The sequence below is a fragment of the Mizuhopecten yessoensis genome, unplaced genomic scaffold (assembly GCF_002113885.1).
Source record: "Mizuhopecten yessoensis strain PY_sf001 unplaced genomic scaffold, ASM211388v2 scaffold245, whole genome shotgun sequence".
NCBI classification, from domain to species: Eukaryota; Metazoa; Mollusca; class Bivalvia; order Pectinida; family Pectinidae; genus Mizuhopecten; species Mizuhopecten yessoensis.
The window spans coordinates 441,947-586,125 of NW_018403450.1; the positions used below are offsets into that span (position 1 = coordinate 441,947).

Below are 144,179 nucleotides of genomic sequence, written 5' to 3' on the forward strand. Positions count from 1 at the left end.
CAATGTGAATGCAACAAAATGTTGTAGATTAAAGAAATAACTTACGGCTTTAAAAATAACATATTTTCAAAGAAGCAGAAACCCAGAAAACTCTACTCTAGACTTACACATAGTTTAAAATAAAGAATTAATTAAAGCTTCAAGGAATTGTGCTCAGTCAGTTTTGACTGTAGATATACTTCCACTGTCAACAATGACAATTCGATGACGTCATGTATCATGTTGACATGACGTTAATTTTCAAAATGTCAGCCTTAAAAATATTGAACATATTCAAGTTCTTTGTTACTATGTGCGTGATAGTTAAAATAAGGGTTACTGAGAACGGTCGTGTATGACGTATGAGATACGCAGCTATTTTAGCGTAGGCGTACCAATGACATATCCAAATGGTATTATGCAGTTGTTTCGTGCCTATTCATTCAACAGTAAAACATGTACAACATTTATCCTTTTGTAGGAGAGAAATGCAATTTTCACCCGAAGGTTAAGATTCCCACCTCAAATCCGATGCCCTATCAGGAATAATTATGTACATGTAATACGATATTCGAATTAATAGCTTCATAGCACAATTTCCTTGTCTGTACACCTGATGTGACCAACAAACTGTCATTAAGAACCAAATGTCCCTGATTTCTCCATATATCTATTGTATTGCATTCTAAACGTTACTTTGTTGTACAAATAACATAAAAAAACCTTTTTCGTATGGTAAAATTTCAATGCTATGAAAACTTCCTCAAGTGATTAAATATTTTGGTTGTCATGACGATTTTAATTTAATCAAAACATCTAAGATCAAGATAAAGCCATTAATTGCACCTGTTTTATACTTAATTATTGACAGTAAGTCATATCCTGATCATTATTACAATGCAAACACTCTATTATAAATAAATGTTAATAGGTCACCATGGCAAAGAATATACAAAGGCTTTAAGCCTGTTGTCCAATTCTTTTGGCATTGTACCATTCTTATGTCAATGAAATGTGTTATAATCGAAGATAAAGATAGTTTCCTTATTTGTTACAAGACACCTAAAGGCGATAGTCAATATGGTTAGCATAATAATAGTTTAAGTAAACACGTATCCAAATGTCGGAATCCGTCATCGTTAATATGCAGACATGCATGAACGAAGATACGGAAGTGATTCGTTAAAGGGAAAATGTTTGTACCCAAATGTCAAAAGGTAAGAGCGACGAAAAGGAGGAAAAAAGTTGAAACTAATTAATAATTTAAGGAACTGTGTAGACATCAAAATTAAATGGGAAATATAATTCAATTCCAAAAACAGTTTTAAAGTAACCTACCAACAAACAATGACATATAATCCTCCTTAACAGAAATCCTCTAGTCAGATATCATTACAGCCATGGCAAATATTTAGATATAAGGACATTCACTGCTGCCTTACCAAAGCGTTACACCAATCATATAATGACGATCCAACCTGCTCAACCAGGTAATAAAATTGATTAATCGGTGTTTTTTTCTCTTATTTCATGCATCGATACCACAATGATCTATGAACACAATCCGATTTGTTTGTATGGCGCCATATGGCGGTATCTGTGGACAGGGACGACCACTGGAGGTAATATTGAGGCGCTTCGAACTTCTCAATATTTATTTCCCTGTAATGTAAAGATGGTTTTTAAAATCAAGCAAGCAAATATCATAATGCGCGCTAGATCATAATACCATACAAAAACAGTTCAATACTTATATTTACGTTTTTTCTGCCTTTTATGTTCTTTTTTAACTTAAATTTTTTATTTAAAATTTTAAATCCCCGCCTTATCAACAGTCCACACCAATTCGTTCAATAGTTGGAACAGCTTGTTGTCGCGTAATGATTGGCAAACAAAGTAGAACTTTGAAATTTTAATAAATACTTCAATTTTATTCCACCATTCTGTATCAATACAATTGCGTATGAAATGTCTATAAGGGTGATTTAAGTTAATCAATAGAAATCCGAGCTAAAAGTTAGATTTGAAATTGTTTCGATTTTTCCCCGGAACAAATTTCGCGCATTGATAAATACAGTGAACACCGTAATCCGACCTTGCCCTCCACGAGGTAGCTATTTTTGGAAATTGAATGAGCAGAGAGAAAATTTGTTAAGAATCCATGCGTGAAATTATTTGTTGATTTTATGGGAAACCTGGCTACAGTCGGTGAATTCTACAACTGTCTCAGTTTTTACATGTCGTCAGAAACTGAGGAAACAGTGGCTGATAGACGCGTGATACTGTTAGCGTTTGAAGTGAGTGATCTTGCGACAGAGCACATGGGTTCGTTATAAATGTCTGAAATACACATATGCCTTGTGTATGTTTATGTGTGCTTTGACTCATATCAGTAGGTCTATAACATATGTGTATTTCAGACATTTGTAACGAACCCTGTGGATCAGTGCAGTGTTAAAATTGTTTCCATTGTCGGAATTGGTTATTTCAACCGGTGTGCTTTTTGTACGATATTGCAGACATTGGACTGATTGTTGTTGTTTTTTTACACAATTACAATTACATTGTCAAGTCTCACAATGCCCAGCGGTATTTCAGCAACCGTCATATGTTTGTTTACATTGGATATTGTAGTTCCGGTCGGTGTTGTATTATTACGCTGAGAAGTATGTCTCGTGGTGCATGGTATTTAAAGTCCCATCAACGACACAGCTTTCAATTAGCCTATATAGAGTCAATGCCATGCAAATGTAAATATACGTATTTCAAAAAATCCTCCTCTTTTTTCCAGATACAAAATGTATCACAAGTTGTAGTGTATATAGAGAATGTAACATGTATATCATACTTAGTAAAGCTTTATATGTCGTTGTGTGTCACATTATAATTGTTCCGTGTTCAAATTTAAAAAGGAAATGAAGTTAATAAATGAGAAACAGCAATTTTTGCTGAAACATATCGTTGTTATCATTGAATTGAAAAATTGATGTGTTTGAACGCATCAAGTAAAATGTGAAACGTCGAACACAAATTCATAGTATTATGGTTTAATGCGGGAGCAAGTAATTTTGACTGTAAGCCGTGTGTGTGTGTGTGTGTGTGTGCCGTGAGAGAGAATGAAGGGTGTCAGTACAAATACAAGACAGCACAATTAATTGTCGATCAATCATTCACAGACAACCTGTATTGACTGTTACCAGAGAGCTGGGATAATAGCCGGTTACAGCTAGCCTCAATACCATCACGCATCTACTCCTGTTTTACAACATTCTATTTATTTGCTTTGAACGAATTTCAAATAACAAAGACAGGCCATTGCTTATATTGAGACAGCCGGGAAGGGGGAGGTATTGATGAATAGCATGTCTCTGTGTGCTGCTGGTATAATACGGTACCAAATAGCCTTTCAAATGAGTCACGTCCGCCAAGTTTGACATTTCCAATACCAATGGTTGATATATAATTGTGCAAATATTAGAGTAGTTTTTTTGAACGCTGTTAAATGAAGACAGATTCGCTTTTATATCTAAACTATATATAATCTATACTTCTAACCAACCTCTATAAGCCGTCAACATAACTTTGTAAAGACATAACATCTTTTAGGGCTAACGATAATGCAGTCGGCGACCAAGCGAGGTCAGTTTAGAAGGAAAACGATAGGACAGAATAGAATGATGGAGACTGTTTTCGAGGCCTGATATCTCAAATAAAGATTCATGGGGTCTATTCAAGCTCACCTGTGTCTATATCTTTAACATTTATGTAGCTGTCAGAGCCTTTAAAGCCATGTACATTAAAACTATTCATCAAAATAAAATCAATATTACAGCTTAAAAAAGGCACTTAAATTAAAAGGCTTTCATTAAATTTGTAAATTCATTATATCAAGCGCAATATTGTCAGTGATATGTAAACATAAAGCAGAGCAAACAATGTAAACAAATACATATACAGCATCTGTGTACAATGTCAGGGCAAGGTTTATTATTTAGAAGACATAACCGACATCTGTGTCATGCTTCGTACCATAAAAAGTATATTTAAGTGAACATTATCAAACATCATAACACGAGTCACGCTGACAGCCAGTTGAAGCACACGCCAGCAGTAACCTGTATAAATGTACTAATGTAGGAAGCATTGTATACTACGGCTTAGCGATCGGTGTTTATCACTAACGTGAATAGGAAGTATTGTGGTCTTATCGATACTTCTCGTGCTATGCGTATGATCTGACCAATGATAGCAAATCATGCAAATACATGTTAATGTGTAAACTTTAAGGGGATTAGAGTTATCTAACATAAGTACAATGCCTTATTTGATGTTTTCATTTTTAAATAGAGAGAACACGTGTTTAACAGACGGTCGTTAGGGATGATGTCATTTGTTCCACTTTCAGTGTTAAATATACTTACCTTCAGTGAGCACAAACTGACAGCTAGCTTACTATTGAATAACGGTCTTACTTGTGCGTGCGTGGATAAACTTTAAATATCTTCGACGCAATTTGAGGTTAGATAAAATGAAAACCTAAAAAATAAAAAGATTTGCCATACGTTTTATGACTTATCTCATATTTACCCATCGTTTACGATCGTTTATCAAGCTGGTCATGCATCAGACATGATATGTATAAACAAACCAGTCACGTGTCATACCTGGCTACAGGTAAACCCAAACATTTCATCAGCACTTAATGTGGTGTTGGAAAGGTAAACATTGAACAGATGTATACACATGTCCTATTATTAGCTGCTCAACTTCGAAACTGCGTAATAGTTTCTTGTAAATACATGAAAGCCCCGTTACAGTGTGTCTCATAAGCATATAGACACTTAAACAAAGAAAAAAGAAAATAGATCTTAACTAAAAAATTAACACATTAAAATAAATTTTATGAATGTTTCGAAACTGGAAAAAAAGCTGGAATCAAGATGTTTATTAAAATGAAGTTTATTGATTAGTAGATAACAAAAGATCACCATCACCATAACGTACCGAAACCTGGCGACGCCAAACAACTTAAAAACTAAGTACGTAATTAACAGCCATTCTAGTAGTGATACATTGTAGATGTAGCAAATTGGGTTTCTTATAATTGGGCTCCAAAAGGTTTCAGTGATTCACGGGCTGTAGCTTTATAATTTCATGATTTATAACACAGTTGTATTGGTTTATAATGGTGTAGAAGTATTATAATAAAATAATAAAGTATGTGCAAGTTGTGAAATTAAATATAATAAGTGTGAGAAAAGATTGGAAAAATAATTATCGAAAGCTGTTGATTACATCTAAGCAACCACGTCAAAATGTAATAGGATATGCTTTGGTGTATACCTCAGTGCGTTTAAGGCAACGTGACCTAGATATTTCCCTTTACTTTTAAAAAAAGAGATCTTTTCACGTTTTCATAGTTTTCACGTGATCCCTCACTTTTTACTTTATCAAATAAGCAGCAGTTGGCATATTTTCAGACACTGAAGACAGTGGATGTATTTTTGTAACGATTATTAAACACATGCACGCATGTATTCTCACTCGACAAAGCTTACTCGTGCACAAATCTCCCTATATAACAAATACAAAACGAGCTGCTACAAGAGCATTGTAGGCGGGTGATCTTTTATGACAAATGAAACTTCCAATCAGTAAACGAGTTAACTTGAGTAATTTATAATGCTACTAATGCTCGAGGTATATTGATGTGTTTATATAATACTAGTAATACTGGAGGTATATTGATGTGTTTATATAATACTAGTAATACTGGAGGTATATTGATGTGTTTATATAATACTAGTAATACTGGAGGTATATTGATGTGTTTATATAATACTAGTAATACTGGAGGTATATTGATGTGTTTATATAATACTAGTAATACTGGAGGTATATTGATGTGTTTATATAATACTAGTAATACTGGAGGTATATTGATGTGTTTATATAATACTAGTAATACTGGAGGTATATTGATGTGTTTATATAATACTAGTAATACTGGAGGTATATTGATGTGTTTATATAATACTAGTAATACTGGAGGTATATTGATGTGTTTATATAATACTAGTAATACTGGAGGTATATTGATGTGTTTATATAATACTAGTAATACTGGAGGTATATTGATGTGTTTATATAATACTAGTAATACTGGAGGTATATTGATGTGTTTATATAATACTAGTAATACTGGAGGTATATTGATGTGTTTATATAATACTAGTAATACTGGAGGTATATTGATGTGTTTATATAATACTAGTAATACTGGAGGTATATTGATGTGTTTATATAATACTAGTAATACTGGAGGTATATTGATGTGTTTATATAATACTAGTAATACTGGAGGTATATTGATGTGTTTATATAATACTAGTAATACTGGAGGTATATTGATGTGTTTATATAATACTAGTAATACTGGAGGTATATTGATGTGTTTATATAATACTAGTAATACTGGAGGTATATTGATGTGTTTATATAATACTAGTAATACTGGAGGTATATTGATGTGTTTATATAATACTAGTAATACTGGAGGTATATTGATGTGTTTATATAATACTAGTAATACTGGAGGTATATTGATGTGTTTATATAATACTAGTAATACTGGAGGTATATTGATGTGTTTATATAATACTAGTAATACTGGAGGTATATTGATGTGTTTATATAATACTAGTAATACTGGAGGTATATTGATGTGTTTATATAATACTAGTAATACTGGAGGTATATTGATGTGTTTATATAATACTAGTAATACTGGAGGTATATTGATGTGTTTATATAATACTAGTAATACTGGAGGTATATTGATGTGTTTATATAATACTAGTAATACTGGAGGTATATTGATGTGTTTATATAATACTAGTAATACTGGAGGTATATTGATGTGTTTATATAATACTAGTAATACTGGAGGTATATTGATGTGTTTATATAATACTAGTAATACTGGAGGTATATTGATGTGTTTATATAATACTAGTAATACTGGAGGTATATTGATGTGTTTATATAATACTAGTAATACTGGAGGTATATTGATGTGTTTATATAATACTAGTAATACTGGAGGTATATTGATGTGTTTATATAATACTAGTAATACTGGAGGTATATTGATGTGTTTATATAATACTAGTAATACTGGAGGTATATTGATGTGTTTATATAATACTAGTAATACTGGAGGTATATTGATGTGTTTATATAATACTAGTAATACTGGAGGTATATTGATGTGTTTATATAATACTAGTAATACTGGAGGTATATTGATGTGTTTATATAATACTAGTAATACTGGAGGTATATTGATGTGTTTATATAATACTAGTAATACTGGAGGTATATTGATGTGTTTATATAATACTAGTAATACTGGAGGTATATTGATGTGTTTATATAATACTAGTAATACTGGAGGTATATTGATGTGTTTATATAATACTAGTAATACTGGAGGTATATTGATGTGTTTATATAATACTAGTAATACTGGAGGTATATTGATGTGTTTATATAATACTAGTAATACTGGAGGTATATTGATGTGTTTATATAATACTAGTAATACTGGAGGTATATTGATGTGTTTATATAATACTAGTAATACTGGAGGTATATTGATGTGTTTATATAATACTAGTAATACTGGAGGTATATTGATGTGTTTATATAATACTAGTAATACTGGAGGTATATTGATGTGTTTATATAATACTAGTAATACTGGAGGTATATTGATGTGTTTATATAATACTAGTAATACTGGAGGTATATTGATGTGTTTATATAATACTAGTAATACTGGAGGTATATTGATGTGTTTATATAATACTAGTAATACTGGAGGTATATTGATGTGTTTATATAATACTAGTAATACTGGAGGTATATTGATGTGTTTATATAATACTAGTAATACTGGAGGTATATTGATGTGTTTATATAATACTAGTAATACTGGAGGTATATTGATGTGTTTATATAATACTAGTAATACTGGAGGTATATTGATGTGTTTATATAATACTAGTAATACTGGAGGTATATTGATGTGTTTATATAATACTAGTAATACTGGAGGTATATTGATGTGTTTATATAATACTAGTAATACTGGAGGTATATTGATGTGTTTATATAATACTAGTAATACTGGAGGTATATTGATGTGTTTATATAATACTAGTAATACTGGAGGTATATTGATGTGTTTATATAATACTAGTAATACTGGAGGTATATTGATGTGTTTATATAATACTAGTAATACTGGAGGTATATTGATGTGTTTATATAATACTAGTAATACTGGAGGTATATTGATGTGTTTATATAATACTAGTAATACTGGAGGTATATTGATGTGTTTATATAATACTAGTAATACTGGAGGTATATTGTTGTGTTTATATAATACTAGTAATACTGGAGGTATATTGATGTGTTTATATAATACTAATAATACTGGAGGTATAGTGTTGTGTTTATATAACACTAGTAATGTGGGAGGTATATTGATGTGTTTATATAATACTAGTAATACTGGAGGGATATTGTTGTGTTTATATTATACTAGTAATACTGAAGGTACATTGATGTGTTTATATAATTCTAGTAATACTGGATGTATATTGATGTGTTTACATAATACTAGTAATATTGGAGCTATATTGATTGGTTTATATAATACTATTTATACTGGAGCTATATTGATTGGTTTATATAATACTAATAATACCGGAGGTATAGTGTTGTGTTTATATAACACTAATAATACTGGATGTATATTGATGTGTTTATACAATACTAGTAATACTTGAGGTATATTGTTGTATTTATATTATACTAGTAATTCTGGAGGTATATTGATGTGTTTATATAATACTAATAATACTGGAGGTATATTGTTGTGTTTATATTATACTAGTAATACTGAAGGTACATTGATGTGTTTATATAATACTAGTAATACTGGAGGTATATTGATGTTTTAAATAATACTAGTAATACTGAATGTACATTGATGTGTTTATACAATACTAGTAATACTGGAGGTATCTTGTTGTGTTTATATTATACTAGTAATTCTGGAGGTATATTGATGTTTAATATAATACTAGTAATACTGGAGGTATAGTGTTGTGTTTATATAACACTAGTAATGTGGGAGGTATATTGATGTGTTTAAATAATATAAGTTGAGCCTGAAGCATATTGATATGTTAAGTACAATGTTCTGTTCCGCAGAAATGATATTGATATGTTAATATTATTGTACCAAAAGACGTATAACAATATGAAAATTATAATGTTTTGATTCTGGAAGTGCATCGATATGTACAATGTTAGTAGGCAGGAGGTATAATGGTTCAATTTTTAATATGATGCTAATTATGCTAAAAGTATATATATAAAGTATATTTGATGTTTGTAATGCTGGAAGTTTATTGATGTGTTACAAGTATAATGCTACCGATGTTAATTCTAGACACTATTGATAAATAATAATGTAAGTTTCAACTGTATTTTATTTCCAAAGGCAAAATTAGACATTTGATTGGACAAACAAGATAATGAAACACGCACAAGATGATTATATACAGTTACATTGTAACGTACCTTGTATGTATGATTTTGACGCTGTTGTATATTTTGCGCAATTTCACTTGAATCTGTTGTATTATGCAACGACCCACCGGCCATGTTAAATGATATATCGATACCTAACCAAATGCAATGCTATCTTTTAGCGGTTTTCCATCGTTGAAATTCGCTTAAATGTCGATATTATGGTGTAATATATATGTAACTTTGCAACACGATATTCATAATTATGATTACATGGATAAATATACGTCATGCATTTACTCTATTGTTTTAAACAAGTGTATTGATTCGTCATCGACGTCTCGTTCCCAATAAAACCCTGTATTATCCATACTCTGTTGTAACGTATTAAGTACCAGGAATGAATTCAAATCAAAGCCAAATCGACTATGCTGTGTTGATATACAATGTCCAACATGAACTCTATCTATATCTATTTATACATAGCCAATAGTAGGTATTGACTGAGGAGTCGATATTTCCAATCTCCTACGGCGCTGTGTATTGATACATATGTAGCTAGATTTAAGCATACCTGTATTCCACAGGTACATTGTAACATTTAAAATCACTAGCACCATTACATCTCTTGCGTATTGACCAAAACACGTTTGACTTTCATGATTAAGGATATATGTTTTGGAACATTCTTCAAAATGTTATCAAATTAGAAAAAACAGGTGTAATTGATGATTTTGGAGATTGACCAGTCCATGTTTCCCATTCTGTTTGCATGCAAATCCATTCAATTATTTCTATACCATTTGGTCTCAAACATAGATTTCATATAAACATGCCGCAGCCTGTTAACATTTAGTTTAATTTCTGAAAGATATCTGTTTTTGAACATCAAGTCATCATAATCCACGAACAGATAGTTAACTTTGAATACAAGTTGAATACAAGGATTACTATGAACAGATTTTTCCTGATGAATCCCATTTTTTCAGTAACATATGATGCGTGTATTGGACACACGCTGTCATTGCTCTCCTAGAAAACGGCTGTATTTCTGAACACACCATGACCACATGTCAAAAAGTAGTATTCATGACAATACGACAAATTCGTTTCTTGTAAGTGTTTTCAATTAATTCATTTTAAAGACTTTAGGACCTAACACTTCAAATCAATGTTTTTTTGTTAGTGAAATCACTCTAACAAATATTTATTTAAAGTTAACGGTATGAAATAGGGCAGTTTTAGATGTACATATCGTAACCAGTACATGCATTATTGTGTACATGTTAAATAGGTCACCATTAACTTAAACTAGTTCTAAATAACCAGCCATCGAAACTGTAACGGAATGAGTCTTAAAGGGCTCTTTTGATACGGAAATGAGGAATATAGCATGCAGCCTTACAAGCGATATAGTCAGTAGTATAACGCTAGTAAGTAGTACAGCAATTAAAAGGTATATACCATGCATATATAAACAACGGATTGCAATAACAGTAAAACATGAAAGGTCATCGTTATACCTGTACTTCACTGAGGTCAATGACCTGTCGTTATCCCTACAGCTAAATAGACCCTAGATCAGACAGGTTGTGTTGATCAACCTGAGCTGTAAGTGGTTAATGACCTTAAACACACTGAACTGAAACACCTATACCTCAAATGTCACAAGCGTGAGTGAGGTGTCACGGTTCACTGATGTAATTTAGCTTAATATTTCAATAAAGATAGATTATGATTATATTGTACGTGTCGCAGTACATATCAATCAATCAGTGGGAGTTATTTGCGGAACACATATACACTTTCCAAGTATTACTTGATTTGTTTATGTTATATACTTACTGTTAATTATTTATGTATTCTACCACGTCTGTGATGTAACGACGGTTTTCATTGGTTAAAAAGAGTGCATTATTGAGCGATATACCATGCGCGTGCCAATAACCGATGCCAATAACCAATGCACGTGAAATAGTCGCACGCATGCTTTTCCAACAACCTCCCCATATTTTATCATGAATTAACAAAAATAGCATAACTGTCAGGCGGTTCAAAATATTTGACAGGCCTGCCATTCAAAAGATTACACGGATCTATAGACCTAAAGTATGTGGGTCCGTGCAGTGAAAATGGTTTATTAATTATCGACATTTAAAATGTACAGGTCTGAAGACAAAATGGTAAATTACCAATTACTTCTGTTTTTACTTCACTGGGTAGTGCCGTACATTTCACGATGTGTGCAGTGTGTGTATGTACTGTCAAGCGTTGATTTCATGTTTTGACGAACGATGTCGATAGCGTGCCAATGTTTGATTGATTGAAATATATAATAAACATCGTATCTGACGTCACACTTGTTCAGTTGCTTCTGGTCTGCAAAACGTCGTCTGCTTTCAAATAATCAAAGTGATGTCGAGCATTCGCCTACAGTGTACATACCGTGTGTGAAGAATAATGTTGCAAAAAGTAGCATCGGTCTGAACAGTGGTTGCAAAACACAGCTGTCCGGTGAAGTCGGTGAAGTCGGTGAAGATGAAGGTCGCATCATGATCAGCCGGTCAGCGACTTTCCATCACGTCATGGCAACCAACTAAATATGCAAACTCATGTCAGGCCTATCGTATGATGTTGTATCACTGGAACTTCCAAGAAAATCCGCTTGATATCGGTACGATGATGATGGTTTTAGAAGTAAACGCAACCCGGGAATCCCAACCCTACGCATTGAGAAATGTTGGCGCGACATTGATCAAGATAAAACGAGGCAATACGATCACGTGATAAATCTTTCACGCGCAAAAGAACAGCGTTTAATTTGCATATCGAATTATCTAGGTCATGTCGCTTTATAAGACAGCAAAACTTTACAATTAGTTACATTTGACGTGGTAGAATAAAAATAATCAACGTATGTGCGTACATTATTGTGGAATATATAACTCGGGATTCGAAAATGTTGGAAAAATAATTAACTTAATTATTTTTCGAAAATCATTTTGTTTAAGATTTTTTTAATGTTGTTGAATACAGTTCAGTATTTGTTTTCTGTAAGATATGAATGTAAGAACATACGGTCGCTAAATATTATATAACACCAATAGAGACTGAAAAAATATTCGTTTTATTTTGAATTACAAGCATTAAGTATTCTACTTGATCTTGATTATTATAGATGGCGCCGAAAGTTTCTTTCCAAAGACAGACAAATAGATTGTATGTGTCCTTTGTCGTTCTTAGTAAACCTTATCTTTTTCTATAATTCCTCGTCCTCTTCTTTTTTGGATTTTTGCCATTCATTTTGGTATCGTCATTGAAATGTATATTTAACATAATCGGCTGAGAGATATCAAAGACGCCTATTTATTTTATTGTTAGGTCAGTTAAATGTTATGCTTGATTTCTTCTTGCTATAAATTTGAAAGCATCATCAGTTCGATTGATGAATACATCTGAAACAGTCTCCCAAAGGTCTAGCAATTACTTATCGGTTTACTCGACGCCATTTTCCTGAGATATGTCCTTAGACACCGATAACACAGTTGACAAGCTTAGTTTGCCAATGATCATCCTGTTGTTCGTGCATCACTGCTATCTTTCAAAAGACGAAAACCTTGTTCGGAATAAAATGCTTTCCATACGAGACGGACATTATGTAAGGGCTTTAGATGTCTTTACCATTCTCCGCGACGGTTCGTTCAAATAGGCGTTGACATTAAAAACGGGATTGAAAATCTACATGAAAAGGAATCAGGGCATATGTAATTGTTAGAGTACATGTCGTTCAGTTGTCTTCGATATGGGACTGGTTAATTCCATCATATGCTCTAAAGAATGGCTCGACCAAGGTTTGCCAGCACATGTTGTATACGTATACTGACAGACGTATACTGACAGACGTAAAGTCTCAAACAGAGGGATCACCTTTACCTGTACACTTATGAATAGTACGAAAATAATATTAAACATTTAAAAAAAAGGAGAATGATTATAATAGATATATTCGTTGTCCTCGGTAGGCTGTTTCAAACTTGATATTTTCATTTGTTTTCTATTTTTGTAATTGATTTAAACGATATTTTTATATAAGTGTTTATCAGAAGGAGAGCTCGGGGCACAAAGAGATCATTTTTTACATTTAGACAGTTGATATAGCTCATTATAATGTAGAAATTGTATAACGAATTACACTTGTTTTCAAAACGTTTATTAAAAGTATTTTTTGACAACAGAAAAAAAAGACAGAGACGCCAGGACAAAGTCAGAACGAACGAATAACTGCAACTGCGGAAACATCAAAACAAAACGAAAACAAAGGAACACGATCCACTTCAAACATCACCTACATTAGGTAACCGGATTGGAATCCAGGAGTTACGGACAGAACCGTACACTGTATAACATGTTGGATCAGCCATAAAATTCCAACACATATGTTATCATCTGGTAAGAATTTATTTTACAATATGCTATCAATTGTTTAGCTATGTAAATGCATGTATTTCGTTGCATGTACTAAGACATACCATGTTTTTCTCATTTTGGCGTCTCTCTTATTCGTAGTACTTTTTCGTTTGTAGCCAAAGAGTCAAAAGGGATGTATTGAAGAGGTTGGTAGGCCGGCTTCGACAACTTGTTTTTGACTTTTGTATACAAACCAACAACCTAAACCTAAATCGTTATTGTTGGATGCCAAGAAAACATTCAAGTTTTCATTTGGTATCACACTGCTAATAGTCACCTAATTTTCGCTACAAATTTCATGTATTATTGTTCCTGTCAGTAACAATTATAAAATTTCTAAACTCATGATAGATTGTTTGCCCAAATAACCTTGAAAATATCTTTCGTGAGTTTCGAGTTATTCACAGAACTCGGTCAATCACCTGTATTATCACTTAAATCTGTCTATTTCTTGGTCAATCACCTCTGCCATATTTTTCTGATATAAACATGATAAGTAAGAGCTTAATGGTTTATTGTCTTTACTTATTTAGAAATACATGACATTCAGTACACTTTGGAACAGGGTTCGACACCTAGCGCGGGCACTGACCCGAATTAGATTAATTACGTCCAGTGAACGATATCAATATTACGGTTATCAATCAGAATGCTTCTATTTCTCCCCAACATTTTTGTTCAGATGCATGTGAAGCTACAGTGAAATAACTTGTTGTGTTGGTACATCTATCTACACACACAGGGGTACTTACATAGTTATACCTTAGACAATATTTTTATAAGTATGGTTTACAATGTTACAGAAGAAAACCACGGAATTGGATTGGTAAGCCGTTCAAAATGAACCTCGTTCTTGTTGGCAAGCAGCAGCCAGTATGTGACTTTAAAAACGTATTGACTTTGTGTATACGTTAATTATTCAAAAATGTATAAAAAAGTTAATTGTTTTCGAGTTGAATAACACTTTTATTTCATTAAATGGAAGGATATACTAAATATTTTCATGAAAAATGGAGATTTCGTGATACTCTTGATGTATATATATGATATTAGAATGGAAACCATAAAATATCCTCTATATACGTCTCCCTAAATTGATTCCCTCGTTCAGTGATGACAGATGTGTCTGGTCGCAGCTCAAAATCGGCCGTAATGTTTTCAAATGATATTCAATTTGGGTCGTTTGACGCAAACACCTCTCTTAGCGGCGAACGAGCGCATTCTGAATACTTCGTCCTAAATCCAATTGTTCCTTCTTACTTTTATTAATCCCGAGTGAATTTCTCACAGTGAGAAGTGTTTGACTAGCTGATTTTTCATTTTGTCTGGTACGCCAATGTATATGCAACAGCATACTTTATGTATACTTTTCCATAAGCCTTTTAATGTATTATTGCATACGGCGAAATTTTCATCTTTTTTTGCCCTCGGTTATAAGGGTGATTCTAATATGAAGGCTAATATAGGTCCCTAGCATTATAAGTATATATATCAACTGCATTTGAAGGGCAAAATTACTATTTGGCGAATATGGATTTTGACAGTGAAGGGCGGAAGTCTCACTTGGCCTACGTTTTCTGGTATACAGTATTTCATTTTGAAATTTGGTTGAATGGGAGATTGGTGAAAAAGAATGAGAAACCGCTAATTCTTTACAATACGTAGTATTAATACGGAATAGACGGCGACAACCCGTAACTCATCTCATTTGCATTTCTTCATTGTCTGTATATCCTTAAAGTTTAGTCAACTTAACACAATCTACCGTATATTCCTGATGTCTAATTAACCTAACACGATCTACCGTAGATACTTGATATCCAGTCCACTTTACATAGTTATCAGGATGAGTAATGTATTATACAATCGGTGAACAGCGTTGACATTAAGCTGTCCCTGTTCCGATGTTGACAGCATTACCGTTAATGCATTTAACTTGTATATAGGAGTATATGTTACACATCCCAAACCTCATTACCATATGAATGCTTGTGGATTCCATAACAATTCGCTCACGTGCGTATAAGGCCCGGACATCATTCCCGGGGTGCAAATACTTATCGTTCTGATTACGTAGTATGTAGCATTTCAATGCACGGTCGTGTCATTATCAGAAAGTAGTCCTTCACTTAGACTAATACATCATGCATTAATCATAACACCAACAGGTACTACGTCCACCGTCAGATACACACGTGGCATGCCTACGTTAATGTTATATATACATATCACTAATAGGACCAGTGTATTAACTTTTATAGAATTATTACACCAACAGGTATTACGTGCACCGTCAGATACACACTTGGCATGCCTACGTTAATGTTATATAAACATATCACTAATAGGACCAGTGTATTAACTATCATAGAATTAGTACACCAACAGGTATTACGTCCACTGTCAGATACAAACTTGGCATGCCTACGTTAATGTTATATAAACATATCACTAATAGGACCAGTGTATTAACTATCATAGAATTATTACACCAACAGGTATTACGTCCACCGTCAGATACACACTTGGCATGCCTACGTTAATGTTATATATACATATCACTAATAGGACCAGTGTATTAACTTTCATAGAATTAGTACAATCATATATGCAATGATTGCGTCTGCCATAATTCTAAGCCACAACACTTGCAGGAATTCTTAATTTCTTAAAATCCTTAAATCAGATATTTTAGGATATAATTTCATAAAACATAAATAGTAAATTATTACAGTATACAATTCATTCCGAATCTTGTTAAGAAAGCATATACCATTGTGCCGACAAACACAGACTAAGCCCCCACATTGATTCTATAAGACAGCAACATATACAATGCCAACAGGAACGACATCTGAAAATCCTCACTAAACGTTATGGGCATGTTTGCAAAATGGCTGCAACTTAATTTCTATGTATGAAAAAAAAAAGTTTTTAAATTTAGCTTCAAGTATTTTACAACACATTTAGAACATGTTATAACATATATTAATCAGCCTTACTGACCGGGATAAAAACCAGTGAGTCTGCGTATTGTAAGATCGCCCAACATCTTCCTAGCGTTCATTTGAGCATATCGGGTAAAGAAGTTCTCTATATGTCCACCATTACGTATTCATCATAACAATACGACTATATAACAGGGGATGCTTACGTTACTGGTGAGGACTGAAAAGTCTATGACCATTATGTGAAGTTACCATGTTTATCAGAGAGTGGTACGCTATTGTCATACTGCAGCTAAATATTTAGATACTATGCAGAGAAAAGAGATTCTGTATTGATTTCGAATTTGATTTCTGGAGTAGATATTAAATGAAACTATATCACAATGGAGACTGCAAAGCCTCTCTTTAAACTCTACTGATCCTTCAACAAGATACACATGGCCATTTGTAACTCCGTGACTACATAAACAACAAATAACATGTATTTACATAAGTACTGCTTTTCCCGACTTTAACTGCCCTGCGGTACAGGCCATGATTACAATCGGCCGAATGTTAAATGTACATATGTGGTACAGGATGTTATATGATGTCTACTGATTAAGGGCGTTAGGTTCCCGTTAGATATCGTTACAGTTGTACCTGACTAAACTCGGACCGATCCCTGTATTTCTAGTCAGGAATCCCGTTATAACAGGTATTACGGCGCTAGAGCGCTCCAAGTTGTTTTGTGTATCATGTAATGTGAATCTAAACTTAGTGCAATTCTAAACTGTGAACATTGATCTCACAGTCTTGCTATCCTCCTCTTGTTGTCTTTCCGTTCCGATATTGAAGTTTAAACGTCCTACTTGCATTTTGTACTGTGTTATTAATTATACAGTACAGTACAATTGACGCCTATTAATTAGTGCACATATACGATAAAATGAGCGATTCTTACCATTCTGATTACTAGTGATATAACATGTCGGGAAGCATGAAGTCATAACATAACATAAAGTGATATGTATCGTCCATTATATCGGTATAGTAACTGACGTGAAATGTATCGTCCAATCTATCGGTATAGTAACTGACGTGATATGTATCGTCCATTCTATCGGTATAGTAACTGACGGGATATGTATCGTCCATTCTATCGGTATAGAAACTGACGTGATATGTATCGTCCATTCTATCGGTATAGTAACTGACGAGATATGTATCGTCCATTCTATCTGTATAGAAACTGACGTGAAATGTATCGTCCATTCTATCGGTATAGTAACTGACGTGAAATGTATCGTCCATTCTATCTGTATAGAAACTGACGTGAAATGTATCGTCCATTCTATCAATATAGTAACTGACGCGATATGTATCGTCCATTCTATCGGTATAGTAACTGACGTGAAATGTATCGTCCATTCTATCGATATAGTAACTGACGTGATATGTATCGTCCATTCTATCGGTAAAGTAACTGACGTGATATGTATCGTCCATTCTATCGGTATAGTAACTGACGTGATATGTATCGTCCATTATATCGGTATAGTAACTGACGTGACATGTATCGTCCATTCTATCGGTATAGAAACTGACGTGATATGTATCGTCCATTCTATCGGTATAGTAACTGACGTGATATGTATCGTCCATTCTATAGGGATGATAATTGTCGTACAATATAGCGTCATTCTATAGGGATGATAATTGTCGTACAATATAGCGTCCATTCTATCGGGATGGTAATTGTCGTACAATATAGCGTCCATACTATCGGGATGGAAATTTATGTAAAATATAGCTTCAACCGTATCGTTAAAGGAATTGACGTTAAATGTAGAGTCCACCCCATCGGTATAGTAATTGTCGTATAATTTAGTATCCATCCTAGAGGGATAGAAATTGTCATGAAATCTAACGTTATTCTTTTTCAGGGTTTGTAACCGTCGTAAAACACAGGGGAACTCCGATCCGTAGTAATTATCGTGAAACGTCATGTGATTCTGATAGTGATCACTGTTAACTATCACGTCGCTTTACAACTCTGCCCCCACAAAGATTTGCTAAGTGGCGTTATTATCAGTACATTGAAGTGTAACAATGAAATGATTCAGTGGGCAACATAAGTATACCAACCACATTCACGTTAAATAACATTTTTATTATTAAAATCATTGTTGAGGAAATAATGTGGTCTTGTAATAATATCTAATTGGGAATAGCATAGTGGCAGTAGACATGCTATATCGTAATGTAAGAAATGTCTCATAGGAAATCAAAATTAGAGGCACAAAATAAAAGGAATGCGTACATGATTACAAATCAACCTAAACAACTTTATGTTATGTAAAATCGGCAGGAATCAGGCATTTCATATTGTGTTTCCCCAGGCTTGATATCAAATATGTTTTCTAATGAAATCATCGTAAAGAAATTGGAATAGTAATAATTTAAATAATTATCAACATGTATAAATTGATCTTAAATTATCATTTACAACAATTATCGTTACTAACTGTCTATGCATAGTTACTATAAATAACGATGCTACACACGATTTAGACTTTAAAACCAAATAACACTATTAAACGAAAGGAGACATGATTTAATTTGGAAATTAAAATCAAAATAGATTTGGTAGACTTGGTTTGTACATTTTCCATCACTTACGAAGTTATGATTTAATTTTACACACAAATATATATATATAAATATCCCCTGTTATACCATGTGTACAGTGAACAATAAGAATTTAATAAGCTTTCACTAATTCACTTTGTGGTGTAATTCTGTCGAATCCCCACCTAAGGATGTAAATTGACAGTAAACATCATTTTCATAGTTTGTGTCATGATGTCATTTATAATTGATTGTCATCTTATGATGACCTTGTTCAATTCTACATTTGCGTTAATGTGTGCGATGCACGTACAGGTACACATTTAACACATCATCAACGCAAAAGATCAAAAATGGAATCCGAATTCCCTGTAAGCTATACAAGGAACTGATGATATATCAATACATAAGCAAAGACTGCAAACCTTAAACAAAAGGAAGTAGGAAAAAATCATGTTAGATCTAGAAGAGCGAATGTTTCCTGAATCACATGAGGCACCGATCATATCATAGCCCGTCCGTATTTCTTCACTGTTTACAATTATTCAAAAGACAAACACAAATTAATCATTTAAGTTAAAAAGTCGAGAAAAAAATGATGAATCATTTGCAAATGAACTATTAAGAACTCGATATGTCACAGTAAAAAGTGTGAACCGCAATAAACATGGTTTATGATAGTACAGTCACCGATCGGTCGGTAGGCCACATAGACACAACAACATGTCTGCTTGTTTGTTCAGTAAAGTTAATACAATCACGGAACACACAATCGTCTGTTGTCCAGGGTCAGCCCGGTGTATTTACTGCTGTGTGATACGTAACTATTGTTACTAAGTAAATGTTACATGAAATGATAGACTTTACCGACTCAATATTCCTTAGTACAATTTTGTAAATCAATTGTGAAACTGTTAGTAATTATCATAAGACATTTGAATAATTGACATCAAAGCACAGTTATCTACTCATAAATAAAATGAGATATCAAAGTCATTAGCTGAGGGTAGAATGTTCTGAGACTTAAACCTTTGATCTCAAACGTTTTATTACATGTGACCATATAGGCTTAAACAGGCCAAAGTGTTCACAAAATCGAAATTAGATTAAGCTAAGGGGAAATATGAACAAAGGAAAGATTTACACTGAATCCCTTGAAAAGGTACAAGGAGAATAAGACAAGGTTTTCTCGAAGTGTTATTGTCTTCCGCTTCATCGAAGACACCCGTCATGTAGATATAGGTCAAACCCAAGTAATGTCACGTTCTAAATGTGAGAATTGGGGTAGTGACAACGAAAGCACAGAGCACATTTATAAACACAAACATTAAATAATTAAACTGTCGACGTTTACATCGTACAAGATAAAAGTATAGACGTGACACTTAGACTTTGTCATAAGCTCGAATCCTTCACAATACGTTCAGTATTCTACGTATAAACTGTTATGTTTACTTTGTTATGATTGAAGGTGATTTAATGGAATGCTACCCTAAGGTGAGGATATGATAGAGAAATATCAACCTGGCGGATGATTTCTTTATCGTATAATACGAGCATTGCTTCAAGTCGAGGGTTAAACATTTAATAATGTCACCCCATTGGTTGATATTGTTTCTGGCCTTTCCAAGCCGCTTGATTCTGTTCATCCCATCTTTTCAATATCGTGTTTGAAAACAATTAAATGCAACATTTTTCTCATGAACCCTCCCTTCGATAACTGATTGCTACGTCATGTTTTATTGTTTTCAGGTCGTCATAGTATTACCCTGTGCTATCAGTCACACCCTACACGATGAAAGAGAAATAATAACACAAGTGTGACAGAAGTGATAGATACATTATGACAGGTAAAAGCGGAGGCAATTCTGTGAATGGTAGAACAAGGAAGCACCAAAGTCAGATACACCTTCCAGCCAAAATTGTTTCACAAACCAGTTACTAAAAGAACCATTAATATTACCAATGGTAAGCTATTCAGATCTTTCATTGATACTGTAAGTGTAAACGGGGACTAATTATGATGTCATGACATCAACATGAAATTGTGACGGAAATTTCCAAATGGTTTCCAATCAACGTTTGTGGCCTAATAGAATTATAACAATAACACACCATGACCGTGTAACTTGCAAAAAGGATTGCTCCGCCATTTTGTTACCTAGAATGTTGAAATACATTTTGTATTATTTTAACGTGAAAATCACGATTGAAATGCATCAAATGTAACAAATATGATGATGTGCACGATTCTATCAAATATGTTATCAATGATGCGCTATCGCGTATCATGGAATATGTTTGAACATAACAGTGTTTCATAGATTCACAAATGTTACAAAGATGCGTTTCAGTCCTTAGATACTGTATATCCATTACTGTGTAAAGCGAGTTTTGTGCATGCTTCGATGAAAAGATGAATATTAAGTGGAGTGACTTTATGGATAGTCTAACGTATCCAAGTTAAAATATACCAGTACCGCTAGAGTTTTTTATGAACAAAAGAGTTTGTGAACACAAAACAGCGCAAGAAGTCACGATCTTTTAACAATGTTTACATTTATTCAGAAGGGCACAGACGTTTTTGTGTTATATGATCAGATACGCAGTGAAAAAGATAGTGTTAATGTTTATATATAAATGTCTGTTATGACACACACAAAGATGACAGTGTGCACAATATTGACAGTACAAGTATTTATCTAAGTAATACCTTACTGTTCTTTGTTACAGTCAGTACGGTATCATTTCCGAGCGTGATTTGATTGTACAGACTAAAACACACGCTTAAACTTGTCCCTGTTGCTGTACGGTCAGTTAAATATCCGGTGTCGTGATCTGACTTCCGTATTGTACCTTTTGTTAGTCTTTCCTGTATTTCCTTATGTAATTACATATTTGGGCGAGGGCCTAGTAAGTTGTAAGAACTTGTGCCCAATCCATTTGATTGTTTAGCGTCAATGAATTATGTCTTAATGTAAATTGTAAACCGAAGGGAAAATATGAACAAAATAAAAATTTGCATAAAGACCTTTGAAAAAATGCTCGAAAAAAAACCCTTGATCTTCCGGAATGGAAAATATATACAACAAACCACGCATACGGGGTTTTCTATCAAAGAATTTACAATCTACAGTAACACTTCAGTAAGTGGTTCTCCCTTGGATTTGTAAGGAACACTAGCAGGAAAACCACGAAAGAAGCCGGACACACTTACTCTTTTGAGTAAATTGTCCGCCTTCGTGGGTTTTTATTTACAACAATTATATATATATAACTATATTAATCACTTTTGTCGACCCGGATAATCGCGCGCATGGGGTCTTAATGTTGGAGGAAACCGGAGTACCCGGAGAAACCCCTCGTGTCCGGTGGGTGATCTCATACCTTTTCACGTTTGATCGGGGAATTCTATTTCTGTTTCTGATTTCAATTTGGAAGACTTTCACAATAACGTACGATTTTTCTTGATGCTTAGTTTTCGTATTGGAGTCATTATTACTATCTTAAGGCATGAGTATGTTTGATGAACGGTGATTCCATTAACCTACATGACATGTATACATATGTCTGTCCATTTTTAATCTTCGTAAGGTATACGACGTAACTATAGATAGAATGTGTTGTTCTAAGTTAGATGACTCGAACGCCCAATGTTATGTTGTTATTATCACAGCCCGTATCCTATTTTAATTAGTTGCGTAATCTTTTAACATAAGTATAGTAGTGTTGTCTTCCATGTTTGATGTCTCTGTTGCTCCAAACAACACTCGTTACAACAATCTACACCACGCCATCATCTTTGTTATATTGTGAATACCTTCAGCATATATTTCGTTGACTACAGACGATAACTAATATAACATATCAGAAATGATCACTGATTGTCCTGGGCAATATTTGATTTTCTTGAGACTTGTTAGGTGAAGTTACCAAAACTGTATTGGTTCACTAGAATGACAATACCTCATAGATAAGATGATGTATGTATGCACACAATCAACGAACAGGATATACAAGTCTGTATCACACGCACTTTAATATGATGTCCTGTTTTATGATACCATTTTTATGATAAACCCAGAGCTGTAATGTAATATAGAAATACGTATGTATAGTTAGTAGTCTATAGCACTTCCATACACTTTCCAACACACTGGTTATATTTATTACTCACAGATCCGGGTGGATTATTCAGTGGCATGTCTTTGTTTGCAAATGTTTTGAATGTTGTGTTTTTATAAGTGAGGCAATAGCTATGTAGCTGACTATTTTCATAGAGGTTTTACCGGATTCGTCTATATTCATAAAGGCAGTCGTTACAATCACAGTATCAATGAGATAATGGTTCGTAATAATGACATTACATATCGTGGGAAACAAATCCGTAATGACATAGCAAACACAAACAGTGTCAGCACACAAGGCCAGCATATTATCTCAAAGTCAATTCGAAAGGACAACATCCACCTTAAAACAACATGATGAACAAATCTTTAGTGATGTAGCCAGCTTTTATATGATATAATTAGCTAATCTTACTTAAGCGGCTGGTCAGTTTACTTACAGTATTACATTAGTTAGTTTTATTACATACTTGGTGAATCTGACTTCAAAGGTATAGCCAGTTTTATTACATACCTGGTGAGCAGAATATTACTTCAATAGTTTAGCCAGTTGTATTACATATCTGGTGAGCAGAATATTACTTCAATAGTTTAGCCAGTTTTATTACATACCTGGTGAGCAGAATATTACTTCAATAGTTTAGCCAGTTTCATTACATACCTGGTGAGCAGAATATTACTTCAATAGGTTAGCCAGTTTTATTACATACTATATGGAGTTTACATTGGTGAGTGTTATTGAATACCTGGTGAATCATACTTCAATTTTAGAAAATACAATATGATGCTTCGTATTTCACACCATCAATACAAGAATGATGTATGTCCATAGCAAGAGGGTCCTTTTTGTCTGAATTTTAATTTCATTTATTATTCACTAAAATATGAGGAATTGAAATGAGAGTGGGTTTTGAATATTTAAGCTCCATATTACCATGTAATTGTAACCTGCACTTGATGTCATTATTCCGTTATCGATGTCGTTTAGTCCGCAATTGTTGTTCGGTTCATGCTTTAGGGACGCCAATTTAACATTAATACGAGATAATGATGGGTTATGTTTTGCATAAAATTTTATATGCATGCATAAATAACAATTGTAGATATGTTATCAGGCGATCTAGGAAGTTAAACAAAACACATGTGAAATACTTCTTACATATCAAAGTTGTTGAAACTACGGCGCAAACATCGATAGCATTTAATGTCTCCTATGTATACATGACGAAGGACAATACAAATATAACGATATAAAACCAGATATCCGAGTTCGTCCACATTTAACTGAATCATCGTAAAGAATAGTGTGTCTAGTGGCCTTCATGTAGCTATTAAATGAACAAGAACATAGTTGATATCTTGCGTTTATGTTTTGTGGTCGATATTTAGTTCCATGTTGTATTGTATGGAAGTGGAAAGAACAGACTCAACGAAAATATTACAAACCATGTATTTCGTTTCTTTGAGGTTTTGTTTGTTTTTCTCATGTAGTCTCGCAAGTGACATTGTATTTCCTAGGATTCAGAAAAACTAGGAAATACCCAAAGTAATTATAATCTCCAAACTTGACATTTTTACACACCTGCTAAACTGCTGTAACAACGTAGAAACGATCAATGATAAGGCCTTGTATAAGCTAGCAGGTATACACTCAATATTTTTAAGATTTTTGGTTCCTGTTCAAAGAAATGTTAGAACGTGGGAAATATTTTTGGAGGGTAAATAATAGTATAATAGTTGAATAATGATAAACTCTGCGCAATATGAAGGTATGTAGGTCATCTCATATGTAATTTTCCAGACTGGAAAATACCCCTGTTCTCTTTAATTTTAGGTCGCGTTATCTCGAAAGTCCCGCAGAGATAAGACGGTGTTAAAGTGGGCCTAAACATACAGAACGTGAGATAGGGACATTGTCTATAACACCGCCACTCGAGATAAGTTACCGAGACTATAAATGTTGTTAGTGACATTTCACGTCTTTCCTGCCATAGACAAAAACGTGTCGTGTGTAATATAATCTACTAGACGTCTTTACCTACAGACAGGCGGTGATAAGCACGCGCACTTAGACGTGTCAGTAGTGTCCTGTAGGTATAGCAGTACTATATATAGGGCGAGAAAAGGCCGTAAGAATGAAATATAATTAGAGCAAAAAGAACAATTTAGTGTATGTCTTTGTTGTGTGACTATTTTCCCTACCGCAATCACAACCAATCGATTTGCTTACTTGTTCTGACGTCATTATACAATTTGTAGCTTAAAGAAAGTATATTTGACACGCGATTGAAATAACAAAATATTTCCACGTATGTATCTTTTACAAAGCTGTATATAGGTACATTGCATGCATCATCAATTGAAGGAAAAGCAATTATTTGAGATGGAAACGTTCTCACCTTGGGAATTTTGTTAAAGTACATTAAACGCATTGAATACGTTAATCTTGTGTTTAAACATACATACATTTCTTTAAAGGTTAATCGCTATTGCTGTGACGTCACTTTTTACCTGAAGTACATGAAACTTGTGTTTAAAATGTATATGTACTATCAAAAGGTTAATTGTAATTGGCTATGACTTCAAATTTGCACCTAACATAATTGTATCCCCTAAACTATATATATCTGCCCTATATCTTTATACTGTGTAGCACTGTTTTGCCTGTCAGTCCAATACTACGATGGCCGATAGCGGCCGACAGAACACTCATATTAGTAAAAAGTGTTCTGTCTGACAGTTTGTCAAATTATAAGTGGGCATTTTACACATTTTGTAAAAAGTGTACATGTACATTACGTACAGCTATTCGGGTTTAGACAACATTAAGACGGCATTCAAAATAATTTGATTGATATCAGAAAAATATATCGTTGACCAATGATCTTGTATATATATTACGAAATCGGTCAGATATCGGATATATATATGTATATCAGTAAAGGTCACATGACCCAGTTCAGAGTACGTGTAAGTAAGTATAATTATATCAGCTGGTTGGCGAAGGATTGGGTCATGTTTATGTCAGTAAGCTCTCGTCAATCACGTAGTCCTTATTCCGTGGTCTACATGATTTAAAGCATCATATTTATACACAAATATCCCAGTGCTGACCGATATAAATGGTGCCGGTCAAATTAGTGCATGTTGACATGTAATCTTCTGCTCATAACTTATCCTAGGATTACTGTTCTCATATCTCGGTCATCTAGAAGCGTAATTAACAAAATATTCCATCATTCGCCTGTTTATTTTTGAATATATTATTATAAAAAAATGTATGCTGGAAGAAATTAACTGCCATGTTATGTTGGGACAACTCGGTTTTCCATTTGTACATGTATTAGAATTATTGAGAGAACTTGGTTTTACATTAGTAAAGTAATTACTGAGACAACTTGGTTTTACATAAGTAAAGTAATTATTGAGACAACTTGGTTTTACATTAGTAAAGTAAGTATTGGGACAACTCGGCTTTACATTTTATGGTAAATATTTTGACAACTTGGCTTTACATTTATATTGTAATTTTTGAGACAATTCGGTTTTACATTTGTATTATAATTATTGGGACAATTCGGTTTTACATTTGTATTATAATTATTGAGACAACTTGGTTTTACATTAGTATAACTACAAATGTATTATTGGAAACATGTTTGCTATTAAACATCCGACATTGCAGCCTGATTTTTCAACTGTAATTTGAACTTTTTTCACTCTGTACATTTTTTTGTATCTTACACTTCATCAACAGTAGACGTAGATCCACACGTGCATATCATACATATATATGGGGTCTTCCCTGAACACCAACTCTGCTTAAATTCACATGTTTACATAGTTGGTCAGTTGTGATGATAGTGAGTTATAGTCTATTGCAGAAATGGTGTACAGGTAAATTGCACAGGTAAATCAACTTCTGATAACTAATCAGATAATCAATAACTGCTAATAATTGCAAAATATTAATTAATGTTTAGAGTTCCGATCCCAAGCTGTTAAATAGGTAATGTATAAAACAGCAGCACATTTTGGAAAATTACCATATTTCGCTCTGTACTTGGAAACATCAACTTCTTTACTCGTGACATTTGTGTGAATTCTCTTATAATTATTGTGATATAAAACTTGTACTTATTTTCAGATTTTAACTTGTGTGACTACAGTTTGATATTAATATCTGTTATTGTGAGCTTTGATACATAGATATTAGTTAAACTTGTACTTATTTTCAGATTTGTGTGAACTGTGTTTAACTTGTGTGACTTCAGTGTGATATTATTATCTGTTATTGTGTGCTTTGATACATCAACTACAAGATGGCAAACGCTCAGATCAACGTTAAGTTCATCACCAAAAGAAGAGGCGGACAGAACCTTTCCCATGATGGATTCATCTACAGACAGATACGAAGAAACGACGACAGAACATTCTGGAGATGTTCAACCTCAGGTTGTTCACAACAGCCTTCGTCGATTTTGAGGTAGCCGCACACAACGCCATCCGCAGTGTCGTCCCTGGTATCAACATAAAAGGCTTTTTTTCCATTACAATGAATGTATTTGGCGAAAGGCCAAGTCAACCGGACTCCAGACACTGTACCGTGAGAACGATGACGTCAAACTCCTTGTCTGTCGAGCTGCTGTTCTTCCACTCATCCCCTTAGACCGCATAGAAGACGTCTGGTTCCAAACCCTTGAAGATGCTGATGATGCTGACATACCACATCCCGTGCTACTTTTTAGACTACGTCACAGTGCAATGGGGAGAAGGAGACCGACCAACCTGGAAACACTTCTCAACAGAAGGACCTCAGACTACCAACCATCTGGAAGAGCTTGGCACGGAAAACTGAAAAGAAGAGTACTGCATGTCCACCCCAACATCTACACCATTATCCAGACGTTTAAAGACATACATAACGTGAATGACATCAACCGGATCCAGAGAGATGCAGGAGGCACTACTCAACCCCGACAGAAGAGATACGCCAACATCGACAGACGCCTAGCCACCCTGTAAGACCGTTATCAGACTGGAACTATCGACCTGATGTCTTACGCCAATTCAGCATCACAGCTTCTGCATCTTGGATAAAATATTTTGTGCTAGAGACTTAAGTGATATATATATAGAATGTGATTTGTGCTAGAAACTTCAGCTTCATTTAGTGGTTTAGTTTATATTTGTATTTAATAATAAACTTTTAGTGCTGTATTAAATGTGTATTACTGTTATATGTATGAATAGAATCTTTATTTCATTGCTAACATTAGTATCAATGTGGCTTAAATTAAGGAATTTTATTTTTCATATAATGTAATGTTATTTTTATTTTTCATATAATGTAAATATTAATATTTAATGATTATTTTCTAATACTTAGAGTTGGTGTTCGGGGAATGAGCCATATATATGTATCTGACAACTGAGACTTCCGGGTGTTTACATATCACCAACAGTTCACACCTGATACGGATCCGGGTATATACACGGACAGTGTTCGTCCCCAGAGTATACAGATCCTGATAGGGAGGACAACAAACTGTACGAGATATCATATACTGTATGAGTATAAATTATTTTATAAATAATAGATGTTGATACGTTTGCTTCCTCTCGATGTAATTCATAGACATTACAGTACGTGTGCTGTGAGACTACAATTCCGTTTGGTCAGCCCATTATTGTTACGTAACCGATCTAGGCCCGTATTTATGAAACCATTCTCTTGCTCATGGATTCTGTGCTCAAACCAACTTTTTTGTAACTCGTATAAATCATGTAAAACAATCAAAAAGTCTAATGTAAACATTGCTGTTGCTAAACCATAACTGTAAAGCACAATTACACTATAAAGAATGTAACTTATGACTGTTTTAACAAATTATGTTATGGTCCTATTGCTATTGCTGACAACCAACTTTAAACCATCCAGGGTTTTATTAAGTTTGTCAACAGCAACGCGTGTCACATGATCACAACACCTTTTGCCAAAACGCACCACTTGAAGCTATGCTTAACTTGCGGTTTTCTGCATCGTTGTTTCCACCTAAAGGGACAACCGGTCCGAAAATCAGAAGTATTAGTAGTCTAGGACGTCTCTATAGACCACTTTTTTCTCTCTTTATCTATGTAAGTCGCCATCTTGGATTGAGGAGGGATTTTTTCGGAGGGCTTAGATTAATGGATGCATAATAACAATTTTATATTACATGTAGGTTGGTCTGTTTTTCAGATAGTTAACGACACATCCATGTGTAATACCGGTTATATCTGGTGGTTCACAGTGTCAGATATTGAGATACCCAATTAAGTACGGTACAATTTGCATCATATAAAAAATGTATAAAATTCCGCACTGAGCATAGCCAATCTGCTTACGGTAAATCTTTACATCCCTTTGAAGTATCTAATTTTGCTATCATAGACATCGTTTTTGTAGCTAATTAGCTTATATCCCAATGACTGGATGTGGTGCAGTTTTGGATTTTGGAAACTTTAGCGTTTGATCCAAAAATGAAACAGTATAACTGTACTGTCGTTCACATGTTCAGGTCATCGTCTGCAGATTTTTTTCTTCACCATAGCTCTGAACAGTCTTCACAACCACATAACTAGCAATGTCGTTATAAATCAGATTCCTTTTCTGTTTCACAGATTTTCCATAGCCGTAATACAAAATATGCGATAATATCAACTTTGTTGGTTCGTTTACAGCTTATCGTGCTGCAAAATAAGCTCCTTATCGTGATATGTTCGCTACCAATCCACTGAATCCTGTAAGACTCTTGGTTAAATCATACATTGGTAAGCTTATCAGGACAGGTACGATGACCGTACAGAATCCCTCTGTTTCAATTTCAGATACGTCGTCGATGTGCTGTCAATAATGATAAATGTATCAAATACTGATTACGTCAATCGTATGTTCCCTCCTTATAACTTGGAACCAAGGGCAGACTACTCAGTCGCTTAACTGCATCTTAACTTAGAACATGACTAACAGGTTCAAACAATGAAATATATGGCATGAATAATACAAATCACATATGCACATGATGAGGATCCTCCCCATCTCTCTAACAAACTAGTGGCCTTATAGATTACCAATATTTAATAATACTACGATCGCGAGTACATGTAAACTAATGAAGAAAAAGAAATGTGGTACGGGACATGTTATGAAAGATAAATTGATATTCCGTGAAATGCTAAGTAGCTATATCCTTATGACAGCATTTGTGAGGTTTTCAAAATTGCATTTCATCAACATGTCAATACTTGTATTGCTTAACCAAAACGTTTATACTGGATACTGCAGTTTTGAACTCTCTCGAATGTTTCTATAGTTTGAGCTGTTGGGAGGTTAGAGTCTCCATATAGCAATACATAAGTAGTATACTTCTCAGCTGTACGATAAGCGTGACGATTTCGATTTTCCTACACTGAACTTTCCCTTTCTTGTTAATAACATCTCTGTTCTCAGTCTCTATAGACCACTTTTTTCTCTCTTTATCTTTGTAAGCCGCCATCTTGGATTGAGGAGGGATTTTTTCGGAGGGCTTAGATTAATGTATGCATAATAACAATTGATTATGGGTCAATTGTAATTCTGTGTGATTGTTTGAAATTTAAAGGGCCGTATAAAGAAACACCTGTTCCAGGTAATTGATATCATAGCTATTGAAAAGAATTCATTATGGTGACGTTGTATGTGATCGACTTTTTAAACATTTTTATTTACACGCTCGGTGTGCTATTGTGATATTGTCCATCATAATTATTTAGGGACAATGTCACCATGTAGTCAATGTAAGATATAATAATCATGTCATTACACGTATCATATCCCCCAAGTCTCAGACTATAGATGTTGGTAATCTACTTCAATAACAATAATTTTCATAAAAAAATAACAACAATGACTGACAACATGCTGGTTAATTACTACTTTAATTTATAAGTAATATATCAATGAGTTAAAAGAATTATATGTTCACGAAAAGAAAGGAAAAAGAAAAAAAAGAACATAAAAAATGTTATGACAATATTGATTATGGGGCAATTGTAATGCTGTGTGATTGTAAGTTTAGTGGACCTATATAAAAGTGTTGTTATGACAATGGATTATGGGTTAATTATATTGTTGGGTGATTGTAATTTAATCGGGCGGTGGGGTCAGTTTAATGAAGTTGTCTTGCAATACTTTTGTCACGAAATGCGTCTTGCTACAAGAGGTCGGTCCCGACACAATCATCGTAAATGAATGTTTAAAACAGAACTCTTCAGAATGTTCAGAGCCTTCACCTTTACAGTCCGTCGCTGTCTGATCTCCCGGCATTTCATGCGCTCCTCCCGGTGCTCCATGCTTTCCATGCGTTCTTTCTGGTGCGCATTGCGCTCCATGCGCTCTTTCAGGCGCGCATTGCACTCCATGTGATATATGAATAAATAGATCAAGACGATATCAATGCAAGTGTATTTAAGTGTCTCTGTCAATAGAAGTGACCCATCCCACGTCCATCCGTACAACATCAAGACTAACATGGACAATGTTTACATTACCGAGAGTCAAGAGAGTGAAGACCCCGTTTTGTGGAAAAGGGCGTACAACCCAAACAAATCGTCCCGATACCATCCCACGGGTGGTAGATGACTCTCGATAATGTAAATATTGTCTATGTTTGGCCTTATGTTACATGTTACATTATACCTCCTCTAAAAGACCCTATTACTAATTGTACTGCAGTAGATGATGAACGGAAAGCTAATATTTTAAATGACTATTTTGTGTCTATCTCTACTATAGACGACTCAGGTGTACCTTTACCACAAGTTGATATGAGAACCCAAAGTCGTATAGATAATATATTTTTTACACAAGCTGATATTGTTGACATCCTTAAGTCTCTAAAATTAGGTAAAGCTGAAATTGAAACAGAGGGATTCTGTACGGTCATCGTACCTGTCCTGATAAGCTTACCAATGTATGATTTAACCAAGAGTCTTACAGGATTCAGTGGATTGGTAGCGAACATATCACGATAAGGAGCTTATTTTGCAGCACGATAAGCTGTAAACGAACCAACAAAGTTGATATTATCGCATATTTTGTATTACGGCTATGGAAAATCTGTGAAACAGAAAAGGAATCTGATTTATAACGACATTGCTAGTTATGTGGTTGTGAAGACTGTTCAGAGCTATGGTGAAGAAAAAAATCTGCAGACAATATAGATGACCTTCAACATGTGCACGACAGTACAGTTATACTGTTTCATTTTTGGATCAAACGCTTAAGTTTCCAAAATCCAAAACTGCACCACATCCAGTCTTTGGGATATAAGCTAATTAGCTACAAAAACGATGTCTATGATGGCAAAATTAGATACTTCAAAGGGATGTAAAGATTTACCGTAAGCAGATTGGCTATGCTCAGTGCGGAATCCCTGTATTTGAACAGATGTACATTTTAATACATTTGTTATATGATGCAAATTGTACCGTACTTAATTGGGTATCTCAATATCTGACACTGTGAACCACCAGATATTACCGGTATTACACATGGATGTGTCGTTAACCAACTGAAAAACAGACCAACCTACATGTAATATAAAGAGATCACTGTGTGTAATACGGAATATCGTATCAGGTATTGTCTCGAAATACTTAGCATTTAAAACACATAGCATCCATTTGACACATTTTTCTAATCTTAAAGCAAAACTTTCTGAATTATTTCTGAATCTAAAATTCTTCAATTAGTTTATAATTTGCGAGTATTTTAATTTATTGTTTAAGATTTTTTTTATTTATTATCAAGATATAAAACTAGACCTAGTTTAGAGTTATGACAGTTATGATTTATAAAACATATATATATTCATTCTTTGAGATATTTAATTGAATATTTGTATGCCTTTATAAAAGATAAATTGATTTTTGAATTATTAAAGTGTTATTTATTACCCCGTTGATGGTTTGCTATATATCAGAGACATATACAATGTATGTCTCTGCATAAACTTACAAAAGCCCGTGTGTCCAGCCCCCGTAGCTAGTTAGGCTGTCATTGATCTGTTTGAATACGTGAGGCTTAGTTTAAACAAGTTTACCGTGAACATGAATTGGCTTCTTTAATAACGTGATTCTTTTTACACTTGTCAATCTCATTGCTGTTTTTCTATTACATGTACTGATAGAATATTGACCCGTGTGCCATAGTAACATCGAGGACGCATATCTTGTTTTCTTTTCCCATATGTAAAGATCTAAAAATAAGATATACATGTACTAAGACCTATTTTCGAATTCGATTCTCTGTTTTTAAGTAAGTGCAGTTGTAATCATCGGAAAATACGAAGGGATTGTGTAATTTAGGAAAATTTGGCCCTCACGCAGATATAAAACGTGCACAATTATATTTCTAGTGGATAAGTTATGGACCGCATTGTAACTGTGGAGTGATCGTGAAAATAAGCTAGTATTAATTTTAGATTGATGTACACATCGTATCTATGAACCGTAATAGTTAGAGACCAGTAAAGAATTACGAATCATCTTTTCTTGGCGAAATTCAATCCAGTACATTCATTTTCTAGAATAATTATCATTCATGGCGCAGCAGGTGCGTGACAATAAAATGTTTTTGCATGTATGCACAAATTATATTACATGCCTAAAACTGAACTTTGTAAAAATAACTGGGGTATATAATAATCATAATGTATGTATGAATATATAGTTTCAGGTAAGTTATTGGCATGCGGACCAGCCTCACCCCGCTACTGTTAACCTCAACTTTGAACATACGGATGCATGAACAATAAATGCAGATGATCAAAAGAAAAACAAACAGACATAAAAAGATAACTTTGCAATAATATGCAATTTTTTATCATATGAGTGAAAAGCTAGCTTATAGCAAATTTCAAAGTGCATCAATATCATTATTATAATGTACTGTATAGTTCAAAGGCTCACAACATGTATACATATGTATATTGGTGTAGTTGTTTTATATTCAATTCAATTCAATAATTTATTGCTCATTTATAGTGGTTAAAGTGCATTACACATATTGTATAGTTATTTCATGGCTTCAACATAAAAGGCCTAGGCTTAATAAACATATCAGTTTCAAAGCCGTTTGCTAAACGACATTGTAAAGTTTGGGTTGCCAGAGCTTAACTTATTATCACGGCCCTTTGTTGACATTTTCACTCCGATAGCCCAGTCACATGGCTTTGTTTACGTTGCTGTGAATATCACGTGACTTGTACGTCACCTCATTTCCGCATAGACCGAAGACATAAACACTGGCGACCTCGCAGTCTGGAGAACGATCCTTGAGGAAGTCATAGCGATAGTTAGTCCATGTAACAGCGAATATTTCATGTGAAATCCTAAAGATTAATATCCAGTGAATTCTTCTGGCCATCTTAAGGTAAGAACAGATGTATGTATGCTACACGAACTGCGGAAATTCGCTGCCAACTGCTTTCATTTTTCCAAGGAGGCCATTATTTTTTTTGTATTGCCAATGAAAGGCGCCTAAATGATAATGACAGTTTATCTGTTACTTCTGAATTATCTCAGTAAAAGATATTAAGAAATATTGTGTTATTCATTAAGATTGTGCTGCGTTATAATAAACATTTGCAGTCGTGTTCGCCTGTCACCAGGTCAGGGAATACACACTGATGTACGCAGACGGTAACGGGACAAAGCCAGTGCTTCTTTGTTTTGGTCGTAACATGTGGTTGGGGAACAAAGAATGTCATTGAGTTCACTTTACCAAGACTGACCTGTGGCACACAAAGGATTATCACGTGCTTTTCGTACCCTAGAGTCCCTATAAGCACCTTCTGTCTGACACATTTACAGAAATTGGTCAATGTTACTGAGGTTAACCTAGCTAGAAACAGCTAGGATGCAGATGAAAGTATGAAATTATTGATTTTCTTTACACATTTGGAATGTCTTTGTCAATGCTTGTTTCCACATGAGACTGTCACATGCTAGAGGTATGAGTTGCCTAGGATATGTAATCTGCAGTTCATTAACACAATTATATTTGACTGTTTGTATTTATATTAGATCCTTGTTAATGCCAATTTTGTCACAATTCATCCAACTTCTGTATCACTGAATTTTGTATATTATCCTCCTAACAGATTCTTGTTACCAACATGCAAAGTTGTGACATACAGTGTTGCATTTATTAATTTCTGGGTTGTTTTACAGTGTGTATTTTATCAAATTTGTTCATTTGCACATTATAAGTAAACATCATGACATTGAAATGTGAAAAGGCACCTGCTAATTACCAAGTTTGATACTAAATGGAACTGTACTAGTTATGACATTGTGTTGTACATTATTTAGTACATGCACAGTAGTTATTAAAGACTATACGTTCCAGCAGCATTGAATATCACATTGGGTTTGCAGTAAGTGTACATGTACACTTATATATTTATTATACTTGATCAATGTAAAACAGAACCCTGATTAATAAGCATTGGTGTGCAGAAACTCCGACATTTTTGCTGAGATACATTGATACAGTACTTGTAACTTTTGCACTTGGACTCTTTCACACTAAATATATTTATGCCGAAAATGCATTACATAAAACTTGGATTTAAAACGATGATGATTTTCCGCTTCATCGTTTTTGTTTATATGTAGCTCTGCTATAAGTATATTCAGCAAACAAAACCAATATATTCTAGTGACATTTGTAGATTATTGTGGGTAAAGAGAGTGTAAGGAGTTTAATCAACAAATTTGTAGGGTATATTTTGAGGTAAGGAGTATTTGTCGGACATAGAAGTAATTAGACTTGGACCATGCACATATGGACAATGGATCTGTGAACAATAGTTGAGAACCACGCCTATCTGTCCCCCAGGGAGATTTCTGGCCTTTGGACATACATGTTGGCAGGACCAGAACATGCTGACAGGACCAGAACTTCTGACTCACCAAGAGGGCGAATAAAGGTCTCTTTACCCCTTTGCCTCATCCTAAGGGGGCCGCAGTGGTCAAGTGGTTATGACGTCTGACATTCTGCTACCACTACCCCTCCACCACTGGGCCACGGATTCAAGACCTACATGGGGCAGTCGCCAGGTACTGTCCATCGGTCGGTGGTTTTTCTCCGGGAACTCCATTTTTCATCCACCATCAAAACCTGGCATGTCCTTAAATGACCATAGCTGTTAATAGGACTAAAACACAAACAAACCAAACCTCATCCTAGCACAGACATATCTGTGAAGATGAAATCTATATGGTGGAATCAATGGCAAATAAAGAAAACCAGTAAATCATCATATTACATTGATAAGGAGTTGGATGTGTACAGTTCAGTGACAGATCAGTAGGTATAAAAGAGGTTTAGTGAGAAATAGGTGGGGTATGTACACTACAGGAAGTTGATGAAGGAAGTGGGGGTAGGGGAAAGGGGTTTCAGAAACAAAGAAGGGGAGGGGTTTATAGAAATGTGTTTAGGAAGAAGTTCAATTGACAAATTATAGTCCAAGATGACAAAATTTACTTATCAGATCATGGGAAAAATCTTCTTTGGAAATTGAAAGAGGATGAATAAGCTCAAAATCGGAATATCTGTATTAAATATTCTACTTTCTAAACATGAAATATATATATATATGTCTCTTTTGTGGTCTGAACCTGGCTGCAAATGCAAAATAATATTATATGGGTGGTCTTGACAATCTGTGGCATGCTTCCAATGTTATGGCAGTGTTATAGTTACTTGTCAATGATAATTAGAGACTGTGAGGGTGATATTTTCAATTTGTTGTACATATACCTTGTTCAGATTGCATTGTAAACTAGACCTGCAAATCTGATCGATGTTGAACTTTTTCAGTACCTAGTATGTTGAACAAAAATATTCAACCAGAGAGTTCCAAGTTAAAATGAGCACGTAAATCTGGTACAACGTGTTGTAACAACATTATACATGTACTGGTCTCCATAGTATTGGAAAACGTCCAGATTCAGGCTCTCTAACTTAATTGATCCTTGCCTTATATAGACACATCCTATATTTACTCCGTGGCCTTTGAGGATGATGGATAAGGTGTGTGTACATGTCATGATGTCTGTCAATTAGGCCACGGGGCTTCCCCTTCACGATGTAAGGGCAATGTGTGTCTCTGATATATGTATATATTTAGAGAGTTGATGTATTATCCAGGTTTATCAGATTTGTCTTCTCATATAGGCAATATTGATGCAATGTCTTTTTTTAAACCTTTTATATTAAATTTGATGATAAACCAGTGTATAACATATGGTAATTAAACAATAAAATTTGTGATTGCCCTGTACATGCCCTGTACATGTGATAATGGAGTTCCTATTGTATGCAATATTCAAATGACAGGGGTAGAGAATAAACAGTGGGTGTATTGTTTATATATAGGACTGTGTTCGGCTGTTGGTAGTCTAAATATGGTTATAACTGACCTTTAAGTTTCAATCATGTTGTGCAGGCACTGCTAGAATTTATAATATGAAGTATATCTTCAGCATACCATGCTTAGTCATTAACAGTCTTCACTCTTGATAAATTTTCTGTGTTAACAATTAAAACATCGTGGTCAAGTTGTTCAAGTCCTTGTTAGCTTAATAATACCTTTACATGAATTTTTCATCTAAAAAAATCAAAAATTGTTTTCAAAAACCCTTTTAGGAAATAAAAATTACCATCCAAAGACAAAAATGATAAAAAAGAACATTTGTAAATTTTTAGATTATGTATGTCAGGTCCAGTACACTCTGCCGATTGATCTATATATATAGCTGTAAAGACCTATAATAGCTCTATTGACCTATCTGAAATAGGTCTTTTGAGCTATTTTCAAGTGATTTTCTTTTTTAAGGAAAACGGAACAAAGTCGCATGTAAAAGAAGATTGTATCATTATATTGATAACAAAAGACATTAAATATAAGTATTCTTTTTAAAAAATAATAATGTAAAGAAATCGGAAATTTTACATTTATGAAAAATGAAAATAAACATCTAAATGCATGCTTTTTGTAGTCAACATTACCATTAACCTTATTGTTTTATGCGACTTTGCTTTAATTTAATGAAATTTGAAATCTGAGAAAATATAGCTCAATACAGCTATAATTTATAGGTGTATATAGCTATATAGGTCTTTATAGCTATATAGCTCAATCGGCAGAGTGTACTGGACCTGTATGTGTTTATCAAAAATTGCATTTCAAAATCTGATGTAATACGGCCTGTTAAGCTAATCAGACACTCCATGGGCAGTGGGGCTTTGCTGTTATTTATTGTTAAGTGTTTATACATGAATTAATGCACTCTATAAAGATACTTGTAGTAAGGGCTTATGGACAATTATGTCAAAATCAATAAATAATACACTGATTATCACACTTTTTTTGTAACTTCAATCGGAAACCGCCAGTTCTTTTTAAAACTTTTGCATGGAAGCACTGATAAGTGGCAATTGCCTTGACTCCGAAGAATTTCGAAGTTTTCATCAGAGGGAGCACCTGTGGTTGAATATGTCGGTTCTAGTAATATTGGTATCAAGTTAAATGTATTTGAAATCAGCAGTGGAACTGTTACAAGTTGGCACTGGTACAGTGGTATAATTACGTGTACATTGGTCTGAGATAAGATGTGACTGAACGTGTTTTACTGGTCAGACCTCCTGTCTACATAGACATTGCTATTTAACTGATTGGTCTTGATTTTCAATTACATGTACCTAGGCAAGTTGTTAAAAAAAAAATTAAAATCCTGATTATCTGATTGAGGAACTAATAGAATAAATTTGCTTAATGTTTTTTTAAAAAGAATAAAAATAAAAATTTGTATGATGATCGAGTGCTGATGAAATTAGTTTTTAAGGTTCGAAAATCGAAGTCTTTTTTAAAAATTGTTATATAAATAAAAATATTCAAAAATTGTATACAAGTTGTAATATTTATATCATATTCTTACAAGTATGTGTGATACACTTTCTATTTTATCGAGCATCCATCATCTGTAGGAATACTTTTAGTGGGTTTTGGATGTTGGAAAGCAATATCAACCTAAGTAATATAAGGAGAATCCTAGTGGTAAGTTTGCTGATTTTCATTTCAAAATATTTTATTAAATCAAATGATTAATTATTAATGGGAATTAGGCAACAGGCTATGCTATGGGAAGTTTGCTGATGACTGTCTGGGGCTGACAATGGTTTAAGAAGGCTGGTTCAGGTGTTATGTATCCAAAAAGAAATTGGTATGGACTTTTAATCCTCTTTCATGACTCGCCAGGATGACAATAAGAATTGAAGAATTGAATTATTACACGAAACTATTGTGCACAAGTATTTTTTACAGAGAAAATATAAGTGATATGACTAGAGCTGACACATGCTTGCACAGTGTGTCTTAGGAGTAAACTGTACGTAAGAGATCAGAAGGCTCAGTTTGTGTCATGTTATCATAACGTTGGAAGCAAACTCTGTGAAGAGCTGTACAGGCCCAGTATAATTTTTGTGAGAAGGGAGTTTCTGTAGAAGATAAATACAGGCCCAATATGCCCTTTGTCGGAAGGAAACTGCCTATAGAAAAGCTTTGCAGGCCCAATAAACCTTTTGTTGGAAGAAAGTTGTCTCTTAAAGGTCTACATGAAGGGTGTTTCTCTTGTTAGAGGATGAGTGTATTCAGATGACAGATACAGGATGGTTGTGCCTGTTCAGTATAAGAATGAGTTTTGGTTTGTTACAGACCTGACTTGGGTGCTCTATAGTATAGGTGGGAGTTGGTATGGTGGAGGGCTCATGTACATACATATACTGATATATCTGTGATTGATTTTCAGGCTACATAATTAGCTACAGCAGAACATGAGATAAACCCAGGTACCTGTCGGAGGTCGTTTAGGGATAATTACAGGCTAGCAATGGAAGTGTACCTCTGATGAATGTGGTGGAAGAAAGACGGGGCTGTATTTGGGTTTCCATTGATACTGGGTCAGACCTATATTCAATCACAAGCCTGGTTTGTTATTCTAGTATCCTTATATCAACCAATAAGGTACCAATATGCAGTCAAAACATACATGTAGATAGTATGCATTTATCAAAACTAGTGATCATTCATGGTACACTAACCTGAATCCTTTTCTTAAGTACATGTAGGTACGCTGGCTATTCACTTTTGTTTCATTCATTGTATCAAAATTCATATGAAAAGTCATTGTTTCTTTCATAGTTGTGTGTAAGTTAATCTCCCTGGAGATTGTCTATATTGAGGCAGGCTGTTATGAGTCTATATTAAGGCAGGTTGTTTAAGCACAAGATCAGATATCTAGATCTGCCTCTATACATATCTAAATAATCCAGGAAATATCGATAATGTTGGTTTCTTGTTACATGGTAAATAAGGAAATATATCAAAAATGATTATACAGGGTCATTGTTGGATATTTTATGAACTTAAAAAGAAAAAAATGACGTCTCTCCGCCCACGTAATCTTGGTCAGCTGGCTGGAGCTAACTCCTTACAAAAAACTATCAATAAGGTATTGATCAATCGGAGCAGGTGCTATATATAGCTTCAGAGTACTGCTTCTGGTGTAAAAAAGGAATAAAGTATACAGCAAAGCTCATGTAATCACGTCACCATCTGTCATTGGTAGAGTAGTGGAGGGCCTTTGACACAGAGGTCAGTAGCTCAGTCTGTAGAACATCCATCATACCCAAGTATTATTGATCAGGCCTGTCGGTGGGGCCTCACAAAATTGGTAACCTTTGATACAGAAATCAAAATAATAATTTTGTTTCTCATGAAAGAATTTTAACAGAAAATCTACAACAATATGCAAATTGTGCTTGATGGCAATAAAGATATGAATGACTTCATGTTTTCATTGTTTGTACATGTACATCACTAGACAATAATATTAGTTTCTAGTCAAGATAATATTTTAGGTTTAAATTTAATCTTTATTTTTGAAACAGTTGATTTCAAAAGAAACAAAAAAAATAACTTCTTGTTAAGTGATAATATATGACTTCTATCAGATGGATTTAAGGGGTCTTTAAGGGGTCTATAAAGTATGACAATATAGGATATAAATCTATTCTACAGATTTGGAACAGACATCTGGCCTATATGTAGGTGTAATAGGTGATCTATACAAAGCCTACTCTGAATTGGACCACCAGCCTTAGGAGTTAATGACACAAAGGAGTAGAAATAGAGGATTTTGACCCATAATGATTTATGTGTGGTCACTCTCGGCTGGCCATAGAACATTGACCTTTAAGAGAATCAGGGCTAACTAGAGCTTGTAGCAGTTAGCAGACATCTAGGTAGAGATATATAGTACAATACCATCTCCCAGCAGGGCCTGTACTGTGAGTTTAGGACTACTTGTATCTGACTGTATGGACAAGATTATGCCTTTGGGATTGGGGGTTGATGGGAGGGGGAGGGGGGGGGGGGNTAGATGTATATGTACAGTACTTCAGTACCACCTCTAGAAAAACATCTATGTACTGTGAGATTGCATCCAACTCGATGAGAGGTTTTGAGAAAGGGCTGTTGGGCATCTGTCTGTAGATGTACAGTACCTCTAGAAAAACAAATCATCTATGTACTGTGATATTAGGTTCAGCGTATACGTATTACATGCATAACAAGATGAGAAGTTTCGAGAAAGAAGAAAGAAAGGGGAAGGGGGCAGTGTTTCTTCATTTTTTCTTAAAATATTATCGAGAATGATAAAAATGAACTAAATTAATTTAACTGAACTTTTTTCTAGGAAAATTTATCACCTTTTTCAATAGAATTATTGCACACACCGATCTCGTCCAGAATTTGGTTTATAACAATTACATGAAGTGAAGGTGGAATTTATACTTTGTGAACCCAAACTAGGTCACTGTAACCTATAATTGCTTGAATCAATTTCATTATAAGAAAAGGTGATTTCCATAGCATTTTGATGGTAATATTTCAAGAAGGATCTTGAGAGGATTGTTTACAAATATGGGTTACCGTGATCTGTATTTTGACTTATCTGACTTAGGAAAAAAAACCATATCGTTTCTGGAGCATGTTTCTCCAATGTTTTTCATGTAGAATCATCACTCACCCTGAAAACTACTTTTCCATGAAGTGACCCAGGTTATTAAAGTATGTGCCAGGTATTTTGTTATGCTATGTAGGGATATTGCTCTCAGAGTATTCTTTTTTGCATAATGTAAACCAGAGATTGAAATGTAGGTCACAGTGACCTAATTACCTATAACTATGCCACACTCCTCCAAAATGGTTGACTTGGGTGTAGGGTTCCTGTTTGAGAGGTCAGTTGATATTTTCAGCTGCAGCCTACTTGGTAGCAGAGTGAGAGAGTCAACAAAGCCATTACTCTGTGTCCTATCTAGTTTAGTACAAAATAAAAAACAACACCTGAGACAAATCCCGAGAGCCTCACAAACTAGTGTAGAAATATAAAACAGTTGTACATGCATTAGTGATGTCGAGATCCAGAACTAAGGTGATAAAACTCGTCAACTTTACAACACACTAGTGAGACATTTTGATCGGCAGCATTTGAAAGACTTGTATCAAAATTTCCATTAAAAAATGAACGCGTGTTAATTGGTATGAAAGCAATCTTAATAACTGTATATGTTTAGTTTGTTCATTCAAAGTCTTGTAAACTTAAAGACTGCCAAGTCTTTTAGTTTAAGTGATTGTTCACTGTAAATTTTTAAAGAAGTCTTGAAATTTATCAGTGTTTTTTGTATTTCTTTTCCTCACATTGAATATCTATTTTGAAAACTCAGTACATTGTTTATGTGATCAATATCATGCTACTTGATGTGTATTTACAATCCTCTAACCACTCTGCGTAGGAGTATTTTGTTCGGTATCAACAAACTGAGTCTGCTGTAGCTAGGCCCACAATGTTGTGTACACACAGTTTGTAGGTGACCTGCTAAAGAAGGGGTCAGAGGTCACGTCACTGTACATGTTTTGCTATACATAGAACAGCTGATCTGGTGGTGTACTCAAGTCTAAGGTGCTATTGATCTGGGTGAGACTTTGCTACCTGAACATAACACTGAAGAAGTAGGTGGATAAGGAAACAGGCATTACTGAGCATTATTGGTACATGTTTAAATTTGAACTTGATTTGTTTTCTTTTTAATGTTATTGAAAACCCTATATGTTTTTCTTGAGTTAACCATTAAATGAGTTATTCTTAGAAGTAGATCATCATTCTATGGGGATAGAGGATGAATGTCTGTAACTGCAGGCCGACTTTCTGTTCTGGTTATTGAGGATGTATACATATAATACCTTCAATTATACTGATAGTTTACCAACATTTGTCTGTTCAGTTAGGTTTTATGTCCTATTAACGGCTATGGTCATTAAAGGAAGTGCCATGTTTTGGTGGTGGAGAAAAGCCAGAGTACATAGAGAAAAAACAGTGACCTGTGGACAATGCCTAGCTACTGCCCTATGCTATACAGGCCTCGAACTCGTGACCTATTGGTAGAGGGCCAGAGACCACAGACGGTCATAAAGCAACCACTTGTCTTTCTGATCATAGACGGTCATAAAGTAGCTGCCAATATGATCTCCCATAGTTTGGTTTTAGTCCATCTTTGTAAGTGTTTACATGATTGCAGTGATGATAACAAGTTTGAAGATTGACAGAATCTGGGATTCAATAAGGTAACAGGTACTTCAAATTTGATTGGTTGATGTTTTCTGGACGTAGTTAAATGTTAAATCATTATGCACACATCGCATGCAGTTTATTGTGGACTTTATGCTTTTTCATTGGAGGTTAGATTCTGAAGTTCAGTGAATGAAGAGATAAATGGTCTGGTTCTTGAAGAGATATGTCAGATGACACTTACTTTTAGGAGTCGCCTACATTGTACAGTACATGGTATCGTGTCAGAAATAATGGATTGTCTGTTCCTCAGTTATTGGGAAAATCACAGGGGTCACACAATCTCGCTAATGCATGGCCCAAAAAAAGTGAATCAAGAATCGCTAATATTGGGTTCTTAACAAAAAATGTTGTCTGGTCTTTTTGTGTAAAATGCTAAGGGGTTAAAAATAAAAGGTGAAATGTAGTAAATCTAGGGACTTTGGAATTACTCCTAACTTAAGATACTTATTATACAGATACTTAGGTTTACACCTTTGACAAGATGCAATCGGGTAGATACTGAAAAATGGCATGATAGATCATCTGTGACCTATGACCTGTGAAAAAGATAAAGGATGTTTATGTGCGAGTGTTTGTTGATAGTCTCTGGATTACATGTTCTGTAACGTTGGTCTGAAAACAGGTCACTGAGTGATCTCATATAAGTCTGGATTATAGCAGGGTGACAGGTGTATGAAACTTCTCAAGAGATTTAAAATGTCTTTGTTTGGGAAAGAGCTTAATAGTTATAAGTAGACTATCATATAGAAAGATTGTTATAACTTAACAGTATTGATCTTGTTATGCAATGTAGGAAGGGATCAAACAGTTAAAGGTCAGCCTGGACAGACAAAGAGTAAACATTGATTGTCAGCTTCTTATCGGGAACATTATCCTTGTGTTTATATCGGTTTGACCTCTGACCTTGACAGCTTTCAAACAATACACCAATGTACATGTATAATTATCTACACAACATATACACACTTGTAATGTGTATTATTTATGTGTATACAATGGTGTTGCTGGTAATATACTGTATGTTCTCAGACCTTCGGCTCTGCTCAGCTCCATTGTAACACACATGTTGTAGCATTGTAAATACATTATTCTCTTCAAATGAAAGACAACCCAAAAGTTATTTATGGGAATTTCATTGCTTTCCTGTAGATGAAATTATTAACAAAAAAACAAATCAAGATCTTTTTCTTGTTTAAAAGTTTAAGATATTCTTGGGTCAGATATTTTTTGCCTATTGTAAGACAACAGAACATGGATTTCAGGGGCATATCATTTACAGTCATAATACATATTTAATTTAAAACAAAAAAAAAGTGAAGCTTAAAAATAGAGGTCATAAAATGCTTTCAAACTAGTCTTTCATCAATATATTTAGCTATCAAGAAATGAAAGGGATGACTGGTTTGTACTGAAATTCTAGAATATTATTATTTTATTTGCTGTACACAGATAATAGTTGTGAGTGGATTTATCTTTCGTCAAGTTATCAAAGTCAAACCCTTTGGGAAGGGAGGCAACCAACATGTCATGTTATAACAAAAAACTAAATATAGATATCAAGTTATATTGAGTTTAATACATGCTGAAATGAATGTCAGAAGAAACTTTTACAGAGTCTAACATAATTCCTTCTATCTTTGTCAGTGAACGACAAATTTGTCAACATATACAACAATGCCACGATCGGCAGGTTTAATGAGGGGGAAGGGTCCTTTAATTGTTTCAGCAGGTGCCTGTATAAGTCAAATATGGTAGGCCTAACATTTGTTTGATCCAGGAAATGAGTAAGAAACAGGTCTTAAGAAAATTCATTCAAATTGAAAAGGTTGGTTTGGAAACAAAGTTTGTTATTAGGACGTATTATTTCAGAGAAACAATTTAGCTTTGTTGGAGTTCTCTGTCTGACTTAATTAGTGAAAAGTCTCAACCCATGGAATTCTTTCGTAATTAAAAAAAGAAAGTGTGAGTTATATCTTACGCTGTTGTTGCATCATTTTAGAAAAGGTTTAAAGTTGTTGGTGATGTTCACTGATGATCAATACTGGTGTGGCCAGCTACGTCGATCATCACCATCATGTCTACCACCAGAAACAAACCGTATCTTTTATATATATATATATGATCAGCTTGTATTGCCCTACATATCTGCCTCGAAAACATCATCGATTATTTTGACAATTTTCAGGAGAATTTAAAAACAATTTTCTTCAAAGTTAACAGATTCAATCTGTAGTTGAAATGGAATTCATTATTTACTCTCCAAAAATAGTATAATGTATGTGGCATCATGGTTACTGAAGTATTCTGAGCAGTTAAAATATGTATCTGAAAATTGATCTATGAAAGAACTATTAAAAACAAGCCATATTTACATGTTACCTAAATGTGCTAGGAAACCTGCATCACTGCAACAATTCTGTGCTATTTTGTGATTACCCAAAAAAGCTTTATCATTATTTTGCTGTTGATGATGAGGACATGGACTAAAAGCAGTATCAGAATGTGTTGTCAACCATGCTTCAACAGCAGATGGCTACACCTGACCAAATGAATGCCTGCAGTAGCCCCACCCCCCAACCACACACACACCTTTTTAATTTCCAATACTGTATGATATAAATTCATGAGTTGTTATGGAACACAAATTAAAAGGAAAAGCTTTAAAATTTGTTCATGGTCCACATGGTTATGGGGTCAAGTTATTATTTATATTTTAAAACGTGTCCACGTGATACTAGTGTGTGATGACATTTGATCATCATGTAATATGATTGAACACTCCACTGTTGTACCGTAGAGTTAAGGTATAACCTTGAGACCTGTATACATGTATCACTGTAGACAAACAAATCTGTTGTACTGAAGGAGTTCAAGGATACACAGATTTATGGAGTATCTAAACAATATGTCACGCGGTTTTAATCCTGAAGTTATGAAAGGTTTTAAATATGTATAGTATGGCCATATCTGTTACATAGCGATACGCTCACCTGTCAGGTAAATTATAGACATGTAGGTTTAAGTGACTTAAGTATTTGTCAGGGAAATTATAGGCTAGTAGGTTTAAGTGACTTAAGTATTTGTCAGGGAAAATATAGACATGTAGGTTTAAGTAACTTTAGTATTAAGATATAGATATTTAACATTTAGTTAAAGTCAGAGGTTGGTTGATGTTAGGAGGTTGACCTATTTGATACCTATATTTAAATTGATACTTAGCAGTATCTACAGTTACTAGCTCTGTTAATGTACTCCAATCATTGGTAATGATCCAGAATACAGCATATTTACAAGATTCAAGTAGAGTTTGAGGATATGTATTTCGCTTAATTTAGAATGAATGTTTCAGATGAGGACATTGACCAATTTGATACCTGTATTTACAATCCATGGACTCAGCGTTACTCGTGTTCAAACTATTGATAATGATTCAGGATCTAGTTATATTGAGTGATAGGTGGTAATGAACTGATGATGATAGTTTGGTGAATATCAATTGTTGTTATTACATAATGTAGTTGTGCCGAGGAAATGAACCCTGGTGTGACCTCACTGATTTATATGACTGACAGGTCTTTAAGTTGCATCTGTGACCTGTTCTGCTGGTCAGATTTTATACAGCTTCTGGTACATCCTGGAAGGATTTCAAAACAGTCCGGCAGACTGTCACAGCCTGGAATTAAAGACCACATAGGATCAACAACCATTATATTTAACTTCCTTACCCATTCCCCCTTACACAAGGTGTAAGTTTAAATCTGGAATGAGATAATCTACCTGTCAGTCTTAAGATACAGTATTGTCCACATGCAGTGGCCGCTTTGACCAATTTCAAATGAAACATTGTAATCATCTTACTCTTCATATACTGTTGAGTATACTGGTACCACAAGTCTATACTATTTTGAATTACATGTACCTGGTATTAAAAAAATGACTAACTATTTTGATCACTTGGCCGTCTGATTCTAGATTATAAAGTTTCAAACTAGGGGAAAATAAAAGCTAGTAGAAAAATGCCAGCCTAACAGTTGAGTGAGTGGTGGCCAGTGGAAACTATAGGGAGTTGTCATATCAAATATAATCATAAAACATCTTACTTCAGCTTTATGATCATATGAGAGAAATCAGAGGAATACTAAGCTCAGCATTTATTGTGTCCTTATTGCATCACTTTACTTATGACTTCCAAATCATTGAACTGTACTATTAAAGCCTTAACTCATTCACCCCTGAAATTTCATAATGAACTACTCCAACCTTTGAATTGGAAGAGTTAAAATGTGTCTTTAGGGGTGCATGAGTTAACCTAGACGTCCTACCTGTCTCTTTATTGAGCAGGCTCCATATCCTGTTCATGTACAGTTGCTTCGTAGCCTTTCCCAATGATTGCTGCCTACACAGACCTGTCAGAATTACTAATATCCTCTGTTTCAAATAGGGACATATCTGATACAAGTGCAGAAAGGTATTGTGGTAAGATATACATGCACATCCTACAATTGTATGGATCACACGAGCACAGAGATATTACAATATTACAGACCTCATGGCTTATACACAACACTTTACTGTGTCAAGTGAGTACCATAGACAAACAATGCCAATTTTATTCCCAGTTTATTCTCGATTGTAAAAAATAATTATCATCAGACTTTTAGAAGATGTATATAGGTCTGTTTCATTGTAATATACAACTAAGGGGTACTTTAATTGAGAATTTCCAGTTAAGGCTTTATGCCCCATATTTATTCTATACCTCACTATTACTTGAATCTCCTTTCTAAAAGATTTCAAACTTAGGAAACGTATGAAATATATATAAGTAATAAAAGTAATTTGAATTCAGTGGTTAATTAATTGTATTAATGACAAATAGTTGCATTTCCTTATTCCAGTAATGTTATTAGGGGAGATAATCCATATCACAAAAATTACAGCTTTGGTGTGTAAAAAGGACCTTAGGTAGTTATTGTATAATTATGATGTTTTGTCATGCTTATTAGATGTTTTTGGGTGTGCTGTCATGGCTACATAATTGACTATAAACAGTTGTGTTGCCATGTTTTATAAATGTGTATAGGTGTGTTGTCATGGTTATAAAGTTGCATACAGACTTGTTGCCATGGTGACAGTCACATGTATACAGGTGTGATGTCGTGGCTTACAAATGCATACAGGTGTGACACTGTCTATTGTTGTGTTATTCAGTAAAAGCCTCTCCATAGGTGTCGGTGTAGGTATGAAGTCATCTGTATATTATCACACGCAGGTCATTATACTCAATGTGTATATACTTCTGATAGTGAATAATTTACGCACTGTTGTATTAAAACTACAATATTGAGTGCCATTATACCGTTGGCTTTGAAAATCTCACAAAATATTTATATTGCCAGGTAAAATGGTCGCACATTTACTTTGCACCTGGTAAACTTTGATGTACAGGAAATAGGGTTAGGTTGTACGTGTATGCTGTATGACAATTAAAAACGCTCTAAAAAATGTGGGTCAATGCAGCCATATGATATAAAGAAGTTGGCACAGTGCAGGTATTGTCATTGATCTTGTGTTCTAGTGGAACACTTTACACCATTTTACATAATTTTCTTCTGTAATTTGTGTCAAAATCATTCAAATTTATTCTCAATTCGATATCTCATGAATTATTTCATCCTTGTGCATATAGCTTCTCTAATTTTTTGTCGTGTGAATTGGTGTTAAATTCTCTCGAATTGCTTCCCCACTATCTTCATGTCATAGATCTGAGTATCAACCTTATGAGGATGGCTTCTGCAAATTGTCAATACTTTAGATCTGTTGTCAACCTTGTACAGATTGCTTCTCTAAATCATTTTCATGTGAGTTGGTGTCAAAGTCTTTTAGAATGAATGCTTTTCTGAATCTGCCATGTTTGAAATTGGTAACAATCCTGGGTGGGTAATGCTTCTCTACGTTGTTTCTCTTACAAAGTTGTGTTAAAGTCATGTAGATTCTTTCTCTTTATCTTCGTCTTATTTGTGAATTGGTGTCTTTTTCTCTTGGATTCCTTCTCTAAAATGTTGTCATGTAATTTGGTGTTTACATCTTCCTTATGTGTTTCTAAATTCTCATCTATTGCAATTTGCTTTACTTAATTGATATTGGTGATTAATTGTAGTTATTGAAAGTCCTAGTTTGTCTTGTGAGCTAGTCTGAATTTCTCTCAAAATCCTCAAATTGTTGTCTGTCTTACTTGAACAATATGTGCATGTCTTTTATTTTCCTTTAGCCCTTTCACCACTGTAGACCATAATGGAGTCACATCCACATATCACATGATATCTTCAACATAAACAAGCCAAGTACAGTGATTTGATTTTGTTACTTGTCTAAAACCATTTTATTCACTCTGGGAAGTATAATATCTTAGGCATAAACAATCTAAAAGTACAGTTGATTTTGTTACTTGTCTAAAACCATTTTATTCACTCTGGGAATTATAATATCTTAGGCATAAACAAGCTAAAAGTAAAGTTGATTTTGTTACTTGTCTAAAACCATTTTATTAACTCTGGGAAGTATAATATCTTAGGCATGAACAAGCTAAAAGTACAGTTGATTTTGTTACTTGTCTAAAACTATTTTATTAGCTGTGGGAGATATGATTTGCTGCGCCACTGAACAAGCTGAGTACAGTGAGTTGTGTGTCTAAAACCAAACAAGAATGTGTGCTTAAGAAACGCTTCACTTACTCGGAAATATATTACGAGATGATGGTAATTATCTTTTTATGGAAGATTAAAATCCACCCTAATCTAGGTATAATGTTTCAGGCAGATTTAAACATGAATTGCCCTATGGAAATGTAATTGGCAGCTTTAAATGCATCTAATTTATGAGGAAAATAAACATTAATTTCCATCAAATCTACATTATTAAATGAATTAGATGTATTAAAATATCATTGCATTTAAATGTCATGCAGCCTTGCAACACTCAAGGTAACTTTATGTCACACAAACAAGCGTCAACGTTAAAGACGAGGGATTCCATGGACACCAACCTTAAAGAATTAAATGCATTTGCTGCGAGTATTTATCCTGCAATATGCCCAGGGGGCACACACAATCAATTTCAACTCAGTGTAAGGGGGTGGGCTTATTGCAGGACAATGAAATAACACTTTTTAGAATTTCTGCTGAACTATTTTTGACATGTGTGAGTTATCATCCAGGAACATGGGACTGCATTGCGGGATAGATACAGTGTAGTTAAGGTAGATTTTAATCATAATTATAATCACTAGACAGATACACCAGATCACTGACCTTGACAAGGCTCAGCCTACAGATTACTGACCTTGACAAGGCTCAGCCTACGGTTTGTCACAACAAAATTGTCAACGGAGCAGAAATAATGGGGAATCTGGCCTGAAGACAAGCTGCATGCTGGCTTTACACCTTTCCATCACATGGGCACACAATGAACTAGAGGGATATCAATTGTCTTGATTTGTCTGATATTCAGGGAATGAAATGCGTGATATTAATATCATATTGACTGGAATATCACCATGCATTGTGATTCTGTTCTAGAGGTGCTGTACACTTGAGCTCTCCCAGCTGATAATTGCTCTGACGCAGTTTACAGTACTATTGACAATCCCAAGGATGATGTAGTGAGGAATTCCTGGTATAAGTTGTGGCCAGCATATCATTGGTAATCACACCAACAGCAGTGTTTTAGACTACTCACAATGCAGGACATGGAAATTTCAACCTATATTGGATAAATGGTGTGGTAGAAATTGAGTGAACGTGTTGGCGCGGCTGGAACACCAGGTAGACTTGTTAACGTAGATTGATTACATGTAATAGGTAGACATTGATTTTATAATACACTAGGACAACCGTGTGGAGGTAGCATACATTTTGTACATGACATTTTGTTATAGTCTGTCATGAAACACAATCGGCCTGGACAGGGTTTGATTTACAAAATCACCTATGATGTATGGAAAGTGACACATCTGAATTTTGATTGATAATAAGATTGAATGTATCTCCTTCAAAATTTTAACATATATGGTGACATTCCTTTTCATTTAGTTAAGTTTTGATTTATCTTTTTTCTAAGATTGGGTCTACTTGACATTTACAGTTCCAGCATGGAATGTCCAATTAGTGTAAGGTGACAGCATAGGTTGTCAATGTTTAAGTATAGATATTGAAAATTTTAAAGAATAACACATTTTATGTGTTTTCTCAGTGCTATTGGACAGGGCTGATCTCTCTCCATAGGCTGCTATAAAGATGTTAAATCCTCTATCTAGTGATAAGATGGCAAGGAGCCCGTATTAAGGAAACCGTTCTCTTGTTCAAACTCAGATGCTGTGCTGATAAGCACAATTTCTTGTTGCAGTGATAAAGTGAAAGAACTTCACATTTTGTCAATGATTTTAAAGAATTTTGGGGAGACTTGAAGCCGAAATTGGTTTCAGTATTTAATCTTGACTTTTTCCGTGTTAGATAATTGAAGAGAGTAACAAGAAAGAAGGTTTGAGTGCAAAATCAATGCTTGAGCATGAGAACAGTTTCATAAATATGCTGGCCCAGGTTTGACCCCTATTGCCTTTAAGGTGATCGGGATCCTGTCCTGGTACAAACTGTAGTGGTTGCTGACCTTATAAGTACAGCAGTGTGCACTAATTGGTAAGGGGATACCCAATTAAGGGCTTTAGATTGCATGTAGCTTATGGATCAAATATTTAGAAAATAACAGTAAAAGAGGGTGGTTTAACTGAACTTTCATTTATTGTCCCCTAATACTGTATACAAGGAAACGTAGGTCACCCTTTCTGATAAAATCCATGTTTTCCCAGTGTTAATTTCGCCCGTCACTTTTAATTACTATATATTTCATGTTGTGTACTTTAATTTTGGCAAAAAATTTGCCAGTATACAGAATACTATTGGAGGGATCGACTGTAGGTTTGGATTGCCATCAGTCCTTTTATTGCGTAATTGTGATTTTTCCATGCTTCCCTTTGTCTATGGCATAATCGCACTTACTATGTCGCCCACAATTGTCAAATTGACTGAAAAGATATATATATATTTTAGGATGAGGGAAATTGGGTCCTGCCCCATTAAAAGCAGAGTTATTGCCCTTTGTTCATTTTGAAAACGAAAGCTTGTCCAAAGGTAGGAGACAGATTTGTTAAAGATACTCTGCCTTGTTTATTTTATTCACAATATGTGGTGATAAGGTATATGTAGCTTGATTAGTGAAAAACACCCACTAACTGAGTTTGAAGGAACATGGACGAATCTGGCAGAACTCATCCAGAGTTTGGGGATACATATGTACAAGCACAGATCCCAGCCTGGCCGTTACCTTTTTACTGTCTAGTTAACTTAAACAGGCTCCATTTCTATCCAATATCTAATCTACAGGCTTGTGACCAGTGTGTAAGTTAAAAGACTCCGTGTTTACTAGAAAGTGGTGAGGAGATATGCAGCTCTTAAACCAATAGATAGCTAGCCAGACTGGCAATGTAAAATGTATACACATGTATACCTATTAGAAAACAGCAGATCTGGACTAACAACAAGACATTTATAGGAGCTGGACTATAGGGTGCAGAAAATACATGTTTAAGCTGTGGATTATAGATCTGTGTGGTCTACAATATCTATAGAGAATACGAGGCAAGCATATTAATGTGTGATACACAGAGGTCTCTGTTAAAATGAGTCAGGATTGGTAAGCACAAAACTGGTCAGTAGGCATCTTATTGAATCTAGTTCTAATGATGAGGTATCAGATATCATTGGTTTTGTATTCTTTAAGATCTAATGGACAGTCAATATACCAGCACTTAATTCTAAAAGAGAATTAAAAAAAAAAAGGTTAATATCATTGGGGAATTCTGTTCTAACACTAAGTTTTAAATGTTACTTCAGGTACCCTTGCAAGTGTAATTTGCGAGTTTTTTCAAAAGCTGAAGGACAGATACATGCATGCATGCTTTATTTCACAATGATAAGCTATTACATGAGGTGTTGATCAGTGTAAAATAACTTGATAGAATATGGCTGCAACAGTTGTTTGTGAAAAGCAGTCAAAAAACTATTGCTTTTTAATACTGGACCATATATGTATATGTGTTTGCCTTTCACTGCAAACTTATAATTTAAGTATTCAACTGTATTCTGTTCTTTAATGCATTATTGGATTGATCACAATCCTGTTTAGAGTTTATAGAACTTTAACTCGGGCCAGTTTATAGAACTTTAACTCGGGCCAGAATGAAGTTCAGTATTTGCTTGTATACTTTTCATTAATTTTCACAATAAAATGATATTTGAATTTCAAATTTCATTTGTAAAGTTTAAGGTTTATTTTCAATAAATGGAACAGCCTCAGTATAAGCCAGCTATCTCCGTCATGATTACAATGTCACAGTTGTGTCACGATCACCACTACAAAGTGAATTTACGGCCTCGTAAATCACAAGTGACTTTGGTAGGTTTATACAAGAGCTATATCAAATGCAGAGCATAGATATGTTAATGTAGTTTCATCAGAACACCCAACTAAATAAAAATGTTGTAGTCTAGCAAAAGATTTAAGCAAACCCTCCTTATGCGTACTTCTTCACTAAAAGGTTGAACATAATTAGGCATGCACTTATTGTTTTGCCTTATTTTACAGCTGTTTACACTATACAAGCTGATTTCCTAGCAAAAAGACATCCGATTTCCCCAACATAAAGAAAATAAGAATATCCTGTCAATTTCAATAGAAATATTTCTATATTTTGCCAATTCATGTAGGGATGAAGACGGATGAAAAATTTAGGGAGATAAAAACAGTGAAAGTGTAGCACTGAGTGTTTGTCACTGATGGCAGTGGACAACTCAGTAGTAAAGATTAATAGAATCTTACATGGGTCTGTTCCGTGGACAGGGATATCTCAACCCGAGTGATAGAGTTTGGCTGGTCAGCAAGAGGCTTGATTATTTTTATCACATACTTACAAATAAACAAATTCCAGTCGGAATAAACATTGATTTAACTCTTCCACCCAAATCCCAAACCCCAATGATTCCCCATTCACAACAATTGTATGACATCACAGAAACAATACAATGACGTCACGTTAACAATTCATTATCATGACGTCATAGTGTGTGTCAGCTGTCTTTTCCTACCCCGTGTGAGATAGAGTTATCTCTTCCCTTGCAACAATGGGATCATACTGTGAAGTATGTGAGATAATCTAGTTATTTGTGACAGTTCATCCACATAGCTAGGCTGCTAGCACTGCCTTAATTTATGTTTATACGTGTTCATTGGGGGCCAAATTAAAGCAGTGCTTCATATTCTACATGCCTCCCATGTGCGATGGTACTAGGAGATTTGTAAGTGGAAGACCTCGTGATAAATCTAATGAATGGTAAAGGACATGGTTAGCATGTCTCCCCTTGCTCCACTTGATCTCAGGAGTGTCTGGTACCAGTGTCACAAATATACGGTAAACATTTCTACAGACAATTGTCTTCCTGGAAAGGCACCTTCAAAAGTTCACATGTTTGGTGTACTGCTGGTAATTCAAATTTCAAGTGGTTTCACTTTCTGACATTGCATGTAGAACAAGGACACAAAGAACGTAGATTCCTCCCCTGCGAAATGATTATGAATAATTCATGAAACTTCATGAACAGTTCATGAAATATTCATGAATAATATTCATGAATGTTCTTGATTTGTTCATGAATATTTTCATGAAATTCATGAACTTAAAACTTCATGAATAATCTTGAGCAAAATATTTCATGAAAATTCATGAATATAAATTCATGAATATTCATGAATATTCATGAATGTAAAATCATGAACTTTCATGAATATAAAATCATGAATATTCATGAATATATGAATTCATGAACATTCATGAAAAATGGCAACAATTCATGAATGTTCATGAATGTTCATGAAGAAAACGTCCCATTTTAAGTTCATGAATTGAAAATGCTTGAAATATTCATGAACATTCATGAACATGTACAAATTACCACATTTCATGAACTTTCATGAAAGTTCATGAAAGTCTAATACCATATGAAAATAAACAATGGAATTCCACTTGGATACCAGAGGAAATACCACTGGATTCCACCAGCAATTTGACCTGGAATTTGTGGCCAAATTGCCCAGTGGATTCCAGTGGTATTTCCACTGAAATACCTAGCCAGTGGTCACTGAAATTCAAATTGGAATCACTTATATGAAGATAACAATAATAATGGACATTCAATAGATTCTGAATTTACAGTTATGACGGTATATATAATCATTCATGCTGTGTTTAAAGTTAGAAATAATGCAAGTAACGTCACAAATATCTTTTAAACATGAAAAAATGACAGTTGAATAACATATATATTTGCAAAAGTTTTTACTGCTACATATTTAGCATTGTTAAATATGAAATATGGATGCATGGTTCACATATGGTCTGTGTGGTTTCAAGAATATGATACAGCTGACATTATTAGGTTAGAGTTGTAGAATACAGGTTTCCCAAAACTCTTGAAATTTATCTGTATTGTATATGCAAATACATGCTGGTTTCCTCGTTGTAGAACTTGCACACTTTTTACCCGGTCTACTTATTGCGAGTCTATCCATTCTCCATGTAACAATTGATGGTGTTTGAAGTTCGAAATGTTCGTCTTCTATTTCGTCTAAATCACTGAGTTTGTTCAAAGCTTTTTAAACAAATTTGGAATTAGGATCGGAAATAATAATTCCTTCACCATTAAGTTTTTGTTTTGTCAGTAACAAACACTTTATTTCCAATTGCAAGCTCCACACTGTACGTTCCAATTATTACTGTTGTCATTTTTCTTGGTAGAACTTCTTTTGCCTAAACTTTTATCTAAAAGATATTCTCTTTTGTTTTGCAAAATTATTCCTAGTATTTGCCATACCTCTTTGTATGTCTGCTTAATTGAGGTGTCACTGATAATACATTTTTAAAAAACCGTTGTTATTTTCCAAGAATATTTGGTGCAAGGGGAGATCTTTTTTTTAAATATTGCCAGTACGTGTCTGCCGCATCTTGCATGAGATTGCTGAAAAACTGTTGTGGTGCTTTAGGTATTCCTCTTTTATCCTTTTTCAATAGCAAATCTTTCGCTGTATATCTTGGGACATTTTACACATCACTGTCATCCTGCAGGCTGGTGTTATCTTCTGAGCTTGTACACATATGCTTTAATTATCATTTGAAGATCTTGCACTAAAGCTTACATCTTCAGGTTCTGGCTGCTAATAATACTGCCTGTTTGTGTCGATGTCAGCAAAGCATGACGACTCTGTATCTGGCACACTTCAAAACGATCCATCAAGCAATCGAATGCATCTCTGATGTCCGCGTCAGTAAATTTTAGGAGTAATCCCATTTTCTGAATAAGAAAAAAGTTAATAATTTTTCATTTATCTTATAAAATACTGTAGAAATTAGTATATAGGCCTACCTGTATTTTCAAAGCCCCTGTACATCAACCTTATTTTTTGGGGGGGGGGGGGGCTTTGATATCACACAAGTGGGACAGTAATTTTTATTGAAATTATATATTATCTATCTGCAAATTTCATACAAGTTAAGAACTATCTCAAGAGGTGCATTCATACTGTAAACTTCAAATTCGGCAGGGTGGGATTGGGTGCACACGCACACACGTTTGGTAATTTGGACGCAGTAACCATTAGCACTCAGTAATATATTCAATTCTGTTTTCTAACGTATAATTTTCAGTATCGATATCATTGCTAAACCCGCACGGTAAATATGACCACGGAATTAGATTAGATTATATAAGTCCGTAATATGACGAATCAGATGAGTTGTTGCCAATGTAAACCGTTGTAACATCATGATCACAGACTGGTTTCACATAATTACACATAGTTTTAACATTTCATACAAGTATTTCATAAAATCCCAATCAGATTCTTACCTTCGGCTTCGATAACCTTCCTGCCGTCTTTCGAAAATTTCTCCATCTCCACTTTCTTCTGAAGCGTATTTGGCGCGGGATTAATTTCGTCCAATCAGAATAATTCCTCTATTCGCTCCGATCCTACCGGAAGTCAATTTATAAAAATATGGCATGGAATGACTTCGGTGCGAAAAAAGACCATGTAACTTTGTCTGTCGATAAACAGGCACACCAATCGATGAAAGGAAGATTAAAACACATATAAAAAGATACGGGCTTCATCTCAATGACGGCGATGCAAACAATGGATAGGAATTGGAGTTTGAACATTCGCCCGACAGCATGTCAACAACTCCAGTTTCCCCTGGATTTTCGCACACTAGGTAAGACTAAGGCCATCATACGTTGATTAAATTAACTTAAGGAGCAATGCCATGTTGTTTCCGTAGTTATTTCAATTAAAAGTTTTTGTAAAAAGTCCAGAGGTGTAGGCGTGTCGCTGTTTTGTGCCACTAAGTCACCGAATATTTCACAGGCGTTCGAAATTCTGACAGTAAATTGACAGACCTAACGTTAAATCTTATAAAGGAATATGGACGATTAAGTCAATTACTATCGATAGTAATACTGTTATCTTGAAATGATAAATATCTCAATTTACTGTCAGAATTTTAAATGCTTGTGATTATTTTCACCGCATGGCGACGGTAAAATCCTGGGTATAATCGAAGTCAAGTATCTCTTCGTTTTTGAGGATTATGTTGTATAATATTGTACCAATTGTGAACTAATACTTGTACTTTACATAACGAAAAAATAAAAAAAAAATCCTGTTCATGATCTATGATCTAAATAAAATGTTTAGATTATTATTTTTACTGCAACTGGCAGTTGGAATTATTCTGAGCAATGTTGACTGAAAATGTTTATGTCCAATGTTAATTACCAGTAAATATACTGTCAACTTACCAGCCATGCCAGTATTTACTGGTAAACATTGGACAACAATTTCTTTAGTAAATATTAATTGCGGCCCTGAGATAATTAGCTATCTTGTCAATTACCTCATATAGAACTCCCTGATCTCAAAGATCTCATCTCGCTTTCAGTTTATAAAAGTGTGAAGGTTCATGATCTTTCCTGTTCAGGTGTCCCGCTTTGTCGGTGACTAACTGATGTCATTAAACAAACTTCAAAATACACTAGTCTCAAATTTAGAAATGGCTTGACATCCTTGAACTACCCGACTATTTACTAAGGATGTTAAACATTGTAAACCAAGCTGGAAACAATTCTGAATTTGGTCTTCAATAAACAATAGTTCCATCCGCAATAAGCCCATGCCTGCAGGTAATAACACCCTCCCCCCAATATCATTATGAATTTCATTATTTTTTAATTCATTTCCCTATATATACATGTAGCGTGTAATATATATATGTCTGCAATTAGACCACCCAATATTTTACACTTGCTCCCTGGGCTTATTGAAGGATAAATATGGTAGATGATAATTAATTGGTAATTGGCGTGTTCAGTATATCATACAAATTATATATTTCAGATCAGATTCAGAGACAAGCTCTGATGATAAATTAAACCAAGATCTAGAGGATATGGCCAATTGGCATGAAGACCAGGGTTCAATATACTCAGAATCTGATCAGGAGATGACAGATCCTGAACAGGATGATTCAGAGGCCAACAGTGATTCCGAAGATGAGAACCAAAAGGAAATGAATTGTGACTGGTGTAGTTCTTATGACTTCACTGTATTCAACTCAGAATTAGCAGTCAACAAAATTCCTAATTCTGATACTATGACTAAACTTGAATGGCTGTGCTATCAGTTTCATAGGTTTGTGTCCCATCCATCAATGAGCAAAGCAGCGTTTACACAAAATCTTCAGGTGCAGAAAATAATACACAATGACAAAGACAATATACAAAACAATAATGAAAATAATGAACTGCCAGGATGACTTTTTACCAGCTGTGCCAATATCTCTGAATGTCCTTGCAAGTCTGGGACATATTGAGTCAGAATTTGAAAAATGCCATTACCATGCCCGTGTTAAAGGAGCATGCTGAAAAATCACTCTGCATTCATGTTTTTGAACTAGTTGACTGGAGACACTGTATTAGTTCATTGCAGTAGACTAGGAAAGAAGTTCATCTTAGTCCAAATAACACCAAATCTCACATTCATAAGTGTTAAACACTTGAACATAACTGACTTAACATAGTCATATTTTGTATAAACTCATGTACGTTAATAGCTAGCCTACAATTGTCTTTGTAAAGGGTAATATATCTATTAAAAAATTGTTAAACTGATGTATTGTTCCATTTTTTCTAGTTAATACCACTTCATGCAAAATGTATTTCAGATCTCATCACCTCTGCATGGATTGTCAGAGGAGTTATAGTTCCATTGGAATTAATATTCCAGTAGAAATATAATTCCAGTGATTTTTTTCCAGTGGAATTCTACTTGTATTTTTTTGCTTCACTGGAATTCCACAGGATTTTTGTTTTCTTCTCTGGAATTCCAGTGGTATTCCACTGAAATATTTCATTCCAGTGGAATCTCACTGAAATTCCAGTGTTATTTTCAATGTGTATATATATATATATATACATAAGGAGGTGAGAAGCATGTGATTTGTAGTCTGTGACCTTAACAACTGACTGAGCCACCGCTGCTCCCAGTAATTACAGTGCTTCCCAAAGTCAATAAAATCAATACAGAGCGAACTCCATAATATAATTTATGTATACTTCCTGCAAAATTGGCAATTATATTTATATATTATATATATTTACATTATTATATACATTCATGCAAAATGGACATGGAGTTGAAATAACCACATGAAAAAAAAAGGTTTCTGAGGATACTGAGTTTTCTCATCATTCATAATTTCATGAATAATAGTGAATTTTGTGTATTTGAAATATTCATCAAAGTTCATGATTTCTGCTCGGTCAATCTTTAAGAAATTTTGATGAATTTTAATGAATTTGCATTATTCATTTAAATTCATCAAAGTTCATGATTTCTCAAGGATATGCCTTTCATGAATTCTGATGAATTTTAATGAATTTTTGCTGTGCATTAAAGTCCATGAATAATTCATAATCACAAACTTCATGCAGATTCATGCATTTTAATGAATTTATTAATTATTCATAAAAGTTCATGAAGAATGCATGAAAGCCGGTTGATGAATATTCATGAATAAGTATTCATGAATTTCAAACTGTCTGTATTCATGAATGTTCATGAATTGTTCATGACCATTCATGATTTCATGAATACCCTCTCGCAGGGGCTTTTTCAAAGTCTGATTTACATTATTCACACGAAAGACATTTAACTTTGAACAAAAAGTTCAATGCTTTAACATTTCTTGGAGAAAAAGTAGTTTGAACAGATTTGCCCTTTAGCGATTTTTTCAACTGTTATGTTAATTGGATCTGGTCATGTTTTATGCCCTCGTTGACAACAAATGTTGTTCTTAATTGTCGCAGGAATTTTTACAAGTTTTAAATTAAATTCATAAAATTACAGATATATTTGTAAATGAAACAATAAAACATCTGATAGGACAAAAAACTCTACCCATAGTTTTGACCTTGCCAATACCTGTTTGACCTTGGGAATATCCGCTGGCACATGACCCATTGTCTAGCCATCTCTGATTGATCTTGGAATACGACTGGTAATAGTGATGAAGGGGACTTTGTTCGGTCAGTGACTTACAACAGATCTAAAGCAGAAAAATGTCATATTGTGGTCTTAACAGCTCACCGTACATTGGTGTGTAAGTTTATTTAGCTTTCCACCAGCAAGTACGATAAATGACACTGATGTGATCTAATGCTTTGTTTCAGTAAATATAGGGAATTTGTATGTAGCTAAAACCATTAAAAAGGCTAGCTATGATGATGGACATATGTGCTGTGAGTGTCAATAAACCATTATTAGACAAAGCTATTAACCTCAGTGCTGGCAGACAGTAATTATTATGAGTCATTCTAAAAGGGCAAAGGTTCCTACTGGCTGTTAAATGAGCGGAGAATTGCTTCAGTAGAAGATTATACATATTTTAATTTTTGCAAAAGGTGTTTTTTTATGGAAAAGTTATATGATCATAGTTTTATCTAAAGTCATTTTGATTTGTGATGTAAAAGACATTTAACATATTAGTTGTCTTTTTATAGAGTATTGTTATCACCCTTACAAAAGTAGAAAACAACAGGAAGACATATATGTCACATAAAATGTGATTAAGGAAATGATAATATACCTGTTCCTGAGGAAACTGATTAAGGAGATGTAGCATCAGCATCACTGACCTACTGGCAGTTTGTTGTATAGATCAAAATCTTTGTTGTTGTCACCATGGAGATACATTTCCTGTATTACAACTATTGTATATTTATTAGAGGTTCCACATTAATATATGTCACATTCTGTCAAACATCGTTCTTACCAGCATGGTCTAATTATAACGTAGTCAAGTGATAATAAGCATTATTACAAAGGAAACGTCTGGCTGCTGAGGAATGACTGAGGGGATATTTATGTCCCTGGAGTTCTTAGATCATAGAAGCCAGGTGCTTTTGGGGACACCTAAGAAAAGAAAGAGAGTTACTGTCTGAAGTGAAAAGAAAAGACAGAGATCCATGTTGCCATGGGGTCATCATGGATGTAGGAAAGGGAAATTCCTACCAAGGGATTTTGGTAAAACTGAGGCTTGCAGAGAGATGTGTAAACATATGAAAACCCTGAGGGTAGAATATCTCCAATCTGTATCCCCTGGGCATGAATGTTTTTTTCTATCTCATTCCTGTCACCAGAATTAGCAAAGAAACCAAAAGAAGGCATCACAATTTTCGCATCGCTGCATCAAAATGTTTCCGATTTCATGCCATCACATCATTGTTGTCCCATTGTTATGTCACACACGTGTAATAGGGTGTAAGAAAGAAATTGTTTACACTCAATTATATTTTCCACTAAACAATCAACATAGTGACATTGTAAGCCTGTATGTCATTTATTGAGTATTCTTCATTTTGTTGTGCACTGAAGCTGTTCCCGTGTAATCAGTGTTTCAGTGGCTGCCACATCATATTTTGAAATTTCAAAACAGTTGAAGATGATTTTTAAAATTCAAATAATGCCAAAGAGAATTGAGTTGTAATTAGTCCCAATAGTACCATTTGCAATCTCTATGAAAATGAAATTGAACGTTTTGCCATATCAGAAAGAGCTAATGAGAAATTAGAAAATCTAAAATGTAGGTTTTGAATGTCAAATTGTGGTAATCAGATGACTCAGTTAGTCTGTCGATGAATCATCGTATGATGTTTTCTTATTAGGTCATCCCTTATTTGTATTCTAAATGTTGAGCAGTTTGAACCACACATGGACTACACTCGCTGGATATGGTTCAACACTGGAGAACGTGACATGAGGCATGCTACAAGAACATATAGTCAAATTGATTTTCTTTCCATTACAGAAAAGGGTTGGCGGTGAGCTTGAGTATAACCTTGCGTTTGGGAAGGTAGACGTCCAGTTACCCAGCCTGAGGAGGGATACACGCCCAGAGCCACCTGATCGTCACAGTGGCTGGAGAGTAGACATTGTACTTATAGACGCTGTGGTGGTATAGCTGCCATATGACAGCAAATCTGACATTGGTCATTAAGAAGAGGTTGAGAAGAATTGAAAGGTGATAAAAGAAAAAAACACAACTTTGACAAAAGTTTTCATGTATTTCATCACGCAAAATGGTGAAAACATTTCAAGCTTACCTGCCGAACAAATGCCACCGTACCTATAGCTGTGTGCACTGTCGAGCGCATCTGGCCAACCACGACGAGCTGATCTCAAAGGTACTTATTGTGCTTGTTAATCATGTATACATATGTAGTCAAATCTAGCAATATTGAAGTTGATAGGACAATTTACAAACTTAAGAAAAAACGGGTTATTTTATGAAAAAAATAACTTTCTGTCGACAAATTTACTTCAAGAACAGTGAGTATTAAGCTATCCAAGTCTGTAAGAATTACATTCGACTTGGAAGTGTTGCAGTGATTCATCAATTGACAAAAAAGTTGTGATTCCCATTTCAAAATTGATTGATGTCCTGTGCTTCAGATAACAGAGTATGCCCCAAGACAATAACACATATTTGTATTATGATGTGGGTGCTTTGGTTTTAAGCAGATGATCTTTAAGTTTTAAGTATAATGTATTTGACTTTATTTTTATTAAAATTCTTACAAATGAAGATATATCAACTCTGTAAGGGTGAAGCAAGGTGATAATAGTCTATTATGCTTTCTTAGAGCACTTACCGGGTAGGCATTTCAAAAAAAAGAAAAAGAAAAATTTGTTGCTGTGTTGGAGATTGTTTTATTTGTAGTGATAACAAAAAGCTTGACCTGAGAATTTATCCCCAGACAATAAGGATCTCAGAGGATTTGTTTTACACCGATTTCCTGCTACAAAGTAATTACAAATGCTGATTCACCAGCATGCAATGACAGTGTCTACTCATCCCTTAGTTCCATTAAAGACATTTTTACTATGAAATATTAATTAAAGCTTCATTTAGGGACAAAATGATTTAAATGATATTTCAGAAAACTCCATTAGAGATTTATGTACCCAGTTATTGCCTTGATGTGCAGTAAAGCAGTATGTCATTGTGTTTTGTGCTAGGTTAGTTACAGTTATAAGGCTCAAAGTCAATATTCATAAAAACTGTTTCAGTATAAAAAATCTATCTGGAATATTAATTGCAAAATGTTTCTGCGTTAACACTTCAGATATCTCACTTGAAGTGTCGAAGCAATTTCTAGAATTTTTCAGTTGAGATGGTTTTCTGTTTTAGGATTATTTTCTTTAATAAACCTTGCTGGAAAGAATATAAGAATCTTTCATGCTCAAGTGTGTAAGATAGGGAAATTTCACCCGAGGGGTTTTCAAATTTGGTAAAACCCAAGGCTTTTACATAACCTTTTTTCAGATGTGTTATATAGGAATGATAGATGTGACAGAATAACAATCCATGAAGATTCGCTGCAACACTTGTCAATCTTAACTAATAGAAGTTATTTTTACCTTCCTACAATGTACCTGTTAGGCTAAAATGATTCATAAATTTGTATTGTATCACAATCCTATCTTGTCTATTGTATCACGATACTATCTTGTGTATTGTATCACGATCCTATCTTGTATATTGTATCGCGATACTATCTTGTCTATTGTATCACGATACTATCTTGTGTATTGTATCACGATCCTATCTTGTATATTGTATCGCGATACTATCTTGTCTATTGTATCACGATACTATCTTGTGTATTGCATCACGATACTATCTTGTATATTGTATCACAATACTATCTTGTCTATTGTATCACAATACTATCTTGTGTATTGTATCAAGATACTATCTTGTATATTGTATCACGATACTCTCTTGTGTATTGTATCACGATACTCTCTTGTCTATTGTATCACGATACTTTCTTGTATATCGCGTCATGTGTATTGTATCACGATACTATCTTGTGTCTTGTATCACGATACTATCTTGTCTATTGTATTACGATACTATCTTGTCTATTGTATCACGATACTATCTTGTGTATTGTATCACGATACTATCTTGTGTAATGCATCACGATACAATCTTGTATATTGTATCACGATACTATCTTGTATATTGTATCGCGATACTTTCTTGTGTATTGTATCACGATACTATCTTGTATATTGCATCACGATACTATCTTGTATATTGTATCGCAATACTTTCTTGTTTATCGTATCACAATACTTTCTTGCATATTGTATCACGATACTTTCTTGTGTATCGCATCACGATACTTTCTTGTGTATCGCATTACAATACTTTCTTGTGTATTGCATCACGATACTTTCTTTTTTATCACAATACTTTTTGTTTATTGTATCACGATACTTTCTTGTGTATTTTATCATGATACTTTCTTGTTTATCAGATCACAATACTTTCTTGTTTATTGTATCGCGATACTTTCTTGTGTAATGTTTCACAATACTTTCTTGTGTATTGTATATTGCGATACTTTCTTGTATATTGTATCGCGATACTTTCTTGTATATTGCATCACCATACTTTCTTGTGTATCACATTACAATTCTTTCTTGTATATCGCATCAGGATACTTTCTTGTGTATCACAATACTTTCTTGTGTACTGTATCATAATACTTTCTTGTGTATCGCATCACGATACTTTCTTGTGTATCGCATCACGATACTTTCTTGTGTATTGTATCGCGATACTTTCTTGTGTATCATATTATGATACTTTCTTGTCTATTGTATCACGATACTTTCTTGTGTATCATATCATGATACTTTCTTGTGTATTGTATCATGATACTTTCTTGTGTAATGTATCATGATACTTTCTTTTGTATTGTATCACGATTCTTTCTTGTGTATCGCATCACGATACTTTTTTGTGTATCGTATCATGATACTTTGTTGTGTATTGTATCACGATATTTTCTTGTGTATTGCATCATGATACTTTCTTGTGTATCATATCATGATACTTTCTTGTCTATTGTATCATGATACTTTCTTTTGTATTGTATCACGATTCTTTCTTGTGTATCGCATCACGATACTTTTTTGTGTATCGTATCATGATACTTTGTTGTGTATTGTATCACGATATTTTCTTGTGTATTGCATCATGATACTTTCTTGTGTATCATATCATGATACTTTCTTGTCTATTGTATCATGATACTTTCTTTTGTATTGTATCACGATTCTTTCTTGTGTATCGCATCACGATACTTTTTTGTGTATCGTATCATGATACTTTGTTGTGTATTGTATCACGATATTTTCTTGTGTATTGTATCATGATACTTTCTTGTGTATTGTATCACGATACTTTCTTGTGTATTGTATCATGATACTTTCTTGTGTATTGTATCAGGATACTTTCTTGTGTTTCACATCATAGTACTTTGTTGTGTATTGTATCATGATACTTTCTTGTGTATCATGATACTTTCTTTTGTATCGCATCACGATACTTTCTTGTGTATCACGTTTCTTTCTTGTGTATCCGACACGATTCTATCTTGTGTATCGCATCACAATACTTTCTTGTGTATTGTATCGCGATACTTTCTTGTGTATTGCATCACAATACTTTCTTGTGTATCGCATCACGATACTTTCTTGTGTTTCGCATCATGATACTTTCTTGTGTATCGCATCACAATACTTTCTTTTGTATCGCATCACAATACTTTCTTGTGTATCCAATCACGATACTTTCTTGTGCATCACGATACTTTCTTGTGTATCACGATTCCTTCTTGTGTATCGCATCATGATTCTTTCTTGTGTATCGCATCACGAAACTTTCTTGTGTATCGCATCATGATACTTTCTTGTGTATTGTATCACGATACTTTCTTGTATATCGCGTCACGATACTTTCTTGTGTTTCGCATCACAATACTTTCTTGTGTATCATGATACTTTCTTTTGTATCGCATCACGATACTTTCTTGTGTATCACGATTCTTTCTTGTGTATCCGACACGATTCTTTCTTGTGTATCGCATCACGATACTTTCTTGTGTAACGCATCACGATACTTTCTTGTGTATTGTATCGCGATACTTTCTTGTGTATCGCATCACGATACTTTCTTGTGTATCGCATCACGATACTTTCTTGTGTTTCGCATCATGATACTTTCTTGTGTATCGCATCACAATACTTTCTTTTGTATCGCATCGCAATACTTTCTTGTGTATCCAATCACGATACTTTCTTGTGTATCACGATTCCTTCTTGTGTATCGCATCATGATTCTTTCTTGTGTATCGCATCATGATACTTTCTTGTGTATCGCATCATGATACTTTCTTGTGTATCGCATCGCAATTCTTTCTTGTGTATCGTATCATGATACTTTGTTGTGTATTGTATCACGATACTTTCTTGTGTATTGTATCATGATACTTTATTGTGTATCGCATCACGATACTTTCTTGTGTATCAAATCATGATACTTTCTGTGTATTGTATCAGGATACTTTTTTGTGTAGATATATTTGGCTTTGTATTTTTTACTCCATTCCTCTAAACCTGAGTCATTTTATAATTATAACAAATATGTTCAACTTTAAAAATCATAAAAAATTTACACCAAATTGCATAGTTTTAAATTTCAAATTTATTCAAGAATCAATAGCATAACAGGTTCCATTATATATATCAGCAGCTTCAGTATCTGATCTCTGGCAAGATATCAAAATAATTTCGAAAATAATTTGTTGTTACATAACTACTATCGAATCAAATCTATTTTATAAAGTGTGCCTGTTTCCTATTTCCAATGATTAAATGAAATAATGTTGTTGGGTTGTCAAATTTTAAGACGTAATGTGATTGTTACCTTGAGTACAGCTCAAATTTCAATTTCTTCCTGAACCTTTTACGGTAAACTGTAGTAGACGTAGAAATGTTCGTATAATCATGTTATTTCTTGACCGTGTTTAATAAACAACACTATATGAAGTCAATTGAAGTGCAGGACAATAATGTGAAGAAACATCAGAATTACAAAATTATATTTAAAAGGAAATGTTCACGAATCAGTTACGCTTCATGTGAAAGGCCCTGAAGGACCCAGCTGTACCAATACTGAAAGTTGGAACTATGCATTGAAATCCATTTTGCCGGCATGGCTATAACTTAGATAAATCATTTCTGGAAAGAAATCCCAGCGGGACTTTTATGGAAAATAATGAAGATGAAAAAAACAACAAAATGTTAACTCAGCCAAGATAGAAATTTGCAGTGCAGATTGTTATACTATCTCTTTAACTGATTTACCCCTGAAGACATATTTGAACTCTTCCAATTCAAATGTTGGAATAGTTTATTATGAAATTCCAGGGGTGACTGAGTTAATTGGTTGAGCTGCCTCATCAACGGAAGTGTCCTGCTCCAACAGTCCATAACTATTATATACAAACTGAAGTTAAGGGTAGTTTACTGTATAAAGGAAAATCCACATGGATCCATTTAAACTCAAACTGAATCCACATGCTATTCTTTCTTTACCTTCCTTTTGAACATTGGAAATGTTTTGTAAACAACTAACAGGTTTGGTGCAAAGTAACATGTGCTGCTTGCAAGTATAAATATTTTTTGGCCCCTTCAAATCCTTTAATTGCCATCATTTTGTAAATACATGTGTAGGTCTGTTATCAGGAAAAGAGGTATGGCGTTTAGCATAGCTTATTAATGCAAATGTGCTGTATATGTATTTTACTTGCCAGAAAGCAAACGGAAAACATCTCTCTTACACTGGGCCTGTTGGTACAAAATGGTGTTCTGATAAATCTACTTTATAGACTCTTAGTCTAATAGGCCAATAAACTGATTAGTTGACCGCAGATCTAGATCTCATGATCGATTATAGACGTTATACAATTGTGTATAGATAATATTGAGTGTTACGTAGAGGGATTCAAGGATTTCAAGCCTATCCCCTTGGTAGATACTTAAACAAGATTAAAGAAACAGAATTATCCTGCGATATTGGCATCCTCACCGACTTACCTTTCCTTTCAAGCCTACTTAGGACTATAAATAACAGATTTATTGATTGAAGGAACGTATTTCTTACATTGTATTAATTTTATTTGCAAACCACTTGCAACAACAGCATGGACGGCTTCAAAAAATATTTAAAAAAAATAATTATTAACAGATCATTCATTATCTAATGGTAACCAATGATTAATAAAAAAAAATCACTCAAATCCTGACCCAATATGGGCCCTTCTTAACATTGTACGTACCTGTCACAAAACAAACTAAAACCAAAACCCTTGATATATATATATACATATATATACATATGGGTCAAAGAAGTAATATAGACGGTAAAAATCTCATATATATATTCATAAATATATATATATATATATACATATATATACATATGGGTCAAAGAAGTAATATAGACGGTAAAAATCCCATATATATACATTAATATACATATATATACATATATATACATCAATCCTTCCACGAAAACTAAATAGTGAATTGTCTACCTCTTTTCGACAAAGGGGCTTTTCTACCAACAAAAAGCATGACTTACGTAAAATAATGTGATTTTTTAATTGATTTTTGGGAAAATATAGCAGGAATTATCCAAAGGAAGGGGGACTTATATCATAGCCAAATTAATTTTTAATCACTGAACCCAACAGAACACCAAGGCCCTTCTGTTTTAGGTATTGATTTGTCTGTGGCCTGAATTTCTAACAAGATTTTGTTTATTCTGTTTTATATATAGTAAGGCTATTTTTCACACCCAACCTTACAATTAACAATTTAAAGATTTACGTGAAATCTGCTGTCTGGCAGCAGAAGTAGGCCAATAGAATTAGATATCTCAATCTAATGCACAGGGAAAACATCTTATACAATGGAGAGTAATGAATTGGTTGAAAAGGTGGTTTCAGTAAAGTATAAGAAATATTGCATTTGCATGTCAGAAATGATAGGGTGTTACAATAATAATATGTCAGATTATGCAAGATTCACTAAAAGTCACATTATTTTGTAAAGTAACATTCACATCATTAGGGGATCGTCTTATGTGATGGGTCACACCATTAGGGGATGGTCTGAATTAACAGGTCACACCTTTAGGGGGTAGTCTTATGTGATGGGTCACACCATTAGGGGATGGTCTGAATTAACAGGTCACACCTTTAGGGGGTAGTCTTATGTGATGGGTCACACCATTAGGGGATGGTCTGAATTAACAGGTTACACCATTAGGGGGTAGTCTTATGTAAAGGGTCACACCATTAGGGGATGGTCTGAATTAACAGGTTACACCATTAGGGGGTAGTCTTATGTAAAGGGTCACACCATTAGGGGATGGTCTGAATTAACAGGTTACACCATTAGGGGGTAGTCTTATGTAAAGGGTCACACCATTAGGGGATGGTCTGAATTAACAGGTTACACCATTAGGGGGTAGTCTTATGTAAAGGGTCACACCATTAGGGGATGGTCTGAATTAACAGGTTACACCATTAGGGGGTAGTCTTATGTAAAGGGTCACACCATTAGGGGATGGTCTGAATTAACAGGTTACACCATTAGGGGGTAGTCTTATGTAAAGGGTCACACCATTAGGGGATGGTCTGAATTAACAGGTTACACCATTAGGGGGTAGTCTTATGTAAAGGGTCACACCATTAGGGGATGGTCTGAATTAACAGGTTACACCATTAGGGGGTAGTCTTATGTAAAGGGTCACACCATTAGGGGATGGTCTGAATTAACAGGTTACACCATTAGGGGGTAGTCTTATGTAAAGGGTCACACCATTAGGGGATGGTCTGAATTAACAGGTTACACCATTAGGGGGTAGTCTTATGTAAAGGGTCACACCATTAGGGGATGGTCTGAATTAACAGGTTACACCATTAGGGGGTAGTCTTATGTAAAGGGTCACACCATTAGGGGATGGTCTGAATTAACAGGTTACACCATTAGGGGGTAGTCTTATGTAAAGGGTCACACCATTAGGGGATGGTCTGAATTAACAGGTTACACCATTAGGGGGTAGTCTTATGTAAAGGGTCACACCATTAGGGGATGGTCTGAATTAACAGGTTACACCATTAGGGGGTAGTCTTATGTAAAGGGTCACACCATTAGGGGATGGTCTGAATTAACAGGTTACACCATTAGGGGGTAGTCTTATGTAAAGGGTCACACCATTAGGGGATGGTCTGAATTAACAGGTTACACCATTAGGGGGTAGTCTTATGTAAAGGGTCACACCATTAGGGGATGGTCTGAATTAACAGGTTACACCATTAGGGGGTAGTCTTATGTAAAGGGTCACACCATTAGGGGATGGTCTGAATTAACAGGTTACACCATTAGGGGGTAGTCTTATGTAAAGGGTCACACCATTAGGGGATGGTCTGAATTAACAGGTTACACCATTAGGGGGTAGTCTTATGTAAAGGGTCACACCATTAGGGGATGGTCTGAATTAACAGGTTACACCATTAGGGGGTAGTCTTATGTGATGGGTCACACCATTAGGGGATCGTCTGAATTAACAGGTCACACCATAAAGCAATTTCATCTACAAAACTTCAATATTGTTAAAAACAATTATTCTGTATCTGTCAATTAGACTAAGGTTTGATGCTTTTAGCACTGATCGTTGGCATCTCTGATTCTAAAGACTGAACTCAGATTTGGTTTCACTAATCAGATCTTAACAAATCAAGAGTGTAGTTTCCTTTTCCTGCTTAACTGGTTTCGGATTGATTCATACACTTACACGTATGGAATGTAGGTCAGACGAAATGTAATGGGTTCATATATCTTCATTGCATGGAATTACACAAAATTTAAATTAATCCCTTACTTGACTTTATATAAGAGTCTAATTTTACTGCATGGGTCAATTAACGCTGACAAAAGATGGATGTTAAAGACATCAAATCTGAGCAGAGATAAAGCTTGTTGAACTATCGCAGAAAAAACCAAAAGTACCATCATGTACACTGTGTCCTAGCTTCCAAATGATATGAATGTTTGCTCCAACCTCTATAAACTGTTCACGTCCAAGATAAAGTATATGGCATATGAGATGACTTCTTCCCTCCTCCTGGGCTAGTGTTTCTCTATTCCACACTTTCTCTGGTGCATTAAGTTATCCTTGTCTCACGGTTATTAAGGTTGAGGCATGTGGATTTCAGTAGACTTTGACTTTTTGTCAACATTGCATAATACAATGCATGAACTCCATTCACCACAATGTAACTTATGTTAAATGATCCCCATTCCAAACACTGTGTCTGCTAAGTGCTCAATCTTGGTTTGTTAAAAGGAATGTGTGTGCATTATTATTGTGTATCTTAGCACAAATTGGCCAAACCTAGAATTCATAACCATTTTCACCTTAAGATGTTACCAGTAGTTATATAAATCTTTATATTATTCATAACTATGGACAGGACAGGACTGACAGGGACGTACAGAAACTGAAATCAGTGCTTGTTATTTTTGTCAAGTAGGGAAACGTTCTAGTATTAAAGAACCCACTTAAGATTGGCAGATTGACTTCACTGTTCCCCTGTTTTTGTCATGTTACATGAAGATGGAGTGTGTGTCGGAGTTTACTAGGCCAGACTGTCACAGACAAGGGTCAGGCTGTCACAGGCTTTGATCTGTATAGGGCAAAAAACATCAAGACTTGAGAAACAAAATGTTATTAACCCTTTCACCCCTAGGTAACTTTAGTAGACTCTACTATGCATTGATCTGGATGACTCCATTATGGTCTACAGTGGTGAAAGGGTTAAGTGGAGAAACGTTTACTTGAATTGCAAATTAGTACATGAATACAGCTTAAATGTAATTGCATGCTGTCCTTGTCATCAGCCAGATAGAAGATTCACTCTTTTAATTGACACCTGCCATGTTTATATTTGTGTTAATATTATAATTGATATTTTTAAGAATATAGATGCTGTAAGTTATTTATTGAATCTGCAGATTTCTTAATCACCTGTAAAAGTTTTGCAAGTAACTTAAAAGGTCAACTTTAACTCCATTTCTAAATTTTAAATTGTATATATTTATACGATTTAATTTAAAATATCAGATCTAAACCAAAAGTAACGATTGAATTAAAGACATTTTAAGTAATGGGAAAAACAGTTATTTTGAATCATAATATGTTCATTACTGCAAGCAGAGATATTGAATTACTACTAAGTGTTTGCATGTTTTGTAATCGTAATTTCTAAAGAGAAGGAGTACTTGAATGATTAAAGACTTTGGTGTTGTATCATGTGTAAGTATGGTTGCCATATATATTATATTGTACATATAAAACACCAATGTGAATCTTTCTACTTCTTTGAACGGTTTACCTAATTAATGGAGATCTGGAGGCGCGGTAGTCTAGTGGTCGGACGCCGGGCTCGCGACTGAAGGGTTCGAGTCACGGCACGGGACTGTGTTGTATCTTTGAGCAAGATACTTTACTCCGCTGGTTCCAGTCTACTCAGCTGTAAATGAGTACGTGGTTGGGCAGTGCTAGAATTGTTGAATGCTAGCTGTAAGCGCTGAAATGGCAGCTCCGGCTGTATGCTCCCCATGGAGTTGAGAAAGATATTGACTGGTTGCAAAGGTCCTATGACCATGGATAATAGTTTGTGAACCGCTTTGAGACGACCTACGAACTAGGTTGTTATAAAGCCGTATATATAAGAACCTCAAATTATTTCTATTATCATCATTATAAGTTCTCGTGTATGATGTGCTATTCTGTAACTTACCTGTGCTCCTCTGTCTGTTGCAGTCATTCCAGGGAAGCCAGGGAAGAGCATACCTGTTCAACTCTGTGTAAGTACGGCTGTTAAACACTCACATCTACTCCTCCTTGTGGACTTGGTGGAATGAGGCCCAATGAAACCATTGTGTGGTGTAAATTGTCCCCAAAACAGTTTTTCTCCTACTGTGTAATGAGGCCCAATGAAACCATTGTGTGGTGTAAATTGTCCCCAAAACATTTTTTCTCCTACTGTACCACTTTCTTTAGTGAACCGGCCTTGCTTAGTTGCTAACCACGTGCACATCGTTTCACTGTGTTTTGGTATGAAATAATCTTATAGTGTCAATAAGAGGTTTCCAATAATCATATCAATCATTGTTAAAATTTGTCTGCAGTTTCTATGGAAAAATTAACTAAATGTATATAGATGCTGGTTAAAATCACCTTTTCAATCTGCTTTTGTGGTGTTAATGGTTTTAGGTTCAAACTTTTACTTGCCTGCTGAAACAAGGTGTAGTACAGTGTGACATGTCCATCCATTTGTTAAGGTAATAGGTTTGTGTCACCATTTTTCAGTAGGATTTCTTCAAATTTTGTAGTTATATTGCTTTGAAGTAAAGCAAATTTTCTGCCACAAAAAAAAATATCGGTTGTCAGAATTTTAAGGATTTTAAATGGAAATTTATGCAAAAAGGAATGAATTTTGAAAAAAAATGAAAGACACAATTTTTTGCAAAATAATGACAATAAAAATAATACTGCCATAGTATTGCATTAATGTATATCAATTTAATAAATACTGAAATTGTGTAAAATGAATTATTTATAAACGATTAAAAATTGACATTTTATAATAAAACCATATACACATAGTAATTGCATGTAAGAGTTATCTTTCTTGAAAAACTTCACAGTAGTGAAATAGGTAACCAGTTTCCTGAAATACAGAAAAATGGACACATGTGACTCATTGATAAAAAAAACCTGAATAAATGTCTGGATTGCTTTGAAATACTTTAATATCGAGAGAACACACTGTTCTGTTAATAATAAACATACAATATTCAACAGTTTAAGATTAAACAATGGACTCATTAGAATATGCGGAAATTGTGATACTGTCTCCCTACATTAGATTTTCAACTAGGGATGCACTTCCTATTTCCGTTTATCAATACACTCATTCGACCTTAACTTTGAATTTGGAAAACTCCTCCTCATTTTCTCTACATGTTTATTAGACATATAGCTCAAGAACTTATGTACAGAGTTGTTGCCCTTTGTTTGCAATCATTAAATGCCAACTAGTGTCTCAGTTTCGAAAAAAAATCTTTGAAAGTTGGAAAGGTTTACCATTAATTATTAGTTCACCTCTGTTACTACAGTTAATTATGTATTAAAGCATTTCCAACCTGTCCTAACAACAAAAGTCAATCAGCTTTCCTCTGATATCTCGGAAACTAATGGTGTAACTACAGTTATAATACCACAATCAATGAATTACTCTGTAAAATTACAAAAGCAGAACTCTTCAATTTAGTTCACACATTCCTGCTATTTCTGTTGGCCCTAACCATTTCCACAACTCAACTTGCTTCCTGAATACAAAACAATAAAATTGTTTTGAAAACTAAACATTTTTTTAAAGAATTCACAAATTGCAAAAAATGGATGGAGGGATAGAGAACCTCATAAAACCAATATAAACAGTGAACATTATAAAGGGAACAGGAAAATAAACCAGCTATCATTTTGTTATACATATGAGATTGTTGTCATATTCCTGTTGTGAGTGGGACAGAATTGAACTTAAAATGTACAATGTCTTTATTTGAGTTCCATTAAGTAAATATAATTATAGGTGTGGTTTGCATCAAAACCACAAAGTCTATACTGAGCATTAAAAAAACAAGTTATATACAAATAGTCATTGAATGATATCAGGAAACTCATCCGGCCGTGTAGACTGACTTAATGCATTGTAACCTTGTGTTTTACTGGAGACAATAAAAGTACTGACCTAGCTCATGGGAACACTATCTTGAGGAGTGTCACAGATTATACGGATATTTCTGCTCAGTGTCTCGAAATGGGGACAGGTCAGTTTGTACAATCCTATACCAGTAAATGGATACCAGTAGGTATACCTTATGCATGATGTAGATTATGTGCCAAAGCCATGAATTCAGGGGGTTTTAGAGGGTCATCAAGTCTGTATAAAAAAGTGGTTCAACATGCATGGTACTTGGATTAATTAAACGTCTTGGGGCTTTGACAATTTTCTGTCAACTTAGACACCAACCTCTTTGGGTCAATTTTTTTTCCTAATTTTTCAAGTGATTAAAAAAAAATGTTTGATCTTCATAGTTCTATCCATTAATTAAAAACATAACCTTGTATTAAACACATAGATAGAGGTTTGAATGAGTCAGATGTGCCAATAGCTTGTGGGAACATAATACAAATGTTAACCGATTCATAAATGATCATAATGACACCTGTTACCAAAGGTTGTCAGATAGAATGAACTAATATTGGCACATAGAAATGGTCGACCAAAATATCTGAGACACCTTAATTTACTAACCTATAAGATATTCCCAGGGGCACCATCACGAATGCTCGGTAGTCCCAAAAATTATACCCAAGTCAGGAAATAAAACACAGTAGTCTACGGTAGATTTCAGTCTGATTTCATTTTAATTCATTAACAGAGTTAGTCGGTACTATATAAGGTCCAGTGGTAGAATTCATTAACAGCGTTAGTCTGTACTGTATAAGGTCCATTAGTAGAATTCATTAACAGAGAAAGTCGGTACTATATAAGGTCCATTGGTTGAATTCATTAACAGAGTTAGTCAGTACTGTATAAGGTCCATTGGTAGGATTCATTAACAGAGTTAGTCGTTACTATATAAGGTCCATTGGTAGAATTGATTAACAGAGTTAGTCGGTTCTATATAAGGTCCATTGGTACAATTCATTAAGAGTTAGTCGGTATTATATAATAAGTTCCAGTGGTAGAGTGGGTACTATATAAGGTCCATCGGTAGAATTCATTAACAGATTTAGTCGGTACTGTATAAGGTCCATTAGTAGAATTCATTAACAGAGTTAGTCAGTACTGTATAAGGTCCATTGGTAGAATTGATTAACAGAGTTAGTCGGTCCTGTATAAGGTCCATTGGTAGAATTCACCAACAGAGTTAGTCGGTACTGGATAAGGTCCATTGGTAGAATTGATTAACAGAGTTAGTCGGTACTGTATAAGGTCCATTAGTAGAATTCATTAACAGAGCTAGTCGGTACTATATAAGGCCCATTGGTAGAATTCATTAAGAGTTAGTCGGTATTATATAATAAGTTCCAGTGGTAGAGTGGGTACTATATAAGGTCCATCGGTAGAATTCGTTAACAGAGTTAGTCGGTAATATTTAAGGTCCATTGGTAGAATTCGTTAACAGAGTAAGTCGGTACTGTTTAAGGTCAATTGGTAGAATTCATTAAGAGTTAGTCGGTATTATATAATAAGTTCCAGTGGTAGAGTGGGTACTATATAAGGTCCATAGGTAGAATTCATTAACAGATTTAGTCGGTACTGTATAAGGTCCATTGGTAGGATTCATTAACAGAGTTAGTCGGTTCTATATAAGGTTCATTGGTAGAATTCATTAACCGAGTTAGTCGGTACTCTATAAGGTCCATTGGTAGAATTGATTAACAGAGTTAGTCGGTACTGGATAAGGTCCATTGGTAGAATTCATTAAAAGAGTTAGTCGGTACTATATAAGGACCATTTGTAGAATTCATTAACATAGTTAGTCGGTACTGTATAAGGTCCATTGGTAGGATTCATTAACAGAGTTAGTCGTTACTCTATAAGGTCCATTGGTAGAATTGATTAACAGAGTTAGTCGGTCCTATATAAGGTCCATTGGTTGAATTCATTAACAGAGTTAGCCGGTACTATATAAGGTCCAGTGGTAGAATTCATTAACAGAGATAGTCAGTACTATATAAGGTCCATTGGTATAATTCATTAACAGAGTAAGACGGTACTATATAAGGTCCATAGGTAGAATTCATTAACAGATTTAGTCGGTACTATATAAGGCCCATTGGTAGAATTCATTAAGAGTTAGTCGGTATTATATAATAAGTTCCAGTGGTAGAGTGGGTACTATATAAGGTCCATCGGTAGAATTCATTAACAGAGTAAGTCGGTACTGTATAAGGTCCATTAGTAGAATTCATTAACAGAGTTAGCCGGTACTATATAAGGTCCATCGGTAGAATTCGTTAACAGAGTAAGTCGGTACTGTATAAGGTCCATTGGTAGAATTGATTAACAGAGTTAGTCGGTTCTATATAAGGTTCATTGGTAGAATTCATTAAAAGAGTTAGTCGGTACTATATAAGGACCATTTGTAGAATTCATTAACAGATTTAGTCGGTACTATATAAGGACCATTTGTAGAATTCATTAACATAGTTAGTCGGTACTGTATAAGGTCCATTGGTAGAATTGATTAACAGAGTTAGTCGGTCCTGTATAAGGTCCATTGGTAGGATTCATTAACAGAGTTAGTCAGTACTGTATAAGGTCCATTAGTAGAATTCATTAACAGAGCTAGTCGGTACTATATAAGGTCCATAGGTAGAATTCATTAACAGATTTAGTCGGTACTATATAAGGACCATTTGTAGAATTCATTAACAGAGTAAGTCCGTACTGTATAAGGTCCATTGGTAGGATTCATTAACAGAGTTAGTCGGTAATATTTAAGGTCCATTGGTAGAATTGATTAACAGAGTTAGTCGGTACTACATAAGGTCCATCGGTAGAATTCGTTAACAGAGAAAGTCGGTACTATATAAGGTGCATTGGTAGAATTCATTAAAAGAGTTAGTCGGTACTATATAAGGTCCATTGGTAGAATTCATTAAGAGTTAGTCGGTATTATATAATAAGTTCCAGTGGTAGAGAAGAAAACCTGACATTTATATTTTTCATTATAGTAATCTGAATTATGAAGAAGACAAAAATGATGTGAAGGAGGTTGATCTAAGACTGTGATGGTCGAGTGAAATATATAACAACAGTTTTGTATAATCACAAACACACTAACTGAACTGGTACATTGTACTGAAATGTTGAATCCAAATTAAAAATACAATGAACAAAGGAACCAAGGAGACAATAAGAATGGCAGTATAAAACCCCAGGTAATTGTTTAAAGGTCGCATACATTTGTTGTTGCTATCAGATGCACCAGCCAAAGGTTTTACCTTCAAAACCAGGAGAAACTCTGAATGATATAATAAACAGGGTGAAATACCAGATGGAAACATTGACCTATGGGAGATGGTTGTGTTTCAATAGAGTTACAAGCAATTCCTGCAATATAATACAACTTTCATTATTGCCACATTTAAAAACTGCTCTCTGTGACTAGTAAGCTCTTGACACACTACGTCTGTGCATGAGTTGGCAGAAATTGAAATCAAGTAGCTGGAAAGTAAAAAGGTTCATGATAACTGTTATGTCCTACTGTGTTTATGAAAACCTCTCTGTTGGGAAACCCTGACTACACCATTTATTGATCCTTTGGAAATATATAGTAAGATAAATCCAGAAAGTGAAATTTATACTATCATGTTTATCTTGTTCTTTGTTTAAAAATAAGCTTATTAGGAGACATGTCAGACTTTTGGTTTCATAACTTCAGGAAGGGAAAAAAAACAAACTTTCAAGGGCTCCTTCTCAAAATAAGGATAAAAGTTTGAGAGCCTGGTGGTGGTATTTTTATGACACAGTATATGAGAATATCTCCGGAAAAAATCCATATAAAAAAAAATGCTTTGTCTCAGTTTTAACTGCAGATTATTGCTATCGATAGTTTGCTGTCAATTCATGAACAGTGGTGACGATTGCTGGAGAAATCTTTGTGTGACAGACCTAAAAGTTGGTGAAATAAAAATTGTGTCTGTTGATAGTCTACGTACAACATAGAAGTAGCAGAGATAAGAGGTTGCTTTTAAAAACCATTTACGTTTTAAAATGTTGTTGATATCTAGGTATGAACTACAAAAACATTTTTGTATCACATTAGACTCAACGAGACAGAAACATATGTTAGATACAGGTACAGTGGTGCAGGCCATCACAACGTATAAGTTTAATATTTCTGCTTGATTGCATTACCTGATAGGGGAGAGTGCCCCTGTACGTTAGCTATAGGAGGTAAAGTAGAGAGGGTTGATAGATAAGCAGTTGTATGTGGGTTAGATATTGTTTAGTCAGTATTTATGTTTGCCATCAGCTGTAGTTAATGTACACACACTGCATATCTGCATGCACAGGATCACAACACAATTTTCACTTGGTGCCTGGTTATTCTCAACTTTGATAGATGCTTCTATTTTTATACCTTGTAGCATTTTACATTTCCTCAATTGTGTAATCAAGGATGATATACAAACCCGGAATCAAACCCCTCTAAACTTACGCTTGCTCTGCCAACGACTCCAGCATCTAGCATCCACGTCTTCCTGGACTCACCCCCACCAAAGTTTCCTAACAGTCTAGTTTTGTTTTTAAATATTCAGGGAACGGTTATGTAATAAACATATACTCACAAAACAAGCAGATATCTATTAAAATACCTTCTAATTATTCAACAACTCCATTCACAAACAACAAGTGCTGATTTTGCCAACAAGGGAGTCATTTTCGATAATCAGCATTTATACTTAGGTACCAATTTCTTGAAACCACCCTTTTAACTCTTCAATGCCTACATTAATTAAGAAAATAACACTGTGACCATATAAAGAAAACCATTTGATTAATACATACTTCACCCCTACATATTTAAAGTGGACTTTCCCAGTCATCCATTTCGTTATATTCAATTGTGACTTTAAGGGTGATGGGTTAATTAATTGGCATAGTCCAAGTAATCTAATACTGCAGGTATAATACTGCAGGTAAGTTAAGAAATATAACTACAGAAGTGGCTAGGCAACAACCACACCCTGTCTGTGTCAGATATTTGAATGATCTTTTCCAAACTTATTTTTAAATTATACATAATATGATGAAACATTGTCTATTAGTGTACGTAACATCATTGAATACACGGTCTTTAACCATTATCACAGTGCAAGCTAACATTGCTATGTGCAGTGAAAAGACAGAATTGTTTGTATTAAAAAACATTTATAAACGGCTTTGAGGATCTAACAGCTGGGCAAGTGAAACCACATGCTACTGTCAACGTATAAAGAATAGTTAATGAGGTATAAATAGGCCAGGTAGTGATACTGTAGATGCACTACATTGTATGTGGGTAGTGATGCAATCTCAATCTCAGCCAGCTGGAGATTTGTCAAATCCGTCGGGAATCCTTACTTTGACAGTTAAGTCTGGGGTGTTGTGTGCTGGTAGTGTTGTGTTATATAGGTAGTTATAAAGTCAAAAGATAGCCAGATGATGTATACAATTGATACAAATGTTTATAAATGCCATGGAATTGGTGAAGATGCTGTAACAATAGGTACTTTAAAAGTGGTTGGAGTAAGGTGGGTGGTGCAGTGGATATCCCACTCCCCTTTCACCAATGCAAGAAGGCAAGGGTTTAATTCCGCAATCACCAATGCAGGAAGGCAAGGGTTAATTCCGCAATCACCAATGCAAGAAGGCAAGGGGTTAATTCCGCAATCACCAATGCAAGAAGGGAAGGGTTAATTCCGCAATCACCAATGCAAGAAGGCAACGGTTTAATTATGCAATCACCAATGCAAGAAGGCAAGGGTTTATTCCGCAATCACCAATGCAAGAAGGCAAGGTTTTAATTCCGCAATCACCAATGCAAGAAGGCAACGGTTTAATTCGGCAATCACCAATGCAAGAAGGCAAGGGTTTAATTCCACTTTCACCAATGCAAGAAGGCAAGGGTTTAATTCCGCAATCACCAATGCAAGAAGGCAAGGGTAGTAATTCCTCAATATCCAATGCAAGAAGGCAAGGGTTTAATTCCGCAATCACCAATGCAAGAAGGCAAGGGTTTAATTCCACTTTCACCAATGCAAGAAGGCAACGGTTTAATTCCACTTTCACCAATGCAAGAAGGCAAGGGTTTAATTCCGCAATCACCAATGCAAGAAGGCAAGGCTTTAATTCCACAATCACCAATGCAAGAAGGCAAGGGTTTAATTCCACTTTCACCAATGCAAGAAGGCAAGGGTTTAATTCTGCAATCACCAATGCAAGAAGGCATGGGTTAAATTCCGCAATCACCAATGCAAGAAGGCAAGGGTTTAATTCCACTTTCACCAATGCAAGAAGGCAACGGTTTAATTCCGCAATCACCAATGCAAGAAGGCAAGGGTTTAATTCTGCAATCACCAATGCAAGAAGGGAAGGGTTTAATTCTGCAATCAGATGCGAAAAAGCATGGGGTCACATACCTGTTTGACTTCATGGAAAATGGTCTAGAAAAACATCAATAGGTATTATTTATACTGTAAAGGTATAGCATCATAATTGGACACACACTACATCTCAGAGCCAGCAATATGTTGGTTTACTGTGTAACACACATGCTGCTCTAATCCATAGGCACATTTGTTTATAAATAGAAAGTTCATGAATGTAAATGTTACATAATTCTATTATTGTTGTGGGGATATGAATAGCAGTTAACATACTCATACACAGCTATTTGTGTGTATAGTTAAGAGTTTACATGTAGACATGCACATTCTCACATAATGGGGATAGTTTTACCTACCGTTATATATAATGCACAATTGCCTTATTATCTACAAGTACAATGGCACTATGATGAATAGATAGAATTATAAATCTTTCATTTCGATGGTGTGTTTCATGTGAAATTATATCATCTACACTGGTGTATAGTGACATAAATACCAATTTCTCACATTAACAATGTAACACTAGTGTATGTTGGTTGTGTGTCTGCATTATATTAGTAATATGTGTTAAGTGAATAAGATAAGTAATAGCCAAACTATACTATATATGATAATCATTGCCAAAATTACTATACAATATAATTTGAATTAAAATAATAAATACATTTTAAACGTTTTATAATTCCTCAAGATGTTGTCCATTATTTCATAATCAGCTGTTTATCGATGGTATTTATAACCTGATGATATTCCTCTTGTATACCCCTCCCCCACCCCCCTGATAGGTTTTCCTGATTAACCCATATTCCTGGTGATATATTCCTCATGCAGATAGTCTGTGCTGATCTTCATAATTGTCCCCTTGTTATTCCTTACTTTGTTCATCCATTATAAACCCTATGTTATTCCATATAATATTCCCACAGCGATATCATTACATATGATTTTTCCTACATTCGATCCTTTCCTTCTCCGTGGTATATTCCTGATAACATACATGCATGTCCCAAACGATTCCCCCTGTTATTTTTCTAGCTTATTCCTGACGTCATTCCTCAAATGTGGTATTTCGTTTGTCCATATTCCACAGGAAGTTCACCAGGGTATTACTTATATGCTTCCATATTTCAGATTGAAAAGCTAGTCATTAGCAGGTGCTACCAGCTTATCACAATTAAATTGCAATGTTTCATTTATAGAAATGAAAGTTAAAAGAGAAGCACTTATGTAGGATGTGTGTTTTAAACAGTATTGATAAAATGACAATGAATTGATGAGGTGTTTTTTTTGTGCCAAAGGTGTCAATTACTATACTGCTGTTCTCACTGTTAATTAGGACGTGGGAGCGTGCTGATCGTTATCAACCTGTCCAATTATATTTAATAGACCATCAATAATCCTTTATCAAAACAATTAAAGTGATGTGACATTGAAATCCTAATAGAACAAAATAGCACTATTTATCTTTTACCTTGTCACCTAAAGCATTTCATAAATACAAACTTGTTTATTGCGTCCAGCTTTAAACGGCGAATAACTAGACTCAGTTCTGGCTTAAGCTTCTTAAAACTATTTTGTCAGGTCACCTTTTAAACTAAGAACTGTAAATTAAGGAGATCAATTTGACTGCTGTTCTAGGGGTTTTAGAGGAGGCGGGCCTCACTGTTAGATAGTAATACTTCCTGTAGCTATTGCACAAACATTTGGAAAGGTACAATACATCATTATTTGATGTTATAGAAATAAAACATGTTCAGAGATCATATCCAGTTAACATGTTCAGAGATCATTTCCAGTTTTACCATTCCCTTGTAATTGAAAATATCATCATTAGTTACTTGTTTTAGCTGTAGTTTTCTGGCTTCATCTGTAGTCCAGTGACATCACAGGGAAACCATCAATAATTTTGTTAGATTCTGTGTGTGTGTTAGTTCTATCACTCACTCCTACCAGTATGCCAAGCACCGAATTGGTTGATAGCATGGCATATGCATGGTCACGTTGAAAGCCATCCCTCATTCAGAAAAATAAAAAAGAATGATTGGAATCTGCTGAATAATTTGTTCTGTAAGAGAATGAGGTAGCATGCACTTTATTACAACATGCACAAAACCCATGCTTTGTTTCTCTGAGCAATGGAGATGGTGTTCCCAGTCCTATCCTAAATAGGTGGAATGGAAATATAGAGACTCAGTTTCAGTGATAACTTCTATTTAGCAGCCAAATCAACTTAAATCATCTCGATGGAAGTGTTAGAAACAGCGTTTATTCACGTATTATACTGGTTCTCTGTGCTGCAGAAACACTCACCTAAGTCTGTGGAGAGAGCTAATAAGCATTTCACAGTTATATAAGAAAATATTTCTTGGGGAAACAGTTCAGGATGTCTTAACAAGGACTGTTAACTCATTCACCCCTAAATATTTCAACTGGGTTTGCCCAGTCTATGATTTGGTAAGATTCAAATGTGACTTTAGGATGAAAGGGTTAACACTCACTTCTGATACCTAATCTATCTACATGGTATGCCAATAAAGTATTTGGCAGCAAATTCGTTTCTAAATAGCTATTAAAATTATATATTTAACCAGTTTTAGGAATGATCTGCAATATTCTTTTTGGTTTAGAAAAATATAAAATTTCAGTTTAAAACCAAACAGGAAAGGGGTTCAGTAAATTCAGTAGCTGCAGAAAATGCAAAAATGCCATTTTTAGATGTTAGTGGAGATTTATTGTAGTATCCAGAGCAAGACTGACAAGAATGCTCCTGAAACTGAACATGTTTATTGCAGAGCTATATACCAGGCTATAAATCTGATCTAGATAATCTTGTTTCAAACTCAAATTACTGTCTGTGTCAGAATCTTTTAAACTTGTCGTCCATTACTGCATTTGTGAATGAATTGTACGGGTTGGGTAGTAGAATTTACCAGACAGGATGTCTGCTTTGATGATCTAATGGCTGACATTGGTACTCTGTGGTCTTACTAGCCAGAACACAGCGACGTCATTTTAATGGTAAACACAACTTACTACATTGAACTGGCAAGTGTTCAGGGAATTGTATGAAAATGAAATGGAGGTTTTAAAGGGAACGGCAGTCTTGCATTTGGTATTGATCTTGGTAAAATTTTCATCATCATGCCAAATCCTTTAGCAGATCTATAACTCTTTGCTGACTCTAGGTCAATTTAAATATTCCACTTTCTCCCTTAAATACCATACATAATCCTCCTATGTTATTGGACAGAATGCCACAGAGGCATAGCATGTCATAATGAATTTTATAATCTGGAAAATTTTCATTGTATTATCGATTCCAAATATATTGCTTCCCAATTCACAAAATGTATTGTATCATTTGATCTTCTACCTGTCATCTTCGAAATCCAAAGGTTGCTTGTCTCTAACATGCATTTAAAAAGTCCCGGTGTGCAGCACCTTACAAATGACACGAGTTGACTTAATAGAATCCTGTATGCCTATGACTAATGCTTTGATTGAAGATAAAAGTTAATAGCATGTCTGCGTGTGTAACAGTGAAATACACAGACGTTGATCAAGATTTCTGAGTAGCTGTTTAATAAACTTCAAACAAACATGTATCAACTGTCTATCAGCCCTGCAATTGGTCAGTATTTGATGTCTGGAACCTGTCAAATAGCTAACTTGGAGCCACCATTTTTTTCCTGAGAATATATTGCAATTTGAGAGTATGAAATCCTTGGGTTTGAAAGATGTCTATCAGTGAAGTTAATACCAAATATAGGTGATAAATCGGGTTTTAATGGACTTTGTAAAAATACGGCAGTCATTTGATATATAAACAAGTGTATATAAAATGATTTAGAAAATAAAAGGTTTGTAACATAAAAGTCAAATCTTGTGTATCAAACATCATTAGAACATGTGAAAATCATGCAGGCTGGATGGAATATTTGTTTACTTATATTTCTGATTGGACAGCCATTTATTTTGGACAGCTTTTTCCTGTTTTGCTTACCTATATGTATTCTGCGCACCCCGCACTTTGGGCATTAAATTTCTCAAAAAAATGTGCGCAAAATACACGAGTTTTTACGGTAATTCGAGGTAGAAATATGTTGAAAAATAAAGTATTGGAAAAGGATGGAGAATGTGATTTGCTAGGTCTTACTTAATGCTTTCTACCAAACTGTGTTATTGCTGCAGACTCTCTTCTCAGTTAAAAACCCCAACAAGATCTGATTGGTTGAACAACTCCCAATCACCAAGAGAATAGATAGATTGCATAATATTGAAGCACGTCTGAGCTTCAATCTATACATAAAAGATAGGAAATGCTCATCTAATCTTCAAAGACCAACCGACTACCATTTCACTAGTGTCTTTTAGATGGAGCTTCAGAAACAGTAAGACTTTGATGTCATAATTCCTGATAAAGATCAATGACAATTTATTCTGTTTGAATGACAAGTTGTTTTTCTTTGCTTGTAATGTAGAGCTAATAAACAAGACTATGTTTTAGTAACATAAAATTCTTGATACATATTTGCTTATTTTCTTTGTATTTACCTTGGCAGTGGTATCTTTTTGGGGTTTTCCATGGGCAGTGGTATCTTTTTGGGGTTTTACAGGGCAAGTGGTGTCTTTTTGGGGTTTTACAGGGCAAGTGGTGTCTTTTTATGGTTTTACAGGGCAAGTGGTGTCTTTTTAGGGTTTTACAGGGCAAGTGGTGTCTTTTTGGGGTTTTGCAGGGCAAGTGGTGTCTTTTTGGGGTTTTGCAGGGCAAGTGGTGTTTTTTTGGGGTTTTACAGGGCAAGTGGTATGTTTTTGGGGTTTTACATGGGCAGTGGTATCTTTTGGGGGTTTTACAGGGCAAGTGGTGTCTTTTTGGGGTTTTACAGGGCAAGTGGTATGTTTTAGGGGTTTTACATGGGCAGTGGTATCTTTTTGGGGTTTTACAGGGCAAGTGGTATGTTTTTGGGGTTTTACATGGGCAGTGATGTCTTTTTGGGGTTTTACAGGGCAAGTGGTATCTTTTTGGGGTTTTACAGGGCAAATGGTATCTTTTTGTAGTCAAACAAAACAATCTTTATTTTAAACTATCATAGTTTTGAACTGGTTAATTTTGGATTTAAATCATAAATCAAAATTTCACATTCAGCTTTTTCCGTCATTTCTATATATATTCACCCAATCTATCAAATTTTTGTTATAAATTGAAAATTATGGAATTTTTGTTTTGTCGTACATGCGCTTCAGTGCTAATTGAAGTTGATCACTTTGACTTTTAGATAGGAAGCAGTGTTGTGTTATAAATGTTTAGTGAGTCCATCATGACTGTGTATCCATTAATATCTTTGTCATAGAAGGAGGTCCTCAAACAGTTGGCTGCTGTTCCATACTCCATGTGAGGTAAAAATAATTGAAAGTGAAGGGCAAGGTCAACGATAAACAAAGAAAAGTTGCCACCACAATTATCCTGTAACAGCTAGCATCCTTCTAGCCTGCAGATATGAAGCAGATAGTATGCTTTGTAGCTATAACAGCCAAAGTCTGTGGGCTGACCGTCTAGTAGCTGTTTTTATGTCAGTTTAACAAGGCTCTTTTAAATGTCATTTTCTTCACTATAATTTTACCTGTGATGTGACAATGGTGCTTAATAGTCCTTGGAAAGGAGGTTATAATGTCATGGGGGTTTCAAGTAATGTCTGATTAACTCCTAAGGAAGGAGTAATAGATGTAAGGCTAATTATGGGCCTTAGGAAGGAGTTTGGTATAATGGAGGTAAGGTAATCAGTTATAGTAGTCCTGAGGAAGGTGGTTAGTATAATGGAGGTTAGGTAATGAGTTATAATAGTCCTGAGAAAGGTGGTTAGTACAATGGAGGTTAGGTAATGAGTTATAGTAGTCCTGAGGAAGGTGGTGAGTATAATGGAGGTAAGGTAATGAGTTATAATAGTCCTGAGTAAGGTGGTTAGTATAATGGAGGTAAGGTAATGAGTTATAATAGTCCTGAGAAAGGTGGTAAGTATAATGGAGGTAAGATAATGAGTTATAATAGTCCTGAGGAAGGTGGTAAGTATAATGGAGGTTAGGTAATGAGTTATAATAGTCCTTAGGAAGGCGGTTAGTATAATGAAGGTTAGGTAATGAGTTATAATAGTCCTTAGGAAGGCGGTTAGTATAATGAAGGTTAGGTAATGAGTTATAATAGTCCTTAGGAAGGCGGTTAGTATAATGAAGGTTAGGTAATGAGTTATAATAGTCCTTAGGAAGGTGGTTAGTATAATGAAGGTTAGGTAACGAGTTATAGTAGTCCTGAGGAAGGTGGTTAGTATAACGGAGGTAAGGTAATGAGTTATAGTAGTCCTGCGGAAGGTGGTTAGTATACTTGAGGTAAGGTAATGAGTTATAGTAGTCCTGCGGAAGGTGGTTAGTATACTTGAGGTAAGGTAATGAGTTATAGTAGTCCTGCGGAAGGTGGTTAGTATACTTGAGGTAAGGCAATGAGTTATAGTAGTCCTGAGGAAGGTGGTAAGTATAATGGAGGTTATGTAATGAGTTATAGTAGTCCTGAGGAAGGTGGTAGGTATAATGGAGGTTAGGTAATGAGTTATAATAGTCCTTAGGAAGGCGGTTAGTATAATGAAGGTTAGGTAATGAGTTATAATAGTCCTTAGGAAGGCGGTTAGTATAATGAAGGTTAGGTAATGAGTTATAGTAGTCCTGAGGAAGATGGTAAGTATAATGGAGGTAAGGTAATGAGTTATAGTAGTCCTGAGGAAGATGGTTAGTATAATGGAGGTTAGGTAATGAGTTATAATAGTCCTTAGGAAGGTGGTTAGTATAATTGAGGTAAGGTAATGAGTTATAATAGTCCTGAAGAAGGTGGTTAGTATAATGAAGGTTAGGTAACGAGTTATAGTAGTCCTGAGGAAGGTGGTTAGTATAATGGAGGTAAGATAATGAGTTATAATAGTCCTGAGGAAGGTGGTTAGTATACTTGAGGTAAGGTAATGAGTTATAGTAGTCCTGAGGAAGGTGGTTTGTATAATGGCTGATTCTAGTCCTCAGGAAGAAAGTTATCTTGTAGTTCTCTTCAGAAAGGGTATAGTCAAGGCTAATTCCAGTCCTGGAGTGGGAGGTTAACGTAATGACTGATTCTTAGTAATCCCTGGAGGGAGGTTATTGTAACATCTGATTCTAGTCCTTAGGAGGGAGGTTAATGTAATGACTGATTCTAGCCCTTAGGAGGGAGGTTATTGTAACGACTGATTCTAGTCCTCAGGAGGGAGGTTAATGTAACGACTGACTCTAGTCCTCAGAAGGGAGGTTAATGTAATGACTAATTCTAGTTCTCAGGAGGGAGGTTAATGTAATGACTGACTCTAGTCCTCAGGAGGGAAGTAAATAGAAAGACTACCTGGACGACGATAGACCCACTCAAGTTCCGCTACATTTCTCCTTCCTTTTTGTAAGTCTTAAAGCCACAAGCCCCACCAGACACACTATTTACAACCCAGGTTCAGGTGTCCCCTTGCCAAGCATTCACCTAGTACTAGAGACAAGGGTTGGTCACGGCACCAAATGTAGTAGGAGCCGAAAAGAAATGCACAGCCAGACCGGGGTTTGATCCCAGGACCATCTTAATTCTAGATGGACGCTGTACCAATTGAGCTTCTGACAATCAACCTAGTCCAGTTCTGGCACAATAGTCCTAAGGAAGGAGATGAACCTCTTTTTGTAGGTTATTGTAATGGAAAATATTGAATTCAAAACAGAACTTGTATGACCTCCAGATCAGTGCAAAGTTAACTATCAATTTTTATGTATCGTAGCTTTGGAGTCCTGATGAGTCCGTATTCATGAAACCATTCTCAAACTCAAAATCAGTGTGCTCATGAAGCAAATTATTTTGTTCTTGGGAATGAATAAAATGTACATCTTGATAATGTTTGGGGGGACCATGGAGACCCTTGAAGCCAAATATCATTTTCAACATTTACTCTGCAAGTTCTGACTATATGTCACATGATTTAAATGAGTTAAAAGAAAGTTGGTTTGGCCAGAGAATCCAATCTTGATCATAAAAATGGTTTCACATGAACATATGTGTCCATCTGGTGACAGCAACTGTTGTGATAATCAGGAATTGTGTGTCTATGTCTGTACAACCATATACAAAGTGGTATAGGTCATTGTCTTTTGTATTTTTTTTTGCATAAAATTAATTAATGAAAAAGTTTAGAATTTTCTTAAGTAAATACAATGATATATATACATTAATTGCCGATTTCTGCTGTTAACTTCGAGGACGATTTTACACATACTCATTAACTCCTGATTAGCTGGCCCATCTTAAGCTGTAGTCGGTGTACCTTTATAAACCCGTACATACTGCTATTCAAGTAAGGTTATACATATAGGTGGTTTCTGATGAGATCTCGCTGGTATTGATCCAGCCCAACATTACAGGTTTAGGTTAGTCAGCGTTGATTGGTGACTGTAAGGGCAGGTCCTGTGATGTCTTGTAGTGCAGATTTATCAAGCAAAACGCTTGACTAAATTAAAAAAGCCATGAATCATACATGTGAAAATCAGGTAGACGTCCCAGTGACATTGTATATATATCTGTTGTTTCTCGGTGGAGATGGGTGGGGGGGTAGTGTTCAAGTGTCCGTAGTCACCCTGTGACACGTTATTCTTTCATTATGCCACCCCCTGATTCTAAACCTATTCTATTGTCAACTTGTCACATACCACATGACACCAATACATTAACATTGAACTATTAATATAAGTGGTTTACCAAATTGAGAAAAATAACCATGTCCTTGAACTTGATATTTCATACTGAGAACCCTTACTGTTCCCCACTCTTTCCAATACCCTCTACAGGCATTATCTCATGGCAAGATAAGGAAGGGGATGGATGTTCCAACATGTTTTTTTGGTCTGGTAAGTTTTGGCCTGCCTGACCTCTGTTTGCATTTGTTTCAGGGTAAATGTGGGATGTGGGCCAGCGGAGGAGAGAGTGCTACTCACCGGCCTTCATGCTGTCGCCGACATATTTTGCGAATGCTGCAAAACCACCTTAGGGTGGAAATATGTAAGTTGTGTTACTTCATAAAAAGTTCAAACCAGTTCACAAAAGCTACCAATGAAGTTACATCACAGTCCCTGGTTGATTAGAGTTTATTAAAACTTCCAAGGCATCGTTTAAATCTTTATCATTTCATTGTACTGAAGTTTTAGCAGAATCCTTCATAAGTATGTAATTCTTCAAACAGTACAATAGATGAGATTTGGTCTGACTCAAGTATACTTCTTCAGGCTTTATACTAAGTTAATAGGATAAGAACAACTTTTATAGAAAACTTTGATGGTAAGTCAATTACTTCAAAAAGAATGATTAAAATTGAGTATGGTTATAAGGGGGGGAGAGTGATGTACTGCTAGTACTTGACCTGACTTAGTTTCATGCTCACAGTGTTTGTAAACAACACAATCAGCTGATCCTGGGAGTGTATATATATGTGGGTTACTAGGTCATTTATTATAGCTAGCAGCTGTGCTATATTTATATGTGACAGCAACGTGGTAATAAGTCATGGTAATAAATCGGTATAAACAACTTCAATTCTGGCTCTGAGGGTTTAATCAGTCCAGCCAACAAAGTTTTACAAAAAAATAAATTGGGAAACTCAATTTATAAAATTATTTGTCAATCAGATTTTTATTTCTGAACATTTTTGAGTGAGACCTAATATCTTTAAAACAAATGTTTCTTATTGGTAAGTAACCTTTACATTAGAATTTTAATTTCCTATATATTTTTATTCTAATTTCTTATATATTTTTACATTATCATGTGAACGATATCCTGTAATAGAACAAAATAATGTTGGGATATCTTACTTCTGAATTCCCCCCTGATCTTGGCCTAGCCAATGCCATCGGATTTATTTGTCATTTAATTTGTTGAAATTGAATTTTAAATCCTCAGGATGATTGAGTCAGAATATAAGTAAGGATTAGGAGTTCTCAATTATTCTTTTTCTTGTATCCTCAATCAAGAACTTATTATGAAGTAAATATATGATTAATATAAGTTATTTTTTTAACTTTGCAAAATACAATTAGATCCTACAGGAATTATACAAGTGCAAAATCAAACTGAGTGTTCATTTAATGGGCCAGAAAGCAACCCTAAGCCAGAAAAACTCCCTTTGGTGCTTCTTCGTCTGTATAGAGGGAAGAAAACATTAATAACAATATCTCAGAATGGAACTCTTCTATGAAATTAAAATTAGATAAGTGGTACCCTTTACCTTAACACATAAATTTGTACTACTGTATTGGTAAATATCTTTCATCAAGTCTTTTCAAAAAGCACTTGTATATAAAGTTGATATCTTTTTCTTACAGGAACATGCATTTGAATCTAGTCAGAAGTACAAGGAGGGAAAGTTTATCATAGAGCTGGCACATATGATCAAGGACAATGGATGGGACTGATAGAAATGGGGGAGGGTATACCTCCCTTCTCTCTTGTGATGGGGGGATTGGACCTGTGAGTAAGGAATTCCCCCCTGATCATGGACTGGCCTCATTATTCTACAACTTGTGCTAATAGGACCAACACATAGGATCACACAGAACTGGAGTCCTCTGTGAAAGTCAATTTATATATAAAGTTTTGTAGAGCTGTGAAAGACTTGGATGACATGTGGAGGATATTTTAAAAGGATGACCCTTGTAATAAGGTCTTTAGTGACCTTTGAGTAAGGTCAGTTAGAAATGAGGACCTTAGACACAGATTCATGCTTCGTTGGTCTTGACCTGATGACGCTTATAGCACTGGCCACGTTTGATTTTTTTCAAGATTTGTGGCATCATGGCTAATCATGATGTGTTCAAGGCAAGATATATTCCAGCATAAGGAAGCAAGGACTGAATTGACCTTGACTGGTGACCTTGTGAAACCCTGATGTCACAACCTCTACCTTTACTGTGGACCATGTCACATTGGTGTGACCTTGTTACCAATTGTGTAGGCTTGTTTTGTATATTGTTGTAAGATGCCCCACACATTGTCAGTGTGGCTATATATGTGTCTAACTTCCTATAACAATATGTAAGCTAGTTTTGTATCTATAAGTAAACGTGTGCAAAGGTACCTAACTTTATTAAGTCATCAATGATGTTTCCTGGCCAAGTGTGAGTGTGTCAAATCAAATCAGCTCCATATATTGTGTTTTGTTGACACCGTTCCAGTGCAGACTGATATTTTATTTTAATTTGTCGATTATAAAGTGCAGACTTCTTTAGATTCCACGAATTTTGTGATCAAGAAAACATAGAGTCTGGTAGTTATAGTAAGGTGTATATGTGAATGGTTTATCTTAACATGAAACCGCTAGATTCTGGCCACCAGTATAAAACTACTATTGTATTGTTTTTATAACCAATGTTGCCTGTCTCATTTCGCATCAGTGATTGAGAAACATGGATAGAGATCTTTGCTTGTCATAATGATAAATCAGTTCTGTTAGAACAACTTATCAAAATATCTGTAAAACTTAATTCAAACACTGTTGATTTATTCAAAACATCCAAACATGAAGGTATCATAATGGATTGGAAACATCTTATATTTTACTTACATCTGTTGTCATGCCATCAACTGTCTTAGGTACAAGTGTTGTCATGGTAACAGCTTTTATATCACATCTCATAATAAATGTGCGTTAGAGTTAAGCACATGATTGATCACATGACAGTTAACAATCATATACTGGTAGGCTAAACAGGATTTTACAAAATCTCACAGAACAACAGAAATTAATAGATCATCAATGATTTATTTAATTTTTGATTCCAAACACTTTTCTCCTGTGAGAAAGCCCACTGTCTGTTTCATAACTTCATTATATATTGATATTAGATTACTGTTTGTGTTTGGTTAGCTAGGTAGACAGTGTCCTTATTTCACCAACATTACTTCATTTACATTGTAACTATTTTTTCTTGACTTAATTAAGCAATGCTGTGTCTATCAGAAGATTTAAGTTTTAAGGAAAAATCCTTGTTTAGATGTTTCATGAATTCTTGATCCTGACTTTCTGTAGAAGTGTTGGCCTAAGTGTGTGCGATTTAATGCTGTCGTACCTCTTGTTCTTTGGAGCAGTGAGAATCTGTGATAACTTTATGTATATGATGTGAGTGAGGATTTGGGATTAACATAACAGTTGGTAGGTACCGATCTCGTACTCATGAAATTCTCAGGTAAAATACATCTTTTTGCTATAAAGGAGGCAAAATATTATTATTTCAGTATGTAAAACAAATGTTATTTAGTCATTATAAGAGAGTTTGTGGGAAAGGGGGCATAACTCTCAAAACTGCCATGAAATGTTAGTGCTAAATTTAAACTATTGCACTGCTAGAGTATAATGTGTTGGTACAGTCGTACGTGTACTTTAAAACATAGTGCTATATTGAAGCAAAATCCTTGATCACTTACGTTGTAAAGTTTATTTTTTTAAATTCTATGTTATTTGGTGATTCATTCTGGCATTTCTAATTTTTGGATTTCAAGTACAGTACACTTTGTCTAAAAGTAAAACTGACTCTGTTCAATCAAGATTTTTGTCTAAACTGGCTAATGAATTTGGTTCCAACAATGAAAATGCAAGTACAAATTAGTAAAATGTTGTGGTATCAGTTTGTTTAGCTTACAGAGTGAACACTGTACATAAAAAATTATAATAAGTCTTAATTATAAGTAGTTTATAGGACTTTCTACTAGAGATTGTATCCAAAATTTATTTTACTGACATGACACAATGACTAAGTCAGAACATCTGTGATTAAACAAACAGGTCACTTTTGAGAAGTGATACTAAAAGCCATATCATGTTGTTATATATATGTTAAGTGTGTTTTAATGTGTTCGAATGCATAAATCATGTAAGATTGAAAAAAAAAAAACCCACATTTAAAAGAAATGTGTTTATCACAAAACTCTTTGTAAAAGTTATAATCCTTTATGCATTTGAAATTTTAACAATTTCTCATCTTTTCATTAATGGTTTCATTAAAAATAAAAACCCATTATTACATTCATTATAAGACTAATTCACTTGCTGACATCAATTGTATGGTATGTCCTTAGAGTATAATCTTGATAAAGTTTTTAAGAATATTTCAATGTAATGAGAACTTCATATAAGTTAGGTCTGTAAACATTTGTTATAAGTTAGGTCTGTACAAAGTTAGGTCTGTAAACATTTGTTATAAGTTAGGTCTGTAAACATTTGTTATAAGTTAGGTCTGTAAACATTTGTAAACCCTGATTTCTTCTGTGTGCTTGTAGCGTTATGACAGTTGTGTTCACCCGTAATAGTGTAGACAATGGCTGCTGGAAAAATTAACTTTTTTATTTCACAAGAATGAAACAAATTATTTCAACTTATATTTTATATTTAACTCTTTTTGGCCCGAATATTAGCGCGCTAGGGGTCTTTATGTGGGAGGAACTGGAGTACCCAGAGTAAATACCTTTTCATGTCCGATCGGGGAATCAAACCCTGGCGGCCTTGGTGAAAGGCGAGTGTGTTTTCCACTGTGCACCTGACCACCCTCAGACATTGGCTGCTTGAAACACATAATAGTGATCTACATGATGAAGATATGCTAAAAAAAGACAAAGTCAAGAAAATGATTTGTCCAGAGAAAATAAAAAAGAACAGTGTAAGAACCAATATTATTTCAAACATCATTTGTAATAAATATACTGTAATGCATGTCCAAATTTGGTTCAAGTTAAATCGCTTGACTTGCTATTTGTTATATTTCAATAATGTCAACATTAGATTATCAATTTTTGAAACATTATTTGAAAAATTGCCATATGAAGTATTATATTTTGAAATGGAAGATATAGTTCGAGATTCACTTTGATGGTATAGATAGATATTGTGTTTTTTGTGAAGTTCCATTGATACTTGATAATTTGTTTGATAGTTCATTATGTTCTGTTACCATTTCTAGGTTTTGAGGATTAAAAAACGAAAGTTACAAATATTATATTTTAATTCCATTAATTTCAAAAACTGAAATACCTTCACATGCTATTTAATAATCTGTGACATTTAAAACGAAAATGACATATAATGCAAAAACAACATACTGCTTATAGAAAACCATCCCCAATTTTAAAACAAATTCTGATGACAACACAGCCAGTGTTTTTAAAGATAGGTTAATCTGTTTGAATAAAAATTACTTTAGGACCATTTTTTTCATATTCTATACATGTATAAATGTAAGATTGTATTTGGTCTGGCAATTCTGAGAAGCTTTTAATTCTTTAGTCCTCAAAGTAATAACTACTTATGGTTATTTTTCAAACATCATCGTATGTTATGCTTGGATGCAAGTACTTCATTCTTTAAATATGCTATAATGATAAATTATTTAATGAGAAAGGAATACAAATGTTTGCCATTCCATTTATCAAAAGAGCAGATGTTTTTTGTTTGATTGGAGGTTTCTGTTTTTCCAATTTTTGTGTTTTGAAAAAAAAAATATTGAAAAAAGTAGGATGATAAACCTAGAACAGTTTACAATGATTTTCAAAGTTAATCTTTATTGATTTATTGGTGTCTTTTATTAGATGTATACATGTTTATTAGTGTGATGTAGTGCATTTCCGTGCGTAAATGTGATGTATTTTAATGGTCATAAATGATATAGTGTTTTATAGTGATATTCATATGATGTTTCATATTTTTCGGTGGTTAAAAGTGATATTAATGTTCAGTGTGTTTTTAGTGATTAAAAGTGATAGTTGTATGATGTGGTATGGCTGTGTTAGCCAGTTATGTTGAATGATTTAATTAATATCTTGCAGTCCGTATATATCCATTTCCATTATTTTTTCTAAAGTGCAATAAATATTCTCCCATACTTGCTAAGACATTTGGGGCTCAAACATTTCTTTTATCAATCAACATGTTCATTTCTTGTATATAGATTTTCATTAAAAGATTTTTCACCATTTAGATTGTATGAATACTTTCAGGAGGGATTGAGAATAATATAAGATTAAGAATGAAAATATGACCAGGTAATTCTGAAGACAATTTGTGATAAAAGTAATTTATTTTTCCAGAAAAAATTTGTTTCAACCTTTTTCTCAATGTGTAAATTTTCTATTGTTTGTAGTTTTATGTCTTCAACAGAAATTTGTGTAAATATCGCTTAATGCTACTGATATGTGTGTAATTGTTGCTTTCAATGTTATTTTGTTTTGGTCGCATACATGTTTTACTTGAAGTATATTTGATTGAATCCAATCTTACATGTAATTGGTTCCACCAGTAGTTAAACCTACCATTGTCTCAAGACTAAAGCATTACAAAAATGCTTAATAAGATAGATGTATTAGAGGTCAATATCACAACTTCACTTAATTGGTAAAAAAGGCCCCTAGCATTCAAAGTCTGATCAACACTTAAAACAACAGAGTTTTTATACAAAGTTATTTTAATTTTTTTTAATTCTCCATGTTTTATAATTTCAAAATAAAAAATAAAATAAAAAATAATTCAAAAAAATATTTAACATCATTTTCGTTTTGAAACCTCATCAAATTTTATTTTGAACAATGCAGGGCCAATATTTAAGTTTGCTGAGCCTAATCACTGCTGCACATTGTAATTGAATAATAGTTTATATCTCATTGTAAACAATAGTAATCTGTTTGTTTTGCACATTTACAATGCAAGGTCTCCACACTGTTACATGAACATCTGGCTCTGTTAAAGTTCTCTCCCTTCCACTGAAAAACAGCTATAGTTGTCTCCCTATTCCAATAAATGTCGCCTAAGTATCATATTATTTTTAAAATTGATATTTTCAACTTGAGAAAAGATAAAAACCTTTATTTTAAATTTATTTGATTAAATATCCAAAAATGGTGCATTTTAATTCACTAATTTGGAAGAAATAACATTTTTTTGAGCTTGAACACAATTGTAGTGGAATTTCAATTGACACAGGAGCAGTTTGTTTATCGGTGTGCCCATGGATGTTTGTTTGATGTACATATAGATGTGTGTGTTTATATAGAAACTCAGTATTCTCCATAATATAAAATTATGCTATTATTCTGATTAAAAGTAAACCAAAGTCTTTCAAAATGGGAAAACTTGCCTGAATGCAACACAACAAAATATATCAACTTTTTTTATAAGAAAATTAATTAAAAATAAAACTTGTAAAAATATTCAAATAGTAAAGAAAATATTTTTGATTAAATAAATATATTTATTGCAATTTCCAGTATCAGATATGATATAAATATAATGAGTGGTATGACCTTATAATAGACTTGGAAACAATTATGTAATATATTAAGTGTGGAACCTTTATAAAACTAAATAGCAATTTCTTTTTTGTTTTGCTATTTACTCTGTAGCTTCATAGCTCTGCTCCACAGCTCTGATAAGCTTAAAACTCACTCCAACTCTTATACCCTTGGAAATTATCGCCAGATCTGATAGAATTGAAAACTCACTCCAACTCTTAAAAGCTAGGAAACTAAATACAGCCTCGGAAGCTTACTCCAATTGTGATATATAGCTTCAATAGTCATGGAAACTTGCACTCTTTTAACTTATAAACTTAAAAAAACAAATTTTTCTAGACATTTTAGTTCCGTTATCAAATTTAACCCTTTCATCACTGTAGACCATAATGGATTCATCCAGATCAATGCGCGGTAGAGTCTACTAAAGTTACATAGGGGTGAAAGGGTTAAAGTCTAGAGAGATCCAGCTGCATTGGTACCCTAACTAGAATTATGTTGGTATCTGCTGGTTGTTTCAGCTTTATGAACATCTTGTTACTAAATATATTCTGATTTAAACAGATTGAAGTTTCAAATTATAGTTATTTTTCACTGCTATAATTTTAAAGCAAAATTTCAACGTTGCTAAAAGACGTAAGTTAATCCTTATACATAAAACTGAATAAAATAATGGCATGAATTTTGTTTAGTTCAGAATTTTGAAGCATTTGAATAAGAAAGTCAGCAGCTATTATTGAAACAATTACTGACACATTTATGCCAATGGAACTTCACTATTATAAGATCACCACATACAAACTTCGTTTTATTTTTGAACAGTTACCATTCACATCACACAATGTTTATATATATATGCAAGACCACACACTTGTGTTTTCTAAACTTTGATATTTTTTTGCAAATACTGGGAACTTTTCAGTTTGCCATGACAAGGGGATTCCCATAAAAAGTAGTTCTGGCTAGTAGGTAAATACAACATTCCGTATTGCACATGTGCAATACAGGACGTATTTCACGGTCTGAAAATTGCTTGTATTACTATAACAAGATTCAACAGGTATGTGATAAAATATAGGAATATACATTTTTTTAAACTATTTTACCTATGCTGTGTTTGAGTACCTAATGTTTCTACTCCTCGGCTAATTTATCGTCAGTATGCTGGTATGTTACTTCTATGTTCAGCACGTGGTTACATGATTGGCTACCACTAATGGCGTCCTATATAGCTAGTAGGCACTTGACTCAATGATGTCTTAGTGGGTACCGCTATACACGATGGCCAAGAGATCTAATCCTGTCTTGCCACCTTTTTTTTTCCTATCGGAGAACATCATTGTACCGCTTCTTAGGCGATTCACTAACTTGTTATTCAAGAACTCAGTCTTGTATATCATGTTACCGGGTACCCATTTAAGTATTCACACATGCTGTACATAAGAGATGTATGAATGCTTATGTTTTGTTAATGCAATGTTTATTTTTTGTCTCCTAGTTTTGTTAGTGTTTAACAGATATGCTTTGTTATTTTGTTTTTTGAATGGACATTATTATGTATTGATAAGTTGTATTATTATTTCCCTTTGTTGTCTTTCATCTGACGTATCGTTTGTAAATCATCTGATGTATGGCTACGAGGCCTGCTCGTTGTGGATTGGATGGACAATCCTCGGTTGCTATGGTTACTCGAGCGGCCACGTTGGTATGATGCTATATATAGTACTGTGCCAGATGATCTGTGAGGTAACTGATTGTAGAGTATAATATTAACTTATACATTGTCATGACAGTTTTAGCTTGACGGCTTGCAATAAATACATTTTAAAACGAAGCCGATGTTTTGAGGTTGTTTTTCTGCAATATTTAATTGCTGAAAGTGGAAACACACGGTATCTGTTTACAAAGGTAATGTAAACGAAACTAGCTAGTGCACCAATTTATTCGTGTAATTTTGCGATTCGAGTTTGAAATACTTAAACGCGCTCAAAAATGAAAAACCTGAATCTCACATAATAAAAACAGCTGATTACGGTCCCCTGGTAACAAAGACAGAACTGATAAGAGTCACCTGCGACAAAGAGCTAATAAATGTTGCACAATCAGGTGAAAACACAACTTTTTAAGTCACATGATGCACAAACACATATGGACCCGTGTTCACAAAACCGTTCTGATGCTTAAACTGATTCTGTGCTCAAACCCAATTCCTTTGTTTCAGTGATTTAGAAGAGTCACAAGAAGTTTGAGCTTAAAATCCATGCTTTAGCATGATACAAATGTAATAGTTTTATGAATACGGGCCTAACCTCATATGTAAAATAACAGTTATGACAAACGACTAATTGCATTCACAAAGCCATGACGCGAACAGCTGTTGGCAGTCCCCCCTTGTACATGTAGCAAACACCACTGTTTACAGTCTATACAACATCCACGAAATTTGACTTTTAAATTCTTATGGAGAATTGCTTCCTTGACAATACGCACGGTCAAAGAGAACACATCATTCTATTAAATGTTTTGTGATTATCTCACGAGTAAGAAGCCCTTCAATTGATGAGTTGATGAGTTCTCTAATTAGCTCGCCTATTCGAAGATGTAGTCACCCCGGCGTTGGCGTCCCACCTTCTGAGGTTAAAGTTTTGGTGCAAGATTTTCCAGACAGTGTTGGATCATCACACTCAATACACAGTTGTCTATTATGAGTTTAAGTCATTTATATCGAGTGTAAGCAATGTGTTTTTGCGCAAGTTATGTTGGGTAGTGTTGGACCACCACCATCAATAGGCTGTTGTCTATTATAAGGTTGAAGTATTTGTATTGAGTGTAAGCAATGTGTTAACTATATTTTCATATTTTAACTTCACATAGATGTTTCTACACATTTAACGGTCCTTGTGGTCCTGGTGGTAAGTGAGGTGGCAAATAAAATGACAGGCACTAACTCAACGTTTTACTCTACATGTGTTTCTATTGATAGTTGCAGTATTATAATAACATACATAGGCGAGCTATGCTGTTCTCCGACAGCTCTTGTTTTGATTTGGACATTGAATAGAATATTTGTGTTTGCAAATGTAACCTTACATTGCATTGGTTCCAAAACATTTGATGCAATTTCGGAAAGCACAAAACCATCGGGTATATCCTTGCACGTTCGAAAAAAGAGACGAGGCGTTTACGCAATCTATAGTCTGAACCTTGAGCTCATATTATGACTTTTTTCAGGGTTTCATGTGCTCGCAGCATTAAGGCCTAATGGGTAGACGCCGGAAGAAGTCCGACGTGTTGCATCAGACAGGAGACAAAGATTTTATTTCTTCTATGTCCATCTACATAATTTACAGAACATTCCAGTTCTATACCGGGGTCACATTTTTGAGACAACATTAGATTGGATAAAACGGACATATTTTCTTAAAGAATCTTCAGGGGGCTCGTATTAGGGAAGTGTGGAAACTATAAAAATTGAGTCACGGTGAGGTTCTGGCAGTACGGCAAATGTCGTCAATTGTTGACGTAATGCTAAACGAATTGGCATGATCGTGATATCAAACTAAAACGTAGAGAGGACGTAGTAAGGTGTGTGTGAAGGGTATTGGCGCAAATACTTTGTCTTCTGCGACCTACTAGCAGTCTGCAGCATCAGCTTAAGACCTACCGCACTAACGAGCATCGGGTCTGCATCTCGGGAACCAACCTCGCATGTCTATGGGGGACTCTAACACGTCCGCGTAGTTCATACTACGATCTGAGCACGTTGGTTGTTGTTTGTCTCGTCCTGGCAAATTTCGTCTTGAGTTCGCCCACGTTCACATGAGTTGCCTGGTAGTCTATATGCTTTCAGCAAGTTTGTCTTTAATCAACAAGTCTCTATCCTGTCGCCACTAAGCTGTCCTGAGCACGGCGTCGTGCAATGGGTGTATACATACTTTCTGAACTACTGAAGACGAATTCAGTCTAGATCTGATGATGAGAGATTGAGAGCCTTAACTAAACAGAGAACAGTTGATTAGGAACAAGTTGGTGAGGCGTGTGGTATTGACTAGATACGATCGTGGTACTATGTACCAAAGGAGGGTTGAGCACGGACGTTATGACCGTCTGATTGCAGATCTTCTTGCAAATGACACTTCGTTCTTTGAATGGGATGTATAGCCACACTTTCGCTGGATATTTATAGCACACGATGACGTTGCCTCTGGGACTAAGTGAAGGGGTTATGTTGTAATCGCTATGTCGGTGCGTTGGTGTGTGACTTTGTCTGTCAGCCCTAGACCTTGTGTGCAATATATTGCATGGACCCCTCAACAGAATCAGTTAAAATTACACTACATCATGTAAGTATTAAACTGTACAGCTGATTAGATTTATTTTGGTGGTCATCGTTCATGAGCAATGGATCAAAGGTCAAGGTTAATTGTCACATGTTGCCACTTTTCAAGTAACACGCTTGTGTACAAGCTATCTTATCAACCCAACAACAGGTGTAATTCATATTTACACAATAGTATGGGGCCATTTAGTTTTACTCCCGATTATATTTTGGTGGTCATTGGATATGGTAAAAAGGTCAAAGATCACTATTTACCTTTTTTATGGGAGTGGGTGATTAATATATCTATGAGTCTCGACGCACTTTAGGGTTGTTTACATTGGAATTAAGGACGGAATAGACAAACGATATACGGCACGGGGACCTAGTAATAAGGTACAGCTGTATTTAGACCTCTATATAGGTGTTAAGAGTAATTGTACACTTTTTATGGGTTAAGATCAAGGGGGAAGGCTCTTCATGTGAGAAACATCGAACCCGCCTACCTTTCTTGCATTAAAAACTAAATTTCTAGCTGATATGCTGAGTACCGTTAGAAATAAGGATAATGTTCATTCAGAAACCTCCTATAAACTCGTATAAATGTATTCTTCATGCGGAAATGATCTCCGTTTCTTCCGACATCACACGCCATTTTTATCTTTCAACGTTTTTTCGCAGTCATAGAGACACCTTTTCAACATTCTTGTGGTAACCATCACGCACGAGCCAAAACTTCACGTGTCGCTGGTTTGTACAGATATGGCGGGAAATCTATATAAAGAGTTACATAAATACCAGCATACAGGATTGTAGGGTGTTCACTATACCATGAGTTTAATCTTATGAATATGGAAAAAGTAGCTCTATGACTGCGAAAAACTTTGAAAGACTGAAATGGCATGTTATGTCGGTGGAAACGGGGGTTACACAAAATTAACATCCAACCAATAACCCTACACTTCGTACCCCATACCGAAGACAACAATTACCCTACACTGCGTACCCCATACCGAAGACAAGAATTACCCTACACTTCGTACCCGATGCCGAAGACAACAATTACCCTAAACTTCGTACCCCATACCGAAGGCAACAATTACCCTACACTTAGTACCCCATACCGTAGACAACCAATAACCCTACACTTAGTACCCCATACCGTAGACAACCAATAACCATATACTTAGTACCCCATACCGTAGACAACCAATAACCCTAAACTAAATACCCCATATCGTTGACAACCAATAACCCTACACTTAGTACACCATACCGTAGACAACAATTACCCTACACTTAGTACCCCATACCGTACACAACCAATAACCCTAAACTAAGTACCCCATACCCTTGACAACCATTAACCCTACACTTAGTACCCCATACCGTAGACAACAATTACCCGACACTTAGTACCCCATACCGTAGACAACCAATAACCCTCCACTTCGTCCCCCATCCCGTAGACAACAATTACCCTACACTTAGTCCCCCATACCGTAGACAACCAATAACCCTACACTTAGTACCCCATACCGTAGACAACCAATAACCCTACACTTAGAACCCCATACCGTGAACAAACAATAACCCTACACTGAGTACCCCATACCGTAGACAACCAATAACCCTATAATAAGTACCCCATACAGTAGACAACCAATAACCCTACACTTAGTACCCCATACCGTAGACAACCAATAACCCTAAACTTAGTACCACATACCGTGAACAACCAATAACCCTACACTGAGTACCCCATACCGTAGACAACCAATAACCCTATAATAAGTACCTCATACCGTAGACAACCAATAACCCTACACTTAGTACCCCATACTGTAGACAACCAATAACCCTTAACTAAGTACCCCATACCCTTGACAACCATTAACCCTACACTTAGTACCCCATACCGTAGACAACCAATAACCCTACACTTCGTACCCCATACCGTAGACAACAATTACCCTACACTTAGTACCCCATACCGTAGACAACCAATAACCCTAAACTAAGTACCCCATACCGTTGACAACCATTAACCCTACACTTAGTACCCCATACCGTAGACAACCAATAACCCTACACTTAGTACCCCATACCGTAGACAACCAATAACCCTAAACTTAGTACCCCATACCGTGAACAACCAATAACCCTACACTGAGTACCCCATACCGTAGACAACCAATAACCCTATAATAAGTACCTCATACCGTAGACAACCAATAACCCTACACTTAGTACCCCATACCGTAGACAACCAATAACCCTAAACTTAGTACCACATACCGTGAACAACCAATAACCCTACACTTCGTACCCCATACCGTAGACAACAATTACCCTACACTTAGTACCCCATACCGTAGACAACCAATAACCCTAAACTAAGTACCCCATACCGTAGACAACCAATAACCCTACACTTCGTACCCCATACCGTGAACAACCAATAACCCTAGACTTAGTACCCCATACCGTTGACAACCAATAACCCTATACTTAGTACCCCATACCGTTGACAACCAATAACCCTAAACTTAGTACCCCATACCATAGACAACCAATAACCCTACAGTTAGTACCCCATTCCGTAGACAACCAATAACCCTACACTAAGTACCCCATACCGTAGACAACCAATAACCCCACACCTATTACCCCATACCGTAGACAACGAGACGCGAGGAGCAATAAATACGACTTCTTGGCACAGCTGCATCATGTGGATGCAATGATTGTGTGAGGTCGGAGAAATATGCTATTTCTTTGTGTGATTTGATGGTCGATATTTGTTTTTATAATGCTTATTAGAATGTCGTGTTGTTTTTTTGTAACAACCAAATTTTCACGTTGCGAGAACGTGACATAACTTGGATTCTGCTTAGATTTTCAGGGCGTCATTGATAATGCAAAGGATGCTTGGTTTATTCTCCTTTTACTTTTTCAAGGGTCTCCATGTACATGTTTTCCTTGTTCATATTTTGCCAAAGTGTTATCGATTTGAGTTAGAATTATGGTTAAGTTGACACTCCGGTATTCTCTTGTTGTTCTTTTCCAATAATCCATGTTTTTACAAAAAAAAAAAAAAAAATCAGATGGAAACTCTAAAGAAACCATTAGACGTTTTCTATCTTTAAACCACACTGTATTCGCTTTTTCTGTCTGTATCTGTGTTACGAACTTTTACAATTATGACTCCTTATACCAAACTTAGGAACGCCTTTGTTCCCTTATTATGAGAACGGTTTCTCTTGCAGACTGTAGGCATTCCTATGTGAACAAACTGTAAACCTCTTTGGCAGACTGTAGACATTCCTATGTGAACAAACTGTAAACCTCTCTGGCAGACTGTAGCCATTCCTATGTGAACAAACTGTAAACCTCTTCTGGCAGACTGTAGGCATTCCTATGTAAACAAACTGTAAACCTCTTCTGGCAGACTGTAGCCATTCCTATGTGAACAAACTGTAAACCTCTCTGGCAGACTGTAGGCATTCCTATGTGAACAAACTGCAAACCTCTTTGGCAGACTGTAGGCATTCCTATGTGAACAAACTGAAAACCTCTTTGGCAGACTGTAGGCATTCCTATGTGAACAAACTGTAACCCTCTTCTGGCAGACTGTAGGCATTCCTATGTGAACAAACTGGAAACCTCTCTGGCAGACTGTAGGCATTCCTATGTAAACAAACTGTAAACCTCTTCTGGCAGACTGTAGCCATTCCTATGTGAACAAACTGTAAACCTCTTTGGCAGACTGTAGGCATTCCTATGTGAACAAACTGTTAACCTCTCTGTCAGGCCGTAGGCATTCCTATGTGAACAAACTGTAAACCTCTCTGGCAGGCCGTAGGCATCCTATGGGAATATACTGTAAACCTCTTCTGGCCGATTAATTCTTGTTTTCAAATGAGGCTGAATTTAATGAAGAGCTTATCAGGTTGTTAAAAAGAACCAGCCAAGTCTTTCAGTTTCGCATTCAATTATATCGACGATGTTTAAATAACAATACATATATTTACAACATTAATCGTTTATACCATCTGGGGCTTTAAATCGTGGACACCCCAGACTCGTCTACTTCAGCCGCTTTCCCATATCTTTACTCAACACAGGACTAACAGGGACGGTTTATTACTAAGCGGTACTACAAGCAGGACCTTCTGATCGTTAACTTTCCCTATCTTGATAGTAACATCCCTGCTTCCAATTCCTTCGGAGTTTGCATGTCGCAGTTGATTCGGTATTCAAGAGCTTACTCCGAATAACATGATTTCCTTAATAGATGTCGACGACTGACGGACAAACGTACAACACAGGTTTTCCAAAGATGCAGGTTGATGAAGAGTATTGACAAATTTTATTGATACCCCTATGATCATGTTCTTACAGGTAAATATGCTATTTCTTTATGTGAGGAGGTCGATGTTTTTTTTTTATTAAGCTTATTTATGAAATCATCGATATCTGAGAGCGACATTGCAGGACTTGGCAGTGTTTTTGGTTAACGGTCTTGATTAGCTCTTCAGTAAATTAGACCAAAATTAAGTCGGCCAGAAAAGGAGCACAATTGACAAAAATGGGACAAATAATAACGAACAGAATAAATACTGAAACATTTAATACTTTAAAACATGGACAGATGACGCGTTTCACACTGGCATTTATGGTGCTTGCCCTTTGGTTCCACATGGTGGGTCTACATTGGCTGGCCAGTCACAAGTTTGTACCGTAGGATTGAAAACGGTGCCTGTAAATTAATATTACATTGTTAATGGTATCTTAGTGTTTGTACTGGTTACCCCAAGTCAGTCCAATAGAGCACTGGCAATAGTTTAGCTGATTGCTATTACGGCATCACGTCATAATATTTATGATGTCAACACGTGGGTAATGACATTTACCGTCGTATGAATGCCATTTGAACTTGGAAGAGTTATCTAGTGACAGTACCACAAAGTATTAAATATACGTGAATGTAACCCAGATATTGCATATACCATAACCTTAATGTCAACACTACTTTTGCAATGCAGGTCGTCTAAAACACTTATGAAGAAAGTGAAGAAAGCGCAAAAGAAATTCTGAAATATTAAGAAGATCCTACGCATGTTTTGAAATTTGTTACATATTTTTGTCGTTGTTAACGTGATGCTTAATAGTGTTCAAAGACATTCAGATAATTTTAACCTGATTCTGTATGAAAGAGTTACTTACCTCCGGGACAGATGGTGTGTGCTAAAAATTTACTCTTTGCGCAGGTGTAAAATGTTGAACAGTGCTCGACGGTGTCTGCGTAATTTCCGTCGTCCTTTCCGGTGCAGTCCTTTAACACACCGCATGGTGGAGGGACAATGGTGGCGCTACAACAGTAACCAATCCATTAATCCTTCATACCTACTGTAGGTCATTTACATCATGTTACCTCTGTTACCTCTATTCTACAACCATTTGAAACTTGATGCAACATCATTTATTCCGTAATCTTGGTATATACCAAAATTTGATGAATAGAAACTCATGGATAGAAATGAACACATGATTCTGAGTGTAATGTGTCTTCCTATATTTGAATATTTGAATGCTTTCCGGCAGAAAAGCATGAATTCTTAATTTATTATTATTATACAACATTTGATATAGCTCCCTATCTACCTAACGTAAGCCACTATAACGCGCTTTACAATACATTGATATACAATTAATACAATTAGCATATACATTATCAGGAGTTGCCTTACCAGGCGCTAACTTCTAGACTTATGGCAACTGGCCAATATCTCCCTGTTTGCCCGCGTGTGTGCTGAAGATGTTATTTGTGAACAAGACGAATTTTTCCTGACATATCGTGCTTGTACTTGTAACATAAGCGAATCAACATTTACATGTGAATTACAAAATCAGAGTGTGTTGGACCGAAAATTCTAAAGTAATAAAAGAATTCAATTGAAAAAGTTACTATTGAGGGAAGGAATATTGTCGATTGTGAAAATAAAGGTTACGTGCTTGCTATAGAGTAGTGAGATTATCATTTTGGTATTGTAAATAAATCTAAAATTATAAATCACACTAAAGTTCTTTAGTAAGCTTAATTCCAAATAACATTGTTTCCCGTGTCTTGTAAATCTAGGAACAATCATCATTTAGGAGGCACGGTAGTCAAGTGGTAGCATGCCGGGCTCGTGACCGAAGGGTTGCGAGCTCGACTCTCGTCACGGCACTGTGTTGTATCGTTGAGCAAGATACTTTACTCTGCTTGTTCCAGTCTACTCAGCTGCAAATGAGTTCGTGGTTGGGTAGTGCTAGAAATGTAGAATGCTAGTTGTGAGTGCCGAAATGGCAGCATCGGCTGTATGCTCCCCAGAGATATGAGAAAGATATTGGCTGAATGCAAAGGCCCTATAGCCACGAATAATAATTTGTGAACCGTTTTGAGACGACCTACGAACTACGTTGTGATAAAGCGGTATATAAGAACCTCGAATTATTATTATTATTATTATTATTATTATTATCGTCCATTTCGAAAACATGAAACTCAGTGTCGAGCAAATATCTTATCACTGTACTGTAATATTTCTTGTTTTAATGTTGACCTGCATATTTATACTTTTCCTTATCGAATTTTACCCCAATAAACCAAACATGTGAATTACCGACCCAAACATTGATTAAGCAAACAATATCCTGTTTGTAGTTTTTATTGCTAGCAGAACGAACTATGTCTTATGTGGGCGGATTCGTCGAGTGATTAACACTCCGGCCTTCCAAGCAGGCGGCCGGGATTCGATCCCCGAAGTCGCCGTACGCATGGAACATTAGAGAAAGTGTTTTTCTCCTGCCCACACAACTCCAACAACCTAGGTGGAGTATAAAATGGTCTGGGGTGGGTGTTGCGGGATCTGTGCTGTAGCATTCAAGTGAGGTGGCACTATAAGTGATACCGTTGGAAGCACGGTCCCACTACAAACAGAACACAATACATCTCCAGCACACACACAGGCATACACACATAGGGAGATATTAGCCAGGTGGCATAGGACTAGTAGTTAGCGCCTGATAAGACAGCTCCTGCAAATTCCTCAATATTGTATTGATTAATATGTATATGCTAATTGTATTGACTGTATAAAATTGTATATCTATGTACTGTAAAGCGGTTTAGAGTGGCTCATGCTAGCTAGATAGGGCGCTATATCAAATGTTGTACATTTATTTTATTTATTTTGACAATAACATACTTAGTTATATTTCACATTAAAAAGATACGACACAGTCAACACATCAAAACTAATAGCACACGTAACAATACCGATAATATCAAACAAATACACATACTTGTCACATTTGTTCGTTGCACTATTGAAGACACTGCCAATAGCACACTCTACGATGCTATAGACACTGTTTGTGCACAAGGCGTATGATTTACAGTTCTTCTCGTATATACCATCTGGGACCCCCGTGCAGTTCCTGGCAGAGCTGGAACCTTGAAACAAAAATCGAAATGACAATTAAGCATCTACAACTCGTAAGTGGAAATCAAGCTGCTGGTCGTTTAATCCATTTTCTAAAATCGACAGATAAATGTGAAAAAACAACTTATTGACCCAACCCGTAGTAAGTTATCCTTTAAGGCATTTGAATAGTATTCTAACTTCTGCATTAAAATAATATATTGCAAAAGCTGGAATAATTGGAATACTAATTTGATTTTCAACTGATCCTCAAGATACAGAAAGATCATAGGCTGATTTCGGTAAGATCGAAATACAAACAAACCTTGTAAAATACTGTATGTTAATTGCCTGGCTTATAATTGTCATATAGGCAATTAACCTGAAAAAATAGAGACTGTTATAATTGAAATAATACTTAACCTTCTAAAATCCGCAGCAAATATTGTATTTATAAAAGATGTATGCTAATCGACATTCTTAGCGTTCAATCAAAACTATAATCCATAATGATAATATTTAAAACTTGATCATTAAACATTTGAGGGAAGTATTTCCTATAAAAATATGTTTTTAACCACGATTAAAATCGAACTTGACATTTTAAATTAAAACTGGTAATTTGGTCTCTAAAATACAAAGTGTACAATCGTAAGCAAGTTTTACCAGTCAAATCACCGCAATAGAAACCTTACAGACACAGGATTTGTAAATGTGTATTATAATTTGCTGCTTAAAATCTTATTGGTATTGAATTTCCTAATATGGAACTGACAATATACCTCCTAAAATTGATAATTAAGTAAATTGTATTTGATTTTCTAAACTTGTCGTTCTCGGAAAAGTGCTTCCTTAGATTCGAAATGAAATTTTATGTAACAAGGCATGGAAAAGTATTTGACCCTTCCAAATATATATTGGTATGTTTTTATCACATGACGTTTCTGTCATCATGCTTGTTTCATGGCTGGTTAGGGATTACATATACAGATTATAAAACGAAGGATACAAGTATGCAAGAACGATTTACAAAATGTAGCATCATAAAAAACATACCATATAGTGACTGATGCTAATAAATCGGCTAGATCAGTCGGATATAACACCAGTTCATAAATATACATACAAATACGACAGTAACACATGATTTATGAGTTTCAATTTTTAAAAAACCGCAGGAGAACAATCTATAGCGAGTTAAAATAGCAACCAAACCTTTGACAATTCCTTGTTGAAGACTTGATATTTGGGCTTGTTTAATGGTGTTTATATGTAAACATTGTTTAATGGTGTTTATATGTAAACATTGTTTAATTATAATTTCAATGTATTTCTTTATTATTAATATTTTAACTTGATTAAGAGTTTTCAGTATTTCCATTTTCCATTTGAAGCAAATATCTTCTTCATCATTGAAAGACATCCAAAAATGATTCATATGAGTCTTTCCAAAATTAATACGGTGATACCGTTTGTATTATAATGTCTGTCCATTTTGCATCTTTTAAATATTTGACATACATGTGAATTTTGATTTCAAGTTAAGTGAACTTTTCGGAATCGAAGAAAATGATTAAGGTAGGAAAAAAAACATAAAAAAATAACGAAATATTTGGATAATTTGTATTCTTTTTCAATGAAAAATATCTTTATAAAATTTTATAAATTCTTCTTAAGAGAAACCAAAAAAGAAAGCAAAACGTTTATGTCATACAATATGAAACAAACAAATGTAGGTTGAAGATCAACCACAAAATTATTTTGCTGCAAAGACGACTTACCGAAGAAGGCAAGGAGCACACATAATCCAATTAACTGTTTCATGACTGTGGGTTGTGTTGTTCTGTTGGAAGATAACACGAGCGTGCTGTACTGGCGGACTGGCGGGAGTGCGTGCCTGTGTCAATGACACGGTACTTATTTATACCAGATATGACCAGACCATGCCGACCACTGTGACGTGTGTATTCTCTACTATCTCGGACTAATTCCTCTGGCCCCATGGGCGTCATGTACTACATACCTCCGGTGCTACCGGCGGTGTGAAGCACGCCCCGGCCGACCGGCAGTATCCACATCTAATGGGCTGGTCTTTGTTTAGTTTGGGGTTCACTAATTGGAGTAGTTTACGTTAAAGCCCAGTGATGCTGTTGGTGTTCACTTTCTGTAGGTTACACAACCTTATATAAGGTTGTTTGTCAGATTAATTACAACGCATAAAAATCATAAAAAAATATTTCCTTTGAAGTATCAATGTTGGTTAAGTGACGGTAGAGACTTTTTCCTGTTGCCTGTCCTTAAACGAAGGGTAGTATATTAATCTTACATCTTCAAGAAAGCAATTCGCTTTCCTATTATGCGTCATTATCCTTGGGTAAAGGTCGCTTTGACTCGATATAAAATATTTTGTTACTGAGACACACAGTCCACCCGTGTTGTGTTTTAAAGTACCACCTAAGCCGAAACTTACAAAATGGGCTTTTGATATGTGTCCTAGCATTTTGTATCATATCCGAAAATAAGTTATTTATGAATGATACGAATATTTTTTATGATAATCATATGATCGACTGTTATTAAGAGGAGTCTTGTTATACTTATCGTTTTAGAGAAAGTATAATACGACACACAGTGCTCTCTAAATGATGATATATCTCGGTCAAAACATGTGCAATAGCTTTGAATATAAATGCATAATACACATAAATTCATTTTTTGTTAAATATACTGCGTCGGTGTTGCAATTATCTAATGACATACATACTTGTTTAACAATAATTACAAGCTCATGAACAACAAAACCACAGTTTTAAACATCAGGACTACAAATAATCCAAAATGTCAATTAATGGCAACAAGGGAAACCTTGGGAGCACTGTAACAAAACCAAGAGGTAGCTAGTACAAAATTACGGAAAAGCTATGTGATGATTAAAATTATCGTTTTTGTATATGATTAAAAAAATGAAAGGGACGAATTAGTGAAGAAAGCGCTTTTTATAATCTTGTCACAAATTTCTCATGACAATTTAGTTCATGTTGGTAAACTAACAAGAGAAAAATGCTTTCTTTGGCGTTCTTAACCAGTAATCGAAAGCTGTCGGTGAACTTCTAACTAACAAATATGTCTTTCAAGCCGAGAAGAGAAGGTATATTCGCGCTTCATTCACCTAACTCCTTTGGAATACAAATACAAGGATTTATTCAGAACAATCAAACATTCATATTACGTTAAAACCTACTAATATCGTACTTTATGCGGTTTGAAATTCTCACAACGGTATACTCTAGCGTGCATACCCTTACTAAACCTTCTTCCTTTTGTTCAAATCAAAATATGAACAACAATATCTGATTTGATTTAAATTGTGAAACTAATAGTTCTTACTTGAGGTGTATTGTGTAAATGCAAGGCGACAAACGTGAGTTATGTGTGAAATCAGACTCAATGACACCGTGTTCTCGGTCGACAGCGTGGTACTGTACATAAATCAGACTCGATGACACCGTGTTCTCGGTTGACAGCGTGGAACTGTATATAAATCAGACTCAATGACAGCGTGTTCTCGGTCGGCAGCGTGGCACTGTACATAAATCAGACTCAATGACACCGTGTTCTCGGTCGACAGCGTGGCACTGTACATAACTCAGGCTCAATGACACCGTGTTCTCGGTCGACAGCGTGGTACTGTACATGATTACTTCATCGCGTATTGCGCTATTCCGATCGTAGCTATATTTAGTACCGACTTTCCCAACGGATAAAACTGACCACACTGTACGTTGTCTTTAGGTCATGCATAAACCTTCGTTAGGGGATATATATACTTTCAGCCTAATCGATGTTTAAGGGTGTGATTTTACTAAATAGCCCTTTAAATAATATCGTATTTCATCATTCTATTTACATTAGACCACAGGCTTTGACTGAATCAAATGTGAAGTACCACTATTGATATACTATAAAGTATTTGAGGAGTATAATCTTCTCTTAAAGAGACACATGCGATGTTTTCCCCCTAGTGATAACTACAATATACAAGAATACAATGGTTACATTTTATGATGAGAAGCGCAAATAGAAGAAGGCGGTAAAGAATACAAAGCTCACAGTGTTTGAACCCCCTTTATTTGGCTGACATGGCAACGCCTCCCGTTGTCAGGGGCAGCTTGTTTTGGACTTTAAACAATGTCTTCAGACAATTGTAAACAAATGTTTTACTTCCTGGCAGTCCTCGGTTAACATTTGCATTTTATGCGTCGAGTAAAATGATATTCGCTTGTTAACTAAATAAAACTAAAACTCAAAACAGTTGGAGGTAAATATTAACACTGCTTCTTCTTATTAAACCTGTTTTAAAGTGATGTTAAGATTCAAAGGCTCTCATAGTTTAAGTTGACATAAATTTTCACTACATCGTGATAAGTTTTTATTGCATTAACAAGCGACCTTAAATTAGAGAAAAACACTGTGCCCGCCAACCTCAATGGTGTTTAATTAAGCATCCCTGTACCACTGCCAACATCCTCGATAACTAGGGGTTATGCTCACTGTCTCTCTCTTTAATGTACCTCAAGCTAGAACTCATATTTACAACACTAGTTTCTTTCCTGATACAATGAACTTATGGAACTTATTAGATTCTTGTATAACATCTGCTAATTCCCTTACTTCATTCAAATACAAACTTAAAAACTATTTTAATAATCAAGTAGATAATACTTCCCTGATCTTTCAACAGTGCAATCCTAGGAATTTTAATATAATACTTTGTCAAATCAGGCAAAAAGTAAGTGACTTAAACTTTGATACATTTACTGATCACCTTATTCAAGATGGCAGTTGTTCTTGTGGAGCACCGCGCGAAGATGCTGATCATTTTTTTCTTTTTTTGTCCTAATTATTCTGATTTCAGACTGGATTTTTATGAAATATGTAATGTAGTAGGACTTATTAGTCTGACATCAGGAGATAATAAGCTATCACCAGAAACTAATAATGATATATTATCTAAAGTTGAGAAATTTATTGATTTAGCTAATAGATTCACCTAACTCGAATTTGATTAGTATATTTTTATTTAATACTTTCCGTTATATCAATCTGCTCTGTGCATGTGTGTATGTCTGTGGGTGTGTGTGTGTGGGTGTGTGTGTGTGCGTGTGTGTTTAGAAGTATGTATGTTGCCAGTGACGCAGTACTTGTACTTGTACCATAACATCGAAAATGAACTAGTAGAAGTGTTAGCCTTGTTATTAGTGTGTGTAATTTAAACATTCAGCCATATCAATAATTCAAACACATATACATATTTTCCATATAAATGTCCATCTATTTCAATACGTAATTAATTATCGATAGTTTTGTAAATATATCTTATTATTCTTTGTAAATGTATATATGTTGTACCGTTTCAGGAGAAGACTAATATAGGCACTGCCTGTTGTCTCATCCTTTTGTAAATACAATAAAATTTGTTGAAACCAAACTGTCTCTCTCTGCACCGCTGGGGTATGTCATAGCAAAACTGAAGGCACGAGGCTAGCTATTTGATTGGTGTCGGGTAAAAAAGACCTGACCAATCGCTAGGCTAATATTTGTCCTTTGAAGATTACAGTGGAGCGATGCCCAACTTTATAGCCAGTAAGTGTTATCGTTACACGGCCGCGGGATTTTTTTGATGTACATCAAATTATCAAATTAGCCTTCTCGTCTCATCCACAAGCCGGTGCACACCGAACCTTCCGTTTTGCTATGACATATTCTAGGGGTGTGGAGAGCGAAAGTGAGCGTAACTCCTGGATATCGAAGGTGCACTGCCAATAACTGTAATTACCCATTGGAAACTGTTGTATTGTTACCGGCATTACTATATAAACAAAGCTTTGATAAATCAATTTTGAAAATAAAACCAGAATCTGCGGGACTTTCATTAAACAGTTAAAATAATGATAAAGATATAATCGACAATAGAGTTTTGTGCGTATGGGCTAGATCGCGATTCGAACCTTTGACTCTAGATTAGTGTACTACTGCTCATAGCGACCGACCTACCTGCTCAACGGAAGTGCTCTGTGCTACAGTTACCTACAGTATGTGTGAAACATTATAGGCAGACATTACATGTGGAAACTTTAGGGTGTACTATGTGTGGTACGATGTAGGTAGACAATACGTGTGGACAGTTTCGGACGGGATATTAGCAGGGATGCGATTGTTTTCCTCTCCTCAGAGAACTTCCCTTTTTATTTATTGTGCTTTGATTTTACGAGCTCTTAAATATGGTTAATTTTAGGTAGTAAATACGTGTTAGAATCTTTTCGACGGGGTATACAAGGGGTGGTAATCTCCCTCTTTTATGAGAAATTCCTTTTTTTTTTAATTGATTTGTTAATGATTTTAAAAGCGCTTGAATGTGTTGAACGTTAGAGGATAACATGTGTGGTAAACTTTGGAGAGGAATACGTGATATATAAAGGCCGGGTTATCATCAAGTGCTGCGTTGCTAAATCAGCTACATGTATGATAACATGGAGCGAAGTAATCTTATTTTAATTCCGCCATAGACCGTTGGTATACAGATTATTTTAATTTCAACCGACCGCTGATTGGAATGAAAAAAGAGGTTTAGGAAAAATTCATGAGGACAGATGTTTTTGATTTTTTTTTTTACAAAGATGGCATTTTTAATGTTTTGAGAGCATGGAATAATATTCTGTCTGGTTACAATCAAATATTATTGACAACTTCTTTCTAATTAAGTTTTTCGGCAAACATGTTTTGCGCACTTATTTAAAAAGACGAAAGGCATTACGCTTACCAATCAAACATTGAAGTGACCGTTGACATGTGATATGCAGCCATCGCTTATATTCATCATTATAAATTAAAAAGAAAAGTTAAGACACTATCCGTAGAAAATTTACCATTGATGTGGGTCATTTTTCAACGGCTTTAGATCACAGTTTTCTACGGGTGCCAGGGTAGGATTTCTACAGAACACAGTTTCTCAAACGGATGAAAAGTGTGCTATATAATGCTGTGTTAGCAACAAGATTTCTCATTCTTGAATTATTTCTCACTCAGCGGAGAAAACGTGCTAATCTGATGGACATGGATGATATATTTTCTCATCCCAGCTCTTGCTCACAAAGGTGAGTCAGTAGGAACTAGAAATGGCCAATGATCTTTTTTTTGTATCAAACAAAAGAAAACGTTAACATCAAATGCAGGTGTCTAAAAGGCTTGGTAGGCATACATAGGATTTCACACGAAATTTGTTTGTCATTAAACATGTTCTTTAGGACCAGTATGATTTGAACCGTCTTAGGGTTAATGTTAATCACGTTTGTTGCAATCACTTGAAAATTTCTTTTTTTTATCTCTTCCTCAATGCAATGATTTTTTTTATTTTTTATTTTTTTTTGAAAATAGCACTTTCAAATAAATCCATTGACTGCAGGCGTGCTTAAATCACATCGACCCTGATATCATGTCAGGGAATTATAAATGAAGTTATAACTAGTTGCATGTGATTTTACACCAATTAACTTGTTTGCAAAAACTTGCATGGGACACATCAATTGTTTACAACAAACTTACAGTTTGTTTACACTACCAGTACATACCTGTACAGGTAGTCCGACACACCTGGACAGATGTTAACTGGAAGTTTCTTAATCAAATTGTTCATCTGCAATTGTTTATTATGTTCTAATAGCAAAAGAAAAGCAAATGTAACATTTGTTTTTATATTTAAGTAGTCAATATGCTGTAGTTGAAGTTGCGACTAGTACCATAGTGATGTACTGTTTTTCTATATAAATAATTATCATTGTAATGCGTGTGCGGCTCAATTTCAATGTCGTTAAATTTTCGAAGAGATCATGGATTTGCAAGGAAGGAATAATCGTAGTGATGGTCAAATTTCAGGCTGGTTTGCAGTTGTAATAATGTAGTTAAAATCATAGCATTATTAACTCAAATACAGGGTACATGACCGGTGACGATAACCCGTATTGATATTACGACATCGTGGAACCGTTCTAGCCCCTCACATTACAGCTGTCTAATAAAATAATTTTCATTTTTTTATTTGCACCAGTGAATACTACACTATATATCACTTTGAAAGGTTTGTGTAAGATGTGAATAATGTTTTGTTAATTGGAATGGTGTGTGCCAATATGTTTACGTGTTCGGCCTGTCGTAACCCAGTACCTCAGAGATAACAAACCAAGATATGCATATACACACCAGCGATTTAAACTTATTAAAATGATCGACAAATTTTACATTTAATTGAGCGATGAATTGGAATAGTGTTCAACGTTCGTAGCTATGGTGTGCGGGCATTTTGAATCTTGTTTTTTAGAGAAAAGTTTACTATGAATTGATTTTCAACTTGAAAATAGTAATGGTTTTAGTATAAGGCAAGATATTAATTTTGTTGTTGCAGGAATTCTTCATATATGGGAAAAAAACAATTATCTATGATGAATTTATCGATTCCCCGATCCGACGTTAAAAAGGTATCCAGTTTCCTTTCACATTAAGTCCCCCTGTGTGTTTCCATTCGGGCAAACAAGAATGTTTGATATATTTGAAAGAACTCGGTAAATAAATGTTGTAAAATAAATATAGTTTGTAAAGTTTAAATAAATAAGAGGAACATATGGTAACAAAATCAGCTCTTGTTAACATGATATTTTAATCGTTATTCAACATCATTTTACAAAGAAACCGGGTACAGTTGTTAAGGCAAATATATAGTTGTTAATCATGTTAAAATAGGTACCTATGGCTGTGGAATGAATGAGTACTGATTACATCGTTACAAGTGATAAGAAACAAAATCAAAAACGGTTTTGTTATTTATTTAATAAATAACAGCAGAATGAGGTAAATGCAATACAATAACAAAAACCTGTCTCTTCATAGCGAATTAACTTAAGAAGTGTCATTTGCGTATTTACTCTCCAACACATCCCAGCCATTCTCTTTTAATATAAACGCTATTCCGTCTTTGCGTATTGCAGAGTTATCTTCTCTTGGGAACAGGGATTGATTGTTAAGTCATTTGGTTGTGCGAGAAAATTACGTCGTTTTCTCAAAAATTGATGACGTTACTCTCACAAACAAGTGACGTAACAATCAATACCTGCTCCCAAGAGAAGATAACTCTGCAATATGCAAAGACGGAATATATCTGCAAAATATGTATTCCCTGAGAATCGCCTGCACAATGACGCAGTAGGGGATACGTAATTTCTGTTAGATCCGAGCATCGTGGAATAATATCGACAAAAAATCAAAGATACGTAATGTAAAGCATTGCTGTGATTATAGAGTCATAAATTCCTCAATACTCATGGATAGATCCGTCGCTGGTAGAGTTCCACAAGGCTTTGACACATTAAATGTCCAATCACACACCTGTAATTCCTGGTTAAATACCAATCCTGTCAATGGAACAAACAAATATTTATATAGAAAATATATAAAACTAAATCATCCGTCAATCATCGATTATCAAGTTATCAATATCGAAAATGAAAGTCGAGACGGAAACCATGACGATATCAAAATTACTTAAAATACACCATATTCCGGCGTCATCATTATGTGATCGGGAAAGAAACATGTTTAAAATGACAATTGAAGCAACGAATAATATTGTTTAATTGTTATGTCGTTAACAGTAGCTACATCTTAAATGCAATGGAAAATATGTACGTAGAGTATAACAGTGTATACCCATATGGCATAGCAATACCAAGTAATCGTGGTAAAAAGTTTATGTTATTTAAATTTTACCTTCAGGACACCATGAAATTGTGATAGAGGGTTTTTATCATAGGGACACATGGATTGGGAAGTATGGCATACTCTTTGCTGAGGGACCAAGGATTTGACAGTATGGCAGAATCTTAGCTGAGGGACACAAGGATTCGGGAGTATGGCAGAATCTTATCTGAGGGACACAAGGATTTGGGAGTATGGCAGCATCTTAGCTGAGGGACACAAGGATTGGGGAGTGTGGCAGAATCTTAGCTGAGGGACACAAAGATTCGGGAGTATGGCAGAATCTTAGCTGAGGTACACAAGGATTTGGGAGTATGGCAGAATCTTAGCTGGGGGACACAAGGATTCGGGAGTATGGCATAATCTTAGCTGAGGGACACAAGGATTTGGGAGTATGGCAGCATCTTAGCTGAGGGACACAAGGATTGGGGAGTGTGGCAGAATCTTAGCTGAGGGACACAAGGATTTGGGAGTATGGCAGAATCTTAGCTGAGGGACACAAGGATTGGGGAGCATAGCAGAATATAAGCTGAGGGCCACAAGGATTGGGGAGTGTGGCAGAATCTTAGCTGAGGGACACAAGGATCTGGGAGTATGGCAGAATCTTAGCTGAGGGACACAAGGATTTGGGAGTATGGCAGAATCTTAGCTGAGGGACACAAGGATTTGGGAGTATGGTAGAATATTAGCTGAGGGACACAAGGATTCGGGAGTATGGCAGAATATTAGCTGAGGGACACAAGGATTGTGGAGTATGGCAGAATATTAGCTGAGGGACACAAGGATTGGGGAGTATGGCAGAATATTAGCTGAGGGACACAAGGACTGTGTTTAGAACGATTGTGATATCTGAAGGAAACAAAGACTGTGTTTAGAACGATTGTGTAATATCTGAAGGAAACAAGGATTGAGTTTAGAACAATTGTGTAATATCTGAAGGAAACAAGGATTGGGTTTAGAACGATTGTGTAATATCTGGAGGAAACAAGGACTGTGTTTAGAACGATTGTGTAATATCTGAAGGAAACAAGGATTGAGTTTAGAACGATTGTGTAATATCTGAAGGAAACAAAGACTGTGTTTAGAACGATTGTGATATATGAAGGAAACAAAGACTGTGTTTAGAACGATTGTGTAATATCTAGAGGAAACAAAGACTGTGTTTAGAACGATTGTGTAATACCCGAAAGAAAACAAAGACTGTGTTTAGAACGATTGTGTAATACCCGAAGGAAACAAAGACTGTGTTTAGAACGATTGTGTAATACCCGAAGGAAACAAAGACTGTGTTTAGAACGATTGTGTAATGCCCGAAGGAAACAAAGACTGTGTTTAGAACGATTGTGTAATATCTGAAGGAAACAAGGACTGGGTTTAGAACGATTGTGTAATATCTGAAGGAAACAAAGACTGTGTTTAGAACGATTGTGTAATATCCGAAGGAAACAAAGACTGTGTTTAGAACGATTGTGTAATATCTGAAGGAAACAAGGATTGAGTTTAGAACGATTGTGTAATATCTGAAGGAAACAAAGACTGTGTTTAGAACGATTGTGTAATATCTGAAAGAAACAAGGATTGAGTTTAGAACGATTGTGTAATATCTGAAGGAAACAAAGACTGTGTTTAGAACGATTGTGTAATATCCGAAGGAAACAAAGACTGTGTTTAGAACGATTGTGTAATATCTGAAGGAAACAAGGACTGGGTTTAGAACGATTGTGTAATATCCGAAGGAAACAAAGACTGTGTTTAGAACGATTGTGTAATATCTGAAGGAAACAAGGATTGAGTTTAGAACGATTGTGTAATATCTGAAGGAAACAAAGACTGTGTTTAGAACGATTGTGTAATATCCGAAGGAAACAAAGACTGTGTTTAGAACGATTGTGTAATATCTGAAGGAAACAATGACTGGGTTTAGAACGGTTGTGTAATATCCGAAGGAAACAAAGACTGTGTTTAGAACGATTGTGTGATGTCTGAAAGAAACAAGGACTGGGTTTAGAACGGTTGTAATATCCGAAGGAAACAAAGACTGTGTTTAGAACGATTGTGTTATATCTGAAGGAAACAAGGATTGAGTTTAGAACGATTGTGTAATATCTGAAGGAAACAAAGACTGTGTTTAGAACGATTGTGTAATACCCGAAGGAAACAACGACTGTGTTTAGAACGATTGTGTAATACCCGAAGGAAACAAAGTCTGTGTTTAGAACGATTGTGTAATGTCTGAAAAAAACAAGGACTGGGTTTAGAACGATTGTGTAATATCCGAAGGAAACAAAGACTGAGTTTAGAACGATTGTGTAATACCCGAAGGAAACAACGACTGTGTTTAGAACGATTGTGTAATGTCTGAAAGAAACAAGGACTGGGTTTAGAACGGTTGTGTAATATCTGAAGGAAACAAAGACTGTGTTTAGAACGATTGTATAATACCCGAAGGAAACAAAGACTGTGTTTATAACGATTGTGTTATATCTGAAGGAAACAGGGACTGGGTTTACACAAGGATTGGGTTTAATATGGCGTAGGCTAACTGCCGTAGTGCGGGTTACAAGGATTGGGTTTAGACTGGCGGAGTGTTTTCTGAGGGACACACTGATTGGGGTTAGACTGGCGGAGTAATCTCTGAGGGACACACAGATTGTATTTAGAAGGGCGGAATCTTACTTGAGGGACACAAGGAATGCCCAAAGAACTTTCCCCTGTTACAAGTGTAATAGGATCTACACGTCATCTCGATATCAGGATAGGCCCCATCGCTGAGAGTGGAACACTCCCGATACGTACCACAGGGCGGCGGTACATTAAACGCGCTAAAACATACAAACACAGAGGTGACAGAAGAATGTTATATACAATATCATATCGTATATAGTGTTTGAAGCAACAACTTATGATCTTTTAAAAATACAATCTGCCAAATTTCCTTTGATATTTGGTAAATTTTACAACAATGCAAAACAAATGTTTTAAGCAGTAAATAATCGTACATAGATGTCTTGTTACCAATATTTGTGCGTATGATGATATAGAAAGCAAGATTGGTAAGTAAAGATATAAAGTAATGGTGATTATAAATGTAGTCTATGTTACAAATGTTTAACGTTATGAAGAGTTATACGCTTATTAACGATACCTACTCATCACATGTGTATGTGTCCCTGTTGTACGCTGTGTACGGTTTACAGAACATAACTACAGCTGTCTCATTGACACACTTCGTGTACGAGCGGCACCCTTCGTCGTACACACCGTCCTGTTTACCCGAACAATCCAGCGATAGAGCAACTGTAGGGGAAACACGACTAAACGCTTTATACGAATAGGGTTTAATTAGAGTAATCGTTTTTTCATGTCTTTCATTTCACATACAATAAGTACAAACTCTTTATTAAAACATAACAACTAACCACTATAATATAGAAATATAAAACGCTACAGTGATATGTAAATACAAATGTATGTTTATTTTAAAGAAAAATGTTTTAGGATTCATTAGAACGCAAAGGATACGAAAGTGAAAGTTTTCGTAGGCAAGAGGTATGACACTCTCATTATGAAAATATATCTATAACTTTTCAGTAATTCTTTTTTCTCTTTTTATTTATTAATTTATATAGATTTTAATTTTATCTCGTCCTATTTATTAATTTAATTTCTGTCGAAAAAATAGACATTTTTATATAAGAAATGATTCACAATTTTGTTCGGACCTCATTACAATACCTACTCTTCATAGCTTCAGACGCAAACAGTATAATGTACAGTTATATTACTTAAACGTAGAGCAGAGGTATGAAGCGAAACGGTAGTATTAATATATACAAAAACAAATTAAATAGCTATTCTTTTTATAAACATTTTATACAAATATTTACCTGATAATAATACAGTCACGACCATAAATATCACAGGTACAACCATTGGTTCCATTTTCAGTGAGAACAGCTAAATGACTTTCATTCGGTTCTGCACTATATATTGAAGGTGCCACACGCCTGACCGTTCTATGGTACCTGGTGATTAGCAGTAGCTACATTGTCCAATGTTGCGTAAGGGTCACTAATCTTGTCGGTTATCCTTTAGATATGAGTGGAGCGTCGGAACAGACAATATGTGATACAATATTTCCTGTGTATCTTCGGGAACGTTACTTCACATGCTGTATTTCACATAAACGTTCAATCAAATTCTTCTAGATAAGTGATTTCAAATTAACGTATTTTTCAAACTGTTTACGGTTTGTCTCTCTCCAAACAAAAAGAGTTACATATTCAGGTGTATACAAGATAACTAAGCCTATTTACTTTACTAATAACATTTTTGAAAGGTTCACAAATAAGACAAATAACGAGTTAATTGGTTAAACGTGTCTTTTCACATTTAAAACTTCAATTTAACCGAAATACAAAGAAAGAGATCAAGAAAAAACCCTCTCTCATATAAACATGGGTGTCTTTATTATGTTGTTTTGCGTCAAATTCAGGAAAGGTCGAGGTCATCGTCAATTTGTGAACATTAATTCTTGAATGATGATAGACACTCAAAATTGCGACTGTGACGTCATATTGAATGAAGATGTTTGACATACATTACACGATGTGTTTACTTCATAAATACAGAAAACCTAGATTGCTTTTAGGTGTAGCTCATAATTGAAGAGAATTAGAGTTAAAGAGTAAACTTATCAGCAGTATGCATCTATCTAGAACATTACGGTACCTAATAAATATGCTTTGTGAAGCCAAAACATCTTTAACACACTTTAAACTCCATTAACAGGACATGACGTACTGTGCCTACTTAGAACGGGTAGCATGTGGAATAGACGCCTGTTTGTTTGTAACAGAGTTTGGTAGTGAGGTCACCGTTATCGTCCTACTGTACGGATTTAATGTAAAGCTGAGTAAAAGTGTCTGGAGTATCCTGCCTTCAGGTGCTGAAGGATAAATGAATTCATTACAGTGTTCAATGCATTTAGAACACAAAGTTTCGGACATGATTCTTTTTCATTTCATAGCATTTTGTAACAGTTCACTAAACACATATTAAACGCTATAGATAAGAGCTTTACTGACGGGTAGTGCACAGTCCTCAATGGAATAAGGATGATTTGTTTAAACATTTCCCCCGACAGTTTCAGAAAATATGTAATCGACCAAAACTTCATCATCTTCCGTATATTTTTGTTTGCATTGTGGTGCTCAATAAATAAGACTCGTTCTGTTTGTTAAGAGACATCGGACCAAATTATTTCCTCTGCTGCTGTTTACTGACGGGTAAGAAAACAAGCACAACATAGTTGTATATACAAAACAATAAGCCAACCACAAGTTTAACTTCAACATTTTATTTGGTATCTGAACCATGCATACCACATCCAGTTAAATTTATCAACATGAAAACAGATTTTGAACCTTTGTTGTTTCAAGATAAGTTATCAGTGTTTTTGAAAGTAAACTCACAACAAGCTAATAGGAGTAGGGTTATCATTCCCGGTCCATACATGTACAGAGGTAAATGGTATTTCGGAATGTTGATACGGGGTTACAGATTAAGGAGAGTTGTCGGGCTGGATGCCGCACGGACTTTTCACGTGCTGAAACCAGTCACAAACCTGTAGGTCCTTGTTGAATATAAGACCTGTGAAATCAACAAAAAGTAAAATAAATATTAGTATTAGGGTAATGATATTCTTGTCTAGTCTAAATCAATATTTTATATCGGAATGCATGTCAAGACATTAAGAATTTCTATGTTAAAAAAATACTAGAAATGCAAAGAGAAAATATCCTATTTAATAATTTAGTTGTCGATACAAAAACACAAAAATTACTTCTTCAGTTTATCATAATCTAAGTTCATATCTAAGCACACACACACATCCCTCCCCTCTGTTATTTAATCAATTCACGCCTGCGAACATCTCACGAGAATGCTAGAAAACCATACCAACTTCTATTTCACTTACATCCGAATTCCATTTTGTACCATACCTTCTTTTCAGTTCAATATTTGTATGGATTGTGCTATACGTTATCATAGCTAAGGTCGTATTTGAAGTTATGCTTATCAACCGTTCAGGTGATTAAAATGCATTACAGCTGCATACAAAAACGTGTGAGTTAGCGAAATCAGGTGCAGTCTCGTTGCTTATCGGTTATTTCTTTACGTTTCTTTAATGTTTCATATAATAATACATTTATACATAGCTTTCGATAGAAAAACAGGTCTTAATTGTTTTATACAATTAAGAAATATCTCATAACAACAACTTTTATTTGTATTTCCTTTAATCGAGTCTCATTTATCTCCGTTTTGTAGGCTTTGAACGGAATGAAAATCGCCCATACGAATGGTTGCATCTAGGGTAAAGCAAACATCCTGCTGTTGAATGCGCACTACCTATCCATTACCCCTCTATTTACACCCAACATTACCTGTAGGGCATGGGTTGTGTCCCATGAACCTTCCATTAGCACACGTGAAGTAATACTGGCAGTTCCTCTCAAGGTCCGGATATTTTCCGTCGTCTTTACTTTGGCAATCTCTGTATGTGCCGCAAGGATCGTTTACATCCCGAGGACTGTGAAACAGAGTATCATGTTATAATCATCATCATCATCATCATCATCGTCATCATCATCATCATCATCACCATCATCACCATCATCACCTTCAACATCATGTCAGTGTTTATGTTTATGATTTGTTTATCGTTGGTGACCTACACATGAGGCAGTCAAGCGTGTACTGTCCCAGAGAACCACCGGTCATCAACGGATCCATACGGGGTCTTGATGACTTTATAGTACCTCTCTTCTACTCAGTCCCTTCTGTTCTGTCTTTTCCCGTAAACTTTAATTTTCGACCTACTCCTTGTTGCTGCCGTTAATGTTTTACATTGAATTTGCCTTAATTTATTTGGATAGAAAAATACCAGGAAGTTGGAAACATTGATACTGGAACATTACTGCTGGTTCTTACTTGTCGCAGCTTCCGGTATCTATATTGACGACTTCCGGTGACCGACATTCCACCTTCGTTAAAGTTCCCGAAGTGCACTTGGTAAACACGCGACACCCAACTTCATACAATCCGTCATGGCGGCCTGAACAGTCAAACGTCTCAGCAACTGTAACAAGCACAATATCTATAGTGTCAGTGTTTTATCGTTAGGATAAAAAAAGCATTTCTTCCCAATATTATTTGACACTTGCATCCGTTTACATTTGCTGCTACAGCGTGCACATTATACAAAGATGAAACTAAAACTAAAATATCATGACTATTTAAAGGAATCTATATAAGTCATTGATTTCATATGAAATAATTAAAATTATGATATTATTAATTTGCAAGACATGTTTTGATTGGATACAGACCATTGAGCCGTTGTTCAGTTGTGCGCGAACCAAAACAAAAAGGGGTCATGATTCATGAGACCTTACAGAAATAAATGAAACCGGTTACTACGAAGATAGTATATAAACGCCGGTTAAATCACCTAGCAACATATTCCTTACCTAAGCATAGGAGATTCGTTTTTCATGTACTGTAAACATTCTTATAATAGCGGCTTTTGATTCAAATGTTACACTGTCGCTGATGATTGAAAAAGGAGTACGCTATCAGTGCTACATGTATTGCAATAAGTAATATTAATGGAAATCTTGTACATAAGTATGAGTACGCCATGATTATCTTTCAGTGTAATTACTGCGGGATATGTATTTGCTCACTACTACATGTATAAATGTTATTAAAGTCAGTCTAGAATGAATTTCAGTGATATAATCTTAGAAAAAAAGAATTATACTTTCAGAAAGAGATATTTCTAAATAGATATGAAACCAATATATTTCTGATGGGGTACCTTAGATACAGGTATGACGTCACTGATTAAACCGTACCGTCTTGTACTATAACCGCTATAAATAGACGCAGAAAACGTAAGACGTACCTGGAATGGTGATTGAGACAATGAGTAGAATTATACGGACAGCCATGATGGTGTAACAGATCGTGTAAAGGTTCTCTGTCGGGTACAGTAAATGAACGAGAGGAGGACCTCGACAGTTCTATATGGTTACCACACGCCAAACCTTAAGTAAATATCGAATTATCAAAGCAAATACAGACGCCCATGTACAGAAACTTGGCGAGGTTGTTCACTAAAATGGCGATCTATATTCTAAACTTCGTGATATGTACGTGTAACTGTGTGAGATGTATTCCCTATATTTAACGTATTATATATGTATCAGGAGGTTTCAAACTTGATATAATTTTAAGGGTGAAGAAAAACTTCCCTTTAGGTTTCTTTTCGTACTAATGTTCTGTTTAGTGCGTACATTTTGTACAAGTTCCTCAATCTTATTTACAACATATCTTTCTTCGCTGCCTTAAAATGGTTATTAGATAATAGTATGATATCAAAACATAAGAACATAGATTCCTGATGACATCCAATATGTATAATATTTGTAGTATAACTGTAATTAAAACTGTTTTATATGCCACATGCATTTGTTCTGTCGGGACATGGACCTCCCTTAGGGGACCCCATTGGGAATGAGCTTTCTATGGCTTTGATGGGCTATCAAGGGTAAGGCAAAATACGTAAATTATATATATATAGATCTCAACTTTGTAAATTACCTACTTATATGACATTTTTCTGTTATGTACGCCTTTTCCCGAATGAATATTATTATGATTATTTCTCCTTGATTATACAATGGACAAGTACGGGAAGTTGTTTGGCTTGACATAGAGGATAGCTCAGGCGCTAGTGAAAGTATAAATTGCAACAAAGTCTTTAAATTAGAAAATAAAAAAAGGCGTTTGAATGTGTTTACCATAAATTCCTTTTCTGAGATAAAAATATAGGTTAAAGAAATTTCTCTTCTATAATTAAGAAAACATATACAAGTTGTATCAGTCGTGCAAACATTCACTTTCTAATGGCACACTTGGAAGCTATTGTTTGAATTTGGTCATTTTACGGTCAAAACGATAAATTTCACCAAAACTTTCACATTATGTTAAATTAGTATGTTTGACCGATCATAACAAGAAAACGAGCACATGAACATACAACTTTCTATTTTTATTTTCTCATATTCTCCTTTTTCCAAAATTCCATATAAGAAAAAAAGTTAAATACAAGAAATGTTTGACTTATCATAGGAGTACATCCTGAAAATACGAGGTAGCCCCTGACTGGAGACGTACGTTCCCCATGTTTTACAATATATATCGTGCCACTCTAACTGGGCTCTTTGACATTAATAGAGGAGGACACTTCTGAAGCTGTGGGAAGTATATCTGTTAGAATTGTAGGGCAATGGTCGAGAGACAAGAACATTAAATTAAGGACACTTATAACAATATAACAACAAGATACAGACATTTTTGAAAGCACGTAAATACGTTTCAATTACTGTTTGTGATCAAAACAATCTTAGCATCAGTAATAAATAAACGAATAAACGGAAATGATCTCCATACTTATCTCTGGATGGCCCTGAGATGTACGTTCACATCTGGCCGGGTTTCTTCTCCGCACACAGATAACTAAATGCGAACTACGACAGAAGAAACATTTCGATAGTTGTTCAGGGCCAAACCTTGTTAGTATGTGACATTAGCAGATACTGCCCTGGATGTACCAATAACGGCGGAAGTGGCAAAAACAAAACATAAATGTTACAAGCACAACCTCAACAATACACAAAAGACAATTTATCAGTGTAGCAAACCCATCTAATATCTTGTTATATTATGTTCTCATTTAGAATATCTTATTATTGTCTTTTATTTGGAATATTTTTTCTCCGTTACAAAAAATGTAGTAAGCTTGCAATAGCTGATGAACATCAGGTCTTAGTTGTAGGTCTCTGACAGTGTGTGTTCCTATGACTAAAGGAGTTACCTCCCTTCCTCTAACACGTTACGAATGCACTGACACTCTAGTATAACTAACTAAGGCAACGCGAAAAGGTCATTGACGAAACGTTCAAGTGGAAGTCCAAAATAATTGACGACATGTGGCAGATTACTGGAGTATAAATAATGATTATGTTGTATTTCGGTATGTCACCGTATTGATTTGAGTAAGCTTAGCTTGAACCAAATCAAACGACCGTAACGATACATTTTGTTATTTTATTCGATATTTATTCGCACTTTTGAGCGATATTTATCTATTAACCACATCCATAATAATACACAATAGTAGGTACTAATACAGACAATCTACGCTGTCTGTAAGTCGGAAGTACGTACGTCATCTATCACATGTTACTCCCTGTTTACTGCAGTATATTCTTTTTTCTCTTTGGGGCAGCAATTCATTACGATTTAGATACGACTTGTTACGACTTTCGACTTTTTCCCAAATACAACCCTTCCTCATTGTGGTAATCTTCTACTAATCAAGAACATTTACTTTTTTTATGATTACCTTTCGCATTTCAGAGGTCGTACCAAACAGTTTGTTTCTTGTGGCTATTAGTAAACATTGTTCCTCTACTTTGTAGCAAATGAAGCCACAGTTACAGTCGACAGTCCAAAAAAAACAAAACACAATCGACATTAAAGAAAAATATAGTTATTTTTGACTGCTTTAAGATGTTCCCAACCTCTTACGACTTTCGCATCAAAGGAAGCGCCATCGTTTTGCTATATACATAACATATAACACTACCAAACATAACATATAAGACTACCATATTAGACTACCAAACATAACATATAAGACTGCCATATAAGACTACCAAACATAACATATAAGACAACCATATAAGACTACCAAACATAACATATAAGACTTCCATATAAGACTACCAAACATAACATATAACACTACCAAACATAACATATAAGACTGCCATATAAGACTACCAAACATAACATATAACACTACCAAACATACCAAATAAGACTACCATATAAGACTACCAAACATAACATATAAGACTCCCAAACATAACATATAATACTACCATATAAGACTACCAAACATAACATATAAGACTACCCAACATAACATGTAGACTACCAAACATAACATATAAAACTACCAAACATAACATATAAGACTACAATATAAGACTACCAAACATAACATATAACACTACCAAACATACCAAATAAGACTACCATATAAGACTACCAAACATAACATATAACACTACCAAACATACCAAATAAGACTACCATATAAGACTACCAAACATAACATATAACACTACCAAACATAACATATAAGACTACAATATAAGACTACCAAACATAACATATAAGACTCCCAAACATAACATATAATACTACCATATAAGACTACCAAACATAACATATAACACTACCAAACATACCAAATAAGACTACCATATAAGACTACCAAACATAACATATAACACTACCAAACATAACATATAAGACTGCCATATAAGACTACCAAACATAACATATAACACTACCAAACATAACATATAAGACTGCCATATAAGACTACCAAACATAACATATAACACTACCAAACATAACATATAAGACTGCCATATAAGACTACCAAACATAACATATAACACTACCAAACATAACATATAAGACTGCCATATAAGACTACCAAACATAACATATAAGGCTACCAAACATAACATATAAGACTACCCAACATAACATGTAGACTACCAAACATAACATGTAAGACTACCAAACATAACATATAAGACAACCATATAAGACTACCAAACATAACATATAAGACAACCATATAAGACTACCAAACATAACATATAAGACTACCAAACATATAAGACTTATTTGAAGGTTAGCCTTTTTGATTATGCTCATTAGAGTAACCGAGTTATCGATGTGAGGACGTGACGTTGACTTTGACCCGGATTTACATGACGGGTGACGTCGATGTAGCAGTAAACACTTACTCTACCGGAACGTTCAATGACCTCGTTGTTAATCTTTTCTTTGTTAACATATACCTGTAGATTTATCGATGTTTACAGGTTATGAGTTGATAACGCCAGTTGAGCATATGTGAATTGAATAACGAATTAAAATCAGTAATTATTTCTTTATTTCTAAGAAGTTTGCGAAAGCTTCAGATCTTTTTCATGCAGTAAGATACAATTACGTTTCGAAAAGGTATTAACTGGTGATCGGGTCAATTAAGTGAAACTTAAACAGGCCTTGATCAATCCCGACCACAACAACTGTTGATGACGTCACACAATGGAAAATGTGCGTACCTCTGTCCCCATGTATTGTTGTCGTTGTCGCGGAATTAGTCACGATCTGTGGTAAATTTTTATAGGGATTGAACGGCGGTTTTTTTCATGCCGGTATGAATGCAAATCACTTCATGCAATAAGGATGTTACCGATTTGCGTTCACAACGGCATGAAAATTAAAACAAAAAAATCCGTTCAATCCATATATTTACATTTTTACTATAGAACATGTTCATAAATAAATATTTTTTTTACTCAAAAAAACCTTGCGTCGTTCTTTAAAGGGCATTGGCGGAGGAGCCCTGTTTAGATAAAACTTGCGCCAATAATTAACCGTCATTTGAGCGTTTGACGCAGGGGCATTCTCCAAGTTATCCGAAGCGAAGCGTCAAGATTCTCATTGAACAAGGTTAGTCTATGACATAATACGTAAACCACGTGTTACGTCACCAGAGGTTTTGCTTTAAGATAATGTTCATATAATGGGTTGCAGCGCAAATGTAAATACAATGTATAAGGTGATAACTCCATACCACCGGACTACTGTATATATTTATGTGATGTTACGTTCGTCTCTTTTAGCGGTCTGTCAACTTGAATGCTTTTTTCGATATTTAACTTCTCTTCTCAGGATTATTCGTCATTCTACATATGGTTTGCTAGCCATCATATGTCATTACGGTTTTCTTCCCAAAAGTACCGAACTGGTCTCCTCATTATTGTCAATATGGTAAAGCTCTATTTTTTATTTCCTTTTTCTTGTGTAATTTTCATTCACATTCAATGTCCTTTATGTATATTTTCTACAATGTTAATCACTGATGTTCCTAGTTTTATATCTATAACATTTACATTCATAATGTTAAGTTTATGTACCGATACAGGATTTATAAAGATCCTCTTCACCGGACTCAAAATCATAACATTGAAATATTCAACAATAGATGAATGTGACGTCACTTGCTTCATTAATGTATCTCAGATCTATAATTATAAAGGAGTTCCTGGTTCTCCCAATGCTTATCCAGTCTATTTTTAAAAGTGTTTACATCCGGTGCTTATACCACATTTTCCGGAAATTGTTCCATATTCTTACAATTCGCATGGCAAAAGAGTTCTTGCGAATATCTCCACTAGAATGTAGTGGAAATACTTTCATTGGATGTCCTCTTATTTCCTGTCTTTGTGATTTACCTTTCCACATCTTAACATAATCCGTTGCACAATTATCGTAAATATTGCTTGTTATTTTAAACACCTCAATCATGTCCCCTCTTATTCTTCTGTAGCTCAGAGTTGGTCATTTGAGCTTCCTCAGTCGCTCCAGATATAATAAACCCCGAAATGCAGGTATCTGTTTTGTTGCTCTCATTTGTACTGCCTCAATCATAAGGATTTGCTTAAATTTGAAGGGATGACATACAGTATTTGCATACTCCTATATGCTTCTCTTTCTTCCCGTCTTGGAAAGGTTCCTTTTCTTTGTAATATGTTCTTTCTCTTTTTCATTATTTCCAAGCATCCAAGAATATTTTTCTCAAAGGTAACCTCTTTTTCATATTATCAAAAATTCCTTATTTGATTTTTAAATAAATGAATTAATAAAACTTTATTGCACAATTCCCATGTGTTTGTGTCTGTTTCCATTCTAGTCGTTGATATTTTAAATGAAATAATATCCTTTTGACATAGTTATAAACTATGAATTCGTTTGTAGTAGAAAAACATGTCACTGAAAATGTTGTGGAGATTACGAGGTGTTGATAAAGAATAGAAATATTGATGCGAAGTACATTTCATATTTTGTTTCATATGTTATAAACAGGTACCCAATCCTATCTGTACATGAACACTTGTCTGTCAAGCAAGATAAGTATATATTGTATGCCCCAAAAGCGTTGCCCTAAAATTTCTGGGAGACTACACAGGTAAAAGACTTGTTACATACCAGTCCATGATAGTAAGAGGCGGCCTTTTAGAGATGCTTGTAGATTCGACACAGAAAAGAAATTGATTGTAGTTCTTATTATTACACCTCGTAACTCTATCATGTCTCTAACTATTTTACTCGACAGTGTCACATCTGGTTAGCTTATTATGAAATAGTATGATACATTGTTATGCTACTGTGGGTGGGTTACGACATTTAGGAGAAATGACACCTTGAAGTGCCATTAAAGCAGCCCCATTCTTTGTGGACATCTACACCGATATAAATTTAACTATTTACACAAAACTTAATACACATGTACATCGAATTGCACAGCACTGTTAACTTCACTATACAACGTAAATAAATACAGTTATGAAACACACCAATTTGTAAAACCAAAGTTTTCATATTGTTTTTGATTATATGAACAACACCGACATGCCGATCAATTGTGTTAACATATTGAACTGGATACTTTCTCCGTGTCGTCATACATGTTTAATATTTACAATAAATGTATACCGATAGTCAGGTGTTAGAATAGACAATGGTTAGCGCACTCCATGTTAATAATGGCTGAGGTACTCTTTGTAAACAATGGTTGAGGAGTTCGTCATATCCTTTACATCATGTGATCAGCATTCAAAGCACATTCGATCAAAACCCCTTAAGTATTAACCTAGTCATGGTTTAAGTGCACACTGACAATCACACTCATCATACCAAGTGTTCATTTCTATAAGTAAAAAAACAGTTTATAATATTCAAGATGCCATAGCTTTATCTTAAAATGTTGTTTCAAAAGGGCTAAAGGTACAATAGGAAGAAAAAATCTTGCTGGCCACATCTCAATGTATAGTTTTTATTACAAGATATATGTCAAACAAATATGAATTAATCTTGTCTGTTACAAAAATAAGCATTTTGCGTTAATGTCATTTGAAAACGTTAAAACCAAGTTACATATTTTCTCATATTATGTGAATATGGTTCCATCCTAACTTGTCCTTGATGTGATGCGCATCTTGTTCTGTTGATGTTGTATGTAATGTTGTTTTCCTAGACAGTAACATAGAGATACGTTTGTTCTAGTACTGAAGTTGTAGTAATGTTTGCCAACTTAGTTGTCAAATAGCAAAGTACTATCGTTGACTTTTGGTCCCTAGTTTTTAACACCTCCCTGATCTATTAGCAGTACTGATAATTAAAAGAGCAACTAACCTGAATAATGGCATCACAGTCTAGGTCACCCTAAAATCACCATATCAATCACGTTAAATTCTGTGAGGAGTTAGACAAATAATGATGTTTAAAAAGTTAGATGAATCTTCAACCTACAATGCATGTCTGACCCTCCAAGCAAAGCTATTCTCAAACCGGAATAATCCGTTTCCAACAGAGACAAAGTTTTCAAACCTAAAGATAATAGGAGAATAACAAAGTTTATATCGACGACATACATACACACAGGCGATTGCATGTCGTTGATACAGTAAGCTAATATTGAAATACACTGCATCAGGCTCTTAGGCGACAAGATATGAGAAAAAGACATTTACACGGGGATCTATGATAAAGAAAAAGTACCAGGTAAATAAGGTCAGATATTACGGCATGGGAAACCTCTTCTGCTTATCAACGATATCCATCATTGTTTGTATCTGTAATGTTACGTCATCAGACTGAGCTATGGATAAGGGACTGCAAAACCTCAAGGTACAAAAGATAGCAATACATAAAACGTTACAATAAATATAATATTTGTCGCCATTGTTTGTAATCCATAACTCCATCAGGCAAAATATATTCGATTGCGACAATATTGATATGTATTGCCTAATTTACCTGTTACCTGTCTATTGTTTTCACATGATTTGACACCTGTCAAATATATTAAATTTCTAAACGATTGTTGCATGTGAAAAATGTTTTAAAACAACTTGTAAAGGTTTCACGTCTGATTAGTGATGAAGGAGACTAACATGAATATATGTTGAAGCACTACCTCTAAATCCATCATGATACCAATGTACAGGTAAATCATGTTCATTATTACATAGTGGTACGTGGGTATAACATGATCACTTGCGTCCGTTCGTCTTCTTAGATGACTTCGGTTGATGCTCGAGTTACCTCATGCATTGTACACGTGTATGCAAATCTAAATATTGAGATTAAGTAAACTTATAAATGTCAAATTGTTGTTTTCAGTAGGTCAAATTATCTTGTTATTGGTGTAAATAACAAGTATCAATTCAGATAACATGGAACCGGATACGATTCCTATTGCAGAATCCCCCTAAGAGTGGCATACAGAAGGAAAATCGAATGATATCAGCAACATTTGATTCTCCAATGATATCAAAATAAATTTGATCGCCAAGTACTTGATCATTTAGGGTAAGTAAATAAAAAGAGAGACAAAGATGGACTCAATAGATAGTAAATTGGCAGAAAAGATAACAAAAATAGATATACTGATAATTATTCAGTATGGGAATCAAGAAACCTGAAAACTGTCAGAATAGAAAGATATGCTGCTAATAAACATAGCAAGCATATCAGATGTACATAAGGTCGACACATCTATTGTACTCATCAATTCTTTAATATTTGCATCGCTCTAAATCATTTATTGCAGACAGCATAAGAAAAACAACAAACACAACTGCGATTCAGTTGTTGATATTTATTGTTTTGATGGCAAAATCTGGCCGCGACAATAATTGATTTCAATACTTGCCAAATTGGCACAAAAGTCACTGCAGGACAATCCCATTACAGATCACAATTGGTCGCCGCCCAATGGCTGTATGGCTGACCACACAATTACTTCACAGGCACTTTAGTGTATCAATTCAACCGTCCCTGACCACAGTGAACGGGTGCACACATACCCGTGTAGTATCATACACTTGATGGTTCTTGTGTCGACCTCGGTCTGCCAAATGGACAGGAGGAGAGTAAAACAACTAAACACCTGTTCAACGACACAAGGAACAACCACCAAACATGGACAGAATATGCCATCCTAATATTAAACTAGAAAACTATTTCAGTATTTATGCAAAAAAGAAAAAGGGGGGGGGGGGGACACCACCCATAACCTTCTCAACCCCAACTTTAAGTTTCCTTAAGAATAGGGCATTTCCCAAAGGGGGGAGGTGCGTTTCGTCACTATCTATTAAGGCCAGCTCAGACATGCGAATGTAAAATACCCACCCCCATTGACAAAATCGTTTTCCCCACATAACTATTTAGTCCAATCCTAGCCCTCTCCATTGCCTCCGCATCAGGGCAAGCCCGCCAAGACACCCTGGGCAGGACTTGAGACCATACAACAATTGTTTGTGGAAAGCAGCCACAATGCGCTTTAGGCCCGACACAATCTCAGGGCACAATTCATGCAGGGGGGTATAATCAATGGTATTTCCCCCACAATGTATCACCATAAGTGATGGAGGGTCTTCATACCCCTTCATCATCTCTACCTTTTTTTCAATGGCTCCCCACTTCATACCGCCACGTTCTTGCCACCAGATATCAACACCAAGGGTTATCAATCCCAGGTCAACCCCAACAGGCTCCCCCATGCTGGCATGGACGAATGCCCTTGTGATTATAGACGATGCAACGATCCACACCCTGTACCCTGCGAAAACTTGTGCAAGGTTAGTGTGGATACATTTGACGGGAGGGGATTCCTATATATTTTCTATACGTGGCCGACTGCCAACGGCCTGCTGCCTTAATTTCTCATTCTGAGATTCCAGCCATTGATCCGGTCGTACAGGCGCCAATTCTGAATGAATTGGCTTTATAACAGCTACTATTAAATCCTAAACAATGCAGGGCCTTTCTAAGAATCGCCGAAAACTGAAAACGAGTCAAAGGCTTTCCACCAAAATGACAGAAAAAAAATCCAATAAGTTGGGGACGTACAGCTAAATAAGCCTGAATTAAGGACACTGGGCAGCAAGGACCTCCTGTACTAGGAATTACGATTACTACTCCGTCCCCGGATTGATCAGTTTTGGAATGTCTTAATTTAAATTTGACCAACCCCCCAAACACATCCAATGAAACATCAACTTTGTTAATAGCATGCCCCATATCAGACTGGCTAGAAGCAGTTATCTCTCCTACTCGCAAAAATCCAAAAAATGCCATGGAAAACACTGCAGCATACAGTGCTGATTCATAAGCACTATAACACACTGAGGGGAGCAGCTGGATTAACCTTTCCAGCAAATCAAAAGTAATGGGCAATCTAACATTCTTGTGACCCTTAAGCCTATTCATGTCTTCTAACACTTTTTTTAACAATAAAATTGTTTGTAACATCCCCCTCACCCAATACTTTGCAGTAGTAGCTAATTGCCGAGACATATGATTTTGCTGTGTTATAAGACAGTCCAGACATGGAAAGGAAAGCAAAAAATTGATTAACATGACTTAAATGAGGAAGCCAAACATTTCCTAGCCCGAATTCCCTTCTAAAAATGAGAAATGAACATAAACCCCTATCATAGGCTTTCTTTGTATTCTCCGCTAGACTGGAATTTAACAAACGTTTAGCTTCAGCCTCGAGATCAACTGCACAAATTTGTCGGGAACATTCTGAGGAAGCTGGTCCGCCTGTGGGGCCAGTGCCATGAACCGTGACCACTGTAAACGTGAAATTGAATCAGCAATTTCATTGATTGCACCTGGAATATGCCTAGCCCTGAAGTGAATGTTCCAATGCATACACATGACAAGCTGCATTATCAGTTTTGATTTTGAGGACTGCTTATTGATGATGGCTACCAATGCCTCATTATCAATTCTAAGCACTATCTTCTTGTTTGTCAGGACATCCCCCCAAATGCATAATGCCAACACTACTGGAACCAGTTCTAGAAATGTCACCTCCCTCATGAGACTGTTGGTGGTTTTTTTTTTACAATTTTTTTACACCTGTTACGTAAATCGCGAGTTTGGGACCTACCCTGACTCTGACTAGCACTGTGTGTGGTGCTGAGAGCCCCACCGCCCAGGTACAGTAACCAGAACTCGGTGTCAATCACCGCCCATGAACTAGAGGGGTAGATAGCCTTTTTAAGTCTAAACTGCTCATCGTAATGGCGCCAGCCCATCCCTTGACCCCTAGATGCCCCCAAACGAGCTTGATTCATGTACTTTAGGAGTTCCTGTGACTTGGCGGGATGGGTAGAAATGTAAATGCTCGTAAATATAATAAAAGCATCTGTCCATTTTTCTATATCAGCTTCTTTAGAAGCTTCCCATCAGATATTGCCCAGCGCTTATCAAGTTTATTAAGGCTGTTCTCCAACAATGCACCCAGCTCAACATATTCCTCATTCACTATCTTTAATTTCAAAGCGTTAGACACATTGAGCCCCAACTCGCTATGGACACTTTGTATCATGGTTGGTGCTTCGAAATTGGGAAGTTTTGTACCTTGGGCAGCCGCAAGATACGAGTCCGACTCGACTCCTCCCGACACCAAGGGTCCCAGCACTGGAGGTCTCACAGCTGGTCCCTCCTCTGTCTCCACATCCCCACCGCCCTGTGGGATCCTGGTATTAGCCGTCTCCATGATGTCGCCCTGTGTAGGCCTCCTAGCTTGGCTCGCCGATGGGGCTCTCGCCGCAGGGGCTCTTGCCGCCGAAGGGGCTCTCACAGAGTGCCTCCTTTCTGGCCCTGGCGTAAACACTTGTTGATTTTCTTTTAGGCATATCTACAACAATCACTTTGAGCATAAATCAAATTCCACCATGTCCTATCAATGTACAATAGGAAACCGCCCAATATGAGGTTTGGAGGGAGGGTAGCTGGGAAGGAGGGTGCTTTCGGTGACATCGCCCTTCCCAACAAGCAAGGGCAAACTAAATGTTGCCATAATTAAACAGCCTTACCTTGACCTTTTTTATTTCAACATTGTGGACAATACAGAACTTAATTGCATACCTTCACCTGTATACATACCAATCGTAACGCACCTACGTATCAATCTGACAGCACACACCACGACAGCCAGGTGATCTTAAAAACTCCAACACAAATGAAAAATAAACAAATTACGAACGACTTAATTAGTCGCTATACAATATATATACAAACTACAAATTAGCACCGTTCCCAGTACCGCGTCACTGTGTGACCGAGTCTTTGTACCCATAACACCGTTTACACCTGATGTGAGTATGGCTATCTAAACTACCTAAATAGGACGCGGAGTGCCAGCAACCCGATCCGGATGAACATAGACTGGGTTCCGACACAACAGGGAACCAGTGAGGTGTGTGGGGAAGGGGGGGGGGGGTGGTGTTAAAATATAATTAATTAATAACGGCCCAACTACCGTACGAACCGCTCTACACAATAATTACATCACAATGACAACATGAAAGAAACTAATGCAAAAGCCTGTGAATAATATTAAAAATTCGCTAAAAAAAAAGAGAATCTGAAAAAGCATGTCACACGATATCCTTAAAACACAAGCATGGTTCGCCAGTACAATCCACTTCAATCTGGAACAATCTTCAGTATTGGTTAACTAATTAAAACATAAATTGCTTGTTAAACATCCTAAGTAAATATCCATGAACAAAAATTCTTAAATTTTAGTTTTAAAAGAAGTAATTTCACGGAATCAAATATCCAGATTTTTGGCGAAACCGTTTAACTTTGTTTTCTGCGCTAACAGCTCGAATTCGTTATCCCTCAGACGCTTGTACTATATTGTATGCTATGCAAGCATCACATTTTTGGACACCAGTTCCACTCTGATCGATAGTAAGATTAGTACGGACCTCCACTGTAAACCTACTGACACACACCAGTATCTCCTCCCATCCAGTTGTCACCCCTCGCACACCACGAGAAGCATACCCTACTCCCAAGCTCTGCGCATCAGACGTATTATTTCGGATGACATCATCTTTGAACGCAGATGTTAAAGTCTCATCTTCTTGGCAGAGGATACAAATCTACTTTGATAGATCGGGAAATAGACAAAGTGAGGGTACTGGACAGGGCCAGTCTGCTTGTTTACAAAGTCAGACCCCAGACACAAAGGGTACCTTGTGTAGTCATGTTACACCCAGACATGCCGCTACTTCCATCTATCTTGAAAAAAGCACTGGCGCATCATCGAATCTTCAGCGAAACTTCGGCAGATCTTTCCAGAGTCTCCTATACTGGCATATCGTAGACCTAAACACATTAGAGATCTTGTGGTAAGCAGCGAGCTACCTAAAACTAACCCTGCTGCGGCGAATGGCTCTTTCAATACCTGTAACAAGAAGGTGTGCAAACTGTGTCCATACACGCACTCCACAGATACATCTCAATGTACAATCAACGGCAAAGTGTATCAAATACTACAAACACTGACATGCACATCAGTCAATGTGGTGTACCTTATTACCTGCAATAAATGCAATTTACAGTACGTGGGCGAGCCCTGCACCCAGCTCAATGCCAGGATCAACAACCACCGCTGCTCCATCAAGCAGAACAACCCAGCCTTCCCTGTGGCAAGGCATTTTAATATGCCTAGCCATAGTTGGAAAGACATGCAGGTTGTTGCCATAGATCATTGCCCTACATGGGATGGAACGAGACGACGTACGAGAGAACGGTTTTGGATCACCAATCTACAAACCCGCTACCCTCGAGGTATGAACGAATGATAGGCGGTTGCCATCCGCTCGTTTTCGTTCCATGGGGCATTTGACCTAATGATGCATTACTGCACAGTTGGTCTGCTACCTCGCCTGCCTGCTGCTTCATGTCAGGGTGTATGGCCAACAGCTGTTGTCAGATTAATTTTGCAGATTTATACAGTATCTTAGCCATTTCATCTACTTATTCCTCCTGCATTCACTTATTTGATAATTACATACATTATTCCTGGAAGCATTATTCCTTCAAACCGAAAGAGGCGACTAAGGCGATTGTACATTGAGATGTATCTGTGGAGCGCGTGTATGGACACAGTTTGCACACCTTCTTGTTACAGGTATTGAAAGAGCCTTTGGCCGCAGCAGGGTTAAGTGTAGGTAGCTTGCTTACCACAAGATCTCTAATGTGTTTAGGTCTACGATATGCCAGTATAGGAGACTCTGGAAAGATCTGCCGAAGTTTCGCTGAAGATTCGATGATGCACCTGTGCTTTTTCAAGATAGATGGAAGTGGCGGCATGTCTGGGTGGAACATGACTACACAAGGTACCCTTTGTGTATGGGGTCTGACTTTGTAAACAAGCAGACTGGCCCTGTCCAGTACCCTCACTTTGTCTATTTCCCGATCTATCAAAGTAGATTTGTATCCTCTGTCAAAAAGATGGGACTTTAACTCAGAACATCTGCGTTCAAAGATGATGTCATCCGAAATAATACGCCTGATGCGCAGAGCTTGGGAGTAGGGTATGCTTCTCGTGGTGTGCGAGGGGTGACAACTGGATGGGAGGAGATACTGGTGTGTGTCAGTAGGTTTACAGTGGAGGTCCGTACTAATCTTACCATCAATCAGAGTGGAACTGGTGTCCAAAAATGTGTTGCTCTCCGTTGAGATATCCGCTGTGAATTTGATGGTGGCGTGGAACGCGT

At 35.3% G+C, this 144,179-nt stretch overlaps 5 protein-coding genes and 1 long non-coding RNA gene across 8 annotated transcripts; 2 read left to right on the forward strand and 4 right to left on the reverse strand.

The window, feature by feature from the left end:
- Nucleotides 1-35,033: 35,033 nt before the first annotated feature.
- On the forward strand, nucleotides 35,034-99,505 carry LOC110445220 (protein yippee-like 1). 3 transcript variants are annotated; one of them, XR_002462333.1, is made up of 6 exons: nucleotides 35,034-35,192; nucleotides 64,047-64,422; nucleotides 74,994-75,037; nucleotides 92,394-92,502; nucleotides 93,822-96,658; nucleotides 96,701-99,505. XR_002462333.1 is itself a non-coding variant. In XM_021489725.1 (5 exons), exons 2-5 carry the CDS (start codon nucleotides 64,318-64,320, stop codon nucleotides 93,909-93,911), a joined length of 348 nt encoding a protein of 115 aa, XP_021345400.1. In that variant the 5' UTR covers nucleotides 35,034-35,192; nucleotides 64,047-64,317; the 3' UTR covers nucleotides 93,912-99,505. The 3 variants fall into 3 exon arrangements, 2 of the variants coding, with proteins under 2 accessions (XP_021345400.1, XP_021345410.1); XM_021489725.1 differs by having other exon boundaries at nucleotides 93,822-99,505; XM_021489735.1 differs by lacking the exon at nucleotides 35,034-35,192 and adding an exon at nucleotides 51,913-52,341 and having other exon boundaries at nucleotides 93,822-99,505.
- LOC110445239 lies at nucleotides 56,947-58,637 on the reverse strand. Its single transcript, XR_002462336.1, has 2 exons — nucleotides 58,531-58,637; nucleotides 56,947-57,975 (listed from the first exon to the last, which is right to left on the reverse strand). It is a non-coding gene; the product is annotated as an uncharacterized LOC110445239 (long non-coding RNA).
- LOC110445209 lies at nucleotides 58,664-60,849 on the forward strand. The gene is made up of 2 exons (XM_021489717.1): nucleotides 58,664-58,895; nucleotides 60,077-60,849. Exons 1-2 carry the CDS (start codon nucleotides 58,855-58,857, stop codon nucleotides 60,492-60,494), a joined length of 459 nt encoding a protein of 152 aa, XP_021345392.1. The 5' UTR covers nucleotides 58,664-58,854; the 3' UTR covers nucleotides 60,495-60,849.
- Nucleotides 99,506-108,704: 9,199 nt separating the features above from the next.
- LOC110443042 (chondroitin proteoglycan-2-like) lies at nucleotides 108,705-113,469 on the reverse strand. Its single transcript, XM_021487038.1, has 4 exons — nucleotides 113,337-113,469; nucleotides 111,437-111,587; nucleotides 109,316-109,461; nucleotides 108,705-108,848 (listed from the first exon to the last, which is right to left on the reverse strand). Exons 1-4 carry the CDS (start codon nucleotides 113,377-113,379, stop codon nucleotides 108,763-108,765), a joined length of 426 nt encoding a protein of 141 aa, XP_021342713.1. The 5' UTR covers nucleotides 113,380-113,469; the 3' UTR covers nucleotides 108,705-108,762.
- Nucleotides 113,470-120,696: 7,227 nt separating this feature from the next.
- Nucleotides 120,697-125,372, reverse strand: LOC110443117 (protein obstructor-E-like). The gene is made up of 4 exons (XM_021487160.1): nucleotides 125,247-125,372; nucleotides 124,509-124,656; nucleotides 124,036-124,181; nucleotides 120,697-121,016 (listed from the first exon to the last, which is right to left on the reverse strand). The coding sequence occupies exons 1-4, from the start codon at nucleotides 125,299-125,301 to the stop codon at nucleotides 120,898-120,900; spliced, it is 468 nt and encodes a 155-aa protein (XP_021342835.1). The 5' UTR covers nucleotides 125,302-125,372; the 3' UTR covers nucleotides 120,697-120,897.
- A 1,341-nt stretch (nucleotides 125,373-126,713) lies between these two features.
- On the reverse strand, nucleotides 126,714-140,735 carry LOC110445167 (chondroitin proteoglycan 2-like). The gene is made up of 5 exons (XM_021489623.1): nucleotides 140,549-140,735; nucleotides 140,131-140,226; nucleotides 128,356-128,503; nucleotides 127,809-127,954; nucleotides 126,714-127,011 (listed from the first exon to the last, which is right to left on the reverse strand). The coding sequence occupies exons 1-5, from the start codon at nucleotides 140,733-140,735 to the stop codon at nucleotides 126,923-126,925; spliced, it is 666 nt and encodes a 221-aa protein (XP_021345298.1). The 3' UTR covers nucleotides 126,714-126,922.
- Nucleotides 140,736-144,179: the final 3,444 nt, after the last annotated feature.

Coding starts and splice junctions, on each gene's coding strand:
- LOC110445209 (XM_021489717.1), top strand. CDS start 58,855: ATGTCAACAACTCCAGTTTCCCCTGGATTTTCGCACACTAG. Junction 58,896..60,076: donor CCTGGATTTTCGCACACTAG/GTAAGACTAAGG, acceptor TATATATTTCAG/ATCAGATTCAGAGACAAGCT.
- LOC110445220 (XM_021489725.1), top strand. CDS start 64,318: ATGGTGAAAACATTTCAAGCTTACCTGCCGAACAAATGCCACCGTACC. Junction 64,423..74,993: donor ACGACGAGCTGATCTCAAAG/GTACTTATTGTG, acceptor TGTCTGTTGCAG/TCATTCCAGGGAAGCCAGGG. Junction 92,503..93,821: donor CCACCTTAGGGTGGAAATAT/GTAAGTTGTGTT, acceptor TTTTTCTTACAG/GAACATGCATTTGAATCTAG.
- LOC110443042 (XM_021487038.1), bottom strand. CDS start 113,379: ATGAAACAGTTAATTGGATTATGTGTGCTCCTTGCCTTCTTCG. Junction 111,588..113,336: donor TGTGCTCCTTGCCTTCTTCG/GTAAGTCGTCTT, acceptor TTTTGTTTCAAG/GTTCCAGCTCTGCCAGGAAC. Junction 108,849..109,315: donor ACACACCATCTGTCCCGGAG/GTAAGTAACTCT, acceptor ATTAATTTACAG/GCACCGTTTTCAATCCTACG.
- LOC110443117 (XM_021487160.1), bottom strand. CDS start 125,301: ATGGAACCAATGGTTGTACCTGTGATATTTATGGTCGTGACTGTATTA. Junction 124,657..125,246: donor CGTGACTGTATTATTATCAG/GTAAATATTTGT, acceptor TTTCCCCTACAG/TTGCTCTATCGCTGGATTGT. Junction 124,182..124,508: donor GACACATACACATGTGATGA/GTAGGTATCGTT, acceptor TGTATGTTTTAG/CGCGTTTAATGTACCGCCGC.
- LOC110445167 (XM_021489623.1), bottom strand. CDS start 140,735: ATGAATCAAGCTCGTTTGGGGGCATCTAGGGGTCAAGGGATGGGCTGG. Junction 140,227..140,548: donor CAGTGCTAGTCAGAGTCAGG/GTAGGTCCCAAA, acceptor TCACGTTTACAG/TGGTCACGGTTCATGGCACT. Junction 127,955..128,355: donor GATACCGGAAGCTGCGACAA/GTAAGAACCAGC, acceptor TCTGTTTCACAG/TCCTCGGGATGTAAACGATC.